Source organism: Pristiophorus japonicus, chromosome 11, assembly GCF_044704955.1.
Source record: "Pristiophorus japonicus isolate sPriJap1 chromosome 11, sPriJap1.hap1, whole genome shotgun sequence".
Classification (NCBI taxonomy): Eukaryota; Metazoa; Chordata; class Chondrichthyes; family Pristiophoridae; genus Pristiophorus; species Pristiophorus japonicus.
Window position 1 is genome coordinate 67324668 of NC_091987.1, and position 144179 is coordinate 67468846.

At 44.9% G+C, this 144179-nt stretch overlaps 1 protein-coding gene across 4 annotated transcripts; it reads right to left on the reverse strand.

The window, feature by feature from the left end:
* Positions 1–10147: 10147 nt before the first annotated feature.
* On the reverse strand, positions 10148–85234 carry LOC139276061 (cell adhesion molecule CEACAM21-like). 4 transcript variants are annotated; one of them, XM_070893485.1, is made up of 7 exons: positions 84880–85234; positions 59015–59317; positions 53223–53501; positions 50290–50388; positions 45551–45607; positions 45421–45462; positions 10148–10588 (listed from the first exon to the last, which is right to left on the reverse strand). In XM_070893485.1, exons 1-7 carry the CDS (start codon positions 84923–84925, stop codon positions 10551–10553), a joined length of 864 nt encoding a protein of 287 aa, XP_070749586.1. In that variant the 5' UTR covers positions 84926–85234; the 3' UTR covers positions 10148–10550. The 4 variants fall into 4 exon arrangements, with proteins under 4 accessions (XP_070749586.1, XP_070749584.1, XP_070749587.1 ...); XM_070893483.1 differs by lacking the exon at positions 10148–10588 and adding an exon at positions 15506–15809 and having other exon boundaries at positions 84880–85233; XM_070893486.1 differs by lacking the exon at positions 10148–10588 and adding an exon at positions 19360–19694 and having other exon boundaries at positions 84880–85231.
* Positions 85235–144179: the final 58945 nt, after the last annotated feature.

A 144179-nucleotide genomic window follows, 5' to 3' on the forward strand; every position in this document is an offset into this window, starting at 1 on the left:
CCTTTTTTAAACAATGGTGTTGCATTAGCTACCCTCCAGTCCATAGGAACTGATCCAGAGTCGATAGACTGTTGGAAAATGATCACCAATGCATCCACTATTTCTCGGGCCACTTCCTTAAGTACTCTGGGATGCAGACTATCAGGCCCCGGAGATTTATCGGCCTTCAATCCCATCAATTTCCCTAACACAATTTCCCGCTTTATAAGAATATCCTTCAGTTTCTCCTTCTCACTAGACCCTCGGTCCCCTAGTATTTCTGGAAGGTTATTTGTGTCTTCCTTCGTGAAAACAGAACCAAAGTATTTGTTTAACTGGTCCGCCATTTCTTTGTTCCCCATTATAAATTCACCTGAATCTGACTGCAAGGGACCTATGTTTATTTTCACTAATCTTTTTCTCTTCACTTATCTATAGAAGATTTTGCAATCAGTTTTTATGTTCCCAGCAAGCTTCCTCTCATACTCTAGTTTTCCCCTCCTAATTAAACCCTTTGTCCTCCTCTGCTGTATTACAAAATTCTCCCAGTCCTCATGTTTGCTGCTTTTTCTGGCCAATTTATATGTCTCTTCCTTGGATTTAACACTATCCTTAATTTCCCTTGTTAGCCATGGTTGAGCCACTTGCCCGTTTTATTCTTACTCCAGACAGGGATGTACAATTGTTGATGTTCATCCATGTGATCTTTAAATGTTTGCCATTGCCTATCCATCGTCAACCCTTTAAGTATCACTCGCCAGTCTATTCTAGCCAATTCACGTCTCATACCATCGAAGTTACCTTTCCCCAAGTTCAGGACCCGAGTCTCTGAATTAACTCTCCATCTTAATAAAGAATTCTACCATGTTATGGTCACTCTTCCCGAAGGGGCCTCGCACAACAAGATTGTTAATTAGTCCTTTCTCATTATACATCACCCAGTCTAGGATGGCCAGCCCTCTAGTTGATTCCTCGGCATATTGGTCTAGAAAACCATCCCTAATACACTCCAGGAAATCCTCCTCCATTGCATTGCTACCAGTTTGGTTCGCTCAGTCAATATGTAGATTAAAGTCGCCCATGATAACTGCTGTACCTTTATTGCACGCATCCCTAATTTCTTGTTTGATGCTGTCCCCATCCTCATTACTACTGTTTGCTGGTCTGTACACAACTCCCACTAGCGTTTTCTGCCCTTTGGTATTCCGTAGCTCCATCGAAACAGATTCCACATCATCCAAGCTAATGTCCTTCCTCACTATTGCATTAATTTCCTCTTTAACCAACAACGCCACCCCACCTCCTTTTCCTTTCTGTCTATCCTTCCTAAATGTTGAATACCCCTGGATGTTGAGTTCCCAGCCTTGGTCACCCTGGAGCCATGTCTCCGTGATGCCAATTACATCATATCCGTTAACTGCCATCTGCGCAGTTAATTCGTCCACCTTATTCCGAATACTCCTCGCATTGAGACACAAAGCCTTCAGGCTTGTCTTTTTAACACCCTTTGCTCCTTTAGGATTTTGCTGTAATGTGGCCCTTTTTGCTTTTTGCCTTGGGTTTCTCTGCCCTCCACTTTTACTTTTCTTCTTTCTATCTTTTGCTTCTGCCCCCATTCTACTTCCCTCTGTCTCCCTGCATGGGTTCCCATCCCCCTGCAATATTAGTTGAACCCCTCCCCAACAGCACTAGCAAACACTCCCTCTCGGACATTGGTTCCGGTCCTGCCCAGGTCCAGACCGTCCGATTTGTACTGGTCCCACCTCCCCCAGAACCGGTTCCAATGTCCCAAGAATTAAAATCCCTCCCTTCTGCACCACTCCTCAAGCCACATATTCATCTGAGCTATCCTGCGATTCCTACTCTGACTAGCACGTGGCACTGGTAGCAATCCTGAGATTACTACTTTTGAGGTCCTACTTTTTAATTTAGCTCCTAGCTCCCTAAATTCATCTTGTAGGACCTCATCCCGTTTTTTACCAATATCGTTGGTACCTATATTGCACTATCCATCATTCCACAGACGATTCCTGATATCTTCACTTGATACTATCCTGCCAAGGCTTGGTTTTGCCTGCCATGGATCAAACAAGTCTACAGGTATCGATACGCAACGGCTCACTGTTTATTTAGGCATTTATTTTATTCTTGAAGGATATTTCAATAAAAATGATACGTGTGCAGCAGTAGATTAGCAACAACAACTGCTTAAGAAGGAAAGATAATTGGAAAAATATTTAAAGGAAAGTAATCGCTTCATTGACATAATGCAATAGTTTATTTTTCAGTCTCAATGGCAGTGATGTGAAAACTGGCTTAAATGCAGGAAAATCGTGCTGGCCTTTGATTTTAAGCAGGGGCAGAGCTATGATAAGTATCTTCTGTTTTCACCGAGGGTAATGTGCAGTGGTGCAAAAGTCCGAGGTAAATATAGAGTGGCTTAATTAAAGACATAAGTCACTTATTCCATAATTTCCTCTTTCTTTTGTGCTGTTCAAGGACAACAGTGAAGACACTTCAAAAGTATTTTATTGTCTGTAACGTGTTTGGGGACGTCCTGAGGTTGTGACATGGCATTTTACAAATGCAAGTTCTTTCTGTCTTTCTTTCTTTCTTCAGATGTGCTATTATCATGGTGCATGGTCCCCAAGGAAATCTGGGCCATTGTTTTAAATTTTGGGAACTAATGGTTAAGTGTTGGGTGAGGAATAGAGAGGAGGCCACTTACTCCAAGGGGCCACCTCTGGGCCAATGCTGCCACTTCCAGGGGCCACCCCTGGGCCAATACTGCCACTTCCAGGAGTCACCCCTGGGCCAATACTGCCACTTCCAGGGGCCACCCCTGGGCCAATACTGCCACTTCCAGGGGCCACCCCTGGGCCAATACTGCCACTTCCAGGGGCCACCCCTGGGCCAATACTGACACTTCCAGAGGCCACCCCTGGGCCAATACTGCCACTTCCAGGAGTCACCCCTGGGCCAATACTGCCACTTCCAGGGGCCACGCCTGGGCCAATACTGTCACTTCCAGGGGCCTGCTGCCAACTGCCCCTTGACTGCTCTGGGAAATGGTGGTAACGCAGGTGGGCTGGCCGGAAACCAGCATGTAAATGGCAGTGGGGATGGAGAGACCAATTTCAGGCAGAATTGCGGAAGAGAATTAAGCCAGGGAGTCTGTCAGAAGCATTGTCTTGAAATTGCGTTCCATAATTTCTTGGGAATTCTGCTGTTGTTCCACCATAACTCTGGATGGAGACTGGGAACAGGGAGTGAGTGTACATCAGCAAGGATGAGGGTGATGGTGGAGAGAGTCTTGGTCAGGGACTGGATACGGGCAGCAAAAATTAAGTTTATTGAGGGTGGAAGAAAGGAGGCCAGTATGTTGAACACTGGAGTAGTCAAGTCTGGAGGTGACAAAAGCATGCGAAAGGATTTTAGCAGTAGAGGAGCCAAGATATGGGCAGAGGTGGGCAAAGTGACAGAGATGGAAGTAAGCAGTCTTTGTGGTGGAAAAAATATGGGGCTGAAATTGACCCCCTCCTTAAGCTCCATTAGAGCCTCTGAGAAGCGGTAATGGAGTTGATAGGCCTCGCTGACTGGGGGCAGGGGGATGGGCCATAAGAACATAAGAGCAGGAATAGGTCATTTGGCCCCTCGAGCCTGCTCCGCCATTTAATAAGATCATGGCTGATCTGATCATGTACTCAGCTCCACTTTCCTACCCGCTTCCCATAACCCTTTATTCCCTTATCGCTCAAACATCTGTCTCTCTCTACCTTAAATATATTCAATGACCCAGCCTCCACAGTTCTCTGGGGCAGAGAATTCCATAGATTTACAAGCCTCTGAGAGAAGAAATTCCTCCTCGTCTCAGTTTTAAATGGGCAGACCCTTATTCTGAGACATTGGGCTTATTTTGTCCAAAGCATTTTTTTGGTGTACTTGAAGAGCTTTGCCCGATTTTTGGGGGCCCAAGTACGGCAAAAAAAAGTGTTGTAAGTTTCCCCGTTGGATCTCTTCATTTTTCTCTCTCTCTCTGTCTCTCTCTCTCTCTCTCTTTCTCTCATAGATTGGGGCGGAAAAAAATCTTCAAAAACGGTGAGTGCGCCTAGTCTTAGTCAGGGATCAATTTCGGCCCCTATGGGTTTAAAGTTCAGCTCAGCGATGAACAGGATGTGCAAATTTTGTAGAGTTTGGATCAGCCTGAGAGTGTAGCTGGGATGAGGGATGTGATCAATGGTCAGGGAGCAGAGTTTGTGATGGGGGCCCAGCAGTAAAGGATAGGCAGTTTGTTTAATGGGCCCCACAGTAGATCCGGTGAAAACTGCTGAAAGAGGCACAGAGAGGAGCCATGGGATTGAAATGTCATGTAATTGATGCTCAATGACAATGACTGTTCAGTATTTATTTTCTTGCTTGCGAACAGGAAGTTAGAGAACATTTCCTTCGTTTGAGTCATTCTTTCCTGTGAAGTATAATTTCATCCCATCCACTTCATGTTTTTGAATTTGCAGTGCTGGTCTTTCATCACCAGAGGACACTAGCAACCAGCTGCCCTTGTCAGTGACTAATGCCATATTTGGTTTATAATAAGATGTCTGCTGTATATAATTTGGCATCCCATTTTATAAATAATCCTGTATTCTGAATTAATCTGAATCTCCTCAATTTTAGGTGTAAGACCCAACAACAACAATAACTTATATTTATATAGCGTCTTAATGTAATAAAACATCCCAGAGCAATTCACAGGAGCATTAGCAAACAAAACTTGACACCGAGCCACATAAGGAGATATTAGCACAGAAGAGGTAAGTTTTAAGGAGTGTCTTAAAGAGGAAGAGAGAGCTAGAGAGGAGAAGGGGTTTAGTGAGGGAATTCCAGAGCTTAGGTCCTAGACAGCTAAAGGCATGGCTGCCAATGGTGGAGTGATTAAAATCGGGGATGGGCAAGGGGCCAGATATCTCTGGAGTGGCACAGATATCTCAACGGGTTGTGGGGCTGGAAGAGGTTACAGAGAGAGGGAGGGGCAAGGCCAAGGAGGGATTTGAAAACAAGGCATTGCCAGACCAGGAGCCAATGTAGGTCAGTGAGCACTGAGGTGATGGCTGAATGGGACTTCAAATTAATTCAGATTAACCCAAACCCTTTTATAGGTGTGAGGATAAAATGCACATGAAGTTGGTTCACCTGAATCCAGCACACCCAAATAAAAATGGCCTCCAGTGCCCAAGGACATTCCTACCATCTTGTAACCACCTTCTTGCCAAATAGTTTTTCTCTGCTGTACTTACCCCAATTGCTGCATGAAGATCTACAGAAGAAACAGTAAAAAGGCAGTGCAATTGAAGCACAGTCTAGGTATGGACTGTGCTCATGCAGAAATATTGCCGCTCTATTGTTCCGTGCTATTTTTTATTTTGACATTGGGATACCTTTGGTAGAAAAAAATCAAAGAGCAAGTTATTATTTAAATAGAGAAAGATTGCAAAGTGCCACAGTACAGCGGGACCTGGGGGTACGAAACACAAAATGATAGTATGCAGGTACAGCAAGTGATCAGGAAGGCCATTGGTATCTTGGCCTTTATTGCAAAAGGGATGGAGTATAAAAGCAGGGAAGTCTTGCTACAGTTACACAGGGTATTGGTGAGGCCACACCTGGAATGCTGCGTGCAGTTTTGGTTTCCATATTTACGAAAGGATATACTTGCTTTGGAGGCAGTTCAGAGAAGGTTCACTAGGTTGATTCCGGGGATGAGGAGGTTGACTTATGAGGAAAGGTTGAGTAGGTTGGGCCTCTACTCATTGGAATTTAGAAGAATGAGAAGTGATCTTATCGAAACGTATAAGATTACGAGGGGGCTTGACAAGGTGGATGCAGAGAGGATGTTTCCACTGATAGGGGAGACTAGAACTAGAGGGCATGATCTTAGAATAAGGAGCCGCCCATTTAAAACAGAGATGAGGAGAAATTTCTTCTCTCAGAGGGTTGTAAATCTGTGGAATTCGCTGCCTCAGAGAGCTGTGGAAGCTGGGACATTGAATAAATTTAAGACAGAAATAGACAGTTTCTTAAACGGTAATGGGATAAGGGGTTATGGGGAGCGGGCAGGGAAGTGGAGCTGAATCCATGATCAGATCAGCCATGATCTTTTTGAATGGCGGAGCAGGCTTGAGGGGCCGTATGGCCTACTCCTGTTCCTCTTTCTTATGTTCTTATGTTTCCTTGCCCAATGATTCATGAAACTACTGCTCATACAAATAGGGACAGTTTCACAAACCAGGAGGCTGCACGGTTATTCGATTCACTTGAATCCTACAGCCTGATCCATATTAAAATGAAATCTAAATGTAACTATGCTGTTATCAGCCTCACATCAGCAACAGAAAGCTTGGCCAAAGAGCCCAGTTTAAAATTGTTATTGACTTGGGTAAACTCATAGAGCTACTCTCCTGAGGATTTGCAATAAAAGTCTGAATAAAACCAGCCACAAACTATGCCTGCAAGTTTAAAGATAACTAAAGAGGTATGACATCACCTTCATGGAAATTTTGAACTATTTGAAATTACATCAGCAGCAACACACAGTTTTGGCCGGAATTGGGTAGATCCTCTTTTATATACTCTTGTCTCTTTTCTTCCATTTCTGGAAACACTGACATTAAGTACCTTACCCAAGTGTCCATTATGTATGTGTGAGCCCCGACAGTGCAGTAAGGGTATTCAACAATTGGGGCATCACACCTGAGCCCAATTCTGTTATCACCCAATATATAATCATGTACACACAGCACTGCCCCCCAGTCAACAAAATCCACGGCGTGACCTTGGATAATGTGGACCTTTTCCATACCTCGGGAGCCTACTATCAGCAAGGGCTGACATCGATGATGCGGTCCAACACCACCTCCAGTGTGCCAGCACAGGCTTTGGTCGCCTGAGGAAGAGAGTGTTTGAAGACCAGGACCTCAAATCTGGCACCAAGCTTATGGTCTACAGGGCTGCCCTCCTGTATTGCTCAGAGACGTGAACCATATACAGCAGACATCTCAAAGTGCTGGAGAAATACCACCAACGCTGCCTCTGCAAGATCCTGCAAATCCCCTGGGAGTACAGACGCACCAACGTCAGTGTTCTCGTTCAGGCCAACATCCCCAGCATCGAAGCGCTGACCACACTCTACCAGCTCCGTTGGGTGGGCCACACCGTCCGCATGCCCAACACAAGACTCCCAAAGCAAGCACTCTACTTGGAACTCCTACACGACAAGCAAGCCCCAGGCGGGCAGAGGAAATGCTTCAAGGACACCGTCAAAGCCTCCTTGATAAAGTGCAACATCCCCACCGGCACCTGGGAATCCCTAACTCAAGACCGCCCAAAATGGAGGAAGAGCACCCGGCAGGGCACTGAGCACCTCGAGTCTCATCGCCGAGAGCATGCAGAAATCAAGCGCAGACAGCGGAAGGGAAGTGCGGCAATCCAGGCTCCCCACCCATCTTTTCCTTCAACCACTGTCTATCCCTCCTGTGACAGAGACTGTAATTCCCCTATTGGACTGCACAATCACCTGAGAACTCACTTTTAGAGTGGAAGCAAGTCTTCCTCGATTTCGAGGGACTGCCTGTAATGATGGCCACTGATAACTGTCCAGTTGCACACATTAAATGCTTTCTGGCAGCTTCATGATGGAATGAACCTAGGTTCCCTAATGGTCTGGTCCAGGGAAGATATCCTCATGTTCCGCTATTGGACTTTTTTCTGATTTCCATTTTGACCATCTGAAATTTATTGAAATGCTCATTGCCATAATCCAGGTTATGCTACTGCACCTGAGAGCCCGGGCTGTTTGATTCCCATGCTATAAATAAAGCAACATTTTCAGTGCAATAAACATATTGCATACTTCAATGGAAATTATTGCAATTTCCTTGTTATGAAGCAACGCCCAGAAGAGTGCAATTTGAAATAATTACAGAATTACACAAACTTCCTCAGTAATCAGCCACTGTACCATTTGCTCAACAAATCTACAGAGGATTGTGGTCTTTTTTCAAAAAGATTAAGGGTTGATCTAATTGAGACGTTTAAGATGATCAAAGGAGTTAATAGGTTAGATAGAGAGAAACTATTTCCTCTGGTGGGGGAGGCCAGAACAAGGGCGTGTAGCCTTAAAGTTAGAGCTAGGTCATTCAGGGGTGATGGCAGAAAGCACTTTTTCACACAAAGGGTAGTGAAAACTGTTGCGGCTAGGTGAATTGAAAATTCTAAACTGAGATTGATAGATTTTTGTTAGGCAAGGGTATTAAAGTTTAGAGAACCAATGAGGATAGATGGAGTTAAGATACAGATCAACTATGATCTAATTGAATGGCAGAACAGGTTTGAGGGGTTGAATAGCCTACTCCTGTTCCTATGTTCTTATGAAAATACTATGGGGCCGAAATTGCCCTCTGCCTGAAATGGGCCACACCCTCCGTTTTTTAAAGTTTTTCTCTGCCGCATGGCCATCGATATTTGGCACTTTGAAGTTTTTTTGGTCGGGGCGGAAGTGGTGGCAGCTGAGGGGCGGAAGTGCCCTTGTAGTGGCTCGACCGTCTCGACCAGTCATCAGCGGCGTGCTGATGTCATCAGCGCGATGCGGACGTGCCGTGTCATGCTGACCTGTGACAACATCCCTCTCCTTCAGTTAAAGGGGAGAGCTGCTGAGAACTCTGCATATTTTTCACATAGGTTCACTGGGTCACCAGGGAGGGTTTTGGCATCTTAAGGGAGGAAAGAGTGGAAGAGAGGCAGAGAGGTTTATGGAGAGAATTCCAGAGCTTATGGCCTCGGCAACTGAAGGCAAGTATGCCAATGGTGGAGCAATTAAAATCGGGGATGCGGAAGAGGCCAGAATTGGAGGAGCGCAGAGATCTCAGAGGCTTGTAGGGCTGGAGGAGATTACAGATTTAGGGAGAAGTGAGGCCATGGAAGGATTTGAAAACAATAAGAATTTTAAAATCGAGGCATTACTTAACCAGGAGCCACAGTAGGTCAGCGAGCACAGCGGTGATGGATGAACAGGACTGGGTGTGAGGTAGGATGCAGGCACTGAATTTTGGATAAGCAAAAATTTGTGGAGGGTGGAAGATGGGAGGCCAGCCAGGAGTATGTTGGAATAGTCAAGTCTAGAGGTAACAAAGGCATGGCTGAGGAATTCATCAGCTGATCAGCTGAGGCAGGGGCAGAGTCAGATGTTACAGAGGAAATAGGCAGTCTGAGTGATGGCGTGGATATGTGGTCGCAAGCTCAGCATGGGGTCAAATACAACAGTGTGTTTCAGCCTCAGATAGTTGCCAGGGAGATGGATGGAGTCGGTGGCTAGCAAATGGAATTTGTGGCAGGGACCAAAGACAATGGCTTCGTTCTTCCCAATATATATCCGCACAAGATAAAAGTTCACGAGGTTGGGGTTAATATATTAGCATGGATAGAGGATTGGCTAACAACAGAAAACAGAGTCGGGATAAATGGTTCATTCTCGGTTTGGCAATCAGTAACTAGTGGGGTGCCGCAGGGATCAGTGCCGGGACCTCAACTATTTACAATCTATATTAACGACTTGGATGAAGGGATTGAGTGTAACGTAGCCAAGTTTGCTGACGATACAAGATGGGAGGAAAAGCAATGTGTGAGGACATAAAAAATCTGCAAAAGGACATAAGCAGGCTAAGTGACTTGGCAAAAATTTGGCAGATGGACTATAATGTTGGAAAGTGTGAGGTTATGCATATTGGCAGAAAAAAATTGAAGAGCAAGTTATTATTTAAATGGAGAAAAGTCGCAAAGTGCTGCAGTACAGCGAGACCTGGGGGTACTTGTGTATGAAACACAAAAGGATAGTATGCATGTACAGCAAGTGATCAGGAAGGCCAATGGTATCTTGGCCTTTATTGCAAAGGGGATGGAGTATAAAAACAAGGAAGTCTTGCTACAGTTATACAGGGTATTGGTGAGGTCACACCTGGAATACTGCATACAGTTTTGGTTTCCATATTTAAGAAAGGATATACTTGCTTTGGAGGCAGTTCAGAGAAGGTTCACTAGGTTGATTCCGGGGATGAGGGTGTTAGCGCGAATGTTCCCTCCAAGAATCACTCGTCACTCTGGGTCGGCTCCATACATCAAAACGGTTTATTACGCCGGCGGGGAGATGAAGCCACTGGTTCATCCAGGCACCTCTCTCCAATGAACAAAGGATTTCATGGATTTTTATATGTTTTACAACAGTTCACTACAGTTACATCAGCCCATTTCGGCTGGACACTATCCAATCATATTGATTATTGATTACATATAGATTCAATTAAACCAATAGAATTGGTCTCTACACATTAGGTGGCTGCGTGATCGCCTCATGTGTTGCTAAGGGTTACTCATGGTCTTGTGACATTGTCCAGGCTCCCCCCTTATCTTACTGTCCTTGGGTGCTGTCTTTGAGTAGTTTCCTTATCTTAATCCTGTTACAGGAGTACTATTGTTCTATCATTCTACTGGGACATCTTGTCTGGGGCCTGGAAGCCTGTTGATTAGAGACATCTGCTGAGCTCGTCTTTTCTGTGTATTCCTGTGTGAGAAACGGCAATTATCAGTAACTAGGAATGCAGTCCCTTTCTGCTAGCTGCATTCCCTTGGTGCTTTGCTGAATCACTGGCAGCCATCTTCATACATATCCTGCCACCATTTTACACACACATATTTCATTCTAACATTACACACATATTTCATTCTAACATTACACACATATTTCATTCTAACATTATGCCACAGGTGCCTTTGCTCTGGAAACGCTCTCCAACAATCCCCCCTTTCGGTAAAAGGGCTAGTCCTAGCCTCCTGAAACCGACACTAATTTATATTATATTATTTATATTTTTGTGTCACCTGGTACTCCCTGCTTCAACGTGCTGGCCAGTCACGTGATTTCAGGAGTCCCAGTTGTTTAGATCATAATGTCTGCAGGACCGGCAAGCCATGACACCCCATGTGGGATAGGGGCCTGCTCTGGCTTGTCATAGTCCTGCAGATGATCATGGAGCTAATCGGTAACGTTAATGATTTCGGTATCTCGCCGTCTGACTTGAATAATGCGGGTTTGCCCTATGGTAACGGGTCGTAGGGGTGTAAAGCCGAAATTTGGTTGTGGGATCTGGCATTGCAAGCCATTATACTGATATGAGGGTTCCGTGGTGGAGTCACAGTATCTCCCTTTGCCTCCGTACCCAGCCCGGGCAAAATGTGTGTGGGCCGGTACTATTTCCAGAACGCAACCATCGGTTCGATTAAAATCACACTCGTCTAATTCTCCCTGTCCCACCGGGTGGGGACACACCGTGACCTCGCCCCTCTGTTTGCACGCTGCCAGGGAGACGCCGTATAGTGTGTTATCTCTACGGATAGCGGAGTCTGCGGTTAAGTAATAATGGAGGGAGGCATGGTCGCGTACGATCCCGATATTCTCTAGTTGATAAAGGGGAAATGGACCTGAGTCTCGTGTGACTATAGCGATCATCAAGACAATCCCCACACCCGCAGCTGTGCCCATTTGGCAGTTTGGGATCGCTGGGTATACTCTGGTTAGTCCCTTCAGAGTGCAATTATCCAGTGTCCCCTTCAGCTTGGCTAGCTGAGCCAGATGTGAGCTGTCTATCCAGTCTGGTATCTGCCCCCTTTGGATCTGATCGAGGTTGTGTCATATTTGTCCTACCATCCACAAATCATAAGTGTTACAGAGTTGCCCTTGCTTTCCGGCATCTTCCTTTTCTCTGTCAATTAGATGATTAATTGTTTTGGCATGTGTCTCGATTATTGAAATTCCATCTAACTGTATCTCCATGCCTTCCCTTCCGAGGTGGGCTTGGTTTTTCTGATTCTGCTCTGCCCGCTCTAGTAGTTCCCTCATCGCCCCTTTAAATTGTTCCACTTTTTCATTCAGCCCTTGTATATCCAGTCAATTTACTCTGGAGGTTCCGATATTAAAACCAGTAGTAGCATCATTAACTATTCTTCTCTTATTCCTATGCACCTGCTCTTGTCCTCGGAACCTACTGACACCCATGGCATCGGCAGCCTGCTGCATTACAACCTTACTTAATACACTATACACATTCCTTGCCTGTTCCGTACAACATTCCGGCATTTGTATGCCTGAGATATTGATTAGAACAGGCATAATTTCATGCTTAACATTATGCGTAAAAATAAGTTCTGGCCTTGCTCCAGTCCTTGGCTGCTGGGATACATATTCCGTCAGTTAAATTAAACAAAGTCCCATAGTTCATGTAGTTATATCTTTTCTGCGTGTGCTATATTTCTCGTAGTCCGTCTGTATTATCCAGTGCTTGCGTGGGCCTCAAGGTTCCCAGTATCATGGGTCTCCAGAGTCGAAGTAGCCGCTGCGGTCCCATCTCAGTGAGTGTTTTATCTGCAAATTTTAAACAGATCCTGGTCATCACCAGGTGTTAGGTTCTGGTCTGCTCATCTTTTATCCATGCATGTTGAGATCACTCTGTGAAATCGGAGGTAAGGGTTAGGTTGGGTTTGTGGACTCCACTTACCCGCCGTGGGGTACATTGGCTCTATTGCCATAGGTGATGGTGCTATGGCTGCGCACTGCACTATCCGTCTGGTCCCATTTTTTAAAATCTCTTCCAGCTTATTTATCTTAGCTTTTAACTCTTGAATTTGTTTTGTTTGAGTATCTATTTCTTTATTTGTATCAGGCAAGTATTATTACATAGGCTAGTTCTATTTTCTTTTTATTCTGACTATCCCACCATTTCCTCTATCTGTCAGGTGAGTCTTCATTATTCTATTAAGAAATCCAAATTAATAATGTCCAGTATAAAACAGCTGTCAATGGAAAGGGTTAACTCCTTTACAGATTTGTAAGAAGGCCTGATATCATTACGTGACTTCGCGTAATCATCTGAAATTTTTTTCCAAGTCTTTGTGCCTTCAAAACTTGCTTAGAAATTAGGAATCCGTTAAAACAGCAGAAATCATTAGTAAAGCCGTCATAATTAAAATCTTCTCATCAGGAAAGACAGCATTTTAGATTAAACTACAATTTTTCTAAACTTCTAATTCAAGTACTTGCCAAAGATTTTTTTTGATTGATTTAAAACGAGACCACACATTTTTAATAGCTATTTTGTTTACTGAAATCCAATTTTCACACAAGCTGTATACATTCCAACATTTTTTTTTTACGACCTGTTCACTGGGCGAATCTTGTGTTTTATTTCTCTCTCGGCACAAAATCTAAACTTCCGTGCCAGTTCCATTTTCTATAAGAATTTTAAAATTCAGTAAGATTTCCTAATTCTCAGTTTTTTTCTTTCTGTGCTGAGTTCACATAGCTTAGATCTTTTCTCCTTGTTATTTTCAAAACCCTCCTGCTTGTTTAGACTGTTCAGGACTTTTCTTGATAAACAACGTCCATTTTGGAAAATCTTTTCAAACTGCAGTGAAACTTTCTCGTAATTTAAAATCATTATCAATGGAGAGTGTCTTTTACCTCTTCCAATTTTTTTTCTTCTTCCTAATTAAACCAATATCTTTTTCACAGCCAAGATCAACTAGTATTTTTCAGCACCTATTTGGTACGTTACGTCCTTTTTTTTCAGATCTCCTTTCTTCAAATTAGGTTTTCTATTTTACACAGAGGGCTCGTTTCTCCGTAAATTTGTTAATTTAAAATCATCAGACAATCAAAAACACTTTTTCTTTCAAATTCGTTCAATTTGTTTTCTTTCAAGGTTGCGTCTTTATCTTTTTTTCATCTTTTCCATAACTAGAACTGAGTCTAGCACGTAGGCTTTGAAAGCTGCCTTTCGTTATCTCAAATGTTCCAGTTTCAAGGCCGTTACAATGTCCTTTGTTCTAAACTGCTAAAGCTTGCCGTTTTAACATTTTATTTTTTTTTTAAGTTTCTCGATTGTTTCCAAACCTTTTAGTTTTATTTCTCTTTTTTTTAAAGAGATCAGATTTTTTTTTTTTAGTTTGAATCTATCTCAGTATTTTGCTGTGCCTTCTCTTAATATCTCAAAATCCCAATTCAAATTTTGTACTGCCAATCTTTTATTTTTACTGAGCTAGGAGCTTTCGCATCAAGGTTTTACACAAAGGAAAATGGGTGCGTACTTCCCCAGCCCGCAGCCTCGAGAGACCCATGCAGGCTTTTTAAAAAGGCATTACAACTTCCCTTCTCCATTCTTTATCTCATTCCTAGACTAAATTTATGTCTTTCAACCCAATGTAATCAATGATTGCGTGTTTTCTTTCGACACGTAAGTGAGCGTGTCAAATAAAAAAAATGTTTAAAACCACCGGGACCATGTATTTTTTATCTTTTGCTCAACAAACCTATCCTTTGTGCATTTCCTAGCTCCGTAACTTATCATCCGACTAAATCCACACCTGCGTTTCTAGCTTAAAATGTAATTCAATTCTAGGTTCACACTTTCTTAAAACTTCCTACATACAGGACAACACTGCAAAGGGTTAAAAAAACTTTCACTCTGGTTGAAAAAGTGGGTGGAGCTAAAACAAACAGACAGCTCCACCACTTTTCCAAACAGGCTTTCAGACACGTGAAAAATTCATTCCGCAGTCAAAAATCACACTAGCACTCTCACTCAAAGACAGACATTCACAAAAATCTCTCTTCATTCAACAAAGCTTATTGTTTGGCCGGCTCTGTTTTTGGATCCATACATCACTTAAAATAGTCTCTATCAGGTTTTTTTAATAAATTAATACATGATGATAGATTAAGAAAGATAGATTACTTTCTTTTGTTTCTCCGCCAGGTGGAGGGTAAGGGACCTTTCTGGCCCCCACTCGAGTTTTATTGTTAGACTGGCCATATTGGGTATGGTTCATTAGGAATCTAACTCTCAGAGGTCTGCTTTTTACCCAGCACGACTTGTAGTAGACCATCTAACTCTCAGAGGTCCGCCTTTTATCCAGCGCGACTTGTAGTAGACCATTTCTAGCTACTGTCAGGTCACAAGTCTGCTATTACACAAACTTATACAATTCTTAAAACGTGTTTAAGCAATTCCCGCAGTGCCCCACGCCTCCTTAACGACTACCTACCACCATTTTGCCTGTTGGTCTGACCCTTCTCACAGGTTGAATATTGCGTCGGCCTCTGAACACCACCTGGTCCCTTCCCCCCGGGATCTACTGCCGATACCCTTTTTTTTTAACTCGGTCTTATACTCACCCGGATTCTCCAGGGGTGTCCCAACGGCCTCTGCAATATCCTGCCGGCTACGCCATTGTTAGAGCAAATGTTCCCTCCAAGAATCACTCGTCACTCTGGGTCGGTTCCATACATCAAAACGGTTTATTACGCCGGCGGGGAGATGAAGCCACTGGTTCATCCAGGCACTACTCTCCGCTGAACAAAGGATTTCATGGATTTTTATATGTTTTACAACAGTTTACTACAGTTACATCAGCCCATTTCGGCTGGACACTATCCAATCATATTGATTATAGATTACATATAGATTCAATTAAACCAATAGAATTGGTCTCTACACATTAGGTGGCTGCGTGATCACCTCATGTGTTGCTAAGGGTTACTCATGGTCTTGTGACATTGTCCAGGCTCCCCCCTTATCTTACTGTCCTTGGGTGCTGTCTTTGAGTAGTTTCCTTATCTTAATCCTGTTACAGGAGTACTATTGTTCTATCATTCTACCGGGACATCTTGTCTGGGGCCTGGAAGCCTGTTGATTGGAGACATCTGCTGAGCTCGTCTTTTCTGTGTATTCCTGTGTGAGAAACGGCAATTATCAGTAACTAGGAATGCAGTCCCTTTCTGTTAGCTGCATTCCCTTGGTGCTTTGCTGAATCACTGGCAGCCATCTTCATACATATCCTGCCACCATTTTACACACACATATTTCATTCTAACATTACACATATATTTCATTCTAACATTACATACATATTTCATTCTAACATTACACACATATTTAATTCTAAAATTATGCCACAGGTGCCTTTGCTCTGGAAACGCTCTCCAACAAGGGGGTTGACTTATGAGGAAGGTTGAGTAGGTTGGGCCTCTACTCATTGGAATTCAGAGGAATGAGAGGTGATCTTATCGAAGCATATAAGATTATGAGGGGCTTGACAAGGTGGATGCAGAGAGGATGTTTCCACTGATAGGGGAGACTAGAACTAGGGGGCATAATCTTAGAATAAAGTGCCGCCCATTTAAAACTGAGATGAGGAGGAATTTCTTCTCTCAGAGGGTTGTAAATCTGTGGAATTCGGTGCCTCAGAGAGCTGTGGAAGCTGGGTCATTGAGTAAATTTAAGACAGAGATAGACAGTTTCTTAACCGATAAGGGGTTATGGGGAGCGGGCAGGGAAGTGAACCTGAGTCCATGATCGGATCAGCCATGATCGTATTAAATGGCGGAGCAGCCTCGAGGGGCCGTACGGCCTACTCCTGCTACTATTTCTCATGCTCTTATGGAGGAAATTTCTGCTCATCCAGTACTGGATGTCGGACAAGCAGTCTGACAATTTAGATGCAGTGGAGGGGTCAAGAGAGGTGTGTGGTGAGGTAGAGCTGGGTGTACATTTGGAACCTGATGCTTTGTTTTCGGATTATGTTGCCAAGGACAGCTGGTAAATGTGAAATAGGAGGGGGCTAAAGATAGATCCTTGGCGGCACCAGAGGTATTGGGGCGGGAGTAGGAAGAGAAGCCATTGCAGGTGATTCAGCTGGAGGTGGCTGGCCAGAAGCACCTTCACACACTGGTAATTTATTTTGTTTTCTATCAGTTTCCTGGTGCATAATGTTAACTAGCTTACGATCATGTTCATGTGATGCTGAATGTTTCTTCATTTGTTGTCATTGTAAAGTCAAACATCTAACCATCCAACTGATTTTTGCGCATAACATCATATCCAGCTATCCACTATAGTACAAATCACCTGTGGGTCCCCATCAATATCTATCTCCATGCTTGGCCTACTACATGTACCTCTGATGTTAACCTTCCGAATGTACTAGGGGACAATGGGTCTAGTGAGAATGAGGAACTGAAAGATATACTTATTAGGGAAATTGTGTTAGGGAAATTGATGGGATTAAAGGCCGATAAATCCCCGGGTCCTGATAGTCTGCATCCCAGAGTACTTAAGGAAGTGGCCCTAGAAATAGTGGATGCATTGGTGATCATTTTCCAACAGTCTATCGATTCTAGATCAGTTCCTATGGACTGGAGGGTAGCTAATGTAACGGCACTTTTTAAAAAAGGAGGGAGAGAAAGTGGGTAATTATAGACCGGTTAGCCTAATATCAGTAGTGGGAAAAATGTTGGAATCAATCATTAAGGATGAAATAGCAGCGCATTTGGAAAGCAGTGACAGGATCGGACCAAGTCAGCATGGACTTATGAAAGGGAAATCATGCTTGACGAATCTTCTGGAATTTTTTGAGGATGTAACTAGTAGAATGAACAAGGGAGAACCAGTGGATATGGTGTATTTGGACTTTCAAAAGGCTTTTGACAAGGTTCCGCACAAGAGATTGGTGTACAAAATCAAAGCGCATGGTATTGGGGGTAATGTACTGACATGGATAGACAACTGGTTGGCAGACAGGAAGCAGAGAGTCGGGATAAACGGGTCCTTTTCAGGATGGCAGGCAATTACTAGTGGGGTGCAGCAGGGCTCAGTGCTGGGACCCCAGCTCTTTACAATATACATTAACGATTTGGATGAAGGAATAGAGTGTAATACCTCCAAGTTTGCAGATGACACTAAACTGGGTGGCGGTGTGAGCTGTGAGGAGGACGCTAAAAGGCTGCAGGGTGACTTGGACAGATTAGGTGAGTGGGCAAATACATGGCAGATGCAGTATAATGTGGATAAATGTGAGATTATCCATTTTGGGGGCAAAAACACGAAGGCAGAATATTGTCTGAATGGCAGCAGACTAGAAAAAGGGGAGGTGAAACGAGACCTGGGTGTCATGGTTCATCAGTCACTGAAAGTGGGCACGCTGGTACAGCAGGCGGTAAAGAAGGTAAATGGTATGTTGGCCTTCATAGCTAGGGGATTTGAATATAGGAGCAGGGACGTCTTACTGCAGTTGTACAGGGCCTTAGTGAGGCCTCACCTGGAATATTGTGTTCAGTTTTGGTCTCCTAGTCTGAGGAAGGACGTTCTTGCTATTGAGGGAGTGCAGCGAAGGTTCACCAGACTGATTCCAGGGATGGCTGGATCAACTGGGCCTTTATTCACTGGCGTTTAGAAGGATGAGAGGGGATCTCATAGAAACATATAAGATTCTGACGGAACTGGACAGGTTAGATGCGGGAAGAATGTTCTCGATGTTTGGGAAGTCCAGAACCAGGGGACACAGTCTTAGGATAAGGGGTAGGCCATTTCGGACAGAGGTGAGAGAAACTTCTTCACTCAGAGAGTTGTTGACTTGTGGAATTCCCTGCCGCAGAGAGTTGCTGATGTCAGTTCATTGGATATATTCAAGAGGGAGTTAGATATGGTCCTTACGGTTAAGGGGAGAGAAAGCAGGAAAGGGTACTGAAGGAATGATCAGCCATGATCTTATTGAATGGCGGTGCAGGCTCGAAGGGCCGAATGGCCTACTCCTGCACCTATTTTCTATGTTTCTATGTTCAACTAGGGTTAGTTCCACGACATAGAGGTGGGTGAAATTCCTCCAGTTATTCATTATTAGTAGAAACAAGGCAGAGTAAAGTATATTACAAGACAGGAACAACTGTATATGCGAAAGATTCCTTGTAAATTGAGGCCATTGGATTCTATTCGAGTTTGCAGAAGTAGGTGGTGGCAGCAGTATGCTTCACACATGAGCAGCAAGTCCAGTTTCTGCCCTATAATTGAGGATCCAATCGGACTACAGGGAAAGTATTGTCAACCTGTAGTATAAATCAGGTTGCGTGGCACAGGGAGGCTTTTGGAGCAATACCCCTGGCGATCCAATTTTAAAGTGAAATTGCTTTAAAAGAGCAGCTGCAGCCAGCAATTCTGTCAAAGGCTGGGTTTGGATTTGGAAATATGTGGCAGCCCTACTTACTGAAGAAGCTTTACTCATTAGTACCAATTAATGCAGAATTATAGACAAGCTGTGCTGTGGATTCAGGTGCATTGGGAATTGGGCTGGGAGGCAGCCCAGACTCATTTTATATTATTTAGCATTCAAAAAAATGGAGATTTTCATCTTATCTGTTTGGACTAGATTCAGCAGGTCCAGAAGGTGAAGGAACAATATTCAACCAAGGGACAGTTCCACCCAATCCCTTGACCCTGGCATTGGAAACAATCCATGATTCAATTGTAACATTATTTATACACTTCAAAGATTGAAACTGAAAGATAAAAGGACGGCCCTCCCCACATTCACAATCAGCACACACTAGACATCAAGCCATGGATGGTAAATAATGCTCAGTAATGTTTGATGTATGTGGAATTACCCAGATTTAAGGACTGCTGTTGAAATATTTCATTTCTATATGTTACTATACTTTCCTAGACCCCCCATGTTTCTCTGCTCCTCTCCTGAAGGTGCTGACTCCTTGCTGAAGTATAGTTCCAAATGCATCAGTGGACCTTTCTTTAACTTGATCCAGTGGCCATTCATCATGTATCAACCTAGATAATGAGGAGACAAAACTTCTCAATCACGTTCTGCTGCCATAAGTACGTGGAATCGGAATACTGATCGACAGTATTCAGGGTCAGGGTGGGGTCACTTAATTTAAATAAATCCAGGAGGTGGCCATCAGTATGGCTACGTCTCAGGCCCCTGCTAAAAGGGGAGGAGAGGAAGATGTGACAGGTAGCTGCTGTGTGGGGAAGCAGCCGGTCGTCCTGGCTTTAAAACACACTAATCAATAGTAAACAACCCCCTTTAAAATAGGGGCAACTTTATGAAGTTATCTTTGGAAGTATTCCAGACCTTAACTCCAGCTTCTTAAACCTCTGTGTTCCCCACTTCTGTCATTCCATTGACCTGAATGCTAGTATCTTCACAGTGTCTAGGTTGGTCGGTGGAAAAGAAGCAGAAGCAGTGAAAGTTTGAGCAGGTAATACCATGCCAGCCCCATCCACTTTTACATTTCAGGCCATCACTGGGGAATGTGGAACTTACGCCCACCCCTGTTCCCAGCAGGAATTCCTTGATGGAATGCCTTCAAGGGAGGAACCCTGCTGTATTGTTTTATTTGTTCTCGGGATGTGGGCAATGCTGGCAAGGCAACATTTATTGCCCCTTCCTGATTGCCCTGAGAAGGTTGTGGTGGGCTTTCAGCTTGAACCGCTGCAGTCCTTGTGGTGATGGTGCTCCCACAATGGTGTCAAGTAGGGAATTCTACAGTGAAGGAACGACATATGTCCAAGTCAGAATGGTGTCTGATTTGGAGTGGAATTTGTAGGTGTTTGTGTTCCCATGATTTTTTTGGTCTTGTTCTTCTCGGTGGTAATGTTTGTGGGGCTGGGAGGTGGTGTTGAAGTAACCTGTAGCTAGTACATACAGAAGAACATAAGAAATAAGAGCAGTGGTAGGCCATTCGACCCCTTGAGCCTGCTCCGCCATTCAATATCATAGCTGATCTTTTACCTCAACTCCACTTTCCTGCACTATCCCCATATACCTTGATTTCCTTAATATCCAAAAATCTATTAATATCTGTCTTGAATATCGTCAACGACTAAGCCTCCACTGGCATAGAGAATTCCAAAGATTCACCACCCTCTGAGTGAAGAAATTTCTTCTCATTTCAGTCCTAAATGACCGACCCCTTATTCTGAGACTGTGACTCCTAGTTCTAGACTCAGCAGGGGAAACATCCTTTCTGCATATACCCTGTCAAGCCCTGTAAGAATTTTGTTTGTTTCAATGAGATCAACTCTCATTCTTCTCACCTCAAGAGAATATAGGGCTAGACTACTCTCCTCATAGGACAATCCTCACATCCCCTGAATCAGTCTGCACTCCCTCTATGGGAAGTATATCCTTCCTTAGGTAAGGAGACCAAAACAGTACTTAATACTCTAGGTGTGGTCTCCCCAGGGCCCTTTATAATTGCAGTAAGACATCTACTCTTATACTCAAATCCTCTTGTAATAAAGGACAACATAGCATTCGCTTTCTTAATTGTTTGCTGTGCCTGCATGTTAACTTTCAGTGATTCACTCTGAACACCAACATTTCCCAATTTCTCACCATTTAAAAAATACTCTGCTTTTCTATTTTTCCTACCAAAGTGGATAACTTCACATTTCTCCACATTATATTCCATTTGCCATGTTCTTGCCCACTCACTTAGCCTGTCTATATCCTCTTGAAGCCTCTTTGTACCCTCCTCACAACTTACATTCCCACCTAGCTTTGTTTCATCAGCAAACTTGGATATATTACATTTGGTCCTCTCATCCAAATCATTGCTATAGATTGTGAATAACTGAGGCCCAAACAATGATCCTTGAGGTACCCACTAGTTACAATCTGCCAACCTGAAAATGACTCGTTTATTCCTACTCTCTGTATTCTGTCCGTTAACAAATGCTCAATTCATACTAATATATTACCCCCAATCCTATGACCTCTAATTTTGTTTAATAACCTCTTGTGTGGCCCCTTATCAAATGCCTTCTGAAAATCGAAATACACCACATCCCCTGGTTCCACCTTATCTATTCTGATAGAGTTTTCTGAGGTTTCAACTAACAGACTCATCAAACATGATTTCCCTTTCATAAATCCTTGTTGACTCTGCCCAATCCTATTATTATTTTCTAAGTGCTCTTAATAATAGATTTTAGCATTTTGCTTAATAATAGATTTTAGCATTTTGCCTACTACTGATGTCAGGCCAACTAGTCTGTAGTACCCTGGTTATTCTCTTCCCCCTTTCTTAAATAGTGGGGTTAGATTTCCTTCCTTCCAATCCACGGGAACCATTCTAGAATCTATGGAATTTTGGAAGATGACAAGCAATGTATCCACTATCTCTAGCCACCTATTTCAAAACCTTGGATATAGGCAATCAGATCCTGAGGATTTATCGGCTTTCAGTTCCATTAATTTCTCCAGTACTATTTTTTTTTTTTACTAATACTAATTTCTTACACTACCACATTCTTGCTAGACCCGTGGTTCTCCACTATTTCCGTGAGACTTTTTGCTTCTTCTTCCGTGAAGACAGACACGAAGTATTAGTTTAATTTCGCTGCCATTTCCTTATTCCCCATTATAATTTCTCCTGTCTCAGCCTATAAGGGACCCGCATTTACTTTCGCTAATCTTTGCCTTTTTACAAACCTATGGAAACTTTTACAGTCTGTGTTTATGTCTCTTGCTAATTTACTCTCATATTCTATTTTGTCTTTCTTTATCAATTTCTTGGTCTTTCTTTGCTGCATTCTGAAATCCTCCCAATCCTCTGGCTTACTGCTATTTATGACTATTACTGTCTCTTCCTTTGATCGAATACTATCTTTAACTTCTCTTGATAGCCACGATTGGACCACTTTTGCTGTGGGGGTTTTTTGCCTTAAAGAAACGTATATTTGTTGTAAATTATGTATTAATTCTTTAAATGCTTGTTTACTGTCATATCTTTTAATTATGTTTCCCAATCTACCTTAGCCAACTCGCCCCTCATACCTACATAGTTTGATTTGTTTAGATTTAAGACCCTAGTTTCAGATTTAACTGAATCAGCTTCAAACATAATATAAAATTCTATCATGTTATGGTCACTCTTCCCTAAGGGCCTCTTTACTACAAGGTTATTAATTAACCCTTTCTCATTGCATATACTAGATCTAAAATAGCCAGTTCCCTAGTTGGTTCCTCAACATACTGATCTAGAAAACTATCTTGTATACATTCCATGAATTTGTCCTCCACACTATTACTGAAAATTTGGTTTGCCCAGCCTATATGTAGATTAAAGTCCCCCATGATTATTGTATTACTTTTATTACATGTGTTTCTAATTTCCTGATTTATACTGTTCCCTACATTACAACTACTGTTTGAGGGCCTTTGGACAACTCTCGCCAATGTTTTCTGCCCCTTGCTGTTTCTTAGCTCCACCCAAACTGATTAATACAAAGTAGCTCAGAGTGTAGTGGTGATGTGAATAACTACAGATAAGAACATAAGAAATAGGAGCAGGAGTCAGCCGTTTGGAAAGGGGGAGGTGCAACGAGACCTGGGTGTCATGGTTCATCAGTCATTGAAAGTTGGCATGCAAGTACAGCAGGCGGTGAAGAAGGCAAATGGTAATTTGGCCTTCATAGCTAGGGGATTTGAATATAGGAGCAGGGAGGTCTTACTGCAGTTGTACAGGGCCTTAGTGAGGCCTCACCTGGAATATTGTGTTCAGTTTTGGTCTTCTAATCTGAGGAAGGACGTTCTTGCTATTGAGGGAGTGCAGCGAAGATTCACCAGACTGATTCCAGGGATGGCTGGACTGTCATATGAGGAGGGACTGGATCAACTGAGCCTTTATTCACTGGAGTTTAGAAGGATGAGAGGGGATCTCATAGAAACGTATAAGATTCTGACGGGACTGGACAGGTTAGATGCAGGAAGAATGTTCCCGATGTAAGGGAAGTCCAGAACCAAGGGACGCAGTCTTAGGATAAGGGGTAGGCCATTTAGGACTGCGATGAGGAGAAACTTCTTCACTCAGAGAGTTGTTAACCTGTGGAATTCCCTGCCGCAGAGAGTTGTTGATGCCAGTTCATTGGATATATTCAAGAGGGAGTTAGATATGGCCCTTACTGCTAAAGGGATCAAGGGATGTGGAGAGAAAGCAGGAAAGGGGTACTGAGGGAATGATCAGCCATGATCTTATTGAATGGTGGTGCAGGCTCGAAGGGCCGAATGGCCTACTCCTGCACCTATTTTCTATGTTTCTACTTCTTGATTTTCTGAGCCAGGATCCTTTCTCTCTACTGTCTTTATCCCATACTTTATTATCAGGGCTACCCCTTCTCCTTTTCCATTTTGCCTATCTTTTCTAAAAGTTAAGTATCCTGGAATATTTAGTTCCCAACCTTGGTCACATTGCAACCACACCTCCATAATGGCTATTAGATTAAACCTATTAATTTCTATCCATGCTATTAATTCATCTATTTTGTTGTGAATGCTTCATGCATTCAGATATAGTGCCTTTAGCTTTGACTTTTTTCTATTTTTCCCTGATGTCACCTTAGTCACCGATGCCCTATTACCTTTGTTACTCTCTCTGTCCCTTCCTGACCCACTTTGCTTATTTTTATCCAGATCTCTGCTCTGCTCTAGAGCCTTGACATTTCTCTTGCTGCTTTTAAATTTACTCTTTCCTGAATCCTCCCACTCCCCTTCATTAGTTTAAGACCCTGTCTACTGCCCTGGTTATTCGATTTGGACACTGGTTCCAGCCCAGTTTAAGTGGAGCCCGTCCCAACGGAACAGCTCCCTCTTTCCCCAGTACTGGTGCCAGAGCCCCATGACGCAAAACCCCTGCCTTCCACACCACCTTTTGAGCCAGGCATTTAACCTTCTAATCTGCTTATCCCTATGCCAATTACTGCAGTCACAGTCAGCAATCCTAGGCTAATGCTAAATCCTGGTAAATAATCTTTACGACTTGAACAGCACTACATAGACCTACACAGGGTGGTACATGTAAGACACTGTTTCCACACCTTTGACAAGATTTCATTACAAGGCTGCATGTTTTTTGTATATTATTGGCATAGGAACAGTGTCAGACAGTACAGGTGCCTCATGAATTTGACTCAGTAGTTACAACAAACACAGGAGTCAGAGGAAATGTATTGAGGTATTAACAGGCAAATCACACATTTCCCAAAAGCCACAATAAAAGCAAAGTACTGCAGATGCTGGAACGAAAGGTTATTGACCAGAACCGTTAACTCTGTTTCTCTCTCTACAGATGCTGCTGTCTGACCTGCTGAGCATTTCCAGCATTTACTGTTTTAATCCCAAAGGCCACATGTTTTGGGATATTTGAAAAATAAATCTCCACAGAAATAAGCTGGGAACAAGTGGGGTTATTGCACAAGATAAAAAGCTCACAGGGTTGGGGGTAATGGTTCATTTTCTGGTTGGCAAACAGTAACTAGTAGGGTGCCGCAGGGATCGATACTAGGGCCTCAACTATTTATAATCTACATTAATAACTTGAAGAGACTTGAAGGATGAAGGGACCGAGTGTAATGTAGCCAGGTTTGCTGATGATACAAAGATGGGTGGGAAAGCAAATTGTGAGGAGGACACAAACAATCTGCAAAGGGATATAAACAGGCTAAGTGAGCGGGCAAACATTTGGCAGATGGGAGTATAATGTGGGAAAATGTGAGGCAAAAATAATAGAAAATAATTTAAATGGAGAAAAATTGCAAAGTGCTGCAGTACAGAGAGACCTGGGGGTCCTTGTGCATGAAACACAAAAAGTTATTATGCAGGTACAGCAAGTAATCAGGAAGGCAAATGGGATGTTGGCCTTTATTGCAAGGGGGAGGGGGATAGAGTATAAAAGCAGAGAAGTCCTGCTACAACTGTACAGGGTATTGGTGAGGCCACACCTGGAATACTGCATACAGTTTTGGTATCTGTATTTAAGGAAGGATATACTTGCATTGGAGGTTGTTCAGAGAAGGTTCACTAGGTTGATTCCAGAGAGGAGGGAATTGACTTATGAAGATAGGTTGGAGTTCAGAAGAATGAGAGGTGATCTTATTGAAACATATAAGATAATGAGGTGGCTCAACAAAGTAGATGCAGAGAGGATATTTCCACTCACAGAGAAAACTAAATCTAGGGGACATCGTCTTAGAATAAGGGGCCGCCCATTTAAAACTGAGACGAGGAGGAATTTCTTCTCTCAGAGGGTTGTAAATCTATGGAATTCTCTGCCCCAGAGAGCTGTGGCGACTGGGTCATTGAATATATTTAAGGCAGAGATAGACAGATTATTGAATGATAAGGGAATAAAGGGGGTGCATGCGGGCAGGGAAGTGGAGCTGAGATCATGATCAGATCAGCCACAATCTTATTGAATGGCAGAGCAGGCTCGAGGGGCCAAATGGCCTGCTCCTATTTCTTATGTTCTTAAGCAAAAAACAAGATACTGAATATCTGAAACAGTAACAGGAAATGCTGGAAACATTCAGCAGCTCAGACAGCATCTTTGGTGAGAACAAACTAAATGAAACATTAATTTGCCTGTTCTCTCCACAGATGCTATCTTATGTTTAATTGTTGTATTTTGAAACAAAGTGTATTTGCACAATTTTTTTTTAAAGCCAGGTGCTTCAGTAACTTAAGTTGCATATTAATGCTAGGTGAGCCAGTTTGTGGAATATCACAGCTCACTGTTTAATTCAAAGTAAAACAAATAGTGAGCATCAATTGTTTAATCCCATGCTCATTAAGTCAGGATGGCCCATATTCATTTTGCGACTGATGGAGTAGAGTTTCGGCTTTGGGCGCAATCAGGAAAATATCCATGATCCAGTGCAATCGGGCAGGGTAATGGAACATAACCTGTGAAGCTGAGAAAACATCCTTCCCTTAAAGTGTGGGCCATGGACAATGTTGCCTTTAAGCTGCGTGGCCGCACAGCGCTCTGCAGCTCCCATGCAGCCAGCTCACCAGCTTTTAAAAAAATGCCTATGTATGGTATTTTGAATGGCCCGTGCAGACCCTTAAAGCAGCTGCACATCCCAAAAAAACTAAAGGGAATATTGGCTATGGAGATCTGTTTTTTTGACTTTAACAGGGGACCTTATGCTCCCTTTCTCCTCCTCTTGAGCATTCTCCTGCTCCTGACTACCTATGCTCTGTGACTCACTTGCACTGTCCTCCCATCTAAACCTTCCAGGGTGGATGTATTGTGTGAAGTTGTTTGGCAGTAATTAAAGACTTGTAATGCCACCAAAAATTTACTTGCACTAGAATGGACAAGTCCTACCTTTTTTGGCAAGTTTTGTGGGTATCTTATCATGCAAGTACAGCAACTTCACACCATTCTATGTATTTCAATGCCAAGTCTCTCGGTGAGATACCGGTGTATAGTGCAGCTTCTGGTGGAGCAGGGCAACTCGGACAGCAACTTCCCGATTTCCATGTTTAACTGCGGTCACCAGAAGTTGCTGTACGATTTACACTTTAATAATGGTGAGCACTGTTAGCCTCAACGTTACTTCTGCAGCAAAATCCAGCCACATTCATTTTTATGTTAAACTTTCAGCCAGCTTCAATCTTTTTTTACACTTTAAAACGATCATTTACCTTCTTGCAAGCAACTGAGGGCCAGTATATTACGACTGTTCAACTGTACGTCCACGATCCTGCCTCTTCTTGCCCCTTGAGCTGCATGCAAACTTCCTGTCACTTGGATGGCCTTCTCAATTGTGTGCCTCCACCACTATACAAAATCAATCCTCCATTCAAAGAGCACCTCCTGGAAATCCAGGCTGTGTATACAATACACACATCACCCACCATGGAAATTTAGCCCCATTTGGTATATACAGATATCATCGATGGTGTGCATAGAAGCAATGTCGGCCAGCATGATTACAGTGTATCAATTAGTAAATGTAATTTTTTTTATTCATGACTTTGTCAAGTGACTTCCCCTTAGTCTAAGATTTTTTTTATGCTGTTGCGGTCACTGCATTTCAATTTTGCAAATAGTCTCAAAAGAAATAACATTTGATTTTACTTTTTCTGGAGAATTCTGTCAATGAAGAAGGCAAATTTAAATTAATTCATGATTTTTTATGTGATTGGTAGAATGAAAGATGCTAGAATCCCAGTGCCAAGCACTGCAAAACCATTTATTATCTCAGTTAAAAGCAGAGTAAAGCAACCTCAAAAGAAAACCTCCTATAGGAATGTGATCTTTCATTGACAACTTCGTCTCAAATGGTGCCAAAGTATAATTTCCGAGTTATGGACTTGCACTATTTTTTGTACAAGAGCTTTCCAGTTGGCAGATTGAAGAGACTTTAATCCCATTAGACAGGGCTTGGTTTAAACTCCGAGGCAAAGGGCTAACTTTCTCAACTACCAGTTCCTGATTTATACTTCATTAACTCTCCAGGAACTTGCCAGATTTCCCAAGCTATTTGAACATCAGCTGCTGTTACTTTCTCTTTAAACATAAGTGCCCATTTTAACCCCAGACTTCAACATATAGCTTATTATTTATTAGAATGAGGCATTTCAAGAGCTTCTACTGATATGATCACCGTTTATTCTGGGAAATGGTTACCAATCTTGAATTTCTTTTACTGGGACAACTAATTGTTGTTTTATGGTGTAAACACTTTTGGAGCACTAAAAAGGGAAATAGGCCATTTGTGCAGATGGATAAATGTTTCCCGTGAATACACAACTATTTTAATACCACATTTTCTTGTCTAGTCAGAAAATGTATCAGTGTTCTGCCGCAGCGAGTCGGCCTAGTGTGTGTGGGGGTGATGGGACAGGGGGACATGTTTGCATTTACATGTTGAGGGAGAAGGGGTTTATCTCTGCTTTCTGTTTGTCAGCAGCTCCTCAGTGAGTATGGATTGGATTCTGGTGGTCAGGTGACAATGGAGTTGAATGTTTATTACAATGCAATTCAGGGAAGGCTCACAAATCAAACTTTGGCATAGAAATCTGCCAGGAAACAAGCACAATAAAAAATGTCACCCATCCTTCTTCCAAATGGAATTTTTGTTATTGCAGCTGCTGATTTCTGAACAGCATTGAATTGCCTAGAGCAGGCCCAGGTCTTGCAGTACGGACATGTTTTCTCTATCTATTTTGGGTGCACACACACAAACAACACGCAGGTCAGGCATTGTGGTAGGGATTCCCTGCAGCCTTCACAGGAATAGTTTTACAGCTCCAGCAGCAGTGAGGCTCAAGCCTCACAACCTCCAATGTGTTGCAGGGGAGGAGTTTGGATTAACGTTTACCCAAAATCCTACATGGCTTTCTACCAAACCTGCTGATAGATCAGTTTGGGTGTCCTGTGCATTGTTGGTGGTTTTCTCAGTGATCCTCCTTAATGTTGGGATGTTCTATTAATATGAGGCAGTTTTTTATTCTAAGGAACATATATCTCTGCATATAGAAGATATATAAAATGTCTTTAATGACAGATCAACCCTACTGGAGACAACTCAACTTTCAAGAATGAAGTGCAATTTGCATTTGGGAGGTATACTTAAGTGTTCATATAATTGGTGTAAGCTGCCTTGCAGAATAGGAGAGAGATCACTTTGTACTCTGATTAGTCACCATATGCAGAGCTCTTCCTGTATCACTACTATGGAACCTAGTTCTCTCTGGGTTCTGGAACTGCTTTCTTGACACTATATCATTAGTAGCCATGTTTGACTGGCACACTGAGGAGGGGCTATGTTTCCAGCAGTGTAATTAATTAGTGTACATATTTTGTTATCTCTGAAAGAAGTTTTCCATTGCTTCCCACCGCCCCCCCCCCCTATAATTAGTGTCCATGAAATGAAATGGTAACTCCTACCCACTTTAGTCTTTTCCCAAGTGATCCAAAATGTTGTTTTAAAATACCACCTAAAAATGAGAAAATGGAGATATGTCTTTAATTATATCAGTTTCAGAGGGGTAAATCACCCGAGGACCTTTTAAATTCAGGGCCAGCAAGTGTAAGGCGGAGTTCTAGGTGACATCTGGTGTCTATGAATCCCATACAGCTGGCTAGTTGTTAGTGTGGTCACCCATGGTTTCTTTTCCCCCAGCTATGAAGCATGTAGTAGGGCTTCTAGTCAACTAGGTTATGTTGAGCACATGACTGAAAAGTGAAAAATGCAGAATAGAAAACATACTGAACACAAACACAAAATACTCAGACACGATAGTCACTGAAACACAATAAAATGAATTGCTTTGCATGTAAGTCGCAACTTTTATTGGTCAACCAATAATTTTCCTGCATAAGAATAAAGTAAACAAAGCAGATTTAGATATTTCCAGAAATTATGCAAGAAAAGCAGGCTCATTTATATGGAACACAAACAGAAAATGCAGGAAACAGTACATGGCAAAAAGTGCCACTGCAGTAATGGGCAGCATAGTGACCGGCTCCTATAATATCCCCTGTGGGTATCTGGAAAGTCCCTGTGGCATACAAGTTGAGGGGAGCGGTGACCTTCACTACCATGAAAGTGTGGAAAGTTGATTATCCTAGGTGTCATATTTGACCCTGAAATGAGTTTCCAGCCACATATCTGCAGCATAAAACATTGCCCGTCTCCACCCCTGCCTTAGCTCTTCTGCTGCTGAAACCCTCAATCATGCCGTTGTTACCTCTAGACTGGACTACTCCCAACTCACTCCTGGCCGGCCTCCCACAATCTACACTACGTAAACTTGAGGTCATGCAAAACACAGCAGCCTGTGCACTAACTCGCACCAAGTCATGATCACCCATCACCCCTGTGCTTTCTGACCTACATTGGCTCCTGGTTAAACAATGCTTCGATTTCAAAATTCTCATCCTGGTTTACAAATCACTCCATAGCCTTGCCCCTCCCTAACTTTGTAATCTTTTTCAGCTTCACAACCCCACAAGATGTCTGCACTCCTCAAATTCTGGCCTCTTGAACATTCCTCATTATAACTGCTCAACCATCGGTGGCCTTAAGCTCTGGAACTCCCTCCCTAAACCTCCCCGCCTCTCTACTTCTCATTCCTCTTTTAAGACGCTCCTTAAAACTTACCTCTAAACAAGCTTTTGGTCATCTGCCTTAATTTCTTCTTTTGCGGCTCGGTGTCAAATTTATCGGTTTTGTCTTGTAATTTTGTTGTAAAGCACCTTGGCATGTTAAAAGGTGCTATATAAATAAAAGTTATTATCTGTGTCCCTAGACTCACTCACTAGGCAGTTGATTCTGCACAGGATGCACTTCCAATGCATTGTGTTCTTGAGCAGCCCTCTCCTGCAACTGGATGTTGAGCTCTGATAGTGCCCATAATGGCCACTGTATAAGTTCTGTATGGCTGAAAACTACTTTGCCAATGCTATGTTTATACAGCTTCTTTCTGATGATTCTAGGTTTTCTGACAGACTTTGTTTTCTTATGTGCTCACTGCTACGGACATGGTACTGAAATGTTTTTCAAATACCTCAAGAACAGCAATCAGTTGACTATGGCGCTGAATTCCCAGTCATTGAAGCCTGTCACATTAAGTGCCCAGCTTCCACACTGCTAGATTTCTGTGGCTGGAGGGTAGAGCCCAGTCATCAGCACCTGAAAGAGCAGCAAGGATTTCAAACCCTTGTGAACCAGACAACTGCTGCAAAAATCTGTGTGTGCATTCTTAAAAACAAATTCTAAACAACAACTTGTATTTATATAGTGCCTTTAACGTAATGAAACATTCCAAGGCGCTTCACGGGAGTATTACAAGATTAAAAGTTTGACATTGAGCTGAATAAGTAGAAATTAGCACAGGTGACCAAAAGCTTGGTCAAAAGAGGTATGTTTTAAGGAATGTCTTGAAGGGGGAAAGAGAGGGAGAGAGATTTAGACAGGGAGTTCCAGAGCAATACTTGAAGCAAAGCAGAAAAACACAAGGCATTTCTTTCCAGTGATGGCTATTCCTTTCAACAATGTAAAATGATTTAGTAAAAACTGCAAGTTAATACTACATTAAAAAAATCATAGGCAGTCCCTCTAATAGAGGATGACTTTAAAAGAAATATAGCAGTAAAAACTATTGACAAATTTACACATTCTATCCAATTCCTTTCACCCTCCCACAGCATTTAAATGTTAAATTCAATGGAGTTTCTGCTCCATAATATTTAATGTGTGATTGGGTAGGGGTTAGAGAGTAGTACATAAAATTGCATATTGCACCAATAATCACTTGCCTAGTGTCTGACTTTCCTGCAGTTGCAATCAAGAGGAACACTGACTTATTTTATGTTACTGTACAGACAGAACATGAAAGTCTTTTCCATTGTATAGGGTTTTATGCCCTTTATAAATCAATGTTTGAAAATAAAAACCAAGCAGAAAAAAGTTTAATAAGTTTTACAAAAATATATTTTATTTTATAAAAGCATAAACAGATAAAATGCTGGAAACGTAGGTTAATATTTTGGGTGCAGGTCCTTCTTTAAACCTGATGAAGGGCCTACACCCAACACATTTTCTATTTTTAGGTGTTGATAGGTCAGTTTTGTATTTTTAGCCATACAGTTTTAAGGAATAGGAGGACAAATTCAGAAAAATCACTCTCCTGGCACAGAGCTTCACTCGACTGGCACAGAGCTTCACTCGACTGGAGCAGGATCAAAGAACTAGATGTGGAGCAAGCTGTGGCTCAGTGGGCAGCACTCTGGCCTCGGAGTCAGAAGGTTGTGGGTTCAAGTCCCACTCCAAGGACTAGCACATAAATCTTGGCTGACATTCCAGTGTAGTACTGAGGGAGCACTGCACTGTTGGATGTGCTGTCTTTCGGATGAGACATTAAACTGCTGTCTCATGTGGATGTAAAAGATCTCATGGCACTATTTTGAAGAGCAGGGGAGTTATCCCTGGTGCCCTGTCAAATATTTATCCCTCAATCAACACAACAAAAACAGATTATCTGGTCATCATCACATTGTTGTTTGTGGGAGCTTGCTGGGCACAAATTGGCTGTTGCGTTTCCTATGTTACTACAGTGACTACACTTCAAAAGTATATCATTGACTGTAAAGTGCATTGGAACATCCTGAGGTCATGAAAGGCGCTATATAAATGCAAGTCTTTTTTTCCCCCAAGCCTCATTATCATCATCATCATCATAGGCAATCCCTTGAAATCGAGGAAGACTTGTTTCCACTCGAAAAGTGAGTTCTCAGGTGACTGACTGTATAGTCCAATACGGGAATTAGAGTCTCTGTCACAGGTGGGACAGACAGTGGTTGAAGGAAAGGGTGGGCGGGGAGTCTGGTTTGCCACACGCTCCTTCCGCTGTCTGCGTTTGGTTTCTGCATGTTCTCGGCGACGAGAGCCTATTGCTCAATTGACTGCTGAAAGTGGGAGTGATTTTAAAAGGTCACTCATTCATAGGCAGTCCCTCGAAATGAGGATGACTTGCTTCCACGCCAAAAAAGGATGAGTTCACAGTTATTTCTATGAAGGACCTGAACTATATCCTGAAAAGGTGGAAGATGCCTGTGCATGGATTTTTTTTTTAAAAACGTGTAGTGGCCGTTGCATACCAGCCACCACACGGGCTTGACAGAGCTAGGTCTTGGTCCAGTGGTAAGAATTACCTAAGACCAGCTCTGCTGCACGGACCTAATGTGCACACATATCGCAGTGTGGGCTGGCCCGTGCTGCCCCTGGGCCACAAACTCACGTCTCCCCTGGGCCTCGACCACTTCCCTCTACAGTCTCTCGCCGCTCCTTTGCCACGGGTACAGGTAACATGGTTTTGTTGTTAAAATACAATAAAATAATTCACATAATTCATTAATATATAGAATGCAGGTCATCTTGAATCACTGCATTGCTGTGCTAAAATCCATTTTCCTAATAAATAAAATGGGTTCCCCAGCAGTGACTGGGGAAGAAAGTCAAAATACAATAGATTTTAAATATGGCAATAGTTATTTCAAAATTATTTTTGCTTTAATCTGAAATCCATTTTCAATCCTCTAAGCACAAGAACTAATTTCACTGACACAAAGCATGAGTAGACAACTGTGAGCCGACTGATGAACTGTTACTAATCCTTATGAAAAACGAAGCAATTGGCTACGGCAATCAGCACCAATTTAACTGCAACTACCATTCTCGTCTTTCTCTTCAAATATGTGTCTTACACGTTCTCTGGAATGGTTTTCTGAGAATATTAGTAGCTAGCTGTTTAAGCATATTCTGTTATTATCTTCAAGTAATTAACTGAAGAGTGCAATACTAAATATATACGGAAGATTGCTCTGTGAGAGAACATGTAAAGATTCTTCTACACTCAAAAACAGTGATAATTACACGCGTGGAGTTGAAGGCAAATAAAAAAAGGGAGAGCGCTCAATTTTGGCTGATAGTCCTGCATTTACTGCTGCCTAAAAATATTACAAAATATTTTCCCCTTTTTGTTTAAAAAAAGAGATACAGGGATTAAGCAGCAGAGTTACTTTCACAGATGGTGTGCTGAGTATGGCCTGCCTACCCAAAGATTATGAATTTTTTAATTAATTCATGGGATGTGGGCATCACCGGCAGAGACGGCATTTATTGCCCATCCCTAATTGCCCTCGAAGGTGGTGATGAGCTGCCTTCTTGAACTTCTGCAGTCCATGTGGTGAAGGTACGCCCACAGTGCTGTTATGGAGGGAGTTCTAGGATTTTGACCCAGCGAACAATGAAGGAATGGCAATATATTTCCAAGTCAGGATAGTGTGTGACTTGGAGAGGAACTTGCAGATGATGGTGTTTCCCTTGTGCCCGATGGCCTTGTCCTTCTCGGCAAGAGGTGTCACGAGTCTTGGCAGGTTGCTGCAGTACATCTTGTAGATGGTATACACTGCAGCCACGGTATGCCGTGGTGGAGAGAGTGGATGTTTGAGGTGGTGGATGAGGTCACAATCAAGCGGGCTGATTTGTCCTGGATGGTGCGGAGCTTCACAAGTGCTGTTGGATCTACACCCATCCAGGCAAGTGGAGAGTATTCCATCACATTCCTGACTTCTGCCTTGTAGATGGTGGAAAGGCTTTAGGGAGTCAGGAGTTGAATCACTCATGACAGAACACCCAGCCTCTGACCTGCTCTTACGGCCACAGTATTTGTGGCTGGTCCAATTAAGTTTCTGGTCAATGGTAAACCATAGGACGTTGATAGTGAGGGGAGAAGGTGATGGTAATGCTGTTGAATGTCAAGTGGAGGTGGTTAGACTCTCTCTTGCTGGAGATGGTCATTGCCTGGCACTTGTGTGGCATGAATGTTACTTGCCACTGAAATTCTCCTTCATCACCACCTGAAAGTGCTGTCTCATGTTAGTGTGGTTTTATGGGTGCTCTGGCACCTCACCCAAGGTATATTCTTTAGTTAGGAGCCTAATTTATCTTCCCTTAATACAGAGGCTCCGAGATCAATTACAATAACGCTGTCACAACGGAGATAAGCCAATTAAAGCTGTGATTTTCAGGTCTGCATAGCTGAGTGCTACATTAGGTGGTTCAATTCTTCATTAGACTATTGGGAGAGCTGTAGTTCGTCTCAGATTTTTTTAAAGTTTGTTTACTTATTAACAAATTGAAGACACAAGTGCATATTCCAGTCCTTTGCCCCATAAGCCTCCATTAACAATGGAAGTCATAAAGTGGCTAGATTATCATCCTTGTAACAGAAGCACAGTCAGGCTTTGCCTTTCCATTTTTCAGTAGGCAAGGATGGGTAATCCATTACAATTTACAGACTAGTCATTGTTCTCGCCATCAATTGGCTTATCAAAGAACTGTTGGTGGTAATGCTTTCCCCAATTACCACCATACAAAGGATCTTCCTCCCTCGTAGTTGGTCTTTTCTTCTCCATCTTGTTCAGTATCGGGTGCAAGGAAAGCTGCTTACTCCATATCTTTAGGATTGCCAATATCTGCACTGTCTTCTCTGATCTTCTCAGATTCATCTGTAGTCAATTAAATAAAAGTGAGCAGCATTCCACATAAAATGCAGTAAAGTAATAACTAACTCTTGTGAAAGTTTCACAAATGTTAACACATCCTTGATGGATTAAGTGGGGAGGAGAAATGCAAATAGCCCTGGACAGGATGACTTTTTTTTCTCTTCTTTTGAAAGAATTGAATCATATTCAGGGACAATTCTGCAAGCATTGGTTGTTTTCTGGTATTTCATACAAGTGACCCTTCTTCATATGTGAGCTTAGACTTCAAATGTAGGCAGGCTATTTAACTGTGGAGGCTGTCACAATTGAGCAATGTGCTGCCCTCAGCAGGTGCTCACACAAGTGCAATTGCAGCAGGAGTTACTGAACAGCAATCAGCAAGAATAGTATCCAGCAATCCTTTCCTAACCCAAATGTGTTGAGGCCAATTGTCCCCCAAGCGGAAATCAATGAAAGCCCCTTTTAAATCCTCAGGATATCTCAAAGTGCTTTACAGACAATTACTTTTTTTTGTAGTCATGGTTATGTAGGCAAATGAGGCAGCAAGGTCCCACCAGTGAGATAAATGTCCAGTTAATCTGATTTTGGTGATGTTAATGGAGAGGTAAATGGTGTAATGTTACCATGAGCTAAGCTGACACTTAAACCGACAGCTAAAGCAGGTCCATAGATCCAGGTCAAAATTTATTAGCACACAAAAGAATATGAACCATCCCTTCAAAAACTATGATTTGATGACATTTCAATCTTTGGATTTGTACTCCTTGCAAACGGTGAATAGAGCTCACCATAACATTTCTGATTGCATTGCCACCACCCCTCTAATCATAGCATGGGCACGTGCTATACCCTACCAAATTAGGTTTGACTAGTTGGAGGTGTGGAGCTTCAGCAGCAAATGCTTGACTCTCTGGAACTCAATTAAGATGGGCAGCAAATTGTGGATATGTAACTACATTCACAAACCTAGTCTCCAGGCAACATCTTCCAGCAGCTGTCGTCCAAGTCTCAGACTTTCCTCAACAGCTATATGGAAAATCTGCCCTTAGATTGGTAAAAGGACATGCCAACCATAATGCTCCACGCCCCCCCCCCCCCCCCCCACCCCCAAGTCCAATGCCACATACCAAGTTTACTGATAATCTAATTAAGGAGTTTGGCGAAGAGATATGCAACAAGACTAACTGCCCTCCACTGTGCTGAGTAACAGGATAATGTAGACTGTAGCCTGCCTGCCAGCAAAAGGTTTCGCTCTTTACTACAAACTCACCCAAGCTTGCTTTGGATCTCCCTCGTGTGCTGAAAAAATACATCCAGGGCCTCTGAACCATGAGAATTGCTTGGGCACACATTCAAGCTTAACCTTCATTGGGGCTTTGCTTCATTGAAGAAAGGCAAACAATGCAAGAATCCTGCATGTAGATTCTTAATCTGAAAATTCTATCCCGAAAGCCCAGGGCTGACAGCAATTGCTTTCTGACCATCTTAGATGTTGTATGTGGCATGGTCACCTTGATGGTGGATTGTGACAATTAAGTATTTCGAACGCTTGGTGATGGTGAAGTACTCTACATCTGACATGGAGAAAATCTGACACAAACTACCACCCCTTGCTATGAGACTCTTGTTGGCTAATCATGGAATACCATTGCTGATGGTCATGGAGCTGGAAAATGCAAGAAGATAGACTGGGGCTTTATGGAGAAAAACTGGTCCTACCTCACGGGAAGCCCTCATGCTCATGAGAGAGAGACAGTGACAGCAACCATGGATCTATCTGCAGTCCAGCTCCTCTGTTTCCCCATATATACTATGAAACGGAGCTGTCAAAGAGATTAGGGAGAACAGATACTATTTCATATTTCATGGGGGACTGTAAGATACCCTATTTGTGCATACATGTAGGATTAGGATTTGGTTTAATCCTTTCTGTAACTTGTGGATGGCTTGTAGATTTGTTCTATAGCTAGAAATAATGAAATGGTTAATTATTCATTTCCAGGATGCTTTAGGATTTGGTATATCTGTGTACAATTTAGCTGACTGTGCTGTTGCGATGCAGGATGAGAGATTCATGCCTGTTTGACTAAAGCTTTGTCAATACATTTTGATACAATGGGCACGAGATGGTAAACATTAGTATCTGAAAGTTTAGTAGGAACAATCTCACTTCTGCAGGGGTCTTGTTCACAATATCTGTTATGAGGACATAATGAATCATCTAGGACAGTATACATGACTAGAGACCGATAAAGATCTTGAGCTTTCCTTCCCAACTTATAGAGAGACGAGAACGAAAGATTCAATGAAGATTACATCTCTATTAGAGGAAAAGTGGATGAATTGTTTTTTTTCCCCCTGTATGACTACTGCTTAGAAACATCGAGTGTGTCAAGACTTAGTCGATCACAATTTAAGTTGCAAACCATATTTGGTGTCTGGTTATGCTATTCAGATAAATAGTCTCAAATGAACAATGAGTGAGGAGTTATTGATGTTAGGTCCACAAGTTGTATAAATATTACATCCAATGGGATTTCTTTTATGTTTATGCAATGGCTCAGTTGCTTTGTGTCAGAACATTAAAACAGTTGAGTTTTCCAATTAAATGGTCTTGTATTTAAATCAGGTAGCTAGGTGCTGCTTCCTGGGTGAATGGTAATCTGAATGTGCAGTTTAGATCATTGCAATATGAAATGTAGGGCTTACATATGAGGAGGTCCCTTTGGTGTGGTTCTTGTGTTTCATTTCCTTGGGATAATGATCTCTTTTTTGTATAATTTGGAGGAAATCGTGATTTTGCCAAGGTTTCTTTTTTCTAACAACCTATCCTGGTCCCCTGGTTTCTTATTGCTAATTTTCATGTTTTACTGTTCGAATTATTCATGACTTTGTTCAGTGAAGTTCTCCAAAACGAGCCTTGTTATTAGTAGCAGGATTTCATTTAGCAAGGGAAATGTGTCCCAGTTCTGACGGAAGGTCATTGACCTGAAGTGCTAACTCGATTTCTCTCTCCGCAGATGCTGTCTGACCTGTTGAATATTTCCAGCATTTTCTGTTTCTATTTCAGATTTCCAGCATCCGCAGTATTTTGCTTTTGTTTTGTAAATGTGTCCTGTGTTGGGCTGAGTGCCTCAAAAAAACCCATTAACGAGTCAGTATGGAAAGTTTAATGAGCCTATGGTGGTGTTGTTCACATGACAGTGCTGCCCATAAATTACATCAATGCAATTCTGTACCAACAAAAGTCATTTAGGAAAAGAACTTAGAGCCATTGCACATTAGTTTCTGCTGGAAGTTAACAGATGTAAAGCAAAAACTTGAGGTCATGGTCAGAGGAGGGGGCGGTGTTCGAGGTCAAAGTCGTGATGACGATTGGTGGGGCGGTGGGGGGGGGGGCAAGCTTTAATATTGGGTTAGGAGGAGCACTCCTGCTCCTCCTGGCTCCACATTCAGGTAAGTAGTTTTAACAAACATACCTTTTTGATGCTGGCTGGCAGCTGTGTCTTTAAGGGTTAGGCTGCTTGTAGACCTGTTCTTCCTGAATGAAGCTGGTGCTGGTTGACACGGGAAAAATCAATATTGCAGGCGGGGGCCTCAAACAGATGGTAGCCCCTTTATTTGTCTATGCAAAGAGCCTGGATGTCTATTTTTAGGGGATAAGACACTAAACTGAGGTCCTGTCTCTCAGGCAAGGTTCCATGTAAAAGATTCCATGGCACTATTCAAAGAAGAGCAGGGGAGCTCTTCTGGTATCTTGGCCATCATTTCATCATCATAGGCAGTTTCTCGGAATCGAGGAAGACTTGCTTCCACTCTTAGCATGAGTTCTTAGGTGGCTGTACAATCCAATATATGAGAACCACAGCCTCTGTCACAGGTGGGACAGATAGTTGTTGAGGGAAAGGGTGGGTGGGACTGGTTTGCTGCACGCTCCTTCCGCTGCCTGCGCTTGATGACGATATTTGAGAGCTCAGCACCCTCCCGAATGCACTTCCTCCACTTAGGGCGGTCTGTGGCCAGGGACTCCCAGGTGTCAGTGGGGATGTCGCACTTTATCAGGGAGGCTTTGAGGGTGCCCTTGTAATGTTTCCTCTGCCCGCCTTTGGCTTGTTTGCCGTGGACAAGTTCAGAGTAGAGCGCTTGCTTTGGGAGTCTCGTGTCTGGCATGTGAACTATGTGGCCTGCCCAGCGGAGCTGATCAAGTGTGGTCAGTGCTTCAATGCTTGGGATGTTGGCCTGCATGCTAATGTTTGTGCGTCTGTCCTCCCAGGGGATTTGCAGGGTCTTGCGGAGACATCGCTGGTGGTATTTCTCCAGCGACTTGGTGTCTACTGTACATGGTCCACGTCTCTGAGTCATACAGGAGGACAGGTATTACTATGGCCCTGTAGACCATGAGCTTGGTGACAGTTTTGAGGGCCTGGTCTTCAAACACTCTCTTCCTCAGGCAGCCGAAGGTTGCACTGGAGGCGGTGCTGGATCTCGTCGTCAATGCCTGCTTTTGACGACATGCAAGCCATGATCCTTACCAACGGATCCATCACAGACCCAATTCACGTCCGGACCGGGGTCAAGCAGGGCTGCGTCATCGCCCCAACCCTCTTCTCAATCTTCCTCGCTGCCATGCTCCACCTCACAGTTGATTAGTTCCACTCCAGCGGGGAGCTTAACTACAGAACCAGTGGGAAGCTGTTCAACCTTCAGGCCAGGTCCAAGACCACCTCAACCTGTGTCGTCGAGCTACAGTACGCAGACGACGCCTGCGTCTGTACACACAGAGGCTGAACTCCAGGACATAGTCGACGTATTTACCGAGGCGTATGAAAACGCGGGCCTTAGGCTAAACATTAGTAAGACAAAGGTCCTCCACCAACCTGTCCTCACCGCACAGCACTGCCCCCCAGACATCAAGATCCACGGCATGGCCCTGGACAACATGGACCACTTCCCCATCTCGGAAGCATCCTATCAACAAGAACAGGCGTCGATGACGAGATCCAACACTGCCTCCAGTGTGTCAGTGCAGCCTTCGGCCGCCTGAGGAAAAGAGTGTGTGAAGACCAATCCCTCAAGACTATCACCAAGCTCATGGTCTACAGGGCCGTAGTAATACCCACCCTCCTGTAAGACTCAAGACGTGGACCATGTACAGTAGACACCTCAAATCGCTGGAGAAATACCACCAGCGATGTCTCCGCAAGATCCTGCAAATCCTCTGGGAGGACAGACGCACAAACATTAGTGTCCTCGTCCAGGCCAACATCCCCAGCATTGAAGCACTGACCACGCTTGATCAGCTCTGCTGGGCCGGTTACATTGTTCGCATGCCAGGCACGAGACTCCCAAAGCAAGCGCTCGACTCTGAACTCGTCCACAGCAAACGAGCCAAAGGCGGGCAGAGGAAACGTTACAAGGACACCCTCAAAGCCTCCCTGATAAAGTGCGACATCCCCACTGACACCTGGGAGTCCTTGGCCATAGACCGCCCTAAGTGGAGGAAGTGCATTTGGGAGGGCGCTGAGCTCCGAGTATCGTCACCGAGAGCATGCAGAATCAAGCGCAGGCAGCGGAAGGAGCGTGTGGCAAACCAGGCTCCCTGCCCACCCTTTCCCTCAATGACTATCTGACTCAATGACCTGTGACAGAGACTGTGGTTCTCGTATTGGACTGTAAAGCCACCTAAGAACTCATGCTAAGAGTGGAAGCAAGTCTTCCTCGATTCCGAGGGACTGCCTATGATATAATGATAGGAGGCTCCCGAGATAAGGGAAGTGGTCCACGTTGTCCAGGGTCACGCCTTGATGTCTGCGGGGCACTGCTGTGCGGCGAGGACAGATTGGTGGAGGATCTTTGTCTTACTGTTGTTTAGCGCAAGGCCCATGTTTTCATACGCCTCGGTAAATACGTTGACTATGTCCTGGAGTTCAGCCTCTGTGGGCACAGACGCAGGCGTCGTCTGCGTACTGTAGCTCGATGACAGAGGTTGGAGTGGTCTTGGACCTGGCCTGGAGATGATGAAGGTTGAACAACTTCCCACTGGTTCTGTAGTTTAGCTCTACTCCAGCAGGGAGCTTGCTCAAAGCCTCCCTGATAAAGTGCGACATCCCCACTGACACCTGGGAGTCCCTGGCCCAAGACCGCCCTAAGTGGAGGAAGTGCATCCGAGAGGGCGCTGAGCACCTCGAGTCTCAACGCCAAGAGCATGCAGAAATCAAGCACAGACAGCGGAAAGAGCATGCGGCAAACCAGTCGCACCCACCCCTTCCCTCAATGGCCATCTGTGACAGAGTCTGTGGCTCTCGTATTGGACTGTTCAGTCACCAAAGAACTCAGTTCAGGAGTGGAAGCAAGTCTTCCTCGATTCCGAGGGACTGCCTATGATGATGATGAGGAGCACGGCAGCGAGGAAGATAAGATTGAGAAGAAGGTTGGGGCAATGACGCAGCCCTGCTTGACCCCGGTCCGGACGTGGATTGGGTCTGTGATGTATCCGTTGGTAAGGATCACGGCCTGCATGTCGTCGTGAAGCAGGCGGAGGATGGTGACGTACTTTTGGGGGCATCTGAAATGGAGGACGCTCCAAAGACCCTCGTGGTTGACAGTGTCGAAGGTCAAAGGCGGCCATGTACAAGGACTGGCGCTGTTCCCTGCATTTTTCCTGCAGCTGCCGCACTGCAAAAATCATGTCCGTTTTGCCCTGGAGGGGACGAAATCCGCACTGCGACTCCGGGAGAAGCTCCTCGGACACGGGGAGAAGACGGTTGAGGAGGACTCTAGAGACGACTTTCCCAGTGGTTGATAGCAGGGAGATTCCTCTGTAGTTGCTGCAGTCAGACTTGTTCCCTTTTTTTTTTAAAGATGGTCACGATCACTGCATCTTTAAGATCCCCGGTATGCTCTCCTCCCTCCAGATGAGAGAGAGGAGGTCGTGTATTCACGCCAGTAGTGCCTCTCCGCCATACTTCAGTGCCTCAGCAGGGATTCCATTCACTCCGGTAGCCTTGTTGTTTTTTAGCTGTCTCATGGCTTTTTCTACCTCGTGCAGTGTTGGGGTCTCACTGAGGTGGTGGCGGGTAGCATGCTGCGGAATGGAGTAGAGAACACTCGAGTCAAAGGCAGAGTCTCGATTGAGGAGATCTTCGAAGTGTTCCTTCCAGCGGGCCCTGACTGCTTCAGTGTTCTTGATGAGTGTTTTCCCCGTTCCTGGCCAGGGGTAGGGTGGGGCCTTGGGAGTTTGGTCCGTATGTGGCCTTGATTGCGGTGAAGAATCCTTGCACATCATGGCTGTCGGCCAGTTGTTGTATCTCCTGTGCTTTTCTCCATCCACCACCTGTTCTTTAGGTCCCGGGTTTTTTGTTGGACCTTAGCCTTTAGACGTCTGCAATGCTGCTTTGCTGCTCTCGAGTTGGGTTGCTGTTTAAGGCTCAGAAATGGCCCTGCGCTTGGAATCTATGAGTTCTTGAATCTCCTGATCATTCTCAAAAAAAAAAAGTCCTGGTGCTTCCTGGTTGAGTGACCGAGCGTCTCCTTGCAGACACTGGTTATGGAGGCCTGGAGGGCAGACTAAGCGCTGTGGACATTCTGCGTCTCGGAGTCATCAAGGCACGCCAGGTTAGCTGTGAGGCGCTGACTGTAAAGGGTCCTCTTAGCTGGGTCCTTAAGTGCCCCGGCATTAACTTTTTTGCGACATTGCTTCTGCTGCCCCCTTCGCTTTGGGGCTATGTTGATGTCAATGATGGATCGGATTAGGTGGTGGTCCATCCAGCAGTCGTCAGCTCCTGTCATGGCACGGGTGATGCGCACATCCTTGCGATCTCTGGCTCGGACGATGCATAGTCGAGTAGGTGCCAGTGTTTGGAGCTAGGATGTTGCCACGATGCCTTGTATTTGTCCCTCTGGCGGAACAAGGTGTTGGTGATGACAAGTTCATACTCTAGACATTTTGTCAGAAGTAGGGTACTGCTGGAGTTGGCTTTCCCTACCCCCTCTTTGCTAATCACGCCTCCCCAGAGGTCTGTGTCCCTGCCAACCCTGGCGCTGAAGTCTCTGAGGAGGATCAGTTTGTCACCCGCGGGGACGCAGGTCAGGGACTTTGAGGTTGGAGTAAAAACCCTCTTTGGCCTCATCTGTTGCATCGAGTGTTGGGGCATAAGCACTGATGACTGTGGCGCACTGGTTCCGGTATAGGGTGAATCGAAGCATCATGAGGCGTTCGTTAGTCCCGCAGGGGGAAGTCTTTGAGATGGTCGACCAGCTTGTTTTTGATGGTGAAGCCGACTCCGTGGAGGCAGCGTTCTGTCTCTGGTTTCCCTTTCCAGAAGAAGGTGTAACCTCCACCTTATTCCTTGAGCTGGCTTTCCCCTGCCCACCAGGGCTGCGATCTCGATATCAAAGCGTCTAAGTTCCCGGGCAACTATGGCGGTGCGACGTTCCGGCCTGTCGCTGTTGGGGTTGTCCATGAGGGTCCTGACGTTCCAGGTCCCGAACTTCATGTTAGGAGGAGTGGAAGATGCCTGTGCATGATTTCTTTCAACATGGGGTGGTCGTTGCACACCGCACGGGCTTAGCTGAGCGAGGTCTTGGTCCAGTGGCAAGGGGGTCCAGGACGACTGGAGACCAGGCACTGCTATATGGGCCTAATTGTCTACAGCGAGGTATTGGCCGCGGGCTTGGTGCTGGGTAGCATCCTTGATGGTAGGTGGTCCAAGGGCAGTGGTGCATTGGGGTTCAGAATGGGGGGGTGGGGGGGGGGGTCACAGCCATTGTACTCACCATGTGCTGGAGGAGGAGAGGAGGCCAGGCCATCAGTGGGGAAGGAGAGGTCCGGGGGGGGGGATTTGGGAGGGAGAGGAGGTGGAGGCCCGATAGCCAGGTCCAGCTGCCCAGTCGCTGCAGGAGGCCCAGCCGGGAGGACCAAGTCACATCGAGTCACTGCACGAGGTCCAGCCGGGAGTCACCAATGTGTGGTATGGCGGGAGGCCTGAGGTAGGCCCGAACTTTGGGATTCGCGGGGTTGGGATTTAAGTCTTTAAGACCCCCTATTAGGGTCTATTGGGGCTAGGGCTGGGGCTTGGGGAAGTTTAGACAGTGGGAGGAGAGAGGTTGAGGGTGGGAATTGCCGATGAGTTGTTTAGCAGGGGAGCTCCCTAGGGAGTTGCTACCCCGACGGCCACCATCAACGTATGCAATTAAAGAACACTTTAGTCTTTAAGCACCATCACTAAAACAAACTATCTGGTACATTTGGGCAGGACAGGTAAGATCAAACAAAATATTTAATTTTCCAAATTTTGAAATGAATTAAATGTACCGTAAAAAATTGCGTTGTATAGCTTTATCAATTGGACAAGTTTGCAATTAAAGCAGTGAGTTTAATTTCTGTTTATGGGGCCTTGTTGTATGCAAATTGGATGCCACAATTCCATGTATTACAACAGTGGCTATACTGCCCCACATGTATGAAATGGTGAGTGGAGCATACTAGATTTCAGTTGAGTCCACAATACATCTCTGAAAAGAAGCACCACAATTCTTTCAGAAATGCCTGGATTCCCCTCTCCCCTCCCCCCCCCCCCACACACACACACTCTGACTGTCTCGGAGTACGTGGTCCAGGCTTTTCTGGAAGATAATAAAAAAAATAGGAAGCTGCAATTACTGCGTAAGGACTATAATATACTCACTTGATGCTGGACTGTTTTGAATCTCGCTCTCTCCTGGGTTTTCTAAACAAAGTTATAAAAATACACATCACAAAGAGAGAAAATAAAAGTAGAATATTTTGATTCCTGGACGATAGCTGTAGGGTGTTACCTGGTGATGCTTCAGCGTTTAGAGGTTCCTGTGTTCCTTCGCCTGTCATGTGGTCACCTAAAAAAAAAAGAGATTTGTAACAAATCCACGGCATGTCCATCAAAAACAACCACAAGCAACCTGGAAGAATTACAAACGGATAGTTGGTGCAGTACCATCTCATTTCTAGGTTAATGTCTCCCTCCATGGCTCAGCAATGGTTTCCTTCAATGGGCTCAATTTTGGCCAGGAGTTGCTCCATTTTTTTTGGAGTAACCTGCTTTTTCTGGCATAACTTAAAAATCCCCAGTTTCCCCAATCAACCAGCGTAACTCACTTAGTTAAGTTTTTTTTTAGGTTCATTTTTTTCCCTCAAAGGGGGGCATTACCAGCCACTTACGCCAGTTCTGCCCATTTAGGCAACTTTGTCCAGCTAATAGTTACTCCATTTCTACTTAGGCCAGCGTATGTGGCCACTTCTGAAAACCCTTGCAGAGAGTAAAGAAATTGGTGCAGGTAGGTACATCGGAGGCCATTCGGCCTGGGATAGGGGAAGGAAGCGGGAGGACCTGCACCTAAACCAACCAAGCCTTACCTTTAGCAATATTTGCAAACAAAAAGTACTAACAATTCAATAATAAAAAATTGAAGTCCTACCTTCATTTTCAAACTCGGCCCGGGAAGAAAGCGGGGCTGCGGGAGGCCACTCGGCCAGGGCTAGGGGCGGGACAACGCACCGGGAGGCCACTCGGCCAGGGTTAGGGGCGGGATAACGCACCGGGAGGCCACTCGGCCAAGGTTAGGGGCGGGACAACGCACCGGGAGGCCACTCGGCCAGGGCTAGGGGCGGGACAACGCACCGGGAAGCCACTCGGCCAGGGCTAGGGGCGGGACAACGCACCGGGAGGCCACTTGGCCAGGGCTAGGGGCGGGACAACGCACCGGGAGGACACTTGACCTGGGCTAGGGGCGGGACAACGCATCGGGAGGCCACTCGGCCAGGGCTAGGGGCGGGACAACGCACCGGGAGGCCACTCGGCCTGGGCTAGGGGCGGGACAACGCACCGGGAGGCCACTCGGCCTGGGCTAGGGGCGGGACAACGCACCGGGAGGCCACTCGGCCAGGGCTAGGGGCGGGACAACGCACCGGGAGGCCACTCGGCCAAGGCTAGGGGCGGGACAACGCACCGGGAGGCCACTCGGCCAAGGCTAGGGGCGGGACAACGCACCGGGAGGCCACTTGGCCTGGGCTAGGGGCGGGACAACGCACCGGGAGGCCACTCGGCCAGGGCTAGGGGCGGGACAACGCACCGGGAGGCCACTCGGCCAGGGCTAGGGGCGGGACAACGCACCGGGAGGCCACTCGGCCAGAGGCGGGAAAACGCACCAGGAGGCCACTCGGCCAGGGCTAGGGGCGGGACAACGCACCGGGAGGCCACTCGGCCAGGGCTAGGGGCGGGACAACGCACCGGGAGGCCACTTGGCCTGGGCTAGGGGCGGGACAACGCACCGGGAGGCCACTCGGCCAGGGCTAGGGGCGGGACAACGCACCGGGAGGCCACTCGGCCAGGGCTAGGGGCGGGACAACGCACCGGGAGGCCACTCGGCCAGGGGCGGGACAACGCACCGGGAGGCCACTCGGCCAAGGCTAGGGGCGGGACTACACACCAGGAGGCCACTCGGCCAGGGCTAGGGGCGGGACAACGCACCGGGAGGCCACTCGGCCTGGGCTAGGGCGGGACAACGCACCGGGAGGCCACTCGGCCAGGGCTAGGGGCGGGACAATGCACGGGAGGCCACTCGGCCAGGGTTAGGGGCGGGACAACGCACCGGGAGGCCACTCGGCCAGGATTAGGGGCGGGACAACGCACCGGGAGGCCACTCGGCCAGGGCTAGTGGCGGGACAACGCACCGGGAGGCCACTCGGCCAGGGCTAGGGGCGGGACAATGCACCGGGAGGCCAATCGGCCAGGGCTAGGGGCGGGACAACGCACCGGGAGGCGACTCGGCCAGAGGCGGGAAAACGCACCAGGAGGCCACTCGGCCAGGGCTAGGGGCGGGACAACGCACCGGGAGGCCACTCGGCCAGGGCTAGGGGCGGGACTACGCACCGGGAGGCCACTCGGCCAGGGCTAAGGGCGGGACAACGCACCAGGAGGCCACTCGGCCAGGGCTAGGGGCGGGACTACGCACCAGGAGGCCACTCGGCCAGGGCTAGGGGCGGGACTACGCACCAGGAGGCCACTCGGCCAGGGCTAGGGGCGGGACTACGCACCAGGAGGCCACTCGGCCAGGGCTAGGGGCGGAACTACGCACCGGGAGGCCACTCGGCCAGGGGCGGGACAACGCACCAGGAGGCCACTCGGCCAGGGCTAGGGGCGGGACTACGCACGAGGAGGCCACTCGGCCAGGGCTAGGGGCGGGAAAACGCACCGGGAGGCCACTCGGCCAGGGCTAGGGGCGGGACAACGCACCGGGAGGCCACTCGGCCAGGGCTAGGGGCGGGACAACGTACTGGGAGGCCACTCGGCCAGGGCTAGGGGTGGGCAGGAGAACTGATAGTGTTCCTGCCTGCTGGTGATTTCTATCAGTTCTCCTGCACCGGGAGGCCACTCGGCCAGGGCTAGGTGTGGGCAGGAGAACTGATAGTGTTCCTGCCTGCTGGTGATTTCTATCAGTTCTCCAGTCCGCCCCTAGCCCATCAAAGGAGGCAGAATAAATGCAGAGAATTTTACCTAAAAGGAGCCCAGCAACACAGGGGGGGGGGGGGGGGGGGATGAACATCACCACGCTCTCAAACAGAGAGACTTACATCAATTGGGACTGTTGTTGCAGACCCGCAGCGCTACTGCGCATGCGCGGACATCACAAATCACTACCGCGCATGTGCAGACGTCCCGGCACATTTTCCAGCGCAGAACGACTGGCCACGCTGCGCGACTGCAGTGAAGAGGCCAGACAGCGGCCAAAGTGGCAACATTTTTTTCGCCGCATCTGGGAACCTACATAAGCGGCGCAACTCCGGTAAGTGCGCCGAAATACGGGCTCGGCCAAAATTTAACCCTTTATTCCTATTTCCCCATTAATTTCCCCTGCATAGTGGGGGGTAAAGGAAGCAGGAAGGAGGGATGAATTGGGGGGGTGGGCGGGTGAAGAGAGACGGGTGCGTTCTGAACGTTTCAGCTAAGATGCACAGATTTTTTTTCCTTGTTAAATATAAAAGCTGCACTGGGAATTATATAAATATCTATTAAACATCATACATGTTCATGCATTTCCTGTCAACTTTTTCCACTATAAATTCATATGTCCACATTTATCATGGAAACTACCTATATAAACTTCTCACACTGAAATTGTACTTACCAAACAACAACAACTTGTTTTTATATAGTGCCTTTAATATCCCAAAGTGTTTCACCGGAGCATTATTAAACAACATTCGACACTGAGGCACATAAGGAGATATTAGGGTAGATGGCCAAAAACTTGGTTTTAAGAAGCATCTTAAAAGGAGGGAAAAGAGGCAGTGTGGTTTTGGGAGGGAATTCCAGAGCGTAGGTGCTTGGCAGCTGAAGGCACGGCTACCAATGGTGGAGCAATTAAAATCGGAGATGCTCAAGTGGCCAGAATTGGCGGAGCGCTGAGATCTCAAGAGGGTTTTAGGACTGGAGAAGATTATAGAGAAAGGGAGGGCAAGGCCATGGAGGGATTAGAAAACAAGGACGAGAATTTTAAAATCGAGGCATTGCTTAACCGGGAGCCAATTTAGGTCAGTGGGCACAGAGGTGATGGGTGAGCGGGACTTGGAGAGAGTTTACAGGCAGCAAAGTTTTGGATGCGCTCAAGTAGAACATGGTAGAAGACCGGTCAGGACTGCGTTGAAATAGTCAAGGCTAGAGGTAGCAAAGGCATAGATGAGTATTCCAGCCACAGATGAGCCGAGACAGGGGTGGGGCGGTCAGGTGATGATACGGAGGAAGAAACAGGTGGTTTTAGTGATGGCACAGATAGATGCCTGTAGTAGAAATACCGCAGCATCGCCACAGGACAAATTTACATAAGCAGTTTTCATTATAAATGTTAACAAAGCAATTTACAATAAAAATGTAAACATAACACAATGGATGACTTTAGATGGCACTGAATGACATCTGCATACCCAGGTCCAATCATTCCTTATCCTCTAACCCCACTTCACCTGAAGACCACAGTTGGTCTCAATTCCCTGTAAGCTCATGACATTGCAATAGTAGCTCAATGCCCCTTGGTACTAGACCTGAGGAGTCAAGACCAAGTGCTGTCTCCAGGTAAAGCATGGTTAGAGGGCAATAAATAACTAGACAAGGGCATACAGGTCTAATTCAGTTCCCATTTTAAAGTCATATTTTCTGCGCATATTTTTATATACTACTGGCATTTTATATTATTTATAGTTAAGTAACAAAACTTATGACTATTTGGAAAGCATCAAAGTTGTATCGGTGGAAGCCAAGTTTCCGTGCAGTATAAGCTGTGGAGCTGGAAGATGCAAACCAGCACCACAGGATATAGCAAGTGTAAATGGCCAGTTTCCATTATAAATGAGGACACAGGAATTTATAATGGAATCATTGACAGGACGTACAAAGATGTAACATTTTTAATTTACAAGGTAGATAAAAAACTGCATCACTGGCAAAGCATTAAAGAAGTTTAGCTTTGTCACCAATTGTATTAATAGTCATCCGGTTAATAAGGCAGAGAAGGTGAATACTTACATTTTGTTCGCTTTTGACGTAAATTGATGATCACTGCAATGATAATGAGAACTGCCAATAAAAGGACAACCGGAATGATAATATGGGTACGATAATTTCCTGAGAAAAGAAAAAATTCAGGTCCATTTTTCACAATTTTCAGATCAACACATTCTTCAGAATGATTATTTTACGAGAGCCCCGAATGGCTTAGTGGGCAAGTACCCTGTGCGGTGTGGTGTCGTACTGAGCCATACGGGTAAGGAAGGTGCTAGGGTCAATCTCTGGTCTGTCCAGTGTTAGATGATCTCAACCACGGCAGCAGTAGAATTGATTTGTGACTGGGCCATCTTCTACAGCGTGGGATTAGGCTGGATAGCTCTTTTACGGCCGACATAGACACAATGGGTCGAATGGCCTCTTTCTGTACCGTAAATTTCTATGATTCTATGAATCTATGTAGATCCAGGCTGTATGTGGCCGAACTTGAACCTCACATAATACACCTGCGTGTGCCAAACATTATTAAGTCTAAGATTCAATCATCCTGTGACACTCTGACCAGTAGATCCAATAACGAAATGGCCCAGGATCAAGTGAAATCCAGATCATTGTGTGGTGAAATTGTTTCACAATACAATACAAAAAAAAGACTCTAGTGCTAAATTGAAACAAGAGTAGGCCATTTAGCCCCTCGAGACTGTTCTGCCATTCAATGAGATCATGGCTGATCTATGACCCAATTCTAGGGTGCAATTTTCTCCAAAGCTGTTTTTTGGCGTACGTGAAGAGTTACGCTAGTTTGTTTGGGGCCCCAAGTACGGCAAAAAAAATCTTCCAAGTTTCCCTGTTTGATTTCTTCATTTTGGCACCGCCTGTCGTTTAGTTTTGGGGGTGGAACCCAAAATCTGCGCCAAAAAGATCGGGTTGCCACGGTAACCAGGGACACAATGCGGGCTGAGGCTGGAAAGTGACACTTACAGCCAGTTCACAGCAACCTGCACAAGCACACTACTGCAACTTATCAAGCAAAAGCACATTTAACATTGCAGCTACTTACCTCAAGTTATTAAAGTCCCCACCCTCCCATGCACTGGCTCCTATCCCAGGCCAAAGGGCCTCCCGGTGCCGGTCCCCGCACCTATCCCTGGCTGAATGGCCTCCTTCCTCCCAGTCTCCACTCCTAATTATACCCGAAAGGCTCCCTCCTGCGCAACCGCAACCCCCCTCTCCCCTCCTGTGCTGCTGCTGTCTAGGCATCTGCCAGAAGGTTTTTCTACAGAGGCCACATACATCGGCCCAAGAAGAACTGGAGTAACTCTGAGCTGGCCAAACTTGCTTAACTGGCCACAATTGGCACAGGTGGCAGGTTACGCCCCTTCACAAAAAAAACTAACCTAAAAAAAATCGTAACTGAGTTACGCTGGTGCAGATTGATTGGGGAAACTTGTATTTTTAAAAAAAACTTAGGTCTAAAAAAACAGCGCAAATCACTGGGGAAAATGGAGCCCTATATCCCATATTTTTTAATTATGGTATATATTATTTAATTTTGTTTAATTATAATTAATCTTTATTATACTGATTTCACTATTGTATACTCCTTATTGTATTACTTACAATGTAATTTGAATTTGTTTTTTGCCTGCGTCTATCTGCGTGCGCATTTTGGCTGCTGCTTCGGACCCAAGCCTTTAACCACTTTTTACACTTCTTCACGCCTTTTCTCTCTTTCCCTCAATGGTCAATATATAATGTGTTGTAAAATTGTTGTGAAGCGCCTTGAGACGTTTTACTACATTAAAGGCGCTATATAAATAAAAGTTATTAACAACAACTTTGGTTATCAGAAATTTATCAATCTCAGGTTCCAAAACTTCTACCACCCTTTGCGTGTTTCCTAACTTCACCCCTGAAAGACCTGGTTCTAATTTTTAGGCTATGTCCCCTAGTCCTAGATTCCCCAACCAGCGAAAATAGTTCCTCTCTATCTATCCTGTCAGCTCCCCTTAGTATCTTGGAAACTTCAATCAAATCACCCCTTAATCTTCTAAATTCCAGGGAAAACAACCCTACTTTGTATAATCTCTCCTCGTAATTTAAACCTTGGAATCCAGGTATCATTGTAGTTGTCTGTGGCTATTTTTTTGTTATGAGTGTTCACCCCACCATAATTGTATCTGAGAGCTCATCCACTGGGGCATTGGAATAATGTGCTACTGCAGGATACAAAAGGCCTCCAACAGTTTAAAGGGCGAGGCGCTGTCAGTGTTTTTGCAGCAGTAAAGTTCAGAGATGTCTGGTAGGTCTGAAGGAGGAAGCACATCTCCTGAGAATTTAAGGAAAGGCTTGATGCATACACAAAATTGAAACAAATAGAGGGTAATGGGGGCAAGGTGGGAAGAGGTATTGAAGTGGGAGGAGACATGTGCAGAGTATAAACACTGAATTAATACATTCCACTACAACTTACTAATCCAATTTTGCATTACAGAGTTGTAATGAGCTCTACAAGAAAGAAGGAACATCCAAATATATAGTTGTTTCAATAGGACCCCAAGTTTGTGACAACAGAAACCAACAGGCAGCCTCAAACCACTTTTCTAGAATGTAATAAACTACCAGTTACACGAGACTTTCAATGAAGTGATCCAGCTGCAGCATGTTGGGGAGAAGTAGATGGAGAGTAGGGCAATGGGAAATGATTTCAATAACACATAGGCCAGCTGGTATTACACCATATTAGGAAAAAAAACTGAAACAAGTTCATCAACTTCAACACAGTTCAAAGGGAAATTGAACCAAGGCTTAGTGGCAAAACCGTAGAAGCTTCTATTGATGCCACGCAGCCACCATATTAAAAGAAAATGATTTGTAAATTGTTGCAGAAATATTTGTCCTCCCTCAAGGTTTTTGAGTTCTACAAATAAATATTGTTTTTAGAAAAATCTCACCTTCCTTTTCAAAGCAATTAGATAATTGGAAAGGGTTACTCTGACTGCTGTTTTCTGGTTGTTCCACGATGCAGGTGTATTCTCCAGGAAATTTTTCGGGATTCAATATTGTTAAATATTTGTTTGCATTAGATAAATGAAAGTTATCATTTGGGATCAAAGTAATGTTTCGATGCTTCCATTCAGTGGTAACGTTGGGATCCTGGTCATTTAGGTAACAATCAAGGTAAACAATGGAGGCATTCAGAGTGCAGATAATTGTTGGCATCGAAAGTGGTACTACAATTTAAAAGAAAAGAAAAAAATTAAGTCTTCATACTTTGAGTAAACCAACATTCTCTAAAACCAGTGGTAAATTGTATTGGTAACTTTCAAGTATTATGCATCCTACAGGAGCCACACACTTTGTTTAGACAACATCCAAAAAGGTGTCTCCACAGTCATACTCTATTTTGATATCTGGACCCACAGAAGGGATAGAAAGATGGCATTCAAGCAATTCTGTCCCAATTCTTCAATTGGATGAGTTGGACTTGGGTATAGGGAGCAAAATATACGAACAATGACGGACAGGTAAAGACCATCTGTCCCACACAATTGCGATACCTTGTGTATCACAACTTATACACTCCACCCCACCTGAAACTATGTGATCTCCTGGGAGAGACAAAAAACCCGATAAAAAAAAACTCAGGCCAATTTGGGGAAACAAAAATCTGGGAAATTCTTCTCCGACCCATCTAGACAATCGAAACTAGTCCAGGAGATCACTCTGGCCATTAAATTCCCTGCGGTACCTTCCTTCTGTAAGAGTTAATCTGTGCTGCAGCCAGAAAAAAAAAATCTAGCTTTTGCTTGAAGGCGTTCAGTGAATCTGCATCCATCACATGAGAGGGCAGTTTGTTCCAGAGGTCTATATTCTCTGTGGAAAGAACCACCTCCTGACATCTGACCTAGATCTAGCCTTATACAACTTAAATGTGTCCCTGGTCCTGCCTAACCTATCTAATTGAAATAAACGGTCAGCTAGAACACTGTCTATTCCCTTCATTATCTTATAAACCTCAATCATATCCCCCCCTAAGTCGACGCTGCTCTAAGTAAAGAGTCCCGACTCTTTTAACCTATCTTGATAACTAAGATGCTTTAGACTTGGAATTAGTCTAGTGGCCCTCTTCTGTATCCTTTCCAGAGCCTCACTATCATCCACCATGTGAGGAGATCAAAACTGAGCACAGTATTCCACATGCTGCCTGAGTAAGGTCTTGTACAAGGACAAAACAGTACGCCTCATCTTATACTCAATTGTCCGATGGATATACCCCAACAATCTATTTTCTCTATCGCTGCATGTCATTGCTCGTGTACCTTTAAGGATATATACACTAGAATGCCCAAATCTCTTTCTATCTCCACCAGTTTTAATGCCTTTCCCTGGAGGGTGTATGAATGTTGAGCATTTGCCCTGCCCACATGCATAACGCTGCACTTATCTAACTTATAAATAATTTTCCAGTCGTCATGAGCCCAGTCTCCCAACACATTAAGATCTACCTGAATCAGACAAGCCTCTTCTACAGTTCTAGCACTCGCACAGATCTTGGTATCATCTGCAAATTGTATGCCAACTCCTGAATCCAGATCATTACTAAAAATAGTAAAAAGCAACGGTCCCAACACTGATCCCTGCGGGACACCACTGGTGACCGGTCTCCAAATAGATCCAAATCCATCTATAACTACTCTTTGCCTGCATCATGCCAGCCAGTTCTGTATCCAGCTCACTATATTTCCACTAATACCGATCTTAGAGAAGCCTCTTGTGTGGTACCTTGTCCAAAGCTTTTTGGAAATCTAAGTAGACAATGTCTACTAGGCTTCCCTCGTCCACCAACTTTGTAACTTCTTCAAAAAAATACAATTAGATTTGTGAGACATAACCTTTTTTTTTATGAAGCCACATTGGGTGTCCCTAATATGTCCCTCCCTATCCAAGTATTCACATGTTCCATCCCTTATGATTCTTTCAAGCATCTTCCCTATTACTGATGTTAAACTGATGGGCCTATAGTTACCTAGGTCTGCTTTGTTACCTTTTTAAAAAAATGGGGCCTACATTAGCCTCCTTCCAATCTGCAAGAACCATTCCAGAGTGCAGTGAGTTATTAAAAATACAGACCATGTCCCATCTCCTGGAGGACCTTCAGGTAGATATCATCCAGCCCTGCTGCTCTATCTATTTTTAAGTTCTTAATTTATTCTAAAATAATATGTTTATCTACGTTAATCTTCCTAGTAGTAAAACTGGTATTATTAAATTCTAATATTTGATCATCTTCAAAGATGAATACTGATGCAGAGTACTCATTTAATATTTCCACCATACTCAGTGAGTCATTTGTAACCTGTCAAGCTCCCTTCATTGGCCCAATACAGTCTTTGATAGTTCTCTGACTCTTCACATAGCTTAAAAAAAGCTCTTCCCATTACTGCCACAGTTGTCTACAATCCTTTTTCCCTATTAGTCTTTTTGCTGACCTAATAACAGCCTTCATTTTCTTTAGCTGTTCTTTGTATTCAACCCTATTTATTGGAGTGCTAAATTTTTTTAAATTATAGACATTTCTGTTTACATCTTATTTGTCTTTGTACATACCCAGTCAACCACCTTGGCTTTTTATGACCACATTTCCTTCTTTTGATTTTGGGTACATGTTTGTTTACCACATTTTTAATCTGATTCCTAAAAACTTTCGATTTATATTCAACATCGGTCGCATCACCACCGAGGAGGGTTAGCCAATTTACCTGTTCCAAATCTTCTGCCATTTTGGAGAAATTTGCCCTTCTGAATTGCGGTACAAGTTGCAGGTTCTCAGTACCTTTAGTTCTACTAGCCAATTGGAACCGTATAATATTGTGATCACTGTTGCCCAGATGTTCTCCCACATGGAGGCCTGATACGAGGCCAGGCTCACTGCTAAACACCAGATCCAACATGTGATTTTCCCTAGTTACTTCAATAATATGTTGAGTCAGGAAACAACTTGTACATTTTCAATAAATCTTTCAGCTGCACTTCCCACCACAACAGCAGGTAAACCATCGTGCTACTGAATGCCAGGAAAATTAAAATCACCCATCAAACAAAGGTGGCATTTTGTATTAAAAACATCAGTGATTTGTTTCCATAATAACATCAGAATTTGCTGAGCACACAAATGTAGGAGATTTGTTAATCAGCAAAGGAAGACTGTAAAAGACTGCAGAAGAACAGACAACTTAGCAAAATGGCAGACAGATGGAGAAATAGAGAGAATACACTTTAAAAGAAAAAAACAATGAATTGGACTATACACTGAATAGATACTGAAGAGTGTGGACATTATGAAGAGATTTGAGATAATAGAGCTATTTCCACTGGAGCATAGATTTCACCAAGGTATTTAGAATGGTTCAAATACATAATTCCCTGAAAGTGCAGGTAGATAAAACTATAAATTAGGTCAATAGCTTTTTGGGTTTTATAAATTGGAGCAGAAAATACAAGAGTAAAGAGCAATGGTAAATTGGTACAATGCAATGGTTAGGTCACAGTTAGTATAACACATGTAGTTTTGGATGTTCTATTATAGAAAGGACATTAAAGCCATAAAGATTGTATAGCATGGTTTCACCAGGATGGTACTAGGGATGGGAAATTATTACGAAGGAGAGACTTGAGATGCTGGGACTATTTTTACTGGAGGAGAGGATAAGACAACATTTCATAGAGGCTTTTAATATCTTGAAGGATTTGAGAAAGGTAAATAGGGAAATACTATTCCCTCTGGTTGGAGGGTCAGTAATTGTTCAGTCACTAAAACACTTCAGGGAGCTATGGTGACAGTTCAGAGTAGTGAAGGAAATTTTAATTGGCTGATTTAACTGAATGTAATTAAGTAGGCATTTATCCAGTGTTAGAAATTTAGGGGCCTGCCTCAGATATTTTGACGTTTCGCAGTGATAGTCACTCATCTAAATGGTCTGGGCGTCTTACATTTAGAGGTGTAACAATTTCCCCTGATGATCTGAACTGGGTATTTGTTTCTTTTGCATATGTGCTTTTTCAATCTCTTATAGACAGATCTAGAAAATATTTGGAGAGATTAGGCCAGATACATATAGTTAAGCTGCTTTATTTCACAGCAAGTGAACATACAGAGCAACAGTTATGATCAGATTCACTTAGTATATCTCGTTTTCAGGTAATAATGAATAAGCTATGCTTCCCCACATTGGTGGGTCGTCTTACCTGACAAACAAAATAGCTCCCAACTACCCTCCTTCATGCTAAACTTGAGCCTGGCCAAAGCTTGCCCTCGCAGATTTATTTAAATCCTAACTCAAATTGCAGTGTTTTCTGGATGTTTCTGTTTTATACACCTTGTGTTCACAGCCAGGAGAGACCAAAGACTTCCCAACACAATGGGTGTGAGGCATTTATTGACTGATGACAGTCTAACAAATTGCTCACTATTTACAGACTATGGGGAACAGCATCAAAGCTTAGCTCATTAACAATTTCATCATCATAGACAGTCCCTCGAAACGAGGATGACATGCTTCCACGCCAAAAAAAAATGATGAGTTCATAGGTGTTTCAATGAAGGACCTAATATTCCAGTCCTGAACAACATGTTGAAGGGTGGAAGATGCCTGTGCATGGATTTTTTAATGTGTGGTGGCCGTTGCACACCAGCCACCACACGGGCTTGACAGAGCTAGGTCTTGGTCCAGTGGCAAGGATTACCCAAGACGACTAGAGACCAGCTCTGCTGCACTGACCTAGTGCACACACATATCGCAGTGTGGGCTGGCCCATGCTGTCCCTGGGCCCCTGGCCCCGAAATCACACTTCCCCTGGGCCCTGATCACATCCCTCCACACAATTTAACCACCCAGTGTCTCTCTTTTCATTAAAAAAAATTGTGAATACACATTACTTAAAAAACAAATTTAAAAGTAACTTTTTCCCCAAATCTTTTCTATGAAATAACATTTAGAAAAATTCCAAACATCCAGTCTTCTAGCTGCCCTAACTAAGGCAAAGGCCATCACCTCGACTATCTTATATTCGCCTCTCGTTATGCTCTTCCCCACAAATGGAAACATTCTCTCTGTATCCACTCGATCAAAACCTTTCAATTTTAAAGACCTCTATTAGGTCACTCCTCAGCCTTCTTTTTTCAAGAGAAGAGAGACCCAGCTTGCTCATCCTTTCCTGATATGTATACCCTCGCATTTCTGGTATACAAGCATAACAATTCTCCAACATTTGGTGGGACGAGTCATGAGCAAGAATGTCATCGCGCCTTATGATCTCATTCATCTGTGCACCATGCCAGCACATCCCACCATTATTCTTGCATTCTCAGAGAATAATGGCATTTGCAAATGCTTTCTCTTGTGGAGGTGGGACTGTGCTAGAATTTATATTGGTAATGAAAGCCCAATGTTAAAACCATAGGCTCTATACTTTAAGATAGCTTTGCTTTTTTTTAAAAAAAAGAAGAGGGCTTGCTCAAATAATTATTTGCTGCAGAAATGCAACTTGCAGTGTCAAAGGGTTAAATGGAATACAAAAAACTCAAAGGGAAGCAAACAGAATCTGTATAGACACTAGTACATCTTCGGTTTTGACTTCTGTACAATTAGATAAACCATTATGAAATAAGAGAACAAATCTAGCATTAAAAGTATGTTTAATTAGGGAGCAGCAAAAGGTGGACCATCATAAAACGATTACTCACCAAGCACTTTTAAGGAGAAACTTGCTTCTTCAATTTTCCCATCATTAAGTGTGAACTGTAGTAGGTAAAACCCTGCATCAGCCTTCTGTAATTTCTCGATCAATACACTTTTTTCTTTGAGCTCAGTTCTTCCAGAAAATGGTGCGAAATATGTTGCCATGTCGGATTCCCATTCAAATACCTTGTTGCCATTAAACTTGCACACAATTTCAGTTGTTCTACTGGGTCTTGTGACAGGGAGAGATACATTATGCTGCAAGAATCCATGGATGGTTTTAACGGCTGCTGAGCTACATAAAGAAGCTGGAGAGAGAGAAAAATGTGAAAAGTGATAGATTTGTTAAATATGATGGCACTGAATGTGCGGTCAATGGCGTAGCTAAGGAGTACGCAACTAAAACGAAATCCGCACTTATATCATGGGAACCTCCCTTTCGAAAAGTTGCTTACAAATGCAGCGCCAATGAATGCACAGTTGGAACTTGACAGATCGCAAGTTCGGGATTTAGCGCATGCAATCCCGAACTTGGTCAATTTCAAAAGTACGTATGACGGCATACTAGAGTACGCAGTCATACCGACTGCGAATTCAGGGCTATTGAGTAGTCACTAAAACAACAACTTCCTGAAAACAAATGAAAAGCTTGACCATATTAACTGGCATCTTGAAGCTATTAAAAAAATGAAAACATTTGCAGTTGCTTTGGTCAATGCCTACAAAGACATTCACAAATTATGCAAGTAGATAACAAAGAAAAGGGACTATGTCAGCATGTAATGTTTACGTTTAACAAATAAACATGCCAGCTTTTTAATCAGCTCTAAGATCCAGGCAGACCCAAAATACACGAGTTGTTCAAACTTGAGCGCTGGCTGGAATAGCTAGGTCCAAACTGTACACCACAGACAGGATGAATTTAAGAGTTTCATTCAAACTCGTGTCTTCCACAAATGGTAAGAAGTTTGGATTGTACATACATTTAGGAAGAGTATAAGTATCTCAATTTTCACCCCATCTAAAATTACAGCTTTGCCCTGCCTATTCCCCAGACAGGCCACTACTACCGTGTCTTGCATTTATGCAGTGCCCTCAACATAGAAAAAGTATCCTCAGCCACTTCAGAGACATAAGGAAAAATGGACTCTGACCCAAAGGAGGAGATATTAGGAGAGGTGGCCAGAAGTTTGGTCAAAGAGGCGATTTTAAGGAGAGCCTTTGCCTTCCATTTTGCAGCCTCCATGAACTTGAGATCATAAAAACCTCTGGTGTCCGTATCCTAACTCGCACCAAGTCCTGTTCACCCATCACCCCTGTGCTTGCTAACCTACATTGGCTCCCGGTCCAACAACGCCTCAATTTTAAAATTCTCATCCTTGTTTTCAAATCTCTCATTGGCCTCGCCCTCCCCATCTCCGTAACCTCCTCCAGCCCTGCAAACCTCAGAGATGTCTGTGATCTTCCAATTCTAACCTTTTGCGCATCTCCGATTTTAATTGCTTCACCATTGGCAGCAGTGCATTCAGGTGAAGCTCTCGAATTCCCTCCTTAAACATCTCCACTCTCTCTCCTCCTTTATCACACTCCTTAAAACCTGCCTCTTTGATCAAGCTTTTGGTCATCTGTCTTAATAACTCCTTATGTGGCTTGGTGTCAAATTTTGTTTGATAATGCCCGTGAAGTGCCTTGTGACATAGAAAACATAGACATAGAAAATAGGTGCAGGAGTAGGCCATTCGGCCCTTCGAGCCTGCACCGCCATTCAATGAGTTCATGGCTGAACATGCAACTTCAGTACCCCATTCCTGCTCCAGGTGTGGCCTCACCAAGGCCCTATACAACTGTCGTAACACCTCCCTGCCCTTGTACTCAAATCCCCTCGCTATGAAGGCCAACATGCCATTTGCTTTTTAACCGCCTGCTGTACCTGCATGCCAACCTTCAATGACTGATGTACCATGACACCCAGGTCTCGTTGCACCTCCACTTTTCCTAATCTGTCACCATTCAGATAATAGTCTGTCTCTCTCTTTTTACCACCAAAGTGGATAACCTCACATTTATCCACATTATACTTCATCTGCCATGTATTTGCCCACTCACCTAACCTATCCAAGTCACTCTGCAGCCTCATAGCATCCTCCTCGCAGCTCACACTGCCACCCAACTTAGTGTCATCTGCAAATTTGGAGATACTACATTTAATCCCCTTGTCTAAATCATTAATGTACAATGTAAACAGCTGGGGCCATAGCACAGAACCTTGCGGTACCCCACTAGTCACTGCCTGCCATTCTGAAAAGTACCCATTTACTCCTACTCTTTGCTTCCTGTCTGACAACCAGTTCTCAATCCACGTCAGCACACTACCCCCAATCCCATGTGCTTTAACTTTGCACATTAATCTCTTGTGTGGGACCTTGTCGAAAGCCTTCTGAAAGTCCAAATACACCGCATCAACTAGTTCTCCCTTGTCCACTCTCTGGAAACATCCTCAAAGAATTCCAGAAGATTTGTCAAGCATGATTTCCCCTTCACAAATCCATGCTGACTTGGACCCATCATGTCACCTCTTTCCAAATGTGCTACTATGACATCCTTAATAATTGATTCCATCATTTTACCCACTACCGATGTCAGGCTGACCGGTCTATAATTCCCTGTTTTCTCTCTCCCTCCTTTTTTAAAAAGTGGGGTTACATTGGCTACCCTCCACTCGATAGGAACTGATCCCGGGTCTATGGAATGTTGGAAAATGACTGTCAATGCATCCGCTATTTCCAAGACCACCTCCTTAAGTACTCTGGGATGCAGTCCATCAGGCCCTGGGGATTTATCGGCCTTCAATCCCATCAATTTCCCGACTAATAAGGATTTCCCTCAGTTCCTCCTTCTTACTAGACCCTCTGACCCCTTTTATATCCGGAAGGTTGTTTGTGTCCTCCTTAGTGAATACCGAACCAAAGTATGTTTTACGACATTAAAGGCACTATTATAAATGCAAGTTGTTGTTGTTAGTCTTAAAGGAAGGGGAGGGAGGTGGAGAATGAGAATGCGACAGCATGGGACCTAGGTGGCTTAAGGTATAGCTGCTGAGGGTGGGTGAAGGGAGAGGGAAATGCAGAAAATGCTGAAGTCAAAGGAATGGAGAGTTTGGATAGGGGAGTGGCTTTGTAGGGCTTTGATAGGAAGGGGTGAAGCCATAGAGGAACTTAAACACAAGGATGAGAATGTTAAATTTGAGACATTGTGGGATCTATCCTGCGGTGTAAATGAGGACATTTGCAGAGCAACAGAAGACCCAGCTCATTACAGAGCAGCTTTATAGGGGAGCAGATCTGCAAATAAATGGAATGAACATTTTCTTGCTGAGAGGGAAGAATCTGTTGACTTGGTAGGTGCAGTATTGAGAGAGACAATGTACAATAGAACATAAAAAATAGGAGCTGGAGTAGGCCATACGGCCCCTCGAGCCTGCTCTGCCATTCAATAAGATATGATCATTGCCCGTCTCTGCCCCTGCCTCAGCTCATCTGCTGTTGAAACCCTCATCCATGCATTTGTTATCTCTAGACTTGACTATTCCAACGCACTCCTGGCTGGCCCCTCACATTCTACACTACGTAAACTTGAGGTCATCCTAAACTTGGCAGCCTGTATACTAACCTGCACCAAGTACCGCTCATCCATCACCCCTGGTGCTTGCTGACCTACATTGGATCCCGATTAAGCAACGCCTCAGTTTCAAAATTCTCATCCTCATTTACAAATCCCTCCATGGCCTCGCCCCTCCCTACCTCACAACCCCACAAGATGTCTGCACTTCTCCATTTCTGCCCTCTTGAACATCCCTGATTATAACTGCTCAACCATCCATGGCCGTGCCTTCAGCTGCCTGGGCCCCAAGCTCTGTAACTTCCTCCCTAAACCTCTCTTTCCTCCTTTAAGACGCGCCTTAAAACCTACTTCTTCTGCCGTAATTTCTTCTTATGTGGCTCGGTATCAAATTCATTTGTTTTGTCTTATAACACTGCTGTGAAGCGTCTTGGGACGTTTTACTGTGTTAAAAGGCGCTGGATACATAAAAGTTGTTGTTGTTGTTGTTGATGACTGATCTGATCTTGGCCTCAACTCCACTTTCTTGCCTGTTCCCCATAACCCTCGACTCCCCTATAGTTCAAGAATCTGTCTATCTCAGCCTTGAATACATTCAATGACTCAACTTCCCCAGCTCTCTGGGGTAGAAAATTCCAAAGATTCATGACCTCAGAGAAGAAATTCCTCCTCATCTCCGTCTTAAATGGATGACCGCTTATTCTGAAACTATGCCTCAGAGTGTCAGCTGTGGCTCACTGGGTAGCACTCCCACCTCTGAGTCAGAAGGTTGTGGGTTCAAGTCCCACTCCAGGGACTTGAGCACAAAAAAAAAATCTAGGCTGACACTCCAGTTCAGTACTGAGGGAGTGCTGTACTTCGAAGATGCCAAACTTTGGAGGAGACGTTAAACCGAGGCCCCGTCTGTGTCTCAACTGGACATAAAAGATCCCACGGCACTAATTCGAAGAAGAGCAGAGGAGTTATCTCTGGTGTCCTGGCTAATATTTATCCCTCAATCAACATAACAAAAACAGATTGTCTGGTCATTAGCACATTGTTGTTTGTGGGAACTTGCTTGTGCGTAAATTGGCTGCCGCGTTTCCTACATTACAGCAGTGACTACACTTCAAAAGTACTCCATTAGCTGTAAAGCACTTTGAGACGTCCGATGGTCGTGAAAGACGTTATATAAATCCAAGTCTTTCTTTATAGTTTTAGATTCTCCACTAGCTGAAGACAGGGGTAGTGGATATGTGGGACTTGGTGTGAGATAGATACAGGCTGATGAGTTTTGAATGAGCTGAAGTTTATGAAGGATTGGGGTTGGGAGACCGGCCAAGAGATTATTGAAGTAATTACCTGAAAAAAAAATAGGAGCATCCATGTAACCCTATCATCACTGAAAAGTGTTTTATTTAGACTCAGTAGAGATGAGCTTCAAGGGCAGTATTTCTTATTTGCAGCATTTTCCCCATTTCTAGAATCTGTGAAATTCTCTGATGGCTCTCTCAACATTGCACCTACCGAATCAACCCTCAGCAAGAAAATTTACATTCCACTTATTTACAGATCTGTTCCCCTATAAAGTTGTTTTGCGATGGCTGAGTCTTCTGTTGCTCTGCAAATTTCCTCATTTACACCACAGGGTAGATTCCAAGACACCATTGGCTTGCACATGCTCAGTTATATAAAAGTCAGTATATCATGTTTTTGGCCCAGGCCTCTCCTGATGTATTAGGCCAGCAACACAGGAACAACTTAGATGACACTTGCACTAAACAAAAAGTACCACTACTTGGAAGATGGCACAGCTTTTGAGGATTCCTTACATTTACCATCAGCAACACAGGATTCTAAAAAAAATCTGAGTACACAGCACGATCAAATCAATGATTATATACACAAATTATTCATAAAGTTAGTTATTCCCTAAGCAATACATGTACTGGAATGACATTTTGAAAGCTTGTGTAGTTATATACTTTGTTATTAGTCTAATCAAACATCCTGCTGATTACCACCTACTGCCCTCCCATCAGCTGAAGAATCAGTACCATCATCATAGGCAGTCCCTCGGAATCGAGGAAGACTTGCTTCCATTTCTGAAATGAGTTCTTTGGTGGCTAAACAGTCCAATACGAGTGTCCATGAGGGTCCTGAACTTCATGTTAACGGAGTGGAAGATGCCCGTGCACGAGTTCTTTTAACGTGGGGTGGTCGTTGCACACTGGCTACCACACGGCTTAGCTGAGCATGATCTTGATCCAGTGGCAAGGGGATCCAAGACGACTGGAGACCAGGTACTGCTGTATGGGCCTAGTTGCCTACGGCGAGATGTTGGCCGCAGGCTCAGCGCTGGGTAGTGCCCTTGGTGCTAGGTGGTCCCGAGGCCTGGTTCGGGGCAGGCATTGGGAGGGTCAGTGGCCCACCAGGATTCAGGGGGGGTCACAGCCATGGAACTCACGACGACGAGAGGGTGGAGGTGGAGGAGGCGGAGGCGGAGGCCAGGTCGCCACTGGGGAAGGAGAGCTCCAGACTTCCTCCATATTGAACACCACTTGGAAGATGCTCAGAGTAGTAAGGGCACAGAATGTACTCTGGGTGGGAGACTTCAATGTCAATCATCAAGAGTGGCTCAGCAGCACCACTACTGACGAGCCCTGAAGGACATAGCTGCCAGACTGCGCCTGCAGCAGGTGGTGAAACAACCAACACAAGGGAAAAACCTACTCGACATAGTCCTCACCAATCTACCTGTTGCAGATGCACAAGTCCATGACAGCATTGGTAGCAGTAATCACCGCACAGTCATTGTGGAGGTGAAGTCCCATCTTCACACGGAATACACCATCCATCATGTTGTGTGGCACTACCACCGTGCTAAATGGGATAGGTTCAGAACAGATCTAGCAGCTCAACACTGGGCATCCATGAGACACAGTGGGCCATCAGCAGCAGAATTATATTCCACCACAATCTGTAACCTCATGGCCCGGCATATCCCTCACTCTACCATTACCATCAAGCCTGGGGACCAACCCTGCTTCAATGAAGAGTGTAGAAGAACATGCCAGGAGCAGCACCAGGCAAACCTGAAAATGAGGTGCCAACCTGGGGAAGCTGTAACACAGGATTACATGCATGCTAAGCAGCGGAAGCAGCATGCTATAGACAAGGCTAAGCGACCCCACAACCAACGGGTCAGATTAAACCTCTGTAGTCCTGTCACATCCAGCCGTGAATGGTGGTGGACCATTAAACAATTAACGGGTGGAGGATGCTCCATGAATATTCCGATTCTCAATGATGGCGGAGCCCAGCACGTGATTGCAAAAGAAAAGGCGGAAGTGTTTACAACCATCTTCAGCCAGAAGTGTCGTGTGGATGATCCATATCGGCCTCCTCCGGAGGTCCCCACCATCACAAAAGCCAGTCTTCAGTCAATTCGATTCACTCCACGTGATATCAAGAAATGGTTGAAGCATTGGATACAGCAAGGCTATGAGCCCCGACAAAATTCCAGCTGTCGTGCTGAGGACGTGTTCCAGAACTAGCCGCACCTCAAGCCAAGCTGTTCCAGTACAGCTACAACACTGGCATCTACCCGACAATGTGGAAAACTGCCCAGGTGTGTGCTGTCCACAAAAAACAGGACAAATCCAATCCAGCCAATTACCGCCCCATCAGTCTAATCTCAATCATTAGCAAAGTGATGGAAGGTGTCGTCAACAGTGCTATCAAGCAGCACCTACTCACCAATAACCTGCTCAATGATGCCCAGTTTGGGTTCTGCCAGGATCACTCGGTTCCAGACCTCATTGCAGCCTTGGCCCAAACATGGACAAAAGAGCTGAATTCCAGAGGTGAAGTGAGAGTGACTGCCTTCGACAACAAGGCAGCATTTGACTGAGTGTGGCATCAAGGAGCCCGAGTAAAACTGAAGTCAATGGGAATCGGGGGGGAATACTCTCCACTGGCTGGAGTCATACCTAGCACAAAGAAAGATGGTTGTGGTGGTTGGAAGTCAATCATCACAGTCCAGGACATCGCAGCAGGAGTTCCTCAGGGCAGTGTCCTAGGCCCAACCATCTTCAGTTGCTACATCAATGACCTTCCTTCCATCATAAAGGTCAGAAGTGAGGATGTTCGCTGATGACTGCAGTGTTCAGTTCCATTCGCAACTCATCAGATAATGGAGCAGTCCATTGCCACATACAGCAAAACCTGGGGACTGATAAGTGGCAAGTAACATTTGTGCCACACAAGTGCCAGACAATGACCATCTCCAACAAGCGAGAGTCTAACCACCGATCCTTAACATTCAATGGCATTACCATCGCCGAAACACCTACCATCAACATCCTCGGGGTCACCATTGACCAGAAACTTAACTGGACCAGCCACATAAATTCTGTGGCAACAAGAGCAGGTCAGAGGCTGGGTATTCTGTGGCGAGTGTCTCACCTCATAACTCCCCAAAGTCTTTCCACCATCTACAAGGCACAAGTCAGGAATGTGATGGAATACTCTCCACTTGCCTTGATGAGTGCAGCTCCTACAACACGCAAGAAGTTCGACACCATCCAGGACAAAGCAGCACACTTGATTGGTACCCCATCCACCACCTTAAACATTCACTCCCTCCACCATCGGCGTACGGTGGCTGCAGTGTGTATCATCCACAAGATTCACTGCAGCAACTCGCCAAGGTTTCTTCGGCGGCACCCAAACCCGTGACCTCTACCACCAAGAATGGACAAGGGCAGCAAGCACATGGGAACACCACCACCTCCACTTTCCCCTCCAAGTCACATACCATCTTGATTTGGAAGCATATTGCCGTTCATCGTCGCTGGGTCAAAATCCTGGAACTCTCTCCCTAACAGCACTGTGGGAGTACCATCACCACACGGACTGCAGCGGTTCAAGGCGGTGGATCACCACCATCTTCTCAAGGGCAATTTGGGATGGGCAATAAATGCTGGCCTTGCCAGCGACGCCCACATCCACTGAACGAATAAAAAAATATATCATTACCCTGACTATCGGTGAGACGACTCTTCACACCAACATGCTTATGTTTTATATTTCAGGCCACTCCCAATTTCCTAGAATGATTCTGCATTCTACTTATTTGTATTATCTTCAAGTGTGTCTGTTTGGTTAAATAAATATGGAAGTTGTAAGCAGACATTTCACAGTTTTAAATTGCAATTTATTTTTGGCTGGAAACAAACAATTGTCTTTCTTCACTATTTTAATAAAACTGTTTATTTTGTTTAATTTATTGAGAAATGTTGGTGGGCTACTAGGGTTGAAAAAGAGCAGGAAATAAAACAAGGTAAATCAAGAAGTAGTGGTTAGATGATGCCAAGCTTGGTTATTATTTGCATACAGAAGGGGAGATTAATACCATTAACAGCGAGTGTGGAGTGAAAAGGAGGGAGAAGTGAAAGAGCTTGATTGAAATCTTGGGGCGAAGAATCACCAATCAGACCACAATTATTTTCCCATTTCATATCCAGAAGTGCGAGAGAGTTGATGGAACAACCTCCCTACATATGGGAGCAGTATTGATGTAATGTATGGAGTTGGGCTTTTTACAGCGTTAAAAGTTGACATTTAAGGATTACAAAATGCAGCATATCGACAGGCCTATAAGCAAAGCTAGAACATTGAACCCTTCGAACACTACATTACCACCTTCATCAATAAAACAGGAAGCATCACTCCTGAATTAGTGGTCACTAAAAATCACGTGTCACTTGGCCTGTCACATCGCATGATGATCAGGCAGGCCAAAACAAACACTTTTTTGCTCGCTGTAACCTATGACAGAAGAGGGAGGCCATTAGGGTATCATGTAATGGTTCTGCTAGAGCAATCCAAAACTAATCCCACTCCATAGTCCTGTATTTTCCTCTACTTTAAATGTTTTCATTTTTTCCTTTAAAGACACAATGCTTTCCATCTCAAGCACTCCTGATGTCAAAACATTCCAAGTCACAACAATCATCGGTGTAAAGAAATTTTTTCTAAAATTCCTCTTCACTCGGGTGATAATTTTCAATTTATGATCCCTCATCATTGATCCAAAAGGAAATAGTCTCTCAATTCACTATTAAAATTCTTCATAATTTTAAACCCTCTATCAAATGTTCTCTTCATCTTTTCTGCTCCAGCATAAATAATCCCAGTTATTCAAGTCTTTATTCTACTGTTCCCCATCCCTCAACCAAGCTCAGACTAAGTGGGGATCAAGCTGAGATATGTATCTTTTGTTATTCCAGTCCTGACATACGGAGCATGGACTCTTACATGACTAATTCGTGACTAATCAAGGCTGGATGTCTTTGACCAATGGTGCCTCCATTGAATACTCAGAGTCTGCTGGTATCATCAATTGGGAACGGCAGCTATGAAGATGCACAGTGCAACCCACTGCCTTCGAAAACATCAGTCTCCAATGACTACAACTATTTCAACATATTGCCCGATCAGAAAGGAACTTTGACATAAAGTGAGCTCTGCAAGCATCCCAAACAAGGCTTTCTCCAGACTGACCTCAATCCAATCGAGGACTGCTTGGACCCATGCAATCATGTAGGATGTGAAAAAGCTCAACATAGGCTTCCCCACAGTATGGTACTATGCACAAGACACGGAAGGCTGGAAACATCACACACATATCACCGCATTCCTATTGGTGGAATCGGTGATCAGTAGTAGTACTTAAGTTGCTATATTTTTCTTTATTATTTGGTTTCAGAAAGATGGCTCAGAGAAGAGTGGGAGGGTAATTCTGGGATGGAGGATGAAAGGATATATTCATTATAAGGCAATGCCAATTTCTCTCATAACTAAACATCCCACTAACCAAACAGAATGTTGTAAACTATATGCTCCCTTTGGATGATTTTCTTTTTTAGAAAAGGTAATCAAATTTCTTCTCTCACCCTTTTTGAGGCACTGTATAGAGAAACCCGTATTATATATAGGAACCTTTCTCTGCTGCTGTGCACTGTGGGAAACAGGGTCCACCTTGGGCACAAGATTGCTCTTCTCAGGCGGGAAGGTGCAAGACCACAAATCTACAGGGAGTTCTCCCTGGTATCTTGGCCAATATTTATCCATCAACCAACATTAAAGACAGATAATCTGGTCTAATTATCTAATTGCTATAAAAGAACTTTGGGATGTCCTGAAGTTGTGAATATATAAATGCATGACTTTCTTTGTTTACACTAATTGCAGGAGAATTGTTAAGTCTGGTAGATATGAAGCTAGATCTTGATGTTAATGATTCGAAGAAGAATGACAAAGAATGTTTTTTTTTGTAGATTACACACTATATCAATCAATATTCAAGGTAGCTGGAATGAAGAGCTGCTGGAGCACAGCATCTGAGACAAAGGGCACTCACTCTACGTTAGAGAGGGCAGCTGTCCAGAAAAAAAAAAATCAGTGATTAAAACAGCAATCACATTTGGACAACAAACACGAGAAATATTACCTCCAACTGCTGAGTGCTTTTACTTCATGGGTTTATAAAATAACACTCAGATGGTGGAGGCAGATTTATATTTGCAACACCTGAACAAGTCCTTATTCCACATTGATTCAAAATAAAAAACACTTGATAACTATCACTTATTCTTCTCTGCCTTCTGATCTAAATACACTTAAAACCACGCACAGATGGTATTGTGAACAGGATTTTAGATTAGCAGGAAATAGAAAAGTGACAGAGGTACCAGTGGTGTGATGAATTGCTAAACCCACAGACATGTAAATCAAAAACCCGTTCGGAACAGGCACGGAGAGTTTACTTTTGAAACACAATCTCGGTTTATCAAGTTTTGTAACAAAAAAAAGAAAATCAAGGGTGATTGTTGTAGGAGGTAGGCACCTTTAGAATATACCAGAATACTAGGCATTAGACACCTGCTAGATATATCTAAACGCATATAAGTTTAAAGTGGCCACACATAAAATGGCTGCCCAGGCATGATGGGAAATCAGGTAGTCAAGCTGTGAACTGTTGAATGTTCAATGACCGAGCAATAACCCTGTGAGGCCCACTATAGGAATGCCTTGGATGCAGGATAAGAATAATGAGGAGAGAACCCATCTCCCGTATTCAAGGCCATAAAAACATGGTTCCTGAGACATAAGGGGAATTCTATTGGGTTAAAAGAACCTATATGTAATCTATAATCGTTGTGATTGGCTTGTGTCCAGCCGTGATGGGCTGTGTAACTGTAGTAAACTGTTTGTAACTGTTGTGAAACATATAAAAGTGAATGTAACCCTTTGTTCTGTGGAGAGAAGCCTGGACTCAGTCTTGTGATTTCCCCCCCGCTAAGCGTAATAAAGGCCGCATCAGCATTGGAACCGACTCGGAGTGTTGAGTGATTCTTCTGAGAAAACACTAACGCTAACAGTGATTATAGAAAATTTTCAAATATAAATATCAAATTGTTGGAGTCCAACTTTCCTCGAGTAGAATGGAAAACAGCAATTTGTAAATTCTTCTCCAAATTGTTATAGTCTCAAAATGCAACCAATTTCCCTCAAATGATGATCCCTGTGAAATTTCAAGGGCCTAATTTTGTATACTGCAAGACAGCACTAGCCATTTACACATCAGACATCTAGTGCATTTAAAAAAGATATGAGTATCATCAATTAATTCATTTTGTCCCATCCTCTGTACCACTTACAACCCAGGAACTGGAGACCTTCTGCAGGTCTCAAATATATCACTGCAGGCCAGCTGCCCTGGAAACACAACCTGTAACAGCTTGGATTTCCCCTCCTCCGTTTGCAATATGTTCAGTAGCGCATCAATAGATTTAAAACGTTTGTCCCCACCCAAAGCAGTGGAAAAACCCAGTTCACTCATGGGCATTTTGTTTGTATGCCACTAAACTGAATTAGTGTATGAGTAACGGCTCTAGCACCTTCACACTAGTAATAACATTTTTGTGGTAAGAACTTTCCCGAAAGCTTCTCAGAGGCCTTAGTATCACAACACACGTACATTTGCTCAATGAGCCATACAGACCAAAAACTATACATCTGGGCGACGGGGAGGAGGAAGAGTTAAAGAATTGCAGTCGACGTTGATCCTGTAGCAACCAATTGGTTGTAGCCAGCTAAATTCATCACAGCTTCAAAGATGAAACCTGGGCCATTCCCTGCCTCCAATAGCAGTGGATGTATTTTCCTACTTCACCAGCTTTAATCGAAGATGGTAAAGAAATTGACGTTATCGATTCTTCTAAAATAGGGCCAGTGATACTGCTGGAAGTCACATTTATAGATTATCCCAGCAAGTTGGGTGTTCATAACATTGGCATCCTGTTTAATCCCAAGATTAGCTTTAGAGCCCATATCCTCTCCCCCACAAACAACTTCTATTTATATAGCACCTTTAATGTAATAAAAGGTCCCGAAGACCGTTAACTTCCACCTTCGCAACACTGCCCATCACAAACCCTTTGCCTCTGAAATACTCACACATGGCTTTGTCACCACCAGACTCACCTACTCTAATGTTCTCCTTTCTGGCTGTTGATCCTTCATAAACCCCAACTGAACAAAACTCCTGTCGAATTCATCCTGTTCCACACTAAGTCCCACTCATCTATCACCCCGTTCCTTTGTGATCTACACCAGCTCCCCACTCCTCCCTTATACATTAAATTTAAAATCTCTGTCTTCGTCTTTAAATCCCCCCTGGCTTTACCCCACCCATTCTCTGCAATCTTCACCAGCCCTACATCCCACCTTCTGAACAAACCAGTCCTTCGACTCTTTTTTTTGTGCACCTGCCCTTTTCTCTTCCTCATATCAGCCGTTTGGGACGTACTTTCTGGAATCCCCTTCTGCTCCCTCAAAATCCTGCTCAAAGCCTCTCTCTTTGGCAAAGCCTTTAGTTACCCCTCCCTTCCTGACTTGCCATCCAGTTACCTTACACCTAGCTGTGAAGTGCAGTGGAACATTCTTTGATAAAAATAGAAAATGGAAAAACTAAGCAGGTTAAGCAGCATCTTTGCAGAGAAACAGGGTTAACGTTTCAGGCCAATGGACCTTTTGTCAGAACTGTAAAAAGTTAGAGATATAGCAGGTTTTAAGCAAGTGCAGAGGCAGGGAAAGGGGAGAAAAGAACAAAAGGGGAGGTCTCTGATAGGATGGAAGGCAGGAGAGATTAAATGACAAAACAAAAGGAGATGGTAATGGGTCAGATAATGAAACAAAAGATGAGTCTAAAAGAGGTGTAAATGGGAACAGCAGAATCATCAACAGCTGCCGTCTGGAAAAAATGGGGGTTATGATCTGAAATTGTTGAACTCGATAATTGAGTCTAGAAGGCTGTAAAATGCTTAATTGAATGATGAGGTGCTGTTTCTTGAGCTTACATTGAGCTTCGTTGGAACAGTGCAAGAGGCCGAGGACAGGGAGGTCAGAGTGAGAATGGAGCGGAACAGAGAATTAAAGTGACAGATGACTGGAAGCTCAGGGTCACGGAGGTGTTCTGCAAAACGGTTACCCAATCTGGGTTTGGTCTCCCCGATGTAGAAGAGACTGCATCGTGAGCAGCAGATACAGTACACTAAATTGCAAGAAGTAGAAGTAAATCGTCGTTTTACCTGGAAGGAGTGTTTGGGCCGTGGAGGGTGGGAAGGGATGAGGTAACAGGGCAGGTGTTATTATCTCCTGCACTTGCATGGGAAGATGCCGTAGGAAGGGGAGGGGGTGATTGCTGAGTTGACCAAGATGTCGCGGTGCAAGCGGTCCCTTCAAAATTCTGAAAGGGGAGTGAAAGATGTGTTGGTGGTGGGATCACGCTGGAGGTGGTGAAAATGGTGGAGGATGATCCGTTGAGTGTGGAGGTTGTTGGGGTGAAAGGTGAAGACAAAGGGAACGGCTGAGAGCAGAGGTGCGGGAAATGGAATGGATACGGTCAAGGGTCCGGTCAACCACTGTAAAGAAGAATGCTCGGTTGAGGAAAAAGGAAGACACATCGGAAGCACTAGTATGGAAGGTGGCATCATCAGAACAGATGTGATGGAGACGGAGAAACTGGGAGAATGGAAGAGAATCCTTACAGGAAGTGGGGTGGGAGGAAGTGTAGCCAAGGTGCTACACATTATATTAAAGGTACTATATTAATCCAAGTTCTTGATGCTGTGTGGTGGTCCAGGTTGATAGAACATGTGGTTAATAGGGAGTCGTACCACACCTCAAATCATAGTAAGGGAACATAATGGAGTTCTAGGACTTTATCCAACTGTTTGCTTGGTAAGGTTTTACTTTCTTCATTTTATTTAAAGGAACAAATCATTGTAATAATTAACAAGTAATTTACTGTTGGATTATTATGCTTATGTGCTGAGTTCTGGGTTTCTGAATTATGGATGCGCTGCTGGAAATGGAGCAATTTTAATACGTGATAGCTAACAAGTTAGTATCGCTGACAGCCAGCATAATAAAACTTTCACTAGCACCAAGAGGAAATTCAAATGAATATCCTTCAGAACGTAAGTAGGGACTGGACAAGAATCTTTATTCAAGAATTATTTGTGTCTCCTTCTGATCAAAAGCTACTGTAACTGATAAGTTAATACATGATTATAACCTTTTAGCCAGCAATGCAAAACATGAGCAACATGAAGTCCTCCAGATTCACTAGCAATGCAAGAAGTTTGAAGCAAAGCAACGCTGACAGACTTTAGGGATACAAACCTAGGCAAGGTAGCTCAGAAACATTAAAGTGCATGCAAGGGCAGTCCATCATGACAATAGCTATGGCAGTGTTTGGTTTGATTATCCACACTCCCGGAGAAATCAGATCAATGTCACAAAGGAAGGTGGGAATTATCACTTTTCCACAGTTAATGACCTTTTTGTACTAATAATGTACCATGCCAAAATTGTGCTCAGGACATGAAAGTCACAGCAGATTACCATCATGAAGCCAAATCAAATCAGCCGAATAAATGAGAGCACTGTCAGTCAATTACTTTGAGAAACTGGTTGAGTCACTTAGGAAACCATCTCTGGGTCAATACTGGACTGGCAGCATTTTTTTTTTAAATAGTTGTTGCAATCTCTCCCATTCAGCAAAATAGTTACAGAAAGTATATTACATTAATTTTTAAATGCTTTCAATGCAAGGCTTTGTAGAACCTTGCAGCAGCCTTATGTTATGCCCCCCATACCCTACAGACCTGCCTCCAACAGAACTCAATGCTATTGGAAGCGACCCTAGTGTCAATCCCGTTTAAAACTTCCTAAGGATATAGTTTCCTTGGCACCAAATTACTACCAATGGCAGTTCATTGTCTGTATTTCAACTGGAAGCAAGACTAATATAAAAGGAGCATTAATGAAATAGAAACAAGAGGTTTGATTTTAACGCCTGGGTGGGAACCCGGCAAAGTGACTGGCCAGCTCATCCGGGAGCGGCTGCAGGAAGGCTCGGGCTATTTTAACAGCCAGGCCGGATTAACATCCTGCTTGCTGACTTCCCAACCAAAAATTGAACTCCAAAATTACTATGCGGGGTGAGAGGAGAAGCAATTGCGAGAAATACACTTGGCTGCATTGGGACAGGCAGGAGTGCAACCCTACAAGGGCAGAACCATGGAGGTAGACCAGTGGATAGGCAATGGAGGCCAGAATGGTTGAATGTCATGAAGAAACTGAGCATATCAAGGAGGGATAATGCACTATAGCTGCAATCACACTGGATACTGTTGCTGACTTTGAGCAGGTTGATCACGGTATTGCGAGATCAGATCAGAAATAAGACTGAAGGGATTCAATCACATGGTGTGGAAGAGGTGGATATGAAGCTGGGAGGGGGTTATATGTTCAGGAGCATTGGAGAGAAAAGGGAATGGAGACATGTGGCAGTAGTTGTGAAGGTTGGACATGTCAAGTGTCAACTTCCTAAGGAGGAGATGACGAGGGTGGATTTTGAAAGAAAAAGGGACAGTGCTGGATCAAAGGGCGCTAAGGATGATATCGGAAAGCATGCAGACCAGGAAGTGTAACTGAGTGATGAAGAGTTGCCTAGGGAGAGGATGGAGAGAACAGGACATAGGTCTCATGGAAGAGATGTGCTTGGAGAAGGAATCGGGGAGCAGGGCTGTGGAAGAGAAGCTGCAGAGTGACTAAGGGGTCAGTTAGGAAAAGAGCTGGAGGGGTTGTGGCGGCAGATACAGCTGGTTTCATTCATGGAGATGAAGAAGCCCATGAGTTCTTCCCTCCTGTTGTTGAAAGGAAGGGTGGAAGGGCCAGGACAAATGGGTTTTGAGAAGAAAGATTGTTGTGGAAAAAAGAGCCATTAAGATTCCTTACCCTTGAGCAGCATGATGATTTGGCTCTGGAGAGGGAGGCATGGTAATGCTGGGCATGGTCAATCTAGTACTGGCAGTGGATGATGAGACCAGTCATGCACCAGATTCACTCAAGTCTGTCTCCCTCAGATCTGAGCATGCAAAACTGGAATGGGGAAATGGCAAGGGGACCCAAATACGAGTGATTTTATGGAGATGATGACATCAAAGCAAAAACAAGGGAGCTGTTGAGCAGTTCAACAGCAGCAGTGCTTTTGTGACAAGTGAGTGGCACAGGTAGGAATTTAAACACATTGAAAGGAGTACGCTGAAAACACAGAAAGGAATATCTCCCAATTTTGGACCAATAATTGTAAAAACTGTTTTGGGCCATCTGTTGAGATTCAGCTGCTATCCTTTTTAAAAACAAAGAAACTGTTTCCAGTGCCAGAAGGGTCGGTAACCGGAGAACACAGATTTATGATATTTGGCAAAAACAACAGAGGTAAGAGGAGCTTGAATTTTCTTTACAAAGCAAGTAATGATGATCTGGAATGCACTGCCTAAAAGGGTGATGGAAGCAGATTCAATAATAACTTTCAAAAGGGAATTGGATAAATACTTGAAGGGGAATATTTTGCAGGCTATGGGAAAAGAGCAGGGGATTGGGGAGCTCTTTCAAACAGCCGGCACAGGCAGGAATCCCCCTCCTTCTGTGCTACATCTTTCTCTGATTCTCTGATAATTAGCAAACCTCCTTTAAATGCCACTGAGGACAAATTAACCCCTAGAATGAGGCAACAGTTTCAGAAGCATACAATTCTTTGAGCTAAAAAGTCATTCAAATATGAGTTTTTAGGTTGGCCACTTTAGTTCAAGGCATAGACACATTAGCTCCCCATGTTTACATTCCTGGAACCTGCTTGCTTATCCCAATGGCAGATGTTTTTTTTAATTATTCGTTCACAGGATCTGGACGTCGCTGGTAAAGCTGGCATTTACTTCCCATCCTTAATTGCCCTCGAGAAGGTGGTGAACTACCGCAGTGCTGACTTGTAGCGGTGTGAAGCAATCCGGTAGTTTCATGGTCACCTTACTAATACTAGCTTTTTTAAAATTCCAGATTTATTTAAGTAACTGAATTTAAATTCCCCCAGCTGCCGTGGTGGGATTTGAACTCATGTCTCTGGATCATTAGTCCAGGCCTCTGGATTACTAGTCCAGTAACATAACCACCATGCTACTGTACCCCCTATCATAGAATCATAGAGTATTAGTCAGTCATATGCCACTAGGGAACCAGGTTTGTTTAGAGTGCAGTTGACAGAGACATTGGCATGATGTAAAAACACACATCGAGTAGCTAGAGCTTACTGATAAAGACTGACGTGGTTGTGTTTTTGAGAGGATAAAATGAGTCACACTAGTTGTCAGCCACTTGAGTTTGTTTCATCAGTGAGAGAATAGAAAGTCATTCATTTTGAATATCTACAGGAGACAATATTCCACATCTCTGATGAAAAAAAAAAAATCAGTCCTGCAGTCTTATTTACATTTTTATCCTATTCATCGAGTCCATTGATTAGGTGTGTCTCATTACATCACTAGTAAGACATAGGGAGGGGCAAATCAAGAACATCTGGAAGGGGGATTAAGACGTATAATGAAGCAGCAAAACAATCTGAAATATTAAACTCAACTGGGGAGGGGGAAGGGAAAGAGAAAATGGAGAGTCGTACCTTACAGCAGATAAGAAAGGTTAAGGAGAAGAAATGTAAAGGAAAGAATGAGGAACAAATAAAAGGGAATAGGGTACTGCGGGGCCTAAAAGTGTGAGAGTTGCAGTGTTTCTCTTCAATTGCTTAAAGTATTAGAAATAAATTGGGAAATAGAGGCATCAATTAGAATGGAGGGACATGATGTTGTAACCTTGACAGAAACTTGGCTTCAGCTGGGACAAGACAAGGAACTAAATATTGCTAACTATAAAAAGGGAGGGACGGTCTTGTTAATTAAGGGTATAACAAAGATTCAATAGAATGTTACCAGGAATTAGAAGATTAATTATGAAAAGAAAAAAAAGTACATGTTGTATGAGAAGAAACACATTCAAAACCACTCGAGCAGTGAAAAAAAAAACAGGCAAACAAGCATTCAAGATACATCCACATGACCAACAATAGAGATCTCTTAATTCAAGATACTGGTTTATTTAAATATTTAGTCAGTGAATAGTCTCCTGAAACTCTTTATAAACAAGCATGCATGTAGGGAAATACCAGTGGAATGAAAATATACTTTGTTTTGTTTTTAAGGGTGCAGTGTTACTTTATAAAAGTTTATCGATTTAATCTATTAAGCATGAGGCCCAAGTAAGGCAACCATATATATTTTACATAAAGTAGACTTAGACTCATATAAATTAGGTGCAGGAGCAGGTCATTCGGCCCTTCGAGCCTGCACCGCCATTCAATAGGATCATGGCTGATCATTCAATCTCAGTACCCTTTTCCTGCTTTCTCTCCATACTCCTTAATCGTTTTGGTTATAAGGGCCCTATCTAACTTCCTTTTGAATATATCTAATGAACTGGCTTCAACAACTTTCTGCGGTAGAGAATTCTACAGGGTTAACCACTCTGAGTGAAGTTTCTCCTCATCTCGGTCCTGAATAGCTTACCCCTTATTCTTAGACTGTGACCCCTGGTTCTGGAACTCCCCAGCAACAGGAACATTCTTCCTGCCTCTAACCTGTCCAATCCCGTCAGAATTTTATATGTTTCTATGAGATCCCCTCTCATTCTTTTAAACTCCAGTAGATACAAGCCCAGTTGATCCAGTCTCTCCTCATATGTCAGTCCTGCCATCCCGGGAATCAATCTGGTGAACCTTCACTGTACTCCCTCAATAGCAAGAATGTCCTTTCTCAGATTAGGAGACCAAAACTGAACACAATATTCCAGGTGTGGCCTCACCAAGACTCTGTACAACTGCAGCAAGTCCTCCCTGCTCCTATACTCAAATCCTCTCGCTATGAAGGCCAACATGCCATTTGCCTTCTTCACCGCCTGCTGTACCTGCATGCCTGATGTACCATGACACCCAGGTCTCGTTGCACCTCCCCTTTTCCTAATCTGTCACCATTCAGATAATATTCTGTCTTCCTGTTTTTGCCACCAAAGTGGATAACCTCACATTTATCCACATTATACTGCATCTGCCTTGCATTTGCCCATCATCTAACCTGTCCAAGCCACCCTGCAGCCTCTTAGCATCCTCCTCACAGCTTACACCACTACCCAAGCTTAGTGTCATCTGCAAACTTGAGAGATATTACATTCAATTCCTTCATTTAAATCATTGATGTATATTGTAAATAGCTGGGGTCCCAGCACTGAACCCTGCGGCACCCCACTGGTCATTGCCTGCCATTCTGAAAAGGACCCGTTTATTCCGACTCTCTGCTTCCTGTCTGCCAATCAGTTCTCTATCCACGTCAGTACATTACCCCCAATACCATGTGCTTTAATTTTGCACACTAATCTCTTGTGTGGGACCTTGTCAAAAGTCTTTTGAAAGTCCAAATACACCACATCCACTGGTTCTCCTTTGTCCACTCTACTAGTTACATCCTCAAAAAGTTCTAGGAGATTTGTTAAGCATGATTTCCCTTTCATAAATCCATGCTGGCTAGGACCGATCCTGTCATTGCTTTCCAAATGCGCTGCTATTTCATCTTTAATAATTGATTCCAACATTTTCCCCACCACTGATGTCAGGCTAACTGGTCTATAATTCCCGGTTTTCTCTCTCCCTCCTTTTTAGCTACCCTCCAGTCCATAGGAACTGATCCAGAGTAGATAGACTATTGGAAAATGATCACCAATGCATCCACTATTTCTAGGGCCACTTCCTTAACTACTCTGGGATGCAGCCCATCAGGCCCTGGGGATTTATCGGCCTTCAATCCCATCAATTTCCCTAACACAATTTACTGACTAATAAGGATTTCCTTCAGTTCCTCCTTTTCACTAGACCCTCGAACCCCTAGTATTTCCGGAAGGTTATTTGTGTCTTCCTTAGTGAAGACAGATCCAAAGTATTTGTTCAATTGGTCTGCCATTTCTTTGTTCCCCATTATAAAATCACCTGATTCTGACTGCAAAGGACCTATGTTGGTCTTCACTAATCTTTGTCTCTTCACATATCTATAGAAGCTTTTGCAGTCAGTTTTTATGTTCCCGGCAAGCTTCCTCTCATACTCTATTTTCCCCCTCCTAATTAAACCCTTTGTCCTCCTCTGCTGAATTTTAAATTTCTCCCAGTCCTCAGGTTTGCTGCTTTTTCTGGCCAATTTATAGACTTCCATTTATATAGCACCTTGCACGTCCTCAGGGCATCCCAAAGTGCTTTCTGAAAAATGAATTATTTTTGAAGTGTAGTCACTGTTCGTATAGGCAAATGAAACATAGAAATCTACAACGTAGAAGGAGGAGGCCAATTCGGCCCATCGTGTCCTCGCCGGCAGACATGGCCCTCGGTCAGCAGCTCTGAAGGTTACATATAAACCTATGAACAACTAACATTGCCGGATGGGTAAAGAGCATCCGGCCCAACCAGACCACCTCCCACAGCTGCGATACCCCATGTATCGAAACATTTTACACTCCACCCCACCCGGAGTCATGCGATCTCCTGGGAAAGGCAAAAATCATTGCCTAGCGTTCTTCCTCCATTTGGTGTTCACCCAATTCCCCTCTACCTGCATTCTTTTAAACTGCGGGGTGACCTCGCAAGTGCATCGTAGTGACTCCAGCCACCGCTCAACCACGCGGAGCTAAAGTAGTTGAAGCTGGAGACACCTACTGCACACATGGTTGTCAAGGTCGTATGAAGTGTTCAAGACTTTCCACATGCCATAGGACATGCACTCCACAGGACTTAGCTGTCCTGCTATCCCTCTAATTAGACTCATCTGATTAGAAGAGAGAAAGAGAGTTATTTACCAATCAAACAGCCAATCACTTACCTGCCCAGACGAAGGCTGTGAGCTCCTCGTGAGAAGTGAATGCCTCGCTGACCTCCGGGCCTCCTGCTCCTCTGACTCCTGACCTCCCGCACCCCCGTGACTAATTTGTGCATAGCTGTTCCCTTGACCCTATTCGTACTAAACTGCGAACCATCCAACCTCTCTTCCTAGTCCCCAGGTTACCTGAAGTTGTAAACAGAAGAAACGTAAGAAATAGGAGCAGGAGTAGGACATTTGGCCCCTTGAGCCTGCTCCGCCACTCAATAAGATCATAGCTGATCTGATCTTGGCCTCAACTCCACTTCCCTCAGAGAAGAAATTTTTCCTCATTTCCATTTTAAGTGGGCGACCCCTTATTCTGAAATGTTATGCCCCCTAATTCTAGATTCTCCCATTACTTCTCTCCACAGCTTTAGAAACATAGAAATTAGGTGTATGAGTAGGCCATTCGGCCCTTCTAGTCTGCACCACCATTCAATAAGATCATGGCTGATCTTCACCTCAGTACCCCTTTCCTGATTTTTCTCCATACCCCTTGATGCCTTTAGCAGTCAGGGCCATATCTAACTCCCTCTTGAATATATCCAACAAACTGGCATCAACAACTCTGTGCGGTAGAGAATTCCACAGGTTAACAACTCTCTGAATGAAGAAGTTTCTCCTCATCTCGGTCCTAAATGGCTTCCCCCGTATCCTTAGACTGTGTCCCCTGATTCTGGACTTCCCCAAAATCGGGAACATCATCCTACAATGCAAAACAGCAATCACCGCCCCCTCCTCAAAAAAGCCCCACCCTTGACTCATCCATCCTTGCAATTTACAATTTTCCTTTCCTCAGTCCTTGAATGTACTGGCCTGCCCATCTTTTCCATAATTCCATGTTTGAATTTCTCCAATAAGATTCCATCTCTGCACAGCACTGAAACTACACTAATCAAAATCACAAATTACATCCTTAGCGACTGTGGTGCATTTTCCCTTCTTGAACTCTCTGCAGCCTTTGATACAGACAGCCACACCATCCTCCTCCAACACCTGTCCTCTGTTGTTCAGCTCAGCATGACTGTTCTCAGGTAGCTCCACTTTTTCCCATCAAATCAAACCCAGAGCATCTCCAGCAATGGCTTCTCTTCCTTCCCCTGTACCTTGTCTCTGAACACCAAGGATGTATCCTTGGTCCCTTCCTCATCGACATGCTGCCCTTGCTGACATCACCCGCAGACATGAGGTCAACTTCCATACAGATGCTGATGACACCCAGCTCCCTCCCTCCCCCTCTCTCCCCAGCCCTCCATTGCAACAGCGTTAGCTGTGTCTCAGTGCTTGCACTCTCGCCTCCGAGTCAGCATGTTGTGGATTCAAAACCCACTCCAGATGCTGGAGCACAAAATCTAGGCTGACACTGAGGGAGTACTGCACTGCTGTAGATGCCGTCTTTCAAATGAGACTTTAAATCGAGGCCCCATCTGCCCTCTCAGGTGGACGTAAAAGGCCCATGTCACTATTTCAAAGAGCAGGGGAGCCCTAGTGTTCTAGCCAATACTTAACCCTAAATCAACATCACTAATCTCTAGCTTTGTCCAAGTACCATTGTGTGAAGACTCTGTTGTCTGGACTGCCTTCAGACCACTCTTTGTTCTCCAAATGTCAAATTGCACACATTTTATACAGCATTTTTCCCATTTGTGCCTCATTGGACTCCCAGATTATATTAGATAACCCAAAATGCAGTGTCCAAGCATCTGTTTCTTTCAGCATTACAGACCAAATTAAATTCAATTACTGCCATTCACACTCACGCAACACACTTTCTATACTAGTTTATTTTCATGGCATTACTCACCGACAAAAAATTTTTTTTCTTCAGTTTTTTCTTTGCATATCAGAAAACAAAAAGATACATGAATAAATGGACACTTTTTTTTAACTGGCATAGATTCTTAAATATAAAAATTATGTCCTAGTGGTGTTGGTGATGGAAAAAAGGAAAGATATTAACATAAGAAATAGGAGCAGGAGTAGGCCATACGGCCCCTCGAGCCTGCTCCGCCATTCAATACAATCATGGCTGATCCGATCATGGACTCAGCTCCACTTCCCCACCCACTCCCCATAACCCCTTATCCTCTTATCGTTTAAGAAACTGTCTATTTATGTCTTAAATGTATTCAATGTCCTAGCTTCCACAGCTCTCTGAGGCAGCAAATGCCACAGATTTACACCAGAAGAAATTTCTCATCTCAGTTTTAAATGGGCGAACCCTTATTCTAAAATTATGCTCTCTAGCTCCCCCATCGGTGTAAATATCCTCTTTGCATCCACCTTGTCAAGCCCCCTCATAATCTTATACGTTTCGATAAGATCACCTCTCATTCTTCTGAATTCCAATGAGGAGAGGCCCAACCTTTCCTCATAAGTCTCCGGAATCAACCTAGTGAACCTTCTCTGAACTGCCTCCAAAGCAAGTATATCCTTTTGTAAATATGGAAACCAAAACTGCACGCAGTATTCCAATACCCTGTATAACTGTAGCAAGTCCTCCCTGCTTTTATACTCCATCCCCTTTGCAATAAAGGCCAAGATTCCATTGACCTTCCTGATCACTTGCTGTATCTGCATATTATCCTTTTGTGTTTCATGCACCAGGACCTGCTGTACTGCAGCAGTTTGCAATCTTTCTCCATTTAAATAATAACTTGCTCTTTGACTTGGGATACTTCATGGTATTCATTTTTGTGCAGACTCCACCCCATTATTACCTCACCTAAAGCCATGATAGTGAGTAATAAAAAGTTACACATTTGTTTAAGCTGTAAAGAAATAATTTCTACCAAGCAAAATAAGTTTTGGTTTGCAAATAAAGATCCTCTTGCTCAATTGTTAATCTGTTTTTAAATTGGGGGTGATAAACATTTTCAAGTTGGTAAATTTTATTCATGCAGCTTATGTGCAACTGTAGCTAAAGATACTGAAGGAAACAAAGAACAGTACAAGGCTTATTGCTACCCTGCAGAAGGAATGACTGTATGAGGCAAGAATCAGGAGAGCCACCTGCAGAGGCCAGCCAGCAGACGTGGGGCAGTTGCCCCCTCCCCTTTTATAGGGGGCACTTGTAAATTGTATGATTTTAATGCCCCCCCCAAAAAAAAATCACAAAAAAAACCACACAAAAAAAAAGAGGGCAGTTAAAAGTGTCTGGAGTGTCCCCCACATCGGGTGGGCACTCGATCTAATGTTTATTTTGTCTCCCCCAAAAAGAGTCGTGGGGCAGTTGCGGAGTTCAGCTCGAAGCAGGACCAATGGTAAGAGAAGAGGGACAGATGTGTGTGAGAGAGAGAAAAGCGAGACATCATAAAAACAGTTTTAAGACCTTTCTGAGCGACAAAAATATCCCCCCCCCAAAAAAAAAATCAATTTTTGTCTTTTTACAATTGCTCGAAACAGAATTGGAGCCGAGGACTGGCAACACAGCAGCCGCCTGTCTGCTCGGGGGCTGCCTCTGAAGACGGTGGACATCTTACCCAAGACATGAGCCCCGGCTAAAGTGGAGGCGGCGCGGGTTAAACGCACCCGAGACAGGCTGCAGGCCCGGCTCTCTCAATCTTACAGCGCGGGGGGTGCCGGCTCTGTGAAAGCGGTCCGATTAGTCCCGCCTCCCTCCTGCCCTTTCCCCGGAGCCCTGAACATTTCTTCAAGTTTTGTCAAGTATTTTATCAAGTAAGACTATATTTGGCCTCTAGTATAATTTAAAAAAAATCTGTTGGTGGTGTGGAGAGGAGCGGAAGGTTGGAATTAGCAGAGGAAAAAGGAGTGACATTTAGCAGCTCCTTGTCCGGCAGCGTTTCTACCCGAGTGCGGGGCCCCCGAAGGTGAACGATTCCCGATTCCCTTACCTGACAGCAGCAGCCAGAGGGCGGCGGCGGCCCGGACCCGGGCCATGATCCGGTCACACACTCACCCGCAGCCTCGGTCACAGGGCTGCCCAAAGACTCACCGCCCACTTGATCGCAAAACGAAAGTGAACCCAAACGGTTACTCGCGCATTGTTTTTTTTTTAAATAACAAAAAGGTTTGTCAAAAGTTTCGGCGATTTCCAACATACGAAGCCTCGAACTCAATTCGAGCCTCAGTCGCTGCTCAACGGCTGGCATTCACCCTGCAAGGAGGCGCCGCGCCCATTACCGCATTTCCCTTTCCCGCTTACAGAGAGGCAGTCCCACCTCTTTCCACCATAAGGCTTTTCCAAATAAACAATGATAAGAGCAAGTGCAGTCAGGTCACTCTTGCTCCATGGGGGATAAAACAATGTTTCCCTTTTCGCAGAGAAGGCAACACAGATGGAAGCCGTGGAGCATTTTAGTTCCTCCCCGTCCCCTGCACTTTCACCCAGACGTGCATTTTTTATTCCTTCAGTTACTTATCCAAATCCCTTCTGAAAGCCACGACTGAATGTGCCTCCACCAGCCTTTCAGGCAATGTATTCCAGATCCTAACCACTCGTACTAACAAAAGTTTTCCTCATGTCGGCTTTGGTTCTTTTGCCAATCACCTTAAATCTGTGTCCCCTGGTTATCAAATCTCCTCACAACCCTCTCTGCTCCACAGAGAACAATCTCAGCTTCTCTAATCTATCCACGTAACAGGTCCCTCATCCCTCGAACCAGTCATAAATCTTTTCTGCACCCTCTCTTAAGTCCTTCACATCCTTCCTAAAGTGCATTGCCCAGAATTGGACACAATACCCCAGTTGAGGCCAAACCAGTGTTTTATAAAGATTCATCATAACTTCCTTGCTTTTGTACTCTATGCCTCTACTTAAAGTACAGGATCCCATATGCTTTTTTTAAATCACTTTCTCAACCTGCCCTCCTACCTTCAATGATTTGTGCACATATACCCCCAGGTTAAGTTAAATAAGAACATAAGAAATAGGAGCAGGAGTAGGCCAAATGGCCCCTTGAGCCTGCTCAACCATTTAATACGATCATGGCTGATCCGATCATGGACTCGGGTCCACTTCCCTGCCCGCTCCCCATAACCCCTTATTCCCTTATAGGTTAAGAAACTGTCTATCTCTGTCTTAAATCTACTCAATGACCCTACACTTTTAATGATCCACAGCTCTCTGAGGCAGCAAATTCCACAGATTCACAACCCTCAGAGAAGAAATTCCTCCTCATCTTTAAATAGGCAGCCCCTTATTCTAAGATTATGCCCCCTAGTTCTAGTCTCCCCTATCAGTGGAAACATCCTCTCTGCATCCACCTTGTCAAGCCCCCTCATAATCTTATACATTTCAATAAGATCACCTCTCATTCTTCTGAATTCCAGTGAGTAGAGGCACAAACCTACTCAACCTTTCCTCATAAGTCAACCCCCTCATCTCCGGAATCAACCTAGTGAACCTTCTCTGAACTGCCTCCAAAGCAAGTGTATCCTTTCTTAAATATGGAAACCAAACCTGCACGCAGTATTCCAGGTACGGCCTCACCAATATCCTGCATAACTGTAGCAAGACTTCCTTCCTTTTATACTCCAGCCCCTTTGCAAAAAAGGCCAAGAGTCCATTGGTCTTCCTGATCACTTGCTGTACCTGCATACTAACCTTTTGTGTTTCATGCACAAGTACCCCCAGGTCCTGCTGTACTGCAGCACTTTGCAATTTTTCTCCATTTAAATAATAACGTGCTCTTTGATTTTGTTCTGCCAAAGTGCATAACCTCACACTTTCCAACATTATACTCCATCTGCCAAATTTTTGCCCACTCACTTAGCCTGTCTATGTCCTTTTGCAGATTTTTTGTGTCCTCCTCACACATCGCTTTTCCTCCCATCTTTGTATCGTCAGCAAACTTGGCTACATTACACTCGGTCCCTTCTTCCAAGTCATTAATATAGATTGTAAATAGTTGGGGTCCTAGCACTGATCCCTGTGGCACCCTACTAGTTACTGATTGCCAAGCTGAGAATTAACCATTTACCCAACTCTCTGTTTTCTGTTAGTTAGCCAATCCTCTATCCATGCAAATATATTACCCCCAACCCATGAACTTTTATCTTGTGCAGTAACCTTTTATGTGGCACCTTGTCAATTGCCTTCTGGAAGTCCAAATACAGCACATCCACTGGTTCCCCTTTATTCACCCTGTTTGTTACATCCTCAAAGAATTCCAGCAAATTTGTCAAATATGACTTCCGTTTCATAAATCCATGCTGACACTGCCTGACTGAATTATGTTTTTCCAAATGTCCTGCTACAGCTTTTTTAATAATAGACTCCAACATTTTCCCAATCACAGATGTTAGACTAACTTGTCTATAGTTTTCTGCTTTTTGTCTGCCTCCTTTTTTAAATAGGGGTGTTACATTTGTGGTTTTCCAATCTGCTGGGACCACCCCAGAAGCCAGGGAATGTTGGTAAATTACAACCAATGCATTCACTATCCCTGCCGCTACTTCTCTTAAGACCCCAGGATGCAAGCCATCAGGTCCAGTGGATTTATCCACCTTTAGTCCCATTATCTTACCGAGTACCAGCCCCTTAGTGATTGTGATTGTGTTAAGTTCCTCCCCCACTATAGCCCTTTGACTATCCATTGTTGGGATATTGTTAGTGTTCTCTCCAGTAAAGACTGATACAAAATATTTGTTCAGAGTTTCTGCCATCTCCATGTTCCCCATTACTAATTCCCCGGTCTCATCCTCTAAGGGACCAACATTTACTTTAGCCACTCTTTTCTTTTTTATATACTTATAGAAACTCTTGATATCTGTTTTTATATTTCATGCTAGTTTACTTTCATAGTCTATCTTCCTTTTCTTAATCATTTTTTTTAGTCATTCTTTGCTGGCTTTTAAAAGCTTCCCAATCTTCTGTCCTCCCATTAGTTTTGGCCACTTTGTATGCCCTTATTTTTAATTGGATACCATCCCTTATTTCTTTAATTAGCCACGGATGGCACTCTTCTTTTACACTCTTTCCTCCTCAGTGTTGTGAAATATCTCCCTAAATGTACGCCACTGTTCATCAACCGTCCTACACTTTAATCTATTTTCCCACTCCACTTTAGCCAACTCCGCCCTCATACCTTTTTAGTCTCCTTTATTTAAGCTTAGTACGCTGGTTTGAGATCCAACTTTCTCACTCTCCATCTGAATTTGAAATTCAACCATGCTATGATCACTCATTCCAAGGGGATCCTTTACTAGGAGATCGTTTATTAAAAGGCAAGTTAAAAATCGTTTTAAATCTTTTCAAATGGCCAGCACTTGGGTTAGGTTTCCCAACCCTTCCAGAACTGGGGGTTTGCCCCTCGTCCCCACCGACCGAGCACTGCGGGAGATTACCCGATTTAAATTTCCTGCCGCAGTGCGCCCCCCTCCCCATGATGTTGCCGGCTGCTGTTAGAGAAGCCTCGGGCTCGGTGATGTCACCCGCAGAGAGATGCCGCCACATAGTGCGCAGGGGGCTGGAGAATCAAGAATTGGGGGGGGGCTTGGGAATCATGAGTGTTGGTGTTCGTGGAATTGCGGCAATCAAGGGGGGATGTGAAATGGGAATCTCTTTCACATGGATGAGGGGGGGGTTGTCCTCGGTTTCCCCCCTCTTCCCCTGCTCACGGGTGGCCTCCTGGTTCTTGGAACTTGTCACACAAATATACTCAACTATAGGAGATCCAATGTTTATAAGGTAAATTCAATAACATTTGTAAAAGTCATGCGATCAGGTGTCATACGATCAGGCATCATGTGTCCAGAGTGTCACATGATCAAATCTCTATCAATTCCTAAAATTGCCAATGGATTTAGTGGTATCTTTTACTGACGGCCTCCTGTTTTAAAATACTGGCGCCGCAATGTTAAAATTTGTAACACTTTATATTTTAATGCCAGCAGTCCCAAATACCAGGGTTGACAAAATCATTTGACAATGCCAGAAGCCGATACCACCAATTCATATGAAAATCTCGGCCCAAGTTCTCACCAATATGTTCTTCATGGGCATTAAGAACAGCATGTTATAAAGTTACAACACTTAAGTAACCCCACTTGATTGATTCTATCCATCTATAAACAGTAATGCCAACTCCACCGTCTCATAAATCAAGAGACAAACTCTTAAAATTCAAGAGATTTGATATATCAATCATGAGTTGCTCTTTTTTACAAACATAAACTGATAGAAATTAAATAAGCCACTGTCAATCTCTAATAGATCTCTTAACAAAAACTATGGGCTCAATTTTGCCCAAAGCTGTTTTTTGACATATTGTCAGTTACGCCAATTTTTCAAGGCCACAACTGCTCCAAAAATAAATGCCAAGTTTCCCACTCTATTTTTTAAATTGGCACCGCGCAGCCTGTCTTGTAGCCTCGGGTATGGAGCCTAATGTCTGTGCCGAAAAAACGATGCCGCCCCAACTTTGCACGCGCGAGAGAAAAAAGAACGTTTTTGACGTGATTGCTATGGATGCACATGTGCAGTACAGCTCCCAGCCTGCAGTTGGCCATTTTTAAAGAGCCAGTTGCGTGTGTGAGAACTTTGAGTGCTATGTGAGAACTTTAATTATCATTGTAAAAATCGGAGCTGCATTACAAGATGCAACGCAGCACAAGGACCAAGAATTTCTTACAGGATGAAGTGGAGGCACTAGTTACTGTGATTGAGGGCAGATGGCAGGAGCTGGACACCAGCAGAGGTCACATAAAAGTTCCACCCAAAAAAATGAAGAAACTCTGGAACCAACTTGCAGAAGATTACTGTGCAGTGGTGACCACCTCAAGGTCTGGGGGCCAGTGCAAAAAGAAGTGGCAGGACCTTGGTCAAGCAGTTAGTGTAAGTAATGTTTTCATTTTTCAATGGAATTACAATTGTAAATGTGACCATCTGTATATGTCCCACCCAGCAGAAAGACACCTTCGCTAAAAAGTTATATTTTCATCTTTGCAGAGGAAAGGGGCATACAACAAAAGGGAAAGAACTCAAACAGGAGGAGGCTTGGCAAATTTGCACCTACTGACACCCTTGGAAGAGAGGGTCGCTGCTTTGAAGGGTCCTGCCTGGAGAAAAGCAACCACCACTGTACAAGCTGGGCCCACGCTCGAGGGAGAGGGTAAGTCCTGCAAATTCCACAGTCTGGTTCTGCTAAATATTAAGTACTGCGCGGGCTAGCCATGCTTCAGTTCATGGGGATGTCTCTTGTCAGCTAGTCTTTGGTTGATGCAATGTGCTATCATTCATCGTGGTCCTTCAAATCAGCCTGCTGCCTGCGCTGTGTGAGCCTACTCATGCCACCCACCCTGCCCCCTCCTCTGCTGCTAACCATTTATCTGTCCTGTTATATTTTGCAAAATTTGACGATGCAGAAGAAGATTCAGACGCGGACGAGCCTGAAGAGGAGAACATCTTCCAATCCCACCTTCCAGACCAAGATCATGAGGGTGAGTGGGAGGGGGAGGGGATGAATGAAGTCCCCATTACTGTACTCACTTTGGAGGAGGTGTAGGTGCCACCCATTGAGATGCTAGCCCCTTCCCTGAGTAGTGGTTTGAGTGTTGTTGGGACATTCTGTGCTTTCCCACTGTCCGAGGCTGGGGATTCCAGTGGGGCACAGCGAGGCACACCCAGGTCCCCACCGTCCGAGGCTGCGGGTCCCAGTGGGATGTAGCGAGCCATTCCCAGGGTGAGGAGGGGAAGGAGAGCTCGACTGCACTATCCTGATGTGCAGGATCTAACAGATGTGTTTCACATGATGGCAATGAGTGCGGAGAGCTTTGACCTTACCTGATCACTCCCGGACTCCATCAGTGGGGTGGGTGCCCTAAATGGAGGAAGATCATCTGGGAGGGCGCTGAGCACCTCGAATCTCGTCGTCGAGAGCATGCAAAAAGCAAGCGCAGGCAACGGAAGGAGTGTGCGGCAAACCGGACTCCCCACCCACCCTTTCCTTTAATGACTGTCTGTCCCACCTGTGACAGAGACTGTAATTCCCGTATTGGACTGTTAAGTCACATAAGAACTCACTTAGAGTGGAAGTAAGTCTTCCTCAATTTCGAGGGACTGCCTATGATGATGATGGTAATGATGGGTGATGAGGTATCGGGACTGTCGGGAGAAGTAACAGCACTTTGATGAAAAATGGGAACGCTCTCCGGGAACATGAGGGAGGGAATATCTCAGTCAGCAGAAACCATGTCGGTGCACATGAGGGAGGGAATGTCACAGGTAGCTGATGCGCTGTCAGTGAACAAGAGGGAGGGAATGTTGTAGTTAGTTCAAACACTGTCAGTGAACATGAGGGAGGGAATGTTGATGGTAGTTAACACACTTTTGCTCAACATGAGGGAGGGCATGTCATAGGTAGCTGAGACTGTCGGCGAACATGTGGGAGGGAATATTGGAGTTAGCTGCTGCAATAAGGGAAAATGTCCAAACCCGGCGCCCATTGACAGAATCAACCGCCCCTCCCACTCCAATCCCCAGACTAGTCTCTGAAGAGGCCCAAGCTGGGCGCTGCATATTACTGCCTGCCCACCCCCCTCCGCCCCCCATCATGAGGTGCGCATTAGCCGAGATGTTCGAAAAAATAAGCTTTGTACCAACCCGAGAAACGTTGCGCCACTGCCTGCAGGCAGGGGTGGAGTCACCAAGATCAAGCGCAGTGGGCGGTCTTAGAATAAGGTGGAGGATTGATGGGTGCAGTCTTTTTTTGCTGCTGTTGTTATTACTGTTATTACTGTTGTATCTGTTCTCAAATTAAAAGTTTTTTGTAAGTTATGTAAATTTACAAGTTTAAAAGTTAGTCAGTGATAAAGTTTTTAAGTGATCTTAGAGTTTGTATGCAATCTTAAAGTTTGTAAGTGATCTTAAGTGAAAATGTTAAAGTTTGATACAAGAATATGTTTATTAAAATTAAGTACAAACAAATGTTTGTTAAACTTTTGAATAAAATATATTTTCAATTATAAATGAATTACTTCCATCGTTTGTTCCATTCTTAACACAACATTTTGAAGTATACAAGAATCATTTCCATCATTTGTTCCATTAATACAACACAACACTCCAAACAGTAAACATGGTCCATGTGGAATAGTTGCCGCTGAGCCTTGAGGCAGCAAAGCATTCACGGATGAGCTACTGGTGCAAGGCTCGAGCAATCGTTAAAGGGGCATGAAGGCCCGCCCTCCTCTGCCGTCGTGCTCCGTGTTCAGATAGCTTCATGGCTTCCTCGTCTCATCCTCCTCCTCGTCATCTACATCTTCCTCATTATTATCATCAGCCACTCTCACCTCAGGTGGGTCTTCTATTACCAGCTTCTGGTGCTACCTCATGATAACTAAGTTATGCAGCCTGCAGCACCCAACATTGAATCAGAGGAATATTGCAAGTAGCCTCCGGAATGGTCCAGGCATCGGAAACGCTGTTTCAAGATGCCAATGGTCCTCTATTATACTGTGCTTCGCAATGTGTGACATGCTGCATACCTGGTCAGCTTCCGTCCGGGTTACACGTCATGAGCCAGGTGGTGAGGCCATACCCTTTGTCTCCCAGTAGCCAGCTTTGCCCTTCTGGCCGCTGCTGAAACATGGCAGATATAACGCTCTCGCATAGGATGAATGTATCATGGGTGCTCCCAGGGTATCTTGCATCAACTGACATGATGCAATGCATGTCGTCACACATGAGCTGCACATTAACGGAGTGGAAGCCTTTTCTGTTCTTGTACATCTCGGAATCCTCCAAAGGTGCTCGCAAGGCGTTGTGGGTACAATCAATGCAGCCCTGTACCTTTGCAAAGCCAGCAATCCTGGAGATGCCCACAGCCTTGTCACGCATTGCCTGGATGGTCATGGGGAACTTTAAGTAGTCATTGCTCTGGGCATATAGTGCAGCAGTCACCTGCTGAATGCAGACATGTGTTGCATGTTGAGAAATGCCGTGCACATCTCCAGTTGTAGCTTGGAACGATCCAGATGCATAGAATGAAAGTGCAGCTGTAAACTTTACTTCAACTGACAAAGCAGTCCACCTGATGCTTCTAGATTGCAGGTCTGCTTTTACTAACTCACAGATCTCAGTCACAACTTATTTGCAGAAACGCAGCCTTCTGACTCGGGTGCAGGTACGAATGCCTACGTGGGTAAGGCCTCCTACTCATCACCCTACGGGCTCTGAGGTTCCTCATGCGATGATGTCAAATCAATTGTCGTCTCCGCAGCACCATCATGCAAAAGGCTTGCACAAGGTATGTCATTGTCAGGATTGCCCTCATGCTTAAATTTTACCTTTGCAAATTGCTCAAAAGGGAAGGCAGGCAGGACAAGGTTCATTGTTCTCTCTCCCCACAAGGTCTGTATGGAGCATACCCAGGTCTGAGCAGGCGCAGTGATCGGGAACCCTCCACCCCCTCCCCCCCCCCCCCCCAATGCTACATTTGATGTGCAGTGCAGGCTTCTGATGCTTTCTATATGCCTTCCACAGCCCCCTCCAACCCCCCTCCCATCCCGGGCTTCTTTTGCAGTCGAGCCCCTGTGTCCGGGCGCGGGACCGATTCTGCCGGCCGATGCTCCGACCCTCGAGCCCTGTTTGCAGACGTTCGGTGATGGCATGTCAGTTGAGAAAAATGAAAACTTACAGAAGTCCATCAAACTTCCATTTACTGCGTTATAAGATAAAACATTTTAATCTTTATTATGCATATTTAAGTGTTCTTATCTCCCTCTAAAACTTCGCTGAAAAACAATGGTGTCTTTCTGCGCCAATTTTTCAATGTGCGCTGCTTTTTCTTAACTGACCAGAAGGTTTTTCAGGAGTGGTCACATACGCCGACCTAGGAGACATTTTTTGGAGCAAACTTACATAATTGACAAAAACTGGTGCAGATATCAGGTTACGCCCCCATGACCCCCAAAAAAATGAACCGAAAAAAATCGTAACTAACAGTTACGCTGGCGCATATTCCTTGGGGAAACTTTAATTTTTTAACTTACAGCAAAAAAAGTGGCGCCGCCAAAAAGCAGTGCAAATAATTGGGGAAAATTGAAACCTATATTACTGCATTTGAAAATGCTTTACAATTTTTTTTAATCCTTCCTGTTATCACCACGTTGTTAAACCTCAGTTTAAGGTTATGATGACAGTGGTGTGTTGCATGTTTAGCAATTTCCAGTAGCTGTTGGGAAGATTCCAGTTCCTGGTAGGCCGGATCATGTGTTTTTGTTATAAGTACAGCAGATAAAACTTTGCTGCACATTCTGGATCAGAAAATTGCTTTATTTATCTGCATTAGGGAGAATACACGCTCCATGCTAGCCTGATCATAAGGGAAAATCAGAAGTGTAGCAATTAAGTTCCAACGAGCTGGCTGTTGCTTTTCTTGTGTCCCAATTTTGTTGAGATCCAGCACTTGCTATTGCCTCTCATCCAGTTTTGTTACCCGTGGCTGGAAATCCGAAGTTCAGAATCTACTTGGTAATGGTTCCACTCATTCATGATTGTTTATTTTTCATCCTCAGATTTCGTTACAGATAGAAACTGTGTCAGTAGATTAACAATTGTATCTTCATCATAATCCATTTTTTAGTCGCATGTAGCAATTCCAACACTTGAAGAATTTTGTTTGTTAGTGGTAATTTTTTTAGTCGTTTCTGGACAGCTGCAGAATAAAACTTTCTGTCTCCAGCATAGAACCTCTGAAATATGGCATTGTCTAAATCTCCATTAGCAGCAAGAAACAGTTTAGCTTTAACGCCAACAGACAGCATCTTGTTTTCTTTCTGATTCGTTATATCTTGGAAATCCACCATGGTTACCTTATTGGCACTGCTTACCAATTTAATGCTTTCTTCTCAGAGGTAGGCAACCCTAGAATCCTTGGTTTGAAAGAAACATTGTAGGCTAATAAATCATCCGGTCCATGTTCCAAAAAAAGGAAAGGAAAGGTGCATTTCCTCGTCTTGTATGTTGATGTAAATTCGCTGAACTCAGCCATGTTGTTCTGTTTCATTATTGCTTCAAAAATCGGCTTGAAGCGGCTCCCACTGGTTATTACATCCCATCTTGGCAGAGTCTGAGCCACCTTGTTCCTCCGTGTTTTGTTAGTTGAAACTCGGCTGAGGCACACTAGTTGTATTGCTTGTACCCCTCTTTTCGATTCGCAGTGCCATTAAAATAATAAAAATGTCCACCAGCACTGGTTTTGAGATTGCTTTATCAGCATCCTTCGCTGCAAGATGTGCAATGTGAGAAACACAAGGTGGTCTATACACAGAACTGCTGTTTTAGCAAACTAAAAACAGTTACTTTTTTTCTATCATAACGTTGGCAGAGTCAGAAGAGAGAGCAATAACATTCTCCCATGGAATGTGGTGGTGAGCAAAACCAAAATTTATTACACTAAACTGATTTTGTGCATTTTGCTATACTGTATTACATATTTCCATGGCCGAGAGGTCTGTTTTTACAACTTAAAGTACCATAAAGATAAAGTAACTTAAAGATAATGCAAATATTCTTTTCACTGCAAACCTCATTGCTCTCGTCCACCATTAAAGTGATAGGGCCTGTTTGAGCATGTGTTGCAACTGATTCAGAATGGTGGTGGCAAGAGCTTTTATTATTGGAGTGGCTTTTATTCTCCCACAGGAAAATTATTTTGCAATGTTTGAATCGGCTTTACAAGTTTTGTGAAATGATCTGAAAATGCAATTGGTAATCCATGTTCTGCATTGGCTTGGCAAAAAAGTACTCAAGCATTTGTAACCTTCTGACCTAAAGTCTGCCGAGCTGCACTATAAAAGCACCTGTTATTGACTGTTGCGTTTTCGAGGCCGCAGCCCGACTTACATGCTTGTAAGTTTCCAGGTGCTTTTTGAGGTCGTTTACTCCAAAATTCCTAATACTGATGGCCTCAGAACAAACACGACAAAATGCGTGTTCATCTGAAAGCCTGCTATTTTTTACTGGGTAGGAACCACTCCAGTCTGCATTGTATTTGCACCTGTAGTGGTGCCGCTTACTTTGATTTTCCTTTACCCAATCCAGCATGCCATGGATGCAGTTGCCAAAAAGGAAAACATATCTCCTTGTAATCTCCTGTGAAATATTAACGGCATAGAAACTAATAACGTAATGACCTCATTGCCCTCGAGGAAAAAGTACCATAGTAGTATGTAACTCTGGGTTCTGTGATCCAATGGAGATTACACTGAACTGGAAAACGAAGCTTGAAAGCCTGTTGAATGCAAAGTGCAGTTATTTGCACAAATAGCATCTCCTGTAAGGGCTGGTTCTCAGTCCAGGTGTTTGCACCTTACTAAATAATCTTGAAAATGTGCATACGGTCCTCACGAATCTTTTACTAACCTTCCAGTATAAAATATAAACAATTCCGAGAAAGTGAATAAAGCTTGTCTGAAGTTTTGCAATGTTTAAAACCCATGCAGATCACTAGGTGCGGTAAAGCAGCACCGACCATAAGTTACTGGAAGCTGCAACACCTTTTGGGACCAGCTAGAAATGGTCTGTGATCTGTGTTTCTTCGTCCTTGTAATTTGCCTGAGACTGGGCAGGGCGCTAATGCCATATCCCATGTGCAAGTCTCCTTCAAAGGAGGAAGTTTGGTTTTTCTAACTTAAAAGTTTTCTTCAGGTTGCCGTCGGTCACAAATGAACCCGGTGACCGACCCACGACTGCTGGAGCCACTGTCTCAATGAACTTTGGAAATAGCCTCTGCCTCTTTTGCAGGCACGTGTTTAGAAAAAAGAATTGTGAGATTTCGGAGTTCTATGGCAAGATCATGAGTGAGCATAATTTCACTCAGAAACCACATCTCGTGATAATTTTTGAGGGGCCAGTTGGCTAAGGTACATTGGAAAACTAGATTAAAAGATATGATGATAGATAAGCAATGGCAAACATTAAAGAATTTATTCATAATTCACAATGAATATACATTCCCCTAAGGAATAACCCCCCTCCCCCACAGGATTAGTAAACCAACTGTGGTTAACAAGATAAGCTAAACATAATATTAGATTAAAGGAAGAGAAATGTAATGTCAAAAAGTGCAGTAAGCCGGAAGATCTTAGAACTAAATAAAGGATGACCAAAAAATTGATAAAGAAAGAAAAGAATATGAGAGTAAAATAGCAAAAGGCATAAAAACAGATTATGAAAGCAACTACAGATATGTAAAAAGGAACAGATTAGCATAAGTAAATGTGGGTCCCTTAGAGGCAGAGACAGGAGAAATTATAATGGGGAATAATGAAATGGCAGAAACATTAAATGGAAACTTTGTATCCGTCTTCACAGTAGAAGACACAAATAACATTCCAAAATATTGAAGAACCAAGGGTCTATCTAGCAAGATTGAGGAACTTAAAGAAATTAGTATTAGTAAAGAAATTGTACTGGAGAAATTAATAGGACTAAAAGTTGACAAATCTCCATAACCTGATGGCCAACATCCTTGGATTTTAAAAGAGACAGCTACAGAGATACATTGGTTTTGATCAAAATCTAGAATTCGCTAGATTTTGAAATAGTCCCAGTGGATTGGAAAGTAGCAAACATACCCCACTATTTAAAAAAGGAGGGAAAGAGAAAACAGAACTATAAGCCAGTTAGCCTGACATCAGTAGTAGAGAATGCTAGAATCTATTATTAGGGACGTCATAACAGGGCACTTATAAAATCATAATATGATTATGCAGAATCAACATGGATTTATGAAAGGGAAATTGTGTTTGACAAATCAATTAGAGTTTTTTGAGGTTGTAACTAGTAGGGTGGCTAAGGGGAATCCAGTGGATGTAGTGTATTTGGATTTTCAAAAAGCATTCAATAAGGTGCCGCACAAGAGGTGTTTACACAAAATTAGGGCTCATGGAATTGGGAGTAATATATTAGCATGGATTGAGGATTGGTTAATGGACAGAAGACAGAGAGTAGGAATAAAAAGATCATTTTTGGGTTGGCAGGCTGTAACTAGTGGATATTGCAAGGATCAGTGCTTGAGCCTCAGCTATTTACAGTCTATCAATGACTTAGATGATGATCATCATAGGCAGTCCCTCAGAATCGAGGAAGACATGCTTCCACTCTTAGAATGAGTCCTTAGATGGCTGAACAGTCCAATACGAGAGCCATATTCCCTGTCACAGGTGGGACAGATCGTCGTTGAGGGAAGGGGTGGGTGGGACAGATTTTCCGCACGCTCTTTCCGCTGCCTGCGCTTGATTTTTGCATGCTCTCGGCGATGAGACTCGAGGTGCTCAGCGCCCTCCCAGATGGACTACCTTCACTTAGGGCGGTCTTTGGCCAGGGACTCCCAGATGTCTATGGGGATGTTGCACTTTATCAGGGAGGTTTTGAGGGTGTCCTTGTAACGTTTCCTCTGCCCACCTTTTGCTCGTTTGCCGTGAAGGAGGAGCTTGTTTTGGGAGTTTCATGTCTGGCATGCGGACAATCTGGCCTGCCCGGCGGAGCTGATCAAGTGTGGTCAGTGCTTCAATGCTGGGGATGTTGGCCTGGTTGAGGACGCTAATATTGGTGTGTCTGTCCTCCCAGGGGATCTTGCAGAGACATTGTTGGTGGTATTTCTCTTGCGACTTGAGGTGTCTACTGTACATGGTCCATGTCTCTGAGCCATACAGGAGGGCTGCAAGTGTAATGTATCCAAGTTTGTTGATGATACAAAGTTAGGTGGAAAAGTAAGCTATGAGGAGGACTGTGTACAGTTTTGGTCTCCTTATCTAAGGAAGGATATACTTGCCTTAGAGGGAGTGCAACAAAGGTTCACTAGTCTGATTCCTGGGATGATGGGATTGTCCTATGAGAATAAATTGATTAGACTAGGCCTATATTCCCTAGAATTTAGAAGAATGAGAGGGGATCTAATTGAAACATACAACATTCTTAAAGGGCTTAACAGGGTAGATGCTGGGAGGTTGTTTCCCCTGGCTGAAAAGTCTAGAACCAGTGGTCACAGTCTCATAAGGGGTTGGCCATTTAGGACTGAGATGAGAAATTTCAAAGGGTTATGAATCTTTGGGATTCTCTATCCCAGAGAGCTGTGGATGCTCAGTCACATACTTAAAATGAATTAAAATGCCATTTAATTAAATATTTAAAGCAAAAATGTAAGTTTTTGAAAAATAAATTTACATATTTTAAAAATAAACTTACCTTATTTCATAGGTTTTTTTAATGTATAAATTATTGGTAAAATTGTATTTTTCTGTTTATTTAGACTTTTACACCGCTTTTACCAGGCATAATAATTTCACAAGCATTCGCTGGGCAGAGGTTGGGCAAATAGCCCAACTCTGTAAATGCAGATGCCCTTTCCCGGGGATTCGTACGATCTAACAAGAAAATGCTTGAGGAGAAGCAGGAGCATAGTGCCACACTCCAGGATTTAGGGCAGGAAGCACTTTAATGACCTAACCAGGTCAGGAGAAGTGAATACATTTCAACACAAAGAAAGAAAGACCTGTATTTATCATAGAGTCATAGAATAGTACAACACAGAAGGAGGCAATTTGGCCCATTGAGTCTTTTCAAGAGCAATTCCATTTTTCAAATTAGTCCCACTTCCCCACACGTTCCCTATATCCCTGCAATTTTTTCTCCTTCAAATATTTATCAAATTCCCTTTTGAAGGCTACTATCGAATCTGGTTCCACCACCCTATCAGGCAGTGCATTCCAAATCCTAACCACTCGTTGCTTAAAAAAAGATTTCCCTCATGTTGCCTCCGGTTCTTTTGCCAAGCACCTTAAATCTGTGCCCTCTGGTTACCGACACATCAGCTATTGGAAAGTTTCTCTTTATTAACTCTATCTAAACCCTTCATAATTTTACACATCTATCAAATCTCCTAACCTTCTCTGCTCTAAGGAGAACAACCCTAGCTTCTGCAGTCTATCCATATAATTGTAATTTCTCATCCCTGGAACCATTCTAGTAAATCTCTCCTGTACCATCTCCAATGCATTCATCTCCTTCCTAAAGTGTGGTTTCCAGAATTGGACACAATACTCTAGCTGGGACTAACCTAGTGTTTTATATATGCTTTGTACTCTCTGCATCAATTAAAAAAGTCCAGGTTTCCATTTGATTTATTGGCTGGTTTGTTAACCTGTCCTGATACCTTCAAAGATTTGTGCCCAAGCACCACAGGTCTCTCTGTTCTTCCACCCCCTTTAAAATTGTACCATTTATCTTGTATTGTCTCTCCTTATTCTTCCTACCAAAATGTATCACACTTTTCTGTGTTGAATTTCATCTGCTATGTGTTCATCCGTTACAACAACAACAACTTGTATTTATATAGCGCCTTGAGCTTAATAAAACATCCCAAGGTGCTTCACAAGAGTATTATAAGACAAGAAATTTGACTCCGAGCCACATAAGGAGGAATTAGGGCAGCTGACCATAAGCTTGGTCAAACAGGTAGGTTTTAAGGGGCATCTTAAAGGAGGAAAAAGAAGTAGAGAGGCAGGGAATTCCAGAGCTGAGGGCCTAGGCAACAGAAAGCATGGCCACCAATGGTTGAGCGATTATAATCAGGGATGCTCAAGAGGGCATAATTAGAGGAGTGCAGATATCTCGGGGGGGGGGGGGGGGGGGGGCGGGCGGGGTTGTGGGGCTGGAGGAAATTACAGTGATAGGGAGGTGTGAGACCATGGAGAGATTTGAAAACAAGGATGAGAATTTTGAAATTGAGGCGTTACTTAATTGGGAGCCAATGTAGGTCAGTGAGCACAGGGTGATGGGTAATCGGGACTTGGTGTGTGTTAGGACACGGGCAGCCGAGTTTTGGATGACCTCAAGTTTACATAGGGTAGAATGTGGGAGGCCAGCCAGGAGTGCATTAGAGTAGTCACATCTAGAGCTAACAAAGGCACGAATGAGGGTTTCAGCGGTGGATGAGCTGAGGTAAGGGCGGAGATGGGCAATGTTACGGAGGTGAAAACAGGCGGTCTTAGTTATGCTGCGGATATGTGGTTGGAAGCTCATTTCAAGGTCAAATTTGACACCAAGGTTGCGAACAGTGTGGTTGAGCCTCAGACAGATGTTAGTCAGTGGCTAGGGAATGGAGCTTGTGATGGGGACCGTCTTCCCAATATTTAATTGGAGAGAATTTCTGCTCATCCAGAACTGGATGTTGGGCAAGCCGTCTGATAATCTGGAAACCATGGAGGGGTCGAGAGAAGTGGTGGTGAGGTAGAGCTGGGTGTCATCAGCGTACATGTGGAAACTGACTCCGTGTTTTCGGATGAGGTCACCAAGGGGCAGCATGTAGATGAGAAACTAGGAGGGGGCCGAGGATAGATACTTAAGGGGACACTAGAGATAATGATGTGGGAGCAGGAAGAGAGCCATTGCAGGTGATTCTTTGGCTATGATTAGATAGATAAGAATGGAACCAGGCGAGTATAGTCCCACCCAGCTGGATGATGGTGGAGAGGCGTTGGAGAAGGATAGAGTGTTCAACCGAGTCAAAGGCTGTAGACAAGTCAAGAAGGACGAGGAGGGATAGTTTATCTTTGTCACAGTCACAAACTATGTCATTTATGACTTTGATGAGAGCTGTTTCGGTACTGTGGCGGTGAAGAAACCTGAATGAAGGGATTCAAAGATTGAATTATGGGAAAGATGGGCACAGATTTGGGAGGCAACAACATATTCAAGGTCTTTGGAGAAAAAAGGGAGGTTGGAGATGGGCGGTAGTTTGCAAGGACGGGGGGGGCTCAAGGATTGCTTTTTTGAAAAGCAGGTGATGATGGCAGATTTGAAGGAGATGGGAACAGTACCTGAGAGAGAAAACCATTAACAATGTCAGCTAACATGGGAGCCAAAAAAGGAAGTTTGGTGGGAATAGAGTCGAAGGAGCAGGATGTAGGTCTCATGAACAAGATGAGCACGGAGAGGTCATGAGTGGAAATTGGTGAGAAACTGGAGAAAGATCTGAGGTCAGGACTAGGGCGGAGGGAACCATAGAGGAAGTTTGGCCCGGTGGGCTAGGGGAAGGAAGGGAAGTGGCAGAGGCAGCTGAATGGATGGTCTCAAACTTAGAGACAATGAAGTCCATGAACTCCTCACTTGTTGTCAGAGGTGAGGGTGGAGGAGACGGGGAGAGGGGTTTAAGAAGATGGTTAGCAGTGGAGATTAGAAGCCAATTTCAGAATGATTCTGGAATAGTGAGCAGTTTGGCAGTCGAGAGCAGGACCCAATAGTGCTTTATGTGGTCCAACCAGATCTGGCGGTGAATGGCTAAACCAGTTGTCTGCCATATCTGTTCAAGTCTGTGTCCCTTTGATTTAAGGGAGCGAAGATAAGAGCCATAACAGGGAGAATGGCCAGGGTAAGAGAGTGTAATTGTTTTAATAGGGCATCAGAGATGGTGGAGAAGGTGTGGTTGAGCAGATCGGTGGCTGCAGAAATGTCATGGTGAATGGAGGGCCAAAAGCTGGACAGTTGGGATTTAATAAGTGCAGTTGTAAGAGAATCGGGAGAGAGTTCTTTCCAGGTGTAAACACAGAAGGAAGTAGGCGGGGGAGGGGGGGGGCGGATATGGGTAGAGAGTGATAAGCAAAAGTGGTTAGAGATGGCCTTATCTGCAATTGACATGATGAGAGTAGCGAGGCCATGAGAGATGGCAAGATTGAGGGGATGGCCGTGAATATGGGTTGGGGAGTTTACATGGAGGGAGAGATTAAGGGAGGATAGGAGGCTAGTGAACTCAGAGAAGAGAGAGCATGATGAATTGAGATGGATGTTGAAATCAAGGATGAGAAGTCGCTCGGTGTAGAGGCTGAGGGTCGATAGCAGCGAAGCTATCTCAGTAATAACATTTTTATGCTACTTGGTGGGGCGGTGGAGAATGAGAATTTTAAATGAGAGGTGTGAAAGGTGGAACAAGATGAGATGCTCAAAGGAGGAGAAAGTGCCAGAGGAGTAGGGGGGCAGACCAAGGTGTGATTTGGTGATGAGAGCCACACTGCCACCTGTAGGGGTTTTTCCTTCTACAGTTGCGGTGACCGGGCGCAACCTTCAGACTGGTGATTTGAGTTGCTATCACCAGTGGACCTTTTTACATAAGAATTAGGAACAGGAGTAGGCCATCTAGCCCCTCGAGCCTGCTCCGTCATTCAATAAGATCATGGCTGATCTGGCTGTGGACTCAGCTCCACTTACCCGCCCACTCCCCGTAACCCTTAATTCCCTTATTGGTTAAAAATTATCTATCTGTGACTTGAATACATTCAATGAGCTAGCCTCAACTGCTTCCTTGGGCAGAGAATTCCACAGATTCACAACCCTCTGGGAGAAGAAATTCCTTCTCAACTCGGTTTTAAATTGGCTCCCCTGTATTTTGAGGCTGTGCCCTCTAGTTCTAGTCTCCCCGACCAGTGGAAACAACCTCTCCGCCTCTATCTTGTCTATCCCTTTCATGATTTTAAATGTTTCTCTAAGATCACCCCTCATCCTTCTGAACTCCAACAAGTAAAGACCCAGTCTACTCAATCTATCATCCTGCTATCTTCCTGCTTATACCCAATTACAGCTTAGAGATATGTTTGATACCACCAATGTGACTGAGGCTGCTTATATCCAATTACAGCTTAGTGATATGTTTGATACCACCAATATGTCTGCGGCCGCTTATATCCAATCGCAACCTAGACGTTTTTGAGGCGTCCTGTACCCCTATCTGGTTCTGACCTCAGAATTTAGGTGGATAGTGAGCTTTCCACAATAAAACAGTCAGAGATGCAACAGACGAAATGTTCCTGGAAAATTCAGGTAAGTCCTACTTTATTAAAACCATTGTTAAAACAACACAAAGGCTAAACACACATGTATATTTGGTACGAGCCCCCAAAGTGTGGACCAAGTGAAATACAAGGTCGACACACTGGCTTGTTGAACCACCTTGAACTAAGAAAAGGTATATGGGAGGAACAGACACATCGAAAGTTTTACACAAGTTTAAAATCCTTACACCCACTCTATCACCCACCCCCTCCTTTACACCTAACTAGCCTAAGCTGACAGTTGGGAAAAAGACTCCAGGGTGATACTCACAGTTTCCCTTTTGACAGGTATAGTGGGTCTCACTTTAAATCAGGCTTCTCCAGTTGTCCTCAGAGGTTTTATCTGCTGCGAGGCTGAGTCCCTCTCTCTTCCTTCGAGGTGTCGTTGGGTCTCTGTCTCTGTCTGAGTGTGTCTCCTTCCGAGTGTGTGTCCTTCTTGTATGCGTTTCCTTCTCCGCCTGTGTGTCCTTCTTGCTCTTGCCTTTATATCCGGTTTGGTTCCGGCCTCTTTTGCGCCCAAACTGAATCAATGTCTCATTGTTTGAGTCGAGGTGGGGATGAGGTATTAAATGTAAAGCATTGTTTCTTGTGCACCTCGGTACCTAATCGTCTGGCTGGCTATTGTGTCAGGGTCGGGATGTACTGAGGTGTGAGGCTTTCCTATTGTCTTTATATACGTGGGTAATGGGCTGGTAATAGGCCTATCTCTTGATTAGATCCAGGTAAGCTGTTCTTTACAAAATGGGCCGGGTATTCCCCATTGGTCGACGATTTCCCTGCTTCTGGCCCAGCTCGATTCACTGATTGGCTGGCCCAGGATGCACTTTCCCAGGATTGGCTGGCTTCTCAGCCTGCCTGTGTCACTCGAATTCACAAAGTGTCTGGCCACAGACATCCTTCCCAGCCTGCCTTTCTTCCTGTGGCTTGCCTTGGCCAAAGTTCAATTAGATCCCATGCTCAGTTTCCTTGTTACCGGGTGCCCTTTTTTTTAAATAGTGTAGCACTGGATTTTCGAACCTTACACACCACGGCGGTCTGAGCGGGGCAAGTGGTGGAAGGTATAGCCAGGCAGGGAGGCTTCATTTAAGAGTAAGGTGTCATGACCCCAAAACCACGTTTCCGTCAGGGCCATGATGTCGATGCAATCATCTTCGATAAGATCATGGATGGCAAGGGTCTTGTTCGCAAGTGAACGGACATTCTGGAGGGAGATGCAGAGAGGGTCAGTGATGGTTGACCCACTGCCAGCATCCACAGGTTCAGTGCTGGGAGGGATGAATTGGATAGGGAGCAGATTGACAAGATTAGCTCCCGCTGGGCGGGGAGGTCGGTGAGAGAGTAGGATGGGACAGTTGGGGTAGCTGCTCGTAAGGAGACAGTGATGAGTGCCTCGATGAGCCCTTTGTAGCATGCCAAGAGAGGCACAGAGAGAAGCTGTAGGCTTATCTAAGAGGGACGGCGAAGGTCAAAGGGCAATGAAGAATTAGGGTCGGGATTTTGGAGGGCAGAGTATCCGAGAGAGGAGGGATAAAAGGAGGCATGACGACAGGAGAGAACGGTCAGGGAGGGATAGAGAGAAAAGGAAAAGTGGGAGAAAGAGTGGAAAAGGAAATGAACAGCTCGGGTCCGGAGCAGCAGCCAAAGTGCACACGCGAATGGACATGGAAAAGCTCAGGCTACATAGGCCTGGTTATGTAGTAATTAATGCAATACATATTTCCTGGTAGCAGGGAATAGGTTGGCGACAACAGTAAGAAGATCAGGTCAAAGCCAGTGTATGAGTCAGTCTAGACAAGCCTGTCTATGTCCTCTTGAAGTCTATTACTATCTTTCTCACTGTTTATTACACTTCCAAGTTTAGTCATCTGCAAATTTTGAAACCGCCCTGCAACCCCAAGTCCAAGTCATTAATGTATATTAAAAACAGCAGCAGTCCTAGTATTGAACCCTGGGGTAACACCACTGTATATCTTCTTCCAGTCCGAAAAACAGCAATTCACCATATCTCATTGTTTTCTACCAATTAGCCAATTTTGGATCCATGCTGCTACTGCCCCTTTTATCCCAGGGCTTCAATTTCGCTAACAAGCCCAGTAAGTGGTACTTTATCAAATGTCTTTTGAAAGTCTGTATACACAACATCAACTCCATTGCCCTCATTCACCCTATCTGTTACCTCATCAAAAAACTCAATCAAATTAGTCAAACACAATTTGGCCTTAAAAAATCCGTGCTGGCTCTCCTTTATAATCCATGCTTGTTCAAGTAGCTGTTAATTTTCTCCCAGATTATTGTTGTTAAAAGCTTCCCCACCACCGATGTTAAACCAACTGGCCTGTGATTGCCAGGTTAATCTTTCTCCCCTTTTTTGAACATAAGAAATAGGAGCTGGAATAGGCCATTTGGCCCTTTGAGGCTGCTCTGCCATTCAACAAGATCATGGCTGATCATCTATCTCAACTCCAGCCTCCCGCACTATCACCATATCCCTTAATTCCCTTAGTTCCCAAAAATTTATTGACCTCTGCCTTGAATATACTCAACAACTGAGCATCCACAGTTCTCTGGGGTAGAGAATTCCAAAGATTACAACCCTTTGAGCGAAGAAATTTCTCCTAAATGGCTGACCCCTTATTCTGAGACTGTGACCCATGTACTAGATTCCCCAGCCAGGGGAAACATTTTCTCAGCCACAACCCTGTCACACCCCTTAAGAATTCTATATGTTTCAATGAGATCATCTCTAATTCATTTGAACTCTATGAAGTATGGGCTCAATTTTCCCCAATGCTGTTTTTTGGCGTATTGCCAGAGTTACGCCAAAAAAAAATTAGCAAGTTTCCCGTTCTATTTTTTGAAATTGGCGCCATGCAGCCGGTCCTTTAGCTTCAGGAATGGAGCCTAATGTATGCGCTGAAAAAACGATGCTCTCCCTTCTGCGCATGCGCGAAAAAAAGAGTTTTTTGACGTGATTGCTATTGTAAGGGTTTACACGTTTCGTGATCAGGACACAGCATGAGGCCACCAACTGAAATGGTTTAAAACAAAAACCTGTGGGACTGTTGGGTGGGAGAAAAAGCATCAGCCTGGGCAGGTGGTAACTCATAACAGATTAATGCAATTACTGCGGTCAGGAGCTAGACCCGATTAACATCGAGACAAAGGGTTTTGATACAGTCAAACAGAGAAGCCCATGGATTAATTGGCCAGAGGGGAAAAAACAGTTCTCAATGGAGACTACAAGTCTGCGAAAACCCAGGACCACAAAGGATTCCACAAGGCGTGCATTTTTGGATAGCGAGGCATTAAAGATAAGGAATTATCTTTGACTCTGCAGATTCCTTGCACAGACAAGTGGTGGAAGCAACAGTTAATGAGGTGCGAATTGTAGCCATCTAAACAGATCCAAACTCATCATTACAGCCATCGAGATTCATCCAGATGCATTAACTGAAAGCAGTCCAGCAGGAGACTTGTATAATCGAATGGAGCTCACAGAAGTAAAACATCTCAGAACAACAGGTCAAAGGAACAACGACCATGAAAGGGAACAATGGAAAGAAGAACAAGAAGAGAGAGATGACGAGAAGGAAACACAAGCAGGAGGAGAGACAAGCGGAGAAGCAAGCAGCTGGGACCCACCATCTTCTGAACTCCACGAGCCTACAATCGACAACAGCAGCAATTGGCTGGATGGGTGATTGTATGTCTTAGATCAATCTCTAAGAAGTCTTGTTCTGTAATTTTTAGTTGTTTTTTGTGTAATAAACTAACAGTTGGGTTTAAGCCTAAATTTGCATTATGTGGAGTCCTTCCTGTAATTCCCGAGGTCTATGAATCAAAGTAGAGTGGAAAACGAATACCCTACAAATTCCCGGTCTGCATTCGGCCATTTTTAAAGAGCCAGTTGTGTGTAAGAACATAAGAACTTTAATTGTCATTGGAAAAATCGGAGCTGCAATATAAGATGCAACGCAGCTCAAGAACCAATAATTTCTTACAGGATGAAGTGAAGGCACTAGTTACTGTAATTGAGGCCAGATGGCACGAGCTGGACACCAGCAGAGGTCACATAAAAGTTTCACCAAAAGAAATGAAGAAACGCTGGAACCAACTTGCAGAAGATTACTGCGCAATGGTGACTATCCTGAGGTCTGGAGGCCAGTGCAAAAAGAAGCGGCAGGATCTTGGTCAAGTAGCTAGTGAAAGTAATATTTTCATTTATTCACTGGAATTGCAATTGTAAATGTGACCATCTGAATATGTGCCACCCAGCAGAAAGACACCCTCTCTAAAAAAATTATATCTTCATCTTTGCAGAGGAAAGTGGCATACAACAAAAGGGAAAGAACTGGAAAATCTGCAACCACTGACACCCTTGGAAGATAGGATCGCAGCTTTCTGGGTCCTGCCTGTAGAAAAGCAATCACCAATGCACAAGCTGGACCCACACTTGAGGGAGAAGGTAAGTCCTGCAAATTCCACAGTCTAGCTTTGCTAAACATTAACTACTGCACGGGCTAGCCATGCTTCGGCTCCTGGGGATCTCTCCATCAGCTAAGCTTCCGTTGATGCAATATGCTATCATTCATCATGGTCCTTCAAATCAGCCTGCTGCCTGAGCTGTGTGAGCCTACTCATGCCACCCACCCTTCCCCCTCCTCTGCTGCTAACCATTTGTCTGTTCTGTTATATTTTGCAGAACTTGAGGCCAACCTTGATAATGCAGAAGATTCAGATGAGGATGAGCCTGAAGAGGAGAATATCTCCAATCCTACCTTCCAGACCAAGAGCATGTGGATGAGGGGGAGGGGGAGGTGATGGATGAAGCCCCCACTGTTGTATTCACTCTAGAGGAATTGCAAGTGCCACCCATTGAGGTGCTCGCCCCTTTCCTGAGTGATATGAGTGTTGGGATATTCCATGGTTTCCCACAGTCCGAGGCTGGAGATTCCAGTGGGGTGTGGCGAGGCTACAGGTCCCAGTGGGATGCAGCGAGGCACACCCAGGGCCCCACTGTCCGAGGCTGTGGGTCCCAGTGGGATGCAGCGATCCCCACCCAGGGTGAGGGGGGGGGGGGGGGGTGGTGAAAGAGAGCTCAACAGGCTCGAGGCAGACTCACGGGCACCAAGGAGAGTCAGCAAATTCTAACCTGATGAAGTCATCCGAATTACGGTCTAAGGTGGTCACGAGATCATGGCCTGTCAATACGAGATCATGGCCTGTCAATCCAAAGTAGCACCGATAAGGTAATCCAATTAGAGAAGTAGTACTGATAAGGTAGTCCAATTGGAGATCTAGGGAGGTCTTGCCCGGGAACAGAGGGGTTTTTGAAATGTATAAAAGTTGTATGATTGTGCTGTTCAGGGAGCATCTCCACTCACAGGTGGCTGGTGTTCCCGGATGTTGGTAATAAAAGATCGTTATACCTTGCCATCCGCCTCTGTCTGCTAACTCCAAGGGCTGTTACGTGGGTTGGGGCGAGCGTCGACCCTTTATATCAGAGGGTCCACTCGTGGGAAGAGAAGCCTTCCCAATTCCCCCTACATTTGGCGCTGCAAGCAGGGTATGGACTTCCCGAATGGAACAATGACCCAGCTGTTGGGGTGAGTATGTTTTAATTTACCACCTTCAAGTTAGAGCTGTGGCATTGTAAACCGCAAGGGAAGGACATCCGTACAAAGAACCATCTGTAGCGAGTCCCGGAGGGACTGAGACGGAGGACAAGGACGATCTAGGGGTGGAAGGGGGTCAAAAGGTACATCCTAAAACGCGCGCATGTAGGTAGCACGACAGTGCGAGGGTACGATGCAAGGGAAGATATAAGGGAAGGTCTATTGACTCGAAGTGGTACGAGCGCATGGTGCAGGGATGAGAGAATGAGGACATAGAGACGACGTCCTGCAGTGAAGGGACATATAGACCCAGGTGCCATAATTGAAATAAACTGGGGCACATAGCAAGAAGATGCCGGGCATCGGGAGTGGGGGAGGCAAGAAAGGGTTCCCAGCAAACTCAGAAACAAATCCTCCAAACCGGGAAACAACCAGGGATGCCCATTACCCGTGAGGCACTGGTGGAGATCCTCCAGCAAAAAACATTACCCTCGCCGGAGCCACCCTCTAATGAAGAGCTCCTGAACCTTCTCAAACTGGCCAGTGGTGGCCGCTAGGGTATACCAGCCCCGGAAGGAAGGTTGGAACGGCTAACGTTAGATCCCCGTACGTTTATTAGTGCAGTGTTAGGAGGCCGGCAGTGCAACATGCTAGTAGACATGGGAGCATCAGTATCCATAACCAACCTAGACCTTCCCTTTACCCGGACCATGGTCAATATCCAGAGGATAGGGGGGAGATTTTAAAAAGCATCATTGAGTGAAGTAGTACCTCTAGAGATACAGGGTATAATGATACCCACCCAATTCTGGTGCGGCCCTAACCCAGAAGGCACCATACTAGGGATAGATACTTTGAGGGAAGTAGGGACACTTATAGACCTCCAGCTTAATCGGATTATATGGAGGGAAAAACATCAGACCGAACAGAAGTTCGATTGCCCGGGGCATCCACAGCAGCGAGTAGCAAGGATAGTCCCAATACAGCCCGAGTGGGAAACGAAGGGCGTGTGGGGCAGTGTCTGCCGACTATACCCGACACTGTGGGCACGGCACAAACAAGATTGTGGGCTGGCCCGGATGAACCCGGTCAATGTTCCCGGGCCGGAGCATAAAGCCCATAAACAATACTCTTTAAAACCCGAGGCTGATGCAGCTGTCCACCAAATAGTACAAGAGTTAGAAGTGCAAGGGGTGGTGAAGCAAGTAATAGCCACCACTAACTCACCGGTGTGGCCTGTGAAGAAACCCGACGGGACTTAGAGGTTCACCGTTGGTTATACCGCCCTGAACAAAATCACCCCAAGGGAATACCCGATTGTGGCGAGCCCTTCTACTGTGTTCAACGGCCTGAACCCAGAACATAAAATCTTCATGGTACTTGACATAGCAAATGGGTTCTGGGCCATACTTTTAGAGGAGGAGTCACAGAAGAAGTTTGATTTCACTATAAAGGGGAGACAATATACGTGGACCAGGGTGCCCCAGGGGTTTCACAATAGCCCGGGAATATTCCACCGGGCATTGTCAGGGATCTTGGAATCCCTGGACGTAGGGGAAGGAAGAACTGTACGACAATACGTGGACGATATTCCTATCGCCTCAGGTACTGAGGCACAACACCTGGTGGCCCTAATTACAGTATTAGGGGCCTTACAGCACTCGGAGTTGAAGGCGAACCCTAGGAAAGCCCAGGTCGGAAGAAGGGAGGTTACATATTTGGGATACGTAGTATCCCAAGGGGACAGACAGATGCCCGCCGATCGGAAGGAGGCTATTAGAACTATGCCTAAACCAGGGACAGTGAGAGGGGTTCAACAGATATTGGGGTTATATAATTATTGCCGGAACTTTATCCCGGAATATGCAGAGATAGCCCAGCCGATACAGGACCTAGTGAAAGGAGGTGGAAGGAGTGAAAGGGGACTGGGGCCACCCCCAGGAGGCGGCATTCACACAGCTTAAACACGCCCTTATGAGCGCACCCGCCTTGGGGTTGCCGGATCAGAATAGGCCCTTCCACCTGTATATGTACAATAGTGAGACCCACTACAATGCAATGGTAACCCAGGAACACGGGGATAGACAAAGACCCGTCGCATACTACTCCACGAAACAAGGAGCGGTAGCCGAAGGGCTATCTCGATGTGTCGCAGCCCTTGATTGTGCGGCATGGGCCGTGAGGGCTAGCGAGCCTATAATAATGACCGGGCAAATTATCCTGCATACACCGCATACCCTCGTGGAGTTGCTTAACACTGGGAGACTAAGGATGATATCAGACGCACGATGCGCCATTTGGGAAGCAATGCTTTTGCCCCCAAATAGCGCCTTGACTATAATAAAGGATAGCGGGAATAATCCCGCAGGTTGGATAGTCACCGAAGGCAAAGAGCACCAGTGTGACCTCACGGGAAGCGAGGGGGAAGGGAGCCAGATTAGGGAAACCCCACTCGAAAGGGCAGATATGGATCTTTATGTGGATGGATCCCGTCATATGTAAACGGAACCCCCTGGACAGGGTAGGCAGTCATGGACAGCAATGGGCAAGACAGGGGAAAGGGTTCCCTAGAGGGAAACCTATCGGCTCAGGTAGCGGAATTGGTAGCCCTCACCAAAGCATTGAAACTAGCAGCAGGGAAGAGGGTCAACATATACACTGATAGCCGCTACGCCTTCGGAGTGGTGCACGATTACATGACTGCTTGGAAGAGGCGGGGATACGTGACGTCGGGAGGGGGAGCCATTAGGCATAAAGATATAGTTAAGGGATTGGTAGAAGCTTCCCTCCTCCTTCAGGAATGTGCAGTAATAACAATTAAAGCGCACTCGAAAATCACAGACAGGCATCAGCAGGGAAATGCCTGGGCAGACGAAGCTGCCAGACAGGCAGCTGAATTAGATATGACCAGTAACACCCCAATTGGCTCATGTACCACCCAAACCGAAGAAATAAACATACTCAAGGTACAGGGAGAATCCACCCCGCAAGAAATAGAAGGGTGGGAACAGAATGGAGCAAGAAAGGGGGCGGCTGGAGTGTGGAGGAGAGATGACAACGTGGTGGCCCCGGAATGTCTCCGACAGAATCTATTGGGTCTCTACCATGGGTACACCCACACCGGTAGGACTGGCATGATAAACTCCATGTCACGATGTTGGTGGTGGGAAGGAATGGGGAGAGATGTAGAAAACTATTGTAGGTGGTGTATAATATGCGCAAAACACAACCCGGGAAACAAGATAAAGGTCCGGCTGGGACACCAACCTCGCCCAAAGGGACCCTGGGAAGCCCTACAAATAGATTTTACTGGGCCACTGCCCAGCCAGAGGGGAAAAATGTACTGCCTAGTAATAATAGATCAATTTACAAAGTGGGTAGAAGCCTTTGCTACCAGGAATTGCACCGCCGATACAGTGGCTAAAATCCTGGCTGGGGAAATAATACCCAGGCGGGGAATGCCACTGCAGTTGGACTCAGATCAAGGTACGCATTTTACAGGGAAAATCATGAAACAAGCCTGTGCCCTGCTAGGGATTAAACAAAAATTCTACATCCTGTACCATCTGGAATCTTCCGGATTGTTAGAACGAATGAATAGGACCCTAAAAACTGCATTAGCCAAAGCAATCGAGGAGACCGGGAAGGGGTAGGTGGAGTTACTCCCACGAATCCTAATGAAATTAAGAGCCACCCCGAGCCGAACTACCGGACTGACCCCCTTTGAGCTAATGACAGGAAGAGCTATGAGATTGCCAGAAGTATTAGTATCTGGAAGTGAGGATGTAGGACCTTACAAGGACAAGATACGGAGGTTCGTCATGGAGCTATGTAAACAGCTACATGGATTACGAGTGCAAGCTAGGGACCAACAAACCATTAAAGATTTAGAAAGGGATACAAAGGAACAAAGGGTTCAGGTACCCCCCATAGGGAGCCAGGTCATGGTGAGGTTAAATCCTGAAAGACCCGGATTCTCACCAAAATGGACCGGACCCCACCAAGTGATCATGATCAGCGATACATGCGCTTGCATAGATATGGGGGGTATTGGTAGATGGAAGCACTGGACCCAGTTGAAACAATTTGGATCTTAACCGACTGGTGGACACCGGAAACGTTGTGATTTACAGGATCCTATTCCTCCTTGGAGCCGGGACGTCCTCCGACGAAGAAAGCCACAGACCTCAAGGCCTATACGATAAGACGTCTGAAACCACTAACTGTGATTCCAATTCGGGAGCCTTAATGGTGGTAGTTGGTACAATAGTAGATTTAAATTGTAGCATTGGACTAACTGGCATAACTCAACTCAATACGGATCTGAATCGACATTGGGGCTGGGCCAATAATAAGGGCCTGACAGTAGTAGTAAACGAGACCGCAGTGTGCTTCGTGCTAGAGAAGGAATGGGAAAGTTGCACTTATAGGGAGGGGGCACAAATAAGGTGCACGCCTGTCTTTGCCCAATTCTCAGGGAGACCTCAACCAGGGGACACCACGTGGAGAATATGCCCGGCCTCCCCGTGCATTGGTACGGATCAGTGGTGTTGGGACGTTCGGGTCCAGAATAGATCCACCACTGCTGCTCCGACAACCACTCTGGGAACAACAACTCTTTATAGCACCACCACACATCCCCCTCCCACATGCCCGTCCATAAAGACGGGAGCCATAGGGGGACTAGTGATAAAGGAATCTAAGAAGAGGATACATTTTGGGGTGCGGCAACGGCTACTTACGGTGGTCATAAACTTCACGGATATCATCCTTCCTAGCTTTTGTGGGAATGAGACTGTAAGTCTGTACCAGAATCTGACTCAGCGAATCCTTGAAGGCCCGGAATCCACAACAATGAGATACAATATTAGAAAGGGGATAGAACAAAAAGGGATATACTGGAAACGCTGGGCACAGGTTACGCTGCGGGCCTTGCAACAGTGAATACATAGACCTGTATGCAATAGATGACCGGGTCAATACCTTGACGCAAATCTTAAGGGGTTTATTGGGAAGGGACATGAATAACCAAGCCCTACAAGCGCGGTTGGGAGATGACGTGGAAGGGGAACTGTTACAGGTGGCCCATAAATTACAGAAGCATGCCAAGACAATAAATTTGATCCACGCAATGGGGAATGACATAAGTAAACGATTACAAGCTGAGATAGTTTGCTCTGGGTATGGGGCCTGGATATTAAGTGACGTACAACATAACTTGGAGCAACTCCAGAATGCGGACATACCAGATTGGATCCCAAGAAGCATACTTAACAATTGGACTCGAGATAAAAAAATTAATAACACGTGCAAGATATGAAGGAATAGTCACGTGGGTGCCAAGATTCAAATGTAATACTGGGCGGGTGAATATGATCGGATTTGTGTTGTCCATACCACAGTATGATGTAACAAAGGGAGATCCCTTATACCAGATCGATAATATCGGTGAAGTAAGAAACCAAACTCGCTTGCGTTACCATCAGCCTGCCAGACGGGTGATTAAAATTAACAATAGTACCAAAGGCATTGATATAACTGACTGCTATAAAAATAACCAAGTGGTTTTATGTCGAGGTCCGCCACGAATGACGAATGAGATTATGGATTCCACCAGATAAACGGATGTATGCTGAGTATCACTCCTCTTGAACACGATCTTGAGACCTTTGCTGCACCGCAAGGAAACGGAGAGTGGTGCGTGAGCACGGGGGCAGCCAACATGATGATTAAGACCAGGGGAGGAGTCACCTCCTGTGTCCTCATTAGCCCTAACTTCTGTTTCAGACCCAAGGGAGCAATAGACATAAATGGATATCACATACATCCCGAGACAACGGAAATCATCCACGGAACAGTCGCGGATACCCTCCGAGAGGGGTACATGGAGGCGGTATGGGAACCGCAAGGCAAACAGATACCGGAACTAAATGAGGAACAATTACGTTTGGTGCAAGGAATCCAGAATCAGAGACAACAGTATATCCAGCTGATGGAAGAAATAGACAACCTACAGAGAGACACTAACGCAATGCTGGCTGATCAGCCCTGGTATTCAAAGCTGTGGGACATTGGACTTAACATTCAAATTCACCCATGGATAAGAATAATATCATATGTACATGGAGTAATACAGGGCCTAGTTCTGATAGTCATGATGGGATTAACATGTGCACGAATTAACCAGGCCAAATGACACGGTAGAGCACGTGTTATGATTAAGGCCATAAGGGATGAAAATTTAAGCAGTCCTACAGGAAGGACTTACCTCATATAACTCTGCGGGAAAGGTCTCAGGAGATCCTGAAGCTTGGGAGATGGCCACCCAGGTGAACGGACCTATCTGAAACTTGCCTACAGGGAGATAGTTATTGGGAAATATGGCCAGCTTGGCGTATAGCCAAGGGCCAAAAGGGGAGAAATATAAGAGAAAAATTTGGCATTAGGGGTACCAGCGGGACAAGGGTTAAAGTGCTGGTTCCTGCACCGACCCATAAAGAGGTAAAAGGCCTCTCTACGGCCTTGTACATTCCAGTACCAAGGCTCCAGAAGGTACTGTTATGAGTTGGGATACCAGAGAACATTTTTCAACAAGACATGTGTATATGTTAGAACCTAAACAGACATTGATAAGACCTTGTGAAGAGGCTCGAGGCAGACTCACGGGCACCAAGCAGAATCAGAAAATTCTAACCTGATGAAGTCAGCCGAGTTACGATCTAAGGTGGTCACGAGATCATGGCCTGTCAATCCGAGATCATGGCCTGTCAATCCGAAGTAGCACCGATAAGGTAGTCCAATTAGAGAAGTAGCACTGATAAGGTAATCCAATTAGAGATCTAGGGAGGTCTTGCCCGGGAACAGAGGGGTTTTTGAAATGTATAAAAGTTGCATGATTGTGCTATTCGGGGAGCATCTCCACTCACAGGCGGCTGTGAGGAGAGGTGTTCCCGGACGTTCGTAGTAAAAGATCGTTATACCTTGCCATCCGCCTCTGTCTGCTAACTCCGAGGGCTGTTACGCGGGTTGGGGCGAGTGTCAACCCTTTATATCAGAGAGTCCACTGGTGGGAAGAGAAGCCTTCCCAATTCCCCCTACACTGCCATAACACAACTGCGACACCCTTTATACTGAAACATTCTACACTCCAACCCAACCGGAGCCATGTGATCTCCTGGGAAAACCAGATAAAAACCCAGGCAAATTTAGGGAGAAAAAAACGGGGAAAATTCCTCTCCGATCCATTCAGTCGATCGAAACTAGTCCAGGAAATCACCCTGGCCGTATTCTATTCCCTGCAGTATTTACCATTATATCTGCGCTGTCCAACGAAAGGTCATCCAGTCTAATCCCAATTACCAGCTCTAGGCCCGTAACCCTGCAGGTTACTGCACTTTAAGTGCCCATCCAAGCATCTCTTAAAAGTGGTGAGGGTTTCTGCATCCACCACTCTTCTAGGCAGTGAATTCCAGATCCCCACAACACTCTGTGTAAAGAAGCCGTTCCTCAAATCCCCTCTAAACCTTCCACTAACCACCTTAAAACTATGCCCCCTCGTAATAGACCCCTCCACCAATGGAAATAGGCCCTTACTATCCACTATGTCCAGGCCTCTCAATATTTTGTACACCTCAATAAGGTCTCCTCTCATCTTCCTCTGTTCCAAAGAGAACAAACCCAGCCTATCCAATCTGTCATCATAACTAAGATTCTCCATTCCAGGCAGCATCCTAGTAAATCTCCTCTGCACCCTCTCTAGTGCAATCACATCTTTCCTATAATACGGCGACCAGAACTGCGTGCAGTACTCCAACTGTGGCCTAACCAAAGTATTATACAATTTAAGCATAACCTCCCTGCTTTTATATTCTATGCCTCAGCCAATAAAGGCAAGCATTCCGTATGCCTTCTTAACCACCTTATCCAACTGGCCTGCTATTTTCTGGGATCTGTGGACAAGCACTCCAAGGTCCCTTTGTTCATCTACACTATGAAGTGGCCTACCCTTAATGTGTATACCCTTTCCTTATTAGCCCTCCCAAAGTGCATCACCTCACACTTCTCTGAATTAAATTCCATTTGCCACTGCTCTGCCCACCTGACCAGTAGATTGATATCCTTCTGCATGACTTTCCTCTTCATTATCAACCACACAGCCAATTTTAGTGTCATCTGCAAACTTCTTAATCATACTCCCTATATTCAAATCTAAATCGTTGATATATACCACAAAAAGCAAGGGACCCAGTACTGAGCCCTGCGGAACCCCACTGGAAACATCCTTCCAGTCACAAAAACATCCATCAATCATTACCCTTTGCTTCCTACCTCCAAGCCAATTTTGGATCCAATTTGCCAATTTGCCCTGTATCCCATGGGCTTTAACCTTCATGACCATTCTACCATGTGGGACCTTATCAAAAGCCGTGCTGAAGTCCATATATACACTATATCGTATGCACTACCCTCATCGACCCCCCTGGTTACCTCCTCAAAAAATTCAATCAAGTTAGTTAAACACGATCTTCCCTTAACAAATCTGTGCTGACTGTCCCTAATCAATCCTTGCCTTGCCAAATGTAGATTTATCCTGTCTTTCAGGATTTTTTCCAATAATTTTCCCACCAAGAGGTTAGACTGATAGGCCTGTAATTACTTGACCTATCTCTTTCTCCTTTCTTAAACAAGGGTATGACATTAGCAGTTCTCCAATCCTCTGGCACCATGCCTGGAGCCAAAGAGACTGGAAAATGATGGTCAAGGCCTCTGCTGTTTCCTCTTTCCTCAACAGCCTGGGATACATTTCATCCGGGCCTGGGGACTTATCTACTTTCAAAGCTGCTAAACCCCTTAATACTTCCTCTCTCACTATATTTATTTCATCCAGAATATCACACTCCTCCTCGATAGCAGTATCTGCATTACCTCTTTCTTCTGTGAAAACACTACCAACATCTTCCGCCTCCACACAAAGATTACCCTCATGGTCTCTAATAGGCCTTACCCTTTCTTCAGTTACCCTCTTACTCTTAATATATTCTTACTCTTTATATATTTATAGACCATCTTAGGGTTTTCCTTAATTTTACTGGCCAAGAATTTCTCGTGCTCTCTCTTAGTATTCCTAATATCCTTTTTAATTTTGCCTCTAAACTTTCTATATTCCTCTAAAGATGTTCTAAATTATTTAGCCGTTGGTATATGGTCCTCTATTATGCTGCGTGTCGCAATGTGCGACATGTTGTATTCCCGGTCAGCTTCTGTCCGAGTTACGCGTAGGGGCATCATGAACTAGGTGGCGAGGCTGTACCCTTTGTCTCTCAGTAGCCAGCTGTGCCCCTCTGGCTGCTACAGAAACATGGCAGATATAGCACTCTCGCATAGGATGAACGTATCATGGGTGCTCCCAGGGTATCTTGCATCAACTTACATGATGCGATGCATGTCGTCACACATGAGCTGCACATTAATGGAGTGGAAGCCTTTTCTGTTCCTTTACATCTCGGAATCCTCCAAAGATGCTCGCAAGGCGATGTGGGTACAATCAATGCAGCCCTGTACCTTTGCGAAGCCAGCAATCCTGGAGAAGCCCACACCCTTTCATGCATTGCCTGGGCGGCCATGGGGAACTTTATGTCGTCATTCCTCAGGGCATATAATGCAGCAGTCTCCTGCCGAATGCAGATATGTGTTGCATGTTGAGAAATGGTGCACACATCCCCAGTTGTGGCCTGAAACGATCCAGATGCATAGAATGAAAGTGCAGTTGTAACCTTCACTTCAATTGACAAAGCAGTCCTGGCACTTCCAGGTTGCAGGTATGCTTTTACTAACTCACAGATCTCGATTACAACTTCTTTGCAGAAACGCAGCCTTCTCACACAGTCTGCCTCATTCAGGTGCAGATATGAATGGCTGTCTCGATATACCCAACATGGATAAGGCCTCCTGCCCATCATCCTACGTGCTCTGAGGTTCCTCATGCGATGACATTGAATCAATTGTCTCCTCCGCAGCACCATCATGCAGAAGGCTTGCACGAGGTATGGCATTGTCAATATTGCCCCCATGATTAAATTGTACCTTTGCAAGAAGCTTAAAACAGCAGGCTGGACAAGCTTCTTTGTTGTCTCTCTACCCAAGGTCGATGTCCTAGTATGGACCACACCCAGGTCTGAGCATGCGCAATAGGCTTGCTTAGATCAGGAAACACCCCTCCCCACCCCCTGCCCCAGCTTCATTTGATGCTGCTTGCTGCATAGTGTAAGGGTTCTCATCCCCTCAGTTCGGCTTCCAATCCCCACCCCCCACCACTCCCCTGGGCTTCATTCATTTGAAGCTGCTTTTGTTGCATAGTCTAAGGGTTCTCTTCCCTTCTGTTTGGCTTCCACCCCCCCCACCCCTCTTGGGCTTCTTTTGAAGCCGAGCCCCGAGCCCCTGTGACTGGGCGAGGGATCGATTCTGCCAGCCGACGCTCTGACCCTCGAGCCTGGCTTAGAGACGTTTGGTGGTGGTGTGGCACTTTGTAAAAAATCCAAAATTAAAGAATTGCATGAAACTTCCATTTTCTGCGTTTTCAGTTGGAAAAATTTAAGCTTGATGATGCATATTTAATGTGTTCTTGACTCCCACCAATACTACAATGGCGTTTTTCTGCGCCGATTTTTTGATGTGCCCTGGTTTTTCTTAAATGCCCAGAAGGTTTTTTGGGAGTGATCACATACGCCGTCCTAGGAGAAATGTAAGTTGGCCAAACTTGCATAAATGTGAAAAACTGATGCAGACATCAGGTTACACCCCCATGACGCAAAAAAAAAGCTAACCTTAAAAAAATCATAACTTTGGGGAAACTTGGATTTTTAAATTTAGGCCCAAATAAGTGGCGCGTGCCAAAAAACGGCACAAATCACTGGGAAAAATAGAGCCCTATAGGTCTATTCTATTGAATCTCTCTTCATAGGGCAATTCCCTCATCACAGGAACCAGTCTAGTGATCCTTGATTGCACTCCCTCTAAGGCAGACAAGTCTGTCTTTCCTTAGGTAAGGAGACCAGAACTGTACACAGTACAGAACAAGGGTATAATATTTGCAATCCTCAAGTCCTCTGGCACAATCCCTGTACCTAAGGAGGATTGGAAGATTACGATCTTCTGAAATTTCTGAAATTTCTACCCTACTTCCCTCAGCAACCTAGGATGCATCCTCTCCGGACCGGGTGACTTATGTACTTTAAGAACTGCCAGCCTTTCTATTGCCCCCTCTTTATTTATTTTTATCTCATCCAGTATCCCAACAACCTCCTCGTTTTAACGTAGCTTTAGCAAAGTGCCTTTCATGACCTCAGGAGGTCCCAAAGTGCTTTACAGCCAATGAAGTACTTTCGAAGTGTAGTCACAGTTGTAACGTAGGAAACAGAGCAGCCAATTTGGGCACAGCAAACTCCCACAAACAGCAATGTGATAATGACCAGAAAATCTGTTTTTCACAATGTTGATTGAGGGATAAATATTGGCCAGGAAACCGGGGATAATTCCTCTGCCCTTCTTTGAAATAGTGCCATGGGATCTTTTACGTCCAGTTGAGAGAGCAGATGAGGCCTCAGTTTAACGTATCATCCGAAAGACGGCACCTCCAACAGTGCAGCACTCCCTCAGTACTGTGCTGGAATGTCAGCCTCGACTTCTGTGCTTGATTCTCTGGAGTCAACATTAACTTATATCCTGCTGTACGCATCACCCCACCCCCTCATTCTGCCTTCTCAAGCCTACTCCAACATATCACTCCTCACACCCACTTGCCTTGCTGCACACCCATCCTTCTCTTTCTCTGCACTTCCTCACATCCACATCTACACTGCCACTCACCCTCATCCTTCATCAATTTCATGCCTCTCCATGATAGTCACCCTCAACAAATGCACTCCATCCATCTGGTGAACACATACCATTACAGTCACATCCCCTGTTGCAGGAGAAGAGAGCACAGAACACGTGGAAGAGGGAGTGAAAGGAGGTGAGCCTCCACAGATCACACAGCACAAATGCAGAGAAAGAGGCACTGGAGATCAATGGCTTTTCAGCATCCCTGACTGTTGGGGCTGAGGAGATGGGGAGCTTCCAGCTAACTGGTGACACAATTAAGTACCAGTAACCCACATGTCATGAAGCACTCAGTCATGTCGACTTGATTTCGACAGTGAGTAAAATATGATCATCTTCATAATGATAAGTTACATCATTCATACCTTGCCAGGACTAATTCATATCTTTCATCTCTGAAACGGCCTTCATGCATGCAGCAGCAGTTGGTGGAGGTGGTGGACGATGATTCCTCAGAGGAGCTGATTCATTCTGAGAATGCACCATCACAGGTTTCAAGCTTACCATGCACCAGCTCAGATACTCGCACTCCGGTGGGACCAGTTAGACAGATAGTTGGGTTTTCACCTGGTGACTCATGCTTCACAAGTGAGCAAGAGCAGATGGTGGTGGCGGCAGGGACAGCAGTGGCGAGCAGTGGAGGATGCAGCCCTCTCCAAGCTCTGCTCAGCTGCACACAGATGCTGTACCCTGGGGGCAGTCAATGAAAAGGCGAATCATTGAGTAGCAGTAGAAAATATAAGAATATAAGGACATAGGAAATCAGAGCTGGGGTAAGTCATTTGGCAAGATAATGGCTGATCTTCTACCTCAACTCCACCTTCCTGCACTATCCCCATATCCCTTAATTCCCTTAGTTCCCAAAGATTTATTGACCGCTGTCTTGAATATACTCAACGACTAGACATCCACAGCCCTCTGGGGTAGAGAATTCCAAAGATTGAAAACCTTTTGAGTGAAGAAATTCCTCCTCATCTCAATCCTGAAAACCCCTTATTCTGAGACTGTGACCCCGTGTTCTAGGTTCCCCAGCCAGGGGAAACAATTTCTCAGCATTAACCCTGTCAAGCCCCTTAAGAATTTTATGTGTTTCAATTAGATCACCTCTCATTCTTCTCAACTCTAGGGAATATAGGCCTTGTCTACTCAATCTCTCCTTATGGGGCAATTTGGAAAGCAGTGATAGGATTGGTCCAAGTCAGCATGAATTTATGAAAGGGAAATCATGCTTGACAAATCTTCTGGAATTTTTTGAGGATGTAACTAGTAGAGTGGACAAGGGAGAACCAGTGGATGTGGTGTATTTGGATTTTCAAAAGGCTTTTGACAAGGTCCCACACAAGAGATTGGTGTGCAAAATCAAAGCACACGCCTTGGGAGTTATGTACTGATGTGGATAGAGAACTGGTTGGCAGACAGAAAGCAGAGAGTCGGGATAAACGGGTCCTTTTCAGAATGGCAGGCAGTGACCAGTGGAGTGCCGCAGGGCTCAGTGCTGGGACCCCAGCTCTTTACAATATATATTAATGATTTAGATGATGGAATTGAGTGTAATATCTCCAAGTTTGCAGATGACACTAAACTGGGTGGCAGTGTGAGCTGTGAGGAGGACGTTAAGAGGCTGCAAGATGACGTGGACAGGTTAGGTGAATGGGCAAACGCGTGGCAGATGCAGTATAATGTGGATCAATGTGAGGTTATCCACTTTGGGGGCAAAAACACGAAGGCAGAATATTATCTAAATGGCGGCAGATTAGGAAAAGGGGTGGTACAACGAGACCTGGGTGTCATGGTTCATCAGTCACTGAAAGTGGGCATGCAGGCACAGCAGGCGGTGAAGAAGGCATATGGTATGTTGGCCTTCATAGCTAGGGGATTTGAATACAGGAGCAGGGAGGTCTTACTGCAGTTGTACAGGGCCTAAGTGAGGCCTCACCTGGAATATTGTGTTCAGTTTTGGTCTTCTAATCTGAGGAAGGACGTTCTTGCTATTAATAGAAACATAGAAAATAGGTGCAGGAGCAGGCCATTCAGCCCTTCTAGCCTGCACCGCCATTCAATGAGTTCATGGCTGAACATGAAACTTCAGTACCCCCTTCCTGCTTTCATGCCATACCCCTTGATCGCCCGAGTAGTAAGGACTTCATCTAACTCCCTTTTGAATATATTTAGTGAATTGGCCTCAACTACTTTCTGTGGTAGAGAATTCCACAGGTTCACCACTCTCTGGGTGAAGAAGTTTCTCCTTATCTCGGTCCTAAATGGCTTATCCCTTATCCTTAGACTGTGACCCCTGGTTCTGGACTTCCCCAAAATTGGGAACATTCTTCCTGCATCCAACCTGTCCAAACCCGTCAGAATTTTAAACGTTTCTATGAGGTCCCCTCTCACTCTTCTGAACTCCAGTGAATACAAGCCCAGTTGATCCAGTCTTTCTTGATAGGTCAGTCCCACCATCCCGGGAATCAGTCTGGTGAATCTTCGCTGCACTCCCTCAATAGCAAGAATGTCCTTCCTCAAGTTAGGAGACCAAAACTGTACACAATACTCCAGGTGTGGCCTCACCAAGGCCCTGTACAACTGTAGCAACACCTCCCTGCCCCTGTACTCAAATCCCCTCGCTATGAAGGCCAACATGCCATTTGCTTTCTTAACCGCCTGCTGTACCTGCATGCCAACCTTCAATGACTGATGTACCATGACACCCAGGTCTCGTTGCACCTTCCCTTTTCCTAATCTGTCACCATTCAGATAATAGTCTGTCTCTCTGTTTTTACCACCAAAGTGGATAACCTCACATTTATCCACATTATACTTCATCTGCCACGCATTTGCCCACTCACCTAACCTATCCAAGTCACTCTGCAGCCTCATAGCATCCTCCTCGCAGCTCACACTGCCACCCAACTTAGTGTCATCCGCAAATTTGGAGATACTACATTTAATCCCCTCGTCTAAATCATTAATGTACAATGTAAACAGCTGGGGCCCCAGCACAGAACCCTACGGTACCCCACTAGTCACTGCCTGCCATTCCGAAAAGTACCCATTTACTCCTACTCTTTGCTTCCTGTCTGACAACCAGTTCTCAATCCACGTCAGCACACTACCCCCAATCCCATGTGCTTTAACTTTGCACATTAATCTCCTGTGTGGGACCTTGTCGAAAGCCTTCTGAAAGTCCAAATATACCACATCAACTGGTACTCCTTTGTCCACTTTATTGGAAACATCCTCAAAAATTTCCAGAGGATTTGTCAAGCATGATCTCCCTTTCACAAATCCATGCTGACTTGGACCTATCATGTCACCATTTTCCAAATGCGCTGCTATGACATCCTTAATAATTGATTCCATCATTTTACCCACTACTGAGGTCAGGCTGACCGGTCTATAATTCCCTGCTTTCTCTCTCCCTCCTTTTTTAAAAAGTGGGGTTACATTGGCTACCCTCCACTCGATAGGAACTGATCCAGAGTCAATGGAATGTTGGAAAATGACTGTCAATGCATCCGCTATTTCCAAGGCCACCTCCTTAAGTACTCTGGGATGCAGTCCATCAGGCCCTGGGGATTTATCGGCCTTCAATCCCATCAATTTCCCCAACACAATTTAACGACTAATAAAGATTTCCCTCAGTTCCTCCTCCTTACTAGACCCTCTGACCACTTTTATATCCGGAAGGTTGTTTGTGTCCTCCTTAGTGAATACTGAACCAAAGTACTTGTTCAATTGGTCTGCCATTTCTTTGTTCCCAGTTATGACTTCCCCTGATTCTGACTGCAGGGGACCTACGTTTGTCTTTACTAACCTTTTTCTCTTTACATACCTATAGAAACTTTTGCAATCCGCCTTAATGTTCCCTGCAAGCTTCTTCTCGTACTCCATTTTCCCTGCCCTAATCAAACCTTTTGTCCTCCTCTGCTGAGTTCTAAATTTCTCCCAGTCCCCAGGTTCGCTGCTATTTCTGGCCAATTTGTATGCCATTTCCTTGGCTTTAATACTATCCCTGATTTCCCTAGATAGCCACGGTTGAGCCACCTTCCCTTTTTTATTTTTACGCCAGACAGGAATGTACAATTGTTGTAATTCATCCATGCGGTCTCTAAATGTCTGCCATTGCCCATCCACAGTCAACCCCTTAAGTATCATTAGCCAATCTATCTTAGCCAATTCATGCCTCATACCTTCAAAGTTAGCCTTCTTTAAGTTCTGGACCATGGCCTCTGAATTAACTGTTTCATTTTCCATCCTAATGCAGAATTCCACCATATTATGGTCACTCTTCCCCAAGGGGCCTCGCACAATGAGATTGCTAATTAATCCTCTCTTATTACACAACACCCAGTCTAAGATGGCCTCCCCCCTAGTTGGTTCCTCGACATATTGGTCTAGAAAACCATCCCTTATGCACTCCAGGAAATCCTCCTCCACCGTATTGCTTCCAGTTTGGCTAGCCCAATCTATGTGCATATTAAAGTCACCCATTATAACTGCTGCACCTTTATTGCATGCACTCCTAATTTCCTGTTTGATGCCCTCCCCAACATCACTACTACTGTTTGGAGGTCTGTACACAACTCCCACTAACGATTTTTGCCCTTTAGTGTTCTGCAGGTCTACCCATATAGATTCCACATCATCCAAGCTAATGTCTTTCCTAACTATTGCATTAATCTCCTCTTTAACCAGCAATGCTACCCCACCTCCTTTTCCTTTTATTCTATCCTTCCTGAATGTTGAATACCCCTGGATGTTGAGTTCCCAGCCCTGATCATCCTGGAGCCACGTCTCCGTAATCCCAATCACATCATATTTGTTAACATCTATTTGCACAGTTAATTCATCCACCTTATTGTGGATACTCCTTGCATTAAGACACAAAGCCTTCAGGCTTGCTTTTTTAACACCCTTTGTCCTTTTAGAATTTTGCTGTACAGTGGCCCTTTTTGTTCTTTGCCTTGGGTTTCTCTGCCCTCCACTTTTCCTCATCTCCTTTCTGTCTTTTGCTTTTGCCTCATTTTTGTCTCCCTCTGTCTCCCTGCATAGGTTCCCATCCCCCTGCAATATTAGTTTAACTCCTCCCCAACAGCACTAGCAAACACTCCCCCTAGGACATTGGTTCTGGTCCTGCCCAGGTGCAGACCGTCCGGTTTGTACTGGTCCCACCTCCCCCAGAACCGGTTCCAATGCCCCAAGAATTTGAATCCCTCCCTGCTGCACCACTGCTCAAGCCACGTATTCATCTGCGTTATCCTGTGATTCCTACTCTGACTAGCACGTGGCACTGGTAGCAATCCCGAGATTACTACTTTTGAGGTCCTACTTTTTAATTGAGCTCCTAGCTCCTTAAATTCTTTTCGTAGGACCTCATCCCTTTTTTTACCTATGTCGTTGGTACCGATGTGCACCACGACAACTGGCTGTTCTCCCTCCCATTTCAGAATGTCCTGCACCCGCTCCGAGACATCCTTGACCCTTGCACCAGGGAGGCAACATACCATCCTGGAGTCTCGGTTACGTCCGCAGAAACGCCTATCTATTCCCCTCACCATCAAATCCCCTATCACTATCGCGCTCCCAATCTTTTTCCTGCCCTCCTTTGCAGCAGAGCCACCTACGGTGCCATGAACTTGGCTGCTGCTGCCCTCCCCTGATGAGTCATCCTCCCCAACAGTACTCAAAGCAGTGTATCTGTTTTGCAGGGGGATGACCACAGGGGACCCCTGCACTATCTTTCTTGCACTGCTCTTCCTGCTGGTCTTCCATTCCCTATCTGGCTGTGGACCCTTCTCCTGCGGTAAGACCAACTCACTACACATGATACTCACGTCATTCTCAGCATCGTGGATGTGGGAGTGCAGCGAAGGTTCACCAGACTGATTCCAGGGATGGCTGGACTATCATATGAGGAGAGACTGGATCAACTGGGCCTTTATTCACTGGAGTTTAGAAGGATGAGAGGGGATCTCATAGAAACGTATAAGATTCTGACGGGACTGGACAGGTTAGATGCGGGAAGAATGTTCCCGATGTTGGGGAAGTCCAGAACCAGGAGACATAGTCTTAGGATAAGTGGTCGGCCATTTAGGACTGAGATGAGGAGAAACTTCTTCACTCAGAGAGTTGTTAACCTATGGAATTCCCTGCCACAGAGAGTTGTTAATGCCAGTTCATTGGATATATTCAAGAGGGAGTTAGATATGGCCCTTACGGCTAAGGGGATCAAGGGGTATGAAGAGAAAGTGGGAAAGGGGTACTGAGGGAATGATCAGCCATGATCTTATTGAATGGCGGTGCAGGCTCGAAGGGCCGAATGGCCTAATCCTGCACCTATTTTCTATGTTTCTATGTTTCTAATCCCCTCATCCCAGAAGCCAGTCTAGTGAACCTTTTTGCACTCTCTCTAAGGCAAGTATATCTTTCCTTAGATAAGGAGAACTGAACGATACACAGTACTCCAGGTGTGGCCTCACCAATGCCCGGTATAATTGTATTAAGACTTATTTATGCTTGTACTCTAATCCCTTTATAACAAAAGCTAACATACCATTTGTTTTCCAAATTGCTTGCTGTATCTGCATGTTAACTTTCTGTGATTCTTGTACAAGGACACACAGGTCCCTCTGAATGTAAACATTTCCCAGTCTCTCACCATTCAAAAAATATTCTGCTTTTTTGTTTCTCCCACCAAAGTGAATAACTTCGCACTTAGCCACATTGTACTGCATTTGCCATTTTTTGCCCACTTAATCAACCTATCTGTAACTCTCTGCAGCTTTTTTTGCATCCTCCTGATAGCTTACCTTCCTAACTAAAATTCTATCATCAGCAAACTTGGATACCCTACACTCAGTCCCTTCATCTAAGTCATTAATATATATTGCTTTTAGATCATAATTGAAAAGATATAAGTATGATGAAAACCAGGAGATTGGAGAAAAGCTGATTTTGACAGGCTGAGAATAGAACTTAGGAAAATAAAATGGGCAACCATATTGTAGAACAGCAATGGGAAACATTTAAAATGGTGTTCAACAGAGTACAGGAACAATATATTTCACTAAAAGGAAAGAACAAACTAAACACTAATGAGCCTCCATGGATGAATAAAGCCATAAGGGAACAATTGAGGATAAGGAAAGAGGCTTACATTAAGTACACAGACAGCAGGGGAGTGCATAATAAGCAAGAATGTGAAGAGATTAGGAGAGAAGTCAAAAACAATAAGGAAGGCAAAAGAGAACTCTGAAATTAAATTGTCAAGGAACATAGAAACATAGAAACATAGAAAATAGGTGCAAGAGCAGGCCATTCAGCCCTTCTAGCCTGCACCGCCATTCAATGAGTTCATGGCTGAACATGAAACTTCAGTACCCCCTTCCTGCTTTCACGCCATACCCCTTGATCCCCCGAGTAGTAAGGACTTCATCTAACTCCCTTTTGAATATATTTAGTGAATTGGCCTCAACTTCTTTCTGTGGTAGAGAATTCCACAGGTTCACCACTCTCTGGGTGAAGAAGTTTCTCCTTATCTCGGTCCTAAATGGCTTACCCCTTATCCTTAGACTGTGACCCCTGGTTCTGGACTTCCCCAACATTGGGAACATTCTTCCTGCATCCAACCTGTCCAAACCCGTCAGAATTTTAAACGTTTCTATGAGGTCCCCTCTCACTCTTCTGAACTCCAGTGAATACAAGCCCAGTTGATCCAGTCTTTCTTGATAGGTCAGTCCCACCATCCCGGGAATCAGTCTGGTGAATCTTCGCTGCACTCCCTCAATAGCAAGAATGTCCTTCCTCAAGTTAGGAGACCAAAACTGTACACAATACTCCAGGTGTGGCCTCACCAAGGCCCTGTACAACTGTAGCAACACCTCCCTGCCCCTGTACTCAAATCCCCTCGCTATGAAGGCCAACATGCCATTTGCTTTCTTAACCGCCTGCTGTACCTGCATGCCAACCTTCAATGACTGATGTACCATGACACCCAGGTCTCGTTGCACCTTCCCTTTTCCTAATCTGTCACCATTCAGATAATAGTCTGTCTCTCTGTTTTTACCACCAAAGTGGATAACCTCACATTTATCCACATTATACTTCATCTGCCACGCATTTGCCCACTCACCTAACCTATCCAAGTCACTCTGCAGCCTCATAGCATCCTCCTCGCAGCTCACACTGCCACCCAACTTAGTGTCATCCGCAAATTTGGAGATACTACATTTAATCCCCTCGTCTAAATCATTAATGTACAATGTAAACAGCTGGGGCCCCAGCACAGAACCCTGCGGTACCCCACTAGTCACTGCCTGCCATTCTGAAAAGTACCCATTTACTCCTACTCTTTGCTTCCTGTCTGACAACCAGTTCTCAATCCACGTCAGCACACTACCCCCAATCCCATGTGCTTTAACTTTGCACATTAATCTCCTGTGTGGGACCTTGTCGAAAGCCTTCTGAAAGTCCAAATATACCACATCAACTGGTACTCCTTTGTCCACTTTATTGGAAACATCCTCAAAAAATTCCAGAAGATTTGTCAAGCATGATCTCCCTTTCACAAAGGCTGACTTGGACCTATCATGTCACCATTTTCCAAATGCGCTGCTATGACATCCTTAATAATTGATTCCATCATTTTACCCACTACTGAGGTCAGGCTGACCGGTCTATAATTCCCTGCTTTCTCTCTCCCTCCTTTTTTAAAAAGTGGGGTTACATTGGCTACCCTCCACTCGATAGGAACTGATCCAGAGTCAATGGAATGTTGGAAAATGACTGTCAATGCATCCGCTATTTCCAAGGCCACCTCCTTAAGTACTCTGGGATGCAGTCCATCAGGCCCTGGGGATTTATCGGCCTTCAATCCCATCAATTTCCCCAACACAATTTAACGACTAATAAAGATTTCCCTCAGTTCCTCCTCCTTACTAGACCCTCTGACCACTTTTATATCCGGAAGGTTGTTTGTGTCCTCCTTAGTGAATACTGAACCAAAGTACTTGTTCAATTGGTCTGCCATTTCTTTGTTCCCCATTATGACTTCCCCTGATTCTGACTGCAGGGGACCTACGTTTGTCTTTACTAACCTTTTTCTCTTTACATACCTATAGAAACTTTTGCAATCCGCCTTAATGTTCCCTGCAAGCTTCTTCTCGTACTCCATTTTCCCTGCCCTAATCAAACCCTTTGTCCTCCTCTGCTGAGTTCTAAATTTCTCCCAGTCCCCAGGTTCGCTGCTATTTCTGGCCAATTTGTATGCCATTTCCTTGGCTTTAATACTATCCCTGATTTCCCTTGATAGCCACGGTTGAGCCACCTTCCCTTTTTTATTTTTACGCCAGACAGGAATATACAATTGTTGTAATTCATCCATGCGGTCTCTAAATGTCTGCCATTGCCCATCCACAGTCAACCCCTTAAGTATCATTAGCCAATCTATCTTAGCCAATTCATGCCTCATACCTTCAAAGTTAGCCTTCTTTAAGTTCTGGACCATGGTCTCTGAATTAACTGTTTCATTCTCCATCCTAATGCAGAATTCCACCATATTATGGTCACTCTTCCCCAAGGGGCCTCGCACAATGAGATTGCTAATTAATCCTCTCTCATTACACAACACCCAGTCTAAGATGGCCTCCCCTCTAATTGGTTCCTCGACATATTGGTCTAGAAAACCATCCCTTATGCACTCCAGGAAATCCTCCTCCACCGTATTGCTTCCAGTTTGGCTGGCCCAACCTATGTGCATATTAAAGTCACCCATTATAACTGCTGCATCTTTATTGCATGCACTCCTAATTTCCTGTTTGATGCCCTCCCCAACATCACTACTACTGTTTGGAGGTCTGTACACAACTCCCACTAACGATTTTTGCCCTTTAGTGTTCTGCAGCTCTACCCATATAGATTCCACATCATCCAAGCTAATGTCTTTCCTAACTATTGCATTAATCTCTTTAACCAGCAATGCTACCCCACCTCCTTTTCCTTTTATTCTATCCTTCCTGAATGTTGAATACCCCTGGATGTTGAGTTCCCAGCCCTGATCATCCTGGAGCCACGTCTCCGTAATCCCAATCACATATTTGTTAACATCTATTTGCACAGTTAATTCATCCACCTTATTGCGGATACTCCTTGCATTAAGACACAAAGCCTTCAGGCTTGCTTTTTTAACACCCTTTGTCCTTTTAGAATTTTGCTGTACAGTGGCCCTTTTTGTTCTTTGCCTTGGGTTTCTCTGCCCTCCACTTTTCCTCATCTCCTTTCTGTCTTTTGCTTTTGCCTCATTTTTGTCTCCCTCTGTCTCCCTGCATAGGTTCCCATCCCCCTGCAATATTAGTTTAACTCCTCCCCAACAGCACTAGCATAGAACCATAAAACAAAATAGTAAAATATTTTACAGGCACATCAATAAAAAAAGGAAGGGCTGGGAATAGAGCCATTAAGGGATAGACAGGATAATACCACAGGTAACGATAGATAGATGGCAGAAATATTAAATAATTACTTTGTTTCAGTATTTACCAGGGAGATAGAATGGGTGGACATGCCATTTAGACCGTGAACTGAAGCCGGTTTTCTTGCCTAGATTTTTAGCTCCGTAGTCTCCATGAGGGAAGTACTGAGGGCTAGACCTTCCACTGATGATCGCCGGGCTATCGCCCAAATATGCAGGCTATCGCCCATTTTAGCTTAAAAGTGGTAAGTTGGGCCAGAACATCGCCCACTGATCACCGGCCCAACTTTCGGCGCACATGATTTTGACATCGCCGAGGTGATCGCCCACCGCAATCTTCACCACATCGCCCACACATCGCCGGCCTGATCGCTCACCGAGAAGATCGCTGGAGATCGCTGGAGAAAAGCTGCTCCCAGTGGGCACTACTCGGCAGTACGAGAAAGAAACTATTGGACAGAAATCAGTGCAAACCACAATTCAGGTTAAAAACAGTTTTGCAGTGTGCACACAGGAGTTGTGATTGCTAAACTGTTCTATTCAAGTTTCATCTGGGACAGGACAAGCGGTAACAACGCTTAAATAAACTATTGGACAGAAATCAAGAGGAGACCTTACACTCGATGCACTTACAGGGAAAAGCAATCATACCTGAACTTGTTCGATAACACGTGCCTTAGGAGGCTGCGCTTCCGAAAGGAGGTAATCCAGCTGCAGCCTACCAGCACCATCAGGACCACACTGCCCTTTGAGATTATTGTGTTCCTAACACAGATGAGGCTGCACACAGGGAGGTTAAAGTAACAGTGACCTCAGTCTTTAATACGACACTCCAGAGTGAGGAACAGGCCTTAGGGGCCGGCTTCTATACAGTGCTCCCAAGGGATGCTGGGATCCTTTGGGACTTCAGGGGATGAGCTCCCTGGTGGCGGAACATGGGAGTGCATGCTTTACAGATACACAACATCACTCCCCCGCCCCCCCAAAGGCAAAGTGAAAACTATTTACAAGGTGAGGCGGTCGGGAGCCTTTCTTTCCCTGGTGGACCGCCTCAGTACAAATGTCTGTGCTGGTGTGTTGGCTGTGCCCTCGCTGGGCTGGTGTGTTGTTGGCCTTGCAGGGCTGCTAGGTGAGCCTGGCCTTGCTGGGCTGTTGGGCGTGATGGGTCTGATTTCCTGGTCCGGCGTTGTGTCGTTGATCCTTTGGGTGTGTGTTGTGGGCTCGAAAAAGGTGGTGTCTGCTGTGGGTTGTTCAGGGCAGTCTGTAAACCGCAGCCTCTTTTGGTCTAGGAGCTTTCTGCAAATTTGACCATTGTCTAGTTTGACTACAAACACCCTACTCCCCTCTTTAGCTATCACCATGCCTGCGATCCACTTGGGACCATATCCATAGTTTAGCAGATACACAGGGTCATTCAGATCAATTTCCCGTGACACAGTGGCGCGACCATCGTTTACATTTTGTTGCTGCCGCCTGCTCTCTACCTGATCATGCAGGTTTGGGTGAACCAGCGAGAGTCTGGTTTTAAGTGTCCTTTTCATGAGTAGCTCAGCCCGGGGCACCCCTGTGAGCGAATGGGGTTTCGTGTAGTAGCTGAACATTACTTGGGACAGGTGGGTCTGGAGTGAGCCTTCTGTGACTCGTTTAATGCTCTGTTTGATGGTTTGTACTGCCCGCTCTGCCTGCCCATTGGAGACTGGTTTAAACGGGACCGAGGTGACATGTTTGATCCCATTGCGGGTCATGAATTCTTTAAATTCGGCACTGGTGAAACATGGCCTGTTGTCACTGACCAGTATGTCAGGCAGGCCGTGGGTGGCAAACATGGCCCTCAGGCTTTCAATGGTGGCGGTGGTGGTGCTTCCCGACATTATTTCACATTCAATCCATTTTGAAAAAGCATCCACCAACACCAGGAACATTTTACCGAGAAACGGGCCCGCATAGTCGACATGGATCCTCGACCATGGTCTGGAGGGCCAGGACCACAAACTTAGTGGTGCCTCTCTGGGCACATTGCTCAACTGAGCACATACGCTGCATTGCCGTACACAGGACTCTAAGTCAGAGTCGATACCGGGCCACCACACGTGGGATCTGTCTATCGCTTTCATCATTACTATACCCGGGTGTGTGCTGTGGAGATCCGAGATGAACGTCTCCTGCCACTTTTTGGTAGCACGACGCGGTTACCCCACATCAGGCAGTCTGCCTGAATGGACAGCTCGTCATTTTGCCACTGGAACGGCTTGATTGGCTCTTGCATTTTAACGGGGATGCTGGCCCAGCTCCCATGCAGTACACAGTTTTTTTACTAGGGACAGCAGAGGATCTTGGCTGGTCCAAGTCCTAATCTGGCGGGCCGTGACAGGTGATTTATCATTTTCAAATGCTTCCATGACCATCAACAAGTCTGCGGGCTGCGCCACCATCAACAAGTTTGCAGGCTGCGCCATTTCCACCCCCGTGGTGGGCAATGGTAGCCGACTGAGAGCATCCGCACCATTCTCGGTGCCTGGCCTGTGGCGGATGGTATAGTTATATGCTGATAGCGCGAGTACCCACCTTTGTATGCGGGCTGAGGCATTAGTATTTATCCTCCTGTTTTCAGCGAACAGGGATGTGAGGGGCTTGTGATCGGTTTCCAGCTGAAATTTGAGGCCAAACAGGTACTGATGCATTTTCTTTACCCCGAACACACACGCTAATGTCTCTTTCTCAATCATGCTGTAGGCCTTCTCGGCCTTAGACAAGCTGCTGGAAGCATAGGCAACAGGTTGCAACTTCCCCGCAACGTTAGCTTGTTGTAATACGCACCCGACTCCGTACGACGACGCGTCACATGCTAGCACAAGTCTTTTACATGGGTTATACAATACAAGCAGCTTGTTGGAGCATAAAATGTTTCTGGCTTTCTCAAAAGCAATTACTTGTTTTTTTTCCCCATACCCAGTTCTCACCATTGCGCAATAACACATGTAGGGGCTCTCAAAGGGTGCTTAACTCCGGTAGGAAGTTACCAAAATAGTTGAGGAGTCACAGGAACGACCGCAGCTCTGTGACGTTCTGTGGCCTGGGCACATTCCTGATAGCTTCTGTCTTGGCGTCTGTGGGCCGAATGCCGTCCGCCGCGATCTTTCTCCCCAAAAACTCCACTTCTGTTGCCATGAAGACGCATTTCGACCTCTTCAGCCGCAGCCTTATGCGATCCAGTTGCTGGAGGACCTCCTCCAGCTTTTGTAGGTGCTCGGCGGTGTCCCGACCCGTGACCAATATGTCGTCCTGAAAAACCACCATGTGTGGTACCAATTTGAGTAGGCTCTCAATGTTTCTCTGGAAGATCGCTGCAGCCGACTGAATTCCAAATGGGCATCTGTTGTAGATGAACAGTCCCTTGTGCATGTTAATGCAGGTGAGGCCCTTCAAAGACTCCTTCAGCTCCTGCGTCATGTAGGCCGAAGTCAGGTCGAGCTTGGTGAACGTCTTGCCTCCTGCCAGCGTTGCAAATAGGTCGTCTGCCTTAGGTAGCGGGTATTGCTCCTGCAGCGAGGAACGATAAACAGTTACTTTATAATTGCTGCAAATCCTGACCGTGCCATCACTTTTGAGTACTGGAACAATCAGGCTGGCCCACTCGCTGAATTTCACTGGGGAGATGATGCCCTTGCGTTGCAGCCTGTCCAGCTTGATTTCCACTCTCTCCCTCATCATGTGAGGTACCGCTCGCGCCTTGTGGTGAATGGGTCGTGCCTCTGGGACCAAGTGGATCCGCACCTTCGCCCCGGAAAAGTTTCCAATGTCTGGCTCAAGAAAGAAGGAAATTTGTTCAGAACCTGGGTACATGAGGCCTCATCGACATGTGATTGTGCTCGGATGTCATCCCAGTTCCAGCGGATTTTGCCCAGCCAGCTCCTTGTGGGGCTATCGCCCGGGACAATCCAGAGTGGCAGTTCGTGCACTGTGCCCTCGTAGGTGACCTTGACCATGGCGCTGCCCAGGACAGTGATAAGCTCTTTGGTGTACGTTCTCAGTTTCGTGTGGATGGGGCTCAGGGCTGGTCTGAATATCTTGTTGCACCACAGTCTCTCAAACATCTTTTTATTCATGATGGATTGGCTAGTGCCAGTGACCAGTTCCACAGCTACGGGTAAGCCATTCAATTTTATGTTTAGCATTATAGGTGGACATTTCGACGAAAATGTGTGCACCCCATGTACTTCAGCATCTGCTTCCTCTCTCTGAGGCTCGAAATTGTTTTGATCCACCATGGACCGATCTTCCTCTGCCACGTGATGGTTAGTAGGTTTTGCAGAGCTTCCAGCTCGTTTGCAAGCTCATTGGAGGTGCTCCATTGTTCCACATCTCTTGCAAACATACCCTTTGAAGCAGCATGAATAGGCTGAATGGAAGACTCCACAATGCCAACAAGGTGTGAATTGCCTTGCATTCATCCTTTGTTGGGGACTCTGAGTCATCTGGGTCACCTGAGGCCTGCTGGCAGTTGCAGACTCGTGGGTTCTGCCCTGTACATTTCTGCTCGCAAACACATTTCCAGTTAATTTATGAACATTGCTAGCAGTTGTATGCTGAGAAATTTGTTTGGTGTTATCACTGGTGCACATAAATGCCTGTGCTATAGTCATGGCCTTACTGAGGGTTGGTGTCTCTACAGTCAAAAGTTTTTGTAGGATGGTCTCGTGACCAATGCCCAGTACAAAAAGTCTCTGAGCATTTGCTTCATGTAGCCATCAAACTCACATTGTCCTCCAAGTTGCCTTAGCTCGGCGACGTAGCTCGCCACTTCCTGACCTTCAGATCGCTGGCACATGTAGAACCGATACCTTGCCATCAGCACGCTCTCGCTCGGGTTAAGATGCTCCCGAACCAGTGTACACAGCTGCTCATATGACTTATCTGTGGGTTTCACCGGAGCCAGAAGATTCTTCATGAGGCTGTAGGTCGGTGCCCCGCAGAATGTGAGGAGGACCGCTCTCCTTTTTGCAGCACTTTCTTCCCCGTCTAGCTCGTTGGCTGCAAAGTATTGTTCTAGCTGTTTGACATAGGCTTCCCAGTCCTCCCCCTCCTTCTCCAGGATGCCCACGGTTTGCTGCATCTTTGCGTTGGATTCGTATTCTCGTCGCCAGTTATTGTGTTCCCAACACAGATGAGGCTGCACACAGGGAGGTTAAAGTAACAGTGACCTCATGATGCTGGGATCCCGTGGGACTTCAGGGGATGAGCTCCCTGGTGGCGGAACATGGGAGTGCATGCTTTACAGATACAGAACAGAGATAAAGGATACTGCGGCACTTTCCTTCTACACATCGGGCTCCTTTCAGATCTCAGCTGGCGACATTTGCGTTATTTCTCTTCATGCCACACATTGCTCCATTCAACAGGTGATTGAAGCCCCTTATGCGTGCAGGATGGACTTTATAAGCTTTCCTATGACCAGGGAGGCACAGACTGGGAGGGTTTTGGGTTTCTCGAGAATAGCAAACTTCCCCAAGGTGCAGGGAGCAATAGACTGTACACACATCACCCTGCGAGCACCTTTACAGGATGCAGAGGTGTTTCTGAACCGAAAGGGATTCCAGTCCCTGAATGTGCAGCTTGTTGTCGACCACAAGCAAATAATCATGGCAGTAAATGCAAATTTTCCAGGGAGCATCCATTATGCGCACATCTTGCGTGAGAGCACTGTCTCTGACCTGTTTAACAGTCTGCCACAAGGTCACGGTTGGATGCTGGGGGATAAAGGATACGGCCTTGCCAGCTGGCTCATGAACCCCCTGCGTAAGCCCCAGACGGAAGCTGAGAAGCGCTATAACAAAAGCCGTATAGCCACACGCAATATCGTCGAAAAGACAATTGGAGTGCTGAAGCAGCGCTTCAGATGCCTGGACCACTCAGGAGGCAACCTACAATACCACCCTGACCAGATCGCTGAGTTCATTGTGCTGTGCTGCATGTTGCATAACCTAGCTATCAGGAGAGGACAACAATTGCCAGATGGGACCGCCGGTCCACTTTAGGACAATGGGGAGGCGGAAGAGGAAGACGAGGAGGAGGAGACTGATGAGGACCTCGGGGAGGACAATCAGTCTGGCGATGAACCCATGCCGCCACCCCATCCCCGCAAGACTGGAAAAACCCCGTGGGAGTTACACAGCTGCGAAACTCTTGCGTCAGCAGCTCATAAATGAACGCTTTGCATGAACTTACATTGGTGACAGTTACAGTTACAGTTACAGAAAGACAACAGTTGCAGCTGCGTTACATTTCATCCTTGCCTAGCCTGGCCTGGCCATTGTTTTCCAACAATTGTATTCATGTTTTACCTTACCATATGTTATTAGAAGACACTGCACAACAATTGTAAAATTCAATAACAATTTTTAATAATTAAACAATGTCGGATTTATGCATCCATCTCCCCCTCCCGCAAACACCTTTGCAAAAAAAACGCATGTGCAGAAAGGCCGTTGCTAGGGATGGCAGCCTTCCACATCACTGAGGCTCATTTCACATCACTGAGCTATCACCCCCCCAAAAAGCCGAAAGTAGCGATCAAACAAATGGGCGATCAAACAAATGGGCGATCAAACAAATGGGCGATCAGACAAATGGGCGATCAAACAAATGGGCGATCAGACAAATGGGCGATCTTCCAGCGATCCTGAAAGCTGAAACATCGCTAAGGCTGGAACATCAGCCATTTTTGGGTGATAGCCAGCTAAGTGGAAAGTCTAGCCCCTAGAACCATGCTAAGTATGTTAAACCTATGTATCTGAAGCAAAAACCAAATGTTCCCAAGTCTGAAAATTGAGTGTTACCGAGTAATGGCCTAAAAACAAAGAAAAACATTAAAATGGTTGCTATTGACTTTCTTTTCCCTAGCAACGGTGACATATCAGTACTATCGCTAAATTTTAAGCATGGCTAGTGTAAGAATTGGTAAAAAGAAGTATCACTGAGGACATCTGAGGTCAGTTATACATAAATCTAAGTTCTTTTTTCATATCTGTTGCTAAGAAAGAAATCTACCATAGCCACTATTTATCTCACACACATTTACTGACATTTCAGATGGACACCGACTCATTTGTCAACCATATAATTATAATTATAATAATAAAAGTAATAGTATTGATTTAAAAAAAAAAATAGAAGTACTGAAAAAACAAAATAGATCTGAAAAAAAGTTTGAGGCTGGAAAGGAATGCATATCTATGAATCATCATCAGAATCAAGGGTATTTGTTTCCTCAACCCGAGAAGTCTCGGGCAAAGATGCAACATTCTCACAACCTACACACGAGCAGATGTTCGGTAGGATAGCTTGTTGAGAACACAAGAGCATCTTGTGCACACTGGATCTTTTTGCATGAACAATGTGCAAGCTTCATTACACTTGTAGTGCTGGAGGAAGTGTCATCCAGTCTGTGACAAGTGCATCACCTTCAAGTTTCCACCCATGGTCCTTTGCCAGAGCAGCATGGTACTAGGGCCTGCAATCAGGTCTTAAATCCAATCCTCTGATGGGAGCTTTGGCTCCAGGATCCATGCTGGTATCTATGTTTGTGTCAGTCTCACTTGTACTCGTTTCTGAAAGTAAATCTCTGACTGCCTCCTCAACAACTTCTTCTGTTGCAAGATCTTCTACAAAAACAAGATCACTCATTACTGTGTGATGATCTGACAAATTTCAGGAAAGGATAAGATTTCTGCATTCTACATTTAAGATTATCGACTAGATTTTACACTTTTGTGCATATCACCCTAAAATGGGTGTTATTTCCACCGTGGGTGGTAAAAATGGGTTTTCAGATTGCCGGCTTCTCGCCCATTCTCAAAGCGCTTAGTCTCCATTTTTTAAATTGGGCATTAATGCGAGCGATATGAAATGGGCGGTAGCGTTAAATCTCGCTGACCTTCTGCCATAAAGTGTCGGCGTCCTTAGCAATGGCATGGCAACGCTCGATTCCCACGATTCAGGAGGTCAAGGGTCATCATGACATGCGCAGAAGAGGAGACAGAGAGAGAGGGAGCTGAGAGGGACTGAAGGCATGTGTGGCTGTGATATGTGCTTGTTTGGCTGTTGTGGGAGGCACGAGGGAGATTCACCAGCAGCAAAAAACCTACTAAGCACCGAGAACATAGTTAGCACCGAGTTTTTGTCCAATAAATTAAACATAACATGGAAGGAATGGTGGAGGCCCTGGAGCTGGTAGCCAGGAACACTGGTGGCAGAGAGCTCCCAATGGTCCCGGAGCACGGCACTGCACCCCAAGGTGCCGCACCCCCATTGCCAACCACACATGAGAGCCAGGAGCAACATCTTGCTTCTGGCTCAGAGCACGTTCCCACCTCAGGACCGTCCTCTCCCGTATCCGTCCAAGCAGAGGTTTGGCCGTCATCCCTCCCCCCAATGAAGCATCACATGAGGAGCTCCTCGGCCAGGCGGCTTGGAGTCAGGAGGGGAATGGGAAGGGGTAGAGCTGGGGAGGAGAAGCGGGTGGGGGGGATGCTGGGGGTGGTGGGAATGGTTGGTTTTTACAGAAATACTGATGATTTCAGACAACTGTTCGGTTTAAATGTTTTTATTTAACAAAACCCTGTTGTGCATTGGCTCAGATAGCTGCACTGTTACACGCTGGTGATTCCTTAACTTCAAAGGGTATAATTACACTTAACTTCAATCAACCTAAACTTTAACTGTCACCAAGGTGATGCCCACCATTGATGTATGACCTGCACACCCAGCAGTGTGTCAGCCTTGTAAATAACACCAACATTCTTTCAGGCAAAGCGATCATTGATGAGCACCTGACATAAGGCTCTTGCAGCTATCATGCCACCATGGGCCCTTTCATGTGGTCTACAGGGGGGCGAGGGCATGGCTTCAGCGTCAGCCTGATTGTGTGGGCCGATGTCAGTATCCGCCTCCTCATCCTCCTCTTCCTCTCTCTGGTGAGGTGGACTGTCAGACTCATCAGGCAATTCTTGTCCCCTCCTGATAGCCAAGTTGTGTAGAATGGAGCACGAATTGAGCTACCTGCTCAGGGTGGTATTGGAGCTCACCTCCTGAGTGGTCCTGGCATCTAAAGGGCTGCTTAAGCAGTCCAATGGTTTTCTCCACGATATTGCGAGTGACTCTGTGGCTCTCGTTGTATCGCCTCTCGGCTTCGATGTGGGTGTCGCGCGGGGGGGTGGGGGTCATCAGCCAGGTGGCGAGGCCATAACCTTTGTCACCAAGCATCCAGCATTGACCTTGTGGCTGATTGTTAAACAAGTCAGATACAGTGCTCTCACGCAAGATGTGAGCTTCATGGATGCTGCCTGGAAATTTAGAATGCACTGCCATTATAATTTGCTGGTGGTCGAACACCAGTTGGACATTCAGGGAGGGAATCCCTTGCGGTTCCTGAAAACCTCAGCATCCTGAAAAGGTGCCCGCATTGCGATGTGTGTACAGTCTATTGCTCCCTGCACCTTGGGGAAGTTTGCAATTCTGGAGAATCCTAGAGCCCTCTCACTCTATGCCTCCCTGGTCATCGGGAAGCTGACTAAGTCCCTCCTGCGTGCGTACAGGGCTTCAGTGACCTGTCGAATGCAGCAATGTGTGGCATGCTGAGGCAGACCGCAAATGTCGCCAGCTCAGGCCTGAAAAGAACTCGAACCATAGAATGATAGTGCCGTGGTGACTTTGACCTCGACAGACAGTGCGGTACTGATGGTGCTGGAAGGTTGCAGATCTCCCCTCATCTCCTCATGAGCTGGCATACCTCAGTGATAACCTCTTTGTGGAAGCACAGTCTCGAAGGCAGGTGGTGTCGGGCAAGTCGAGGTAAGACTGCTTCTCCCTATACTTGCGGGGGGTGTAACGCCTGGTCCTCCTCATCAGTCTGGCATGTCTTACATTGGGCACATAATGCCATAGAGCATACCTTCAACCATCTCGAGTCTGCAGCATGTCATTGGTCATCAAGAGAGAGTGAGAAAGGACAGGCCCCATTGCAATAGCTCTCTGTTTACCACCGATTGATCACAAAGAATGAATGTCCCGACAGACACCTATTCAATTCCAATCGGTCACAGTATAGTCAAGATGTTTTTAAAGATGTTCACATCAACTCCAACGACCTCCAGAGTACATCTGAACTCTCCTGAGGTTGAAGCACAGCAGCCTTTTAAAAGAGACGACATGTGATGTCGAACATGGCGTCCATAACACGGTGATTAGTTCCGGTTAGTTCCATTTTTTCCGAGCGGTTTTTTGGGCAAGCGATATTGTGGCCGATATGTGTGCGAGGTGGTGAAAGTGAGGCTGGGCGATCTCCTGGGCATTAGTTTCGGCAAATATGATCTTTAATGACAAAAAAAGTGGGCGGGCGGTATTATTGAATCTCAGCGTTAATTCTGTGCGTAAAGTAATGCTAGGCGATATTATGGGCATTGATTTCGCCCATTAGAAACATAGAAACATAGAAAATAAGTGCAGGAGTAGGCCAGTCGGCCCTTCAAGCCTGCACCGCCATTCAATGAGTTCATGGCTGAACATGCAACTTCAGTACCCCATTCCTGCTTTCTCGCCATACCCCTTGATCCTCCTAGTAGTAAGGACTACATCTAACTTCTTTTTGAATATATTTAGTGAATTGGCCTCAACAACTTTCTGTGGTAGAGAATTCCACAGGTTCACCACTCTCTGGGTGAGGAAGTTTCTCCTCATCTCGGTCCAAAATGGCTTACCCCTTATCCTTAGACTGTGACCCCTGGTTCTGGACTTCCCCAATATTGGGAACATTCTTCCTGCATCTAACCTGTCTAAACCCGTCAGAATTTTAAACGTTTCCATGAGATCCCCTCTCATTCTTCTGAACTTCAGTGAATACAAGCCCAGTTGATCCAGTCTTTCTTGATATGTCAGTCCCGCTATCCCGGGAATTAGTCTGGTGAACCTTCGTTGCACTTCCTCAATAGCAAGGATGTCCTTCCTCAAGTTAGGAGACCAAAACTGTACACAATACTCCAGGTATGGCCTCACCAAGGCCCTGCACAACTGTAGCAACACCTCCCTGCCCCTGTACTCAAATCCCCTCGCTAGGAAGGCCAACATACCATTTGCTTTCTTAACCGCCTGCTGTACCTGCATGCCAACCTTCAATGACTGATGTACCATGACACCCAGGTCTCGTTGCACCTCCCCTTTTCCTAATCTGTCACCATTCAGATAATAGTCTGTCTCTCTGTTTTTACCACCAAAGTGGATAACCTCACATTTATCCACATTATACTTCATCTGCCATGCATTTGCCCACTCACCTAACCTATCCAAGTCACTCTGCAGCCTCATAGCATCCTCCTCGCAGCTCACACTGCCACCCAACTTAGTGTCATCCGCAAATTTGGAGATACTACATTTAATCCCCTCATCTAAATCATTAATGTACAATGTAAACAGCTGGGGCCCCAGCACAGAACCTGTCTGCCAACCAGTTCTCAATCCACGTCAGCACACTACCCCCAATCCCATGTGCTTTAACTTTGCACATTAATCTCTTGTGTGGGACCTTGTCGAAAGCCTTCTGAAAGTCCAAATATACCACATCAACTGGATCTCCCTTGTCCACTCTACTGAAAACATCCTCAAAAAATTCCAGAAGATTTGTCAAACATGATTTCCCTTTCACAAATCCATGCTGACTTGGACCTATCATGTCACCTCTTTCCAAATGCGCTGCTATGACATCCTTAATAATTGATTCCATCATTTTACCCACTACTGATGTCAGGCTGACCGGTCTATAATTCCCTGTTTTCTCTCTCCCTCCTTTTTTAAAAAGTGGGGTTACATTGGCTACCCTCCACTCCATAAGAACTGATCCAGAGTCTATGGAATGTTGGAAAATGACTGTCAATGAATCCGCTATTTCCAAGGCCACCTCCTTAAGTACTCTGGGATGCAGACCATCAGGCTCTGGGGATTTATCGGCCTTCAATCCCATCAATTTCCCCAACACAATTTCCCGACTAATAAGGATTTCCCTCAGTTCCTCCTTCTTACTAGACCCTCTGACCCCTTTTATATCTGGAAGGTTGTTTGTGTCCTCCTTAGTAAATACCGAACAAAAGTTCAATTGGTCTGTTATTTCTTTGTTCCCCATTTTGACTTCCCCTGATTCTGACTGCAGGGGACCTACGTTTGTCTTTACTAACCTTTTTCTCTTTACACATCTATAGAAACTTTTGCAATCCGTCTTAACGTTCCCTGCAAGCTTCTTCTTGTACTCCATTTTCCCTGCCCTAATCAAACCTTTTGTCCTCCTCTGCTGAGTTCTAAATTTCCCCCAGTCCCTGGGTTCACTGCTATTTCTGGCCAATTTGTATGCCACTTCCTT

What these genes read in the sequence shown, in the direction of transcription:
- LOC139276061 (XM_070893483.1), bottom strand. Translation starts at nt 84,925, where the DNA reads ATGGCCCGGGTCCGGGCCGCCGCCGCCCTCTGGCTGCTGCTGTCAG. An exon ending in TAATTGCTTTGAAAAGGAAG is followed by an intron (nt 50,389 to 53,222) that starts GTGAGATTTTTC and finishes TTCTTTTCTCAG; the next exon opens with GAAATTATCGTACCCATATT. An exon ending in AAACGCTGAAGCATCACCAG is followed by an intron (nt 45,463 to 45,550) that starts GTAACACCCTAC and finishes AACTTTGTTTAG; the next exon opens with AAAACCCAGGAGAGAGCGAG.